Consider the following 124,004-nt stretch of genomic DNA (forward strand, 5'->3'; position numbering starts at 1 on the left):
TGTCGCATGAAATATCTGCAGTCGTCGCTGTCTCATTGCAAAAATGCATCGGCACACTAATGCTCCTGTCTGACTGGGGCTACGCTGTGAGGTACCGCACGCCCCCACACTACCTCCCACACAGACTCCACACATCATATCATTAGGTTGAGATGAGATAGGTGTCTGGCCTTACCCGCTATCATCCGACCAAGATGTTATTATTTCACCAGCCGGCGCTCGTCTCCCTCAGCCACAAAAGCTCATTACAATTGATAACTGATAGCATCGCTTAATCACGACTGGACAAAGGCCACGGCCATCCCAACAAGTCCCCCGATTGAATTAATGTTATTCATTAAGCCCCAATGAGAGCCTTTACAGATGCTGCGACCTTATCCTGCCACTTCATCTTGTTGGGGATTGACTGAGGTAGAATACAAGCTCGGCTGGGTGGGTGAGTGGAGAAAAAGAGAAAAAAAAAAGAAATGAGAGAACGAGCCCAGAGGAGAAAGAGAGGAATGTAAAGCATGTGAGGTGTTCATTTCGTTGCTACTAGACTGACAGATTCCCACTGGGAGGAATGGTGCCAACACAGATTGTCCCAGACCAGATTACCATCAGCTTTGCGGTGACTTGAGCATGCCTGGACTAATGGCCCTCCAATGCCACATTTCATCAAAAGTCTCCTGAAACATATGTGAACTACATTACAGAGAAGGGGGAAATCACTTCTTCCTCATTAATAGGACTAACCTGAGGCGTAATACGCGCTCAGGGACCCCCAGACCTTGAGTTAGAGGACATCATTCAGCTGCTGTTTTAAAAACCCGCACTAGCACGAACGCGCCTGCCCGTACAATATGAATCATTTACAGCCGTGCTCCAACAGCTTGCTAACACGCTGCTGCACTCCTGGACTCCCCCAAGCAACCCCGGACCTGCAGCACAGGAATACACAACGATTTTGACCCCAGATGTCCACGCAGAGACGAAATGTTGTGTAGTTAAGGCAGAATTGTGCCCTTTTCACCCCACGGGGAGGGCTTAGCGTCGGGTTGGGGGTTACTGCACTCGTCCTCCCCTAATTATGCTCTGGACCTGGCTGGGGCTTGGCTGGTTACTGCAGACACGTGCAATGAGTTCTTCAGTGGTCTTGTTACAGATGTGCTTTGTAATCCCAGGAAATGGCCTAAGACCCTCCGAGTTAGAGGTAAAAAGAAAAATATGTTGGAACACTGATATTTGCTTTAGGACAGAAAGTTTAATGCAATGACAGACAAATGGAAAAGGGGAAATTCCTCCATATTTTTTTGTGCTACGTTATAATTGAATTTTGTTTATTAACCACGTTTTTAAATGTTTACATTTGCCCTGGAGGGGAAGTGACCGAAGGTTCGACTTAAACACGAGCTCTTTTTGTAACCTGGAGAAGTTCTGGCATCAATTTACATGATTTCTTTTAGTAGTATCTTTTACATAAACTATATTCAGAAATGACAGAACATTTATGGAAATGTCCACATTAGAGTGTGATTCTTGGCGTCGGGGACACAGGATAGTTTTTCTCATGTTACTGCTGACCTTATGTCAGGACGTTTTGTAAAAATATTTTGTTCTTAGTGAGTTAAGTATCCAGTTGGCTTTTCATTACATTGTTACAATTGTCTCCTCGATTATGTTGCATTTTATTTGGCTGTGAATGAAGCTCTACATTTATATAGGCTTATGTAAATGTATAGAGAGGTTGTCGGGGTTGATGGAGGGCTTGCAAAAAAAGACTGTTTTTTGCACACTGAGTGAGCAGCGTATGACACACAACACCATGTGGCACTATCGCATTTTGCATTCTTGGTGATTCTCAGTGATTCTTGGTTATGTTGCTCTCAATAGCCACGTTTAAATTGAGCCAGATAATCCGGTTTAGAAGCCCAAAGCAAATGAAAATACTCCATATAAACACCTCAATCAGAATAAACAGTCCAAACCAAATTAAATTTCATTTAAAAAGGTCCATCAAAAATTTATTGAAGCCGAGATAGACTGAAGCATGGAACAGTTTCGAAACTGCTGGAAAACCTTCAAGACTGGCTAATAAGGATAAGGCTAACACAATAGCAAAAGTGGATATGACCCCCCAAACTTTCTGAATCAAGCTGTTGCTTTAAGAATAAAACTGTAAGAACAATAGCAACTACTATGCTGATTAGACGAGAGATCAGTCACAGGATGTAAAACGGTACATCTAAACATCAGATCAGGATAGATCACCTCACATGTGAACAGCTGACCTAAAACCTTCAATCGGAAAGAGAAAAAAGTCTCCATGTAAACCCAGCTAATGACTGTCCTTACCTCTAACTCTAACTCTGACCATCTTATGTGTATTTTATGGTGTAAATGCCCTAACACGCTAAATTGTTGCGTTGATCGTTGGCTTGAGTCTTCTGATCCCTCATTGATTTTTTAACCTCTCTGTCTAAATTCTAATCAGTTTTTTAGCCGAACATTTATGGATGTGGTTAACACTGAAAAGTTTGTTGGATCATGTGGGATGAGGAGGACTTGAAACATTAACGGCTTTTCATTATACAGAAAGACTAGCTGTAAAAAGCTGAGGCATTTTGCTTCTTTAAGTAATTCTACACAGATCTCGGAGGGAAGAGACACGCTCCATTTCATTGTGTATGCATTACAGTTAACGTATGTCAAAATGACATAGCTTGATTCGATTTGATTTCATTTGATTTAAAGCAGCTGGGTCAGCAATGATTGTAGTTCCTTTAACAGTCCACAAGCTCTGCTCCCTCTGCTCTCAGTAAAATAGTGCAGTGTTCCAGGTGAGAACAACCCCACTAAACAAATAAATACATAAAGAAAGAATCCCAAAACACATATTTGTTTACATCCCCAGCTACTACATGCACACATACTGTATACCCTTCGCCCCCAGACCAAATGAGCATGAATCACTTTGCAGTATGGCGCCCTCTGTTAAAACACTGTCACCCCGCTGCTGGCATTGTTTAAACGGTTATTCTTTGAAGTGCATACATTTCATTTTATTGCGCACTTGATGTACAGACCTTCACATATGAAAACAGACCGGGAGCATGTGCATGACACTTGTGACAAATGAGCTCAAGACTATTTGGTTTGTGAAAGGTTGCGAAGTGCGTGCGCGTGTTTACACTGGCCACTTAAATTCCTGATTGTTAAGGTTTGGGGACAAGTTGCTAAGTTATTATAGTTGTTGTATACCCTATACAGACATACATCACTGTCAGCGGCCCGCACGCAAATAGCGGGCCCCCCACTTTTGTGAAGCATATAGTTGACTAATGAACGTGGTAAACAGCGCATTTCTTTCATTTAGTCACAGCTCAGTCAGTAATTACACAGAGGGATTGCTATCAGAGCAACACTCGCCGTATGAAGCTTTAGTGGGTCATCTGCAGTAAAACAGAGGGGGCGGGAAACAGTCCTCTGTAGACCTTTCAGGGTTATCAGATTGGCAAGAAGCAGTGGGGAAAACACCCCGTGGAAGACCTGCTAAATGTGGTTGTAATTATCGACTCAGTTGTCACTAATAAACAAACATGCTAGGGGAAAGAGGCAACCACCACCTATGGGAGGGAGCGACTTTTTTTTTTTTTTTTTTTTTTAGCATTTCATGGCTTAAAGCTCATTTTTGAGCACATGAAAACGAACCTAGAATTTTTAAAGGGGTTTAGAGGCTCACGGGTCAAAATACTTTACTTTTGCCCTCTGTTTTCCCCCCCCCCCTGTCTTTTTTTTTTTAACCTTCCTCCACTGTGTCTAGTTAAGGCAGTTGCGGATCATCTGTGAGCCTATTAATTAGCCCAATCACTGGCAAACAGGCCCGCATTATCACTGCAGCACGACAGTCTTTCAACGCTGAAATTAAACCATGCACACCACTGTTTCGGTGCCAAGGGGAGTAGAGATTTAGCTCCACTGGCACTGTTCATGGATAAATCACCAGCGCGCTAAGCAGCCTGTAGCACTGGCCATGGCAAGAAAAAAAAGCAAAAAGGAGAGGGCAAATTAAATGTGCTGCTGTTTATGACAAAAAAGACTGTTATATATGATGACAAACTAGTGATGAGCACTTTGGTTCAAAGGGAACCGGTTCTGCGACTTCAAAAGGAGGGAACGTCTGTCAGAATGAGAGCGGGGAGACAAAGGAAAAAAGAAAGGGAGGAAGAATGTGCGTAACCGTGGAAGAAGAGGGACGCCAAGAAGAGCTCCGGCAAACCAAGGTCTCTTTTTATCGAAGGGGAAAGATGAATGGCAAAAAATGGGGGAATTAAGTGACGGAGAGAATGAAAGACAGAGGACGGGGGAAGAAGGCAGCGAGCTGAAGAATGTGCACTGTAGCGTGTGTGCGATAGGCATGTACGGGTGTGCACGTCTGTGCCCAGAAACACTTCCGGACCAGACTTTGGTGTGAGGGAGCATCGCGAAACTGTTTCCAAGCTTTGGGCTTGTTTACTCCCCTTAAAATGCATATGTTGGTAATAAATCCTGAATTTGCTCATTTATTTTTAGGGAGGGGGACTGCACCTTGCTTTATTAAAGCCATCTATCACTCAGGGCTCCTGAATCAATGGGATGCAGAGGAAAGCAGTGTCAGCACGGCGGCACGCAGCGAGAATACCGGCAGCCTGCACAAGTTAGGGGAGAGAGTTGCACCGAGGCAGGAATAGATCAGAGCATCTGTCATGCATTGAGGATGCATAGTGACAGAGGTCATTTTCTTATGTGCATGAATATGATATACACGGGGATGTGTGTGCCGGCCACTTTCGCAGCAGAGGAGAAGATTAGTTTAAATATTGCACGTTCTGAAGAGGGAATTCTGAAAAATGTATCAGGTGCGGTATGCAAATACAGACCTAAGTGCAGCGAAGGTAATTAATTACACTCAATCTGCATTTCCTATTCAGATATGCAGTGATATCCCGTATGGCGTTCATCTAGGGGGAACCAGGGGTGAACTGCTTCAAACCGGGCCCATCTGGAGACTGCCTCTCTGGGATTCACTCTCCTGTGGTAGAAAGGGCCACATCAACCTCTTTCCCGCAGCTGCCACATCCAACGCCCAGCCTGCCAGGCAGCGCTTGTTAAATAAGTCTGTCGCAGCCCGCGGACCTGAGCAAAAAAGGAATATGGAAGAGATCTGGCTCAGCGGAGGGAGATGAGAGAGCGAGCAGAGGAGAAAGTTGGAGAGCAACGCCGAGAGTGGGAGGGGATGAATGGGTGGAAGGGAAAATAAGAGTCTGCGGTGAGAGGCGAAGGGTTTCTGTGCACGCGGACATCAAAGGCTCCAGATTGGTCTGCGCTTTTTTTTTTTTTTTTGTGGGTTGGTACTAATCGGCTAACTCCTCTTCAGACGGAGGGAATGCTACACCTGAGAGGCGCAACTTTTTTAAAAAGGTGTTAGGAAAGCCTGCCTCCATTGTTCATCCTGAGCTGGGAGTAAGAAGCCGGTTCTCAATAATCAATGCTCGGTAATCTGTGTCTGCCCACCCGACACCGCCTGTTTATTCATAGAGAGGACAGAGGCCGGGCGTATAGACTTACCAGAGCTGTGGAGTTGACACTTAGCACTTGTAGTTAAACTCACAAAAGGCAGGCCTGATTTGAATTTTATTGCCGTTCTCTGTAATCTGACTTTCTTCAGACTTGAGAGCATGAATACTGGAATTTATGCAATTTGTAGTCCTTTTCCTTTTAAATAACACGGCGTCAGTTGTTAAGAAAAAAGGTGGCAGCTCAGTATTGGCCACGCAACTCGCTTTGTGCTTTGAGTTGAATGTTATCTTTTGCATTGTAACATGATCTCAATAGCAATACTTTCATAATGTACACCGATCTGCCACAACATTAAAACAACTGACAGGAGAACTAAATAACATCGAACATCTTGTGACAATTCAGTTTTCTGCTGAGAAACTTTTGGACCTGGCATTCATGTGGATGTTACTTAGACATGTAGCACCCACCTAGACCAGACCAGACCAGGCACCCCCACCCCCACCCCACCTCTTGATGGCAGCAGCCATCCCCAGAAGGACATAGCCTGACACAGACACACACATTAAAAAAAAGGTTTGGGAACAACTAAAACAAAAAAGGACCACAAGGTGTTGACTAGGCCTCCAAATTCTCCAGATCCCAAACTGATCAAGTATCTGTGGGATGCACTGGAACAAGCCTGATCCTCAGAGGCCCCACCCCTCAACCCACAGGACCCCAAGGCCCCCACTAACAACATTGTGTTGGTTGACAGGGAAGGGGACACCCTCAGAAGGCCCATGTCCATTCTCTGATGAGTCACAACTGTTTAGGACGCACAAGAGACAACTACACAGTATTGGGAATGTGGTCATTATGTTATGCCTGATCAGTGTACACTGAGGTGCATTTTGCATTGCATTGCAAAGCTTTTAATGAAATGGAAAAAATATACATGCGCCAGGAGACCTTTTCCCTTTTTTTTTTTTTTTTTGGCTTATCAAACATCAAACAACTGTAAAAGCGTCTGGAGAAGAAGTAATCTTCGGCATATGTAAACGTGTGCCGTCGTACGGACACAGCTGCGTGCATTAGCGTCACTGCATTCTTTGTCTTTGCCTCCACACAGCATGAAACGTGTCCAGCGCTAGCTGACATGAAAGATGAACTTGCCACTTGCCAGGTCTTTCTTTTTCTTTTTTTTTCTTGAGTTTTGCCCCACATCAACTTCTTTTCCTTCTTTGATGTTTAATTGTTTTTCGTTTGTTTTCTTTGCTTCGCTACCAGCGGTTCAAGTGGAAAAGACAGCAGTGATGGCGTTGAGGAGATGAACAATACACAATGTAATGCACGTTGGAACAAGAGTGCACTGGAAAATGAGAGTATTAATTTAGATCCTAAAAACATATTAAAATGTTTATTTTCATGGTCTTTTCATCTGGGAGGAGAAAATAAGTGTTTCAGTAAAACTCTATTGTCACTGACTTTGGTTAATGCAAACTTTTTGTGGGAGGATTAGGTTGATTTAATGACATTCTTTGTGTTTATTTTTCTTTTGTGTTGTCTTTAATAAAGTCAAACAATACACTTTCATAGTAAAAGGTTACAGTCAGTGTTATCAGTAATAAATTCTTAGTCTCAATTAAAGGACATTAAGTAAAGAGTGGTTTCTGGGTAGTAGGCAATCTGTGTAAGATTTTAAATGTCATTTCTCTCACGTTATTGGTCAATAGATATTTATAGTAGAAGCCAAATTGGTTTCCAGCTGAGGTCTTAACACAGAGCTGTTCCGGTAAGTAACCACATAGAGAATAGTAACTGCATCACTTTGGAAGCAGACTCACCTGCTGCGTGGAGAGCCGCGTCCTCATCTAACGCATTTTCTTCTTGCCTCTTTGTCCCAAACTGCTGCGAGTCATGAGTAACACTTTCGCAAGAAGCAAGACCTGAAAGAGGTGACACATAGTGTCCCCCTGGACGACGCGGAGTAAGTGCAATTCTGAGCACACAGGAGAAGGGTACACACTGCTTGGTACACACCGTGTCCACCAAAACTGAGAAGTGCTGTTACTGCATGCTGAAGGTTACCTGTCAACTCTACTCCTCGTCTAAAGTTTATCACAGCTATGCAAAAACTTCTGACAAAACCACTGTGCCACTCCTCATCTGTTGGTTGAAATGCAACTTTTTTTTTTTTCCAAATGTTTGCTTCAAGTTTACTTGAGAAAATGAAGAAATGGAGCTAATGGCATTCACAACTAACCAGTTTGGCATCTTCGCATGCTAATATTTGTTAACTATTTTAGTTTTGCACAGTTAGCACTTCCAGTACACACACACACACACACACACACACACACACACACACACACACACACACACACACTACAGCCGGTTGTTGTTTGCAAAAGGCACAAACTGTGCAGAAAACTTAGCAGAACAAATAATCAGGCTAGTGCATCATCATCATCTGTGAAAGCTAACAGAAACCTCAAGACTATGTTGCAACAGACTCACACACTTTGGCTGTCCGAGAGGCCTTTTCTGTGTTTACCCTACACCCACATGAGCTGACTTCAGTGGAAAGTGAATGCGCGCGTCACTCCTGTGACTTTCATATAAGTATTAATAAGCTTTGTGGTTAGAGTCTATTACCGGCAAGTCAATTATAACAGCCAATTATGCAATTATTACCGCCTAATTGCAGGTAATGTCGGTGAAAGCCCAAAGTCAAACAGGGACACGCAACAAACTGAATAGTGAATGTAGTCTGCAAGGAAACATGACAGCTTACAACATGTTTCCTAATGGCTTTGTACAAGCACTTGGTAAATATTACAACAAACAAGCCACTGTTATCTTATACTTCCACTTCTCCAACGGTGTTCCCATACTCTGCGAGTGGCTCGTGACTGATGTGAAGTGCCGAACACAAACATTTTTTAAGAACAGTGACAAAAGCTCTAATTTCAGAATTTCAAGGACTTGCTGTCGGGCGGGATAGTCTTAAGGTGCCGTGACGCTCATGCATAAATCATGCAATCATCATCAATGCATATTCAGGGAGGCTGTATCGCTCTGCTTCTCAATGGGAGATAAGAGGGAGCCCGGTCTGTGACAAAACCCAGCTGATTGTAATGAGCTTTTTTGTGGCTTCCTGCGCTGACAAAACAAGCCTAAATTAATCATGATACCACCCTCCTACTGCGGCAAGGAAGCCTAATGCTTCCATCGGCACACCCTGTTGTAAATTGGACCCCGAGACAGAAATTTCTGTGATGCGAAGGGAACCAGGCTCTGAAACGCTTTTCATTTAAGTCATTCATAGCAAATGGGCGAAAAAACATGTTTTCAATAATTGGCTTGCCTTTATGAAACATGAATCAAATGGTTGCAGTTTGTTTGTTGAACCATCTGCAGTGAAAGGCATTAGATAAGTGAGAGAGGGATGGTGGAAATAACAGCAGCAGAAATACGTACTAAAGTCTACAGCCTGCGTCACAGGAAGCAAAATATCCGTGAGTGCATGCAATGAAATTTGCATGATTTTTTTTTTTTTTTTTTCATGAATTTATTTGCCAGCTCCATTATGGCAGCATAGATGTTGGATTTTCAACTAATTACTTTAAATTTCAACAAAGTGGAGTTCACTTCTGACAGGGAATTTGTTACGTGTTCAGATTTGTCACCAAAATACTTGTTTGTTGAATGAACCGGTCAAAGATGACATAGAGCACTAAAAGTGTCAGTAAACATATCGCAATGCACAAACTCAGACCTTACCATAAATGTACATTTAGGAATACCACAACCACAAGAGGTGGTCGTCCATATGGACTCTCCTTGTAAACACAGTCAACATAACATAACACAACATAATGGAACTCGGGAAGTTGTGGTTATGACATGGAAAGTTGTGTACACAGACTGCTTGGCATTCAGACGCTAATGTTGACTGAAATTTGTGACTACTGTTGTCTGTAGCGAGCAACTCAGTTCAGGAAATGTAAATTTGAAAAGATGAGGTTATCTGCAATGTGAGTAATTTGCATTTACATGTCATGTCATACATAAACATCTATGCAACTGATCACAAATATATTAACTTACCATTAACCTCTGTCATTTCTCAAAATGCCAGCAAAGACATGTCAGACTCGTAATGAAACAATGTACAGCATGACTCTATTTGAAGAAAATGACTGTGCGTATTAGCTAGCAAGCTACATTGATAGATATACTAACTCAAACGTTTAAGGTAAAAGCAGACTTTAAACATATGCAATATAAATGATGAAAAAACTGTTTAAAATACAAGGTAAGATATGTATTATTATATACTGTAATAGTCATAAATAAGTATGAAAGTTGTAAGTATGTGAATAAATAAATATAGTATTTTGTGAAAGCAGTACAACAGTGAAATGAGTTAGCATTACATCTATGAGTTGTTTGGACCTTGTTTCAGACTGCCTTGAAATATTTTTGACTGATTCTGTTTTTTGTTTTTTTAACTGGCATTGGATTCATGCCCATATGCATCTCCTCCAGGGCGACTATGTTTGGTGACATAAACCGATAAGCGGACAAATTGGGCTACCAGTGCTAAAGTTGTTACACGATAGCAATGATAAAGCTATACTTCCATGGATGCGCAGTTTAAGTGTAAAACATAAATTATAGATAGTGACGTGCTAGCAGAAAGCGCAGTCCTTTGTCTTTAGGATCCCAATAAAAGTTGTTCGCTACTAAAATGTTCTTGTCCTTACTGTAACAAGCTAGTTAGCTAGCCATGCTAACATTTTAAAACTTCCTTTGCTAAACCTGGTTTAATCCCTTGCTTCCGCTTTGATTGTGTGTTTTTAGCTTTGGAAAAGTGCAAACAAAAGCACACAGCCCTCTTTACCTTTACTTGAAGTAGAAAAATTCAAAGTGACAACCGTGCAGAGCCAGTGTTCTGGGGAGAGGTCTGGTGAACGGTTAATGCATCAGCATTTTGATTTGACTCCAGTTTTGTAGAGCTGTGTGACAGCAGAATGTCACCCCAAATACGTCCCATCTCCCTTTTATGCTGCCAATCACACAAGTCCAATGCAAATACAGCTGAAATTCAGTGACAGCATTTTAATTGTATTTTTAAAGTGACTTCCTAATTGTGCTGCAGGCAGTCAGAACTGACAGGCCCAAAGTGAAAAGACAGCAGCTGCTTTGAATTTGTGAAATGTTTGATTTCTGTCTAAATCTTATCTGACAGGTGATGTCATTACCTTATCAGCTTATCCATCATGTGAATGTGTACTTTTAGCCAAGAATGATGACACTGTGGAGGTTATGACTTGAGAGGAAGCTGAGGGCATGTCTCATCAGACTCTTTGGTCACACTGAGAAGACATGCTCTGTCTAACTGATACTTCCCTCATGATTCCATTACCTGAAGTGCCAGAGGGCCCGTGGGACAAGAGCCATCCACACAGGAAGCCAAGAAGCAGGTGAAGGTAAGGACGAAACGAAGACTCGGTGGACGAGTGGAACATGGATATATCAAAAAGACTTGAATGTCTCCTTCCTTGGCAAACAGATGTCTGGGTTGGGTAGATTTCATTCCAGCCATGTGCCTCAGGGATATTCTGGGTCTTCTCATTTTAAGGCTCATCTTCCCATTTTTTGCATGTTCAACATTTTGTGATAATAGAGAAACTGGGTCAAACTAGCACTCTCGCATTCCAGTCTCATCATTTCAACGGAGGGAGAACTTTTGGGCATTTGTATTCACTGCAAATAATTTAGAGTTTGAAAATTTACTGCCTCAAAAACATGACTTAACTGAAAGTCTCCTAACAGATTTAAAAGGAAACAATCCACTTAAATTTAATCAACGGTTCTTAAGCAGTCATCACATAAATTGGCTTTTCATTTACATCTTCTCAGTCGGTAGAGTCAATTTATTCAACCCGAAGAACTTCCCACTGACTGTGTTTAATGTTAGGTGCATGGGGTAAAAGCTGAAATAATCATGCATTAAATAATGTGTGATTCAGTTATTAGGCTTTGAATCATACAGTTGAAGGTGAACTGAAGCAAATTTTCAAAATCGATCAATAATCTCAGCGTTTTTGTCTTAAATACTTTGTGAGTTAAATGTGAAAATGATGCTCAGAACCAGCTGCAACTTGTGAGTTGTGTAATGTGACACCAGCCGACGCATTTTGGGCTATTTACAGGAACCCTGTATTACTGCTATAGACGGCAAGCTTAAAATATACTGTAAAATGTTCCAGCTCAGTCAAAATTACCCAGACTAAAGTATTTAACTGTATTATGTGTAGGTTTTTGCAGTACTTTGCTGCAGATACAGCAACATAGTGTAGGACATTCACGCAACTCATCCTCACTTCTCAACACCTCCAGTTGGAAAGGTGCGTGTATAAATAAAATGCCTAAGTTAAATCAAGTTGAGATCAATAAATGTACATTTACAATACGTTCTTGAGAAAAGATAAGCCGATTCCACTAAATTCCTGTTTCATGTTTTGCAGCGTACTGACGGACAAATCCCAATTCATCTTGTGAACTGGTGACTGGTGTTTTCCAGAGGGGTTTAAAAGACGTTAACCGGCATGTTGCAAGCATTATCTCTGTCCTAAGTGCCCTATGAGGCTCTGCTTCAATGTTATCAAATCTCACAACTGCTACAAAACTTTGTGCTGTGCTCAACACAGGGAAAAAAAGAGCGATACATCCTGTGGGTTCAATATGAGAACAGGGATGCCCCAAAGTAATTTACCCAAAATGACCTAGCACATGAATAATGCACAAAAGCCATACAATAGCAAAAATATAACTTTAATGGCTTTACCTCGGCTTATAGAAACTATCCCAGGAGATGTGACATTACAAAAAAATTATGTGGAAACCGTAGCTTCCAGAGCAATATCAGCCACAATAAACTTGCTGACAGCAGTAAATATGACTCCCATCTCAGCCTGCAGTTTAACCGACGCTGAAAGGCACTGAACTGAAGACTGTACAGAGTGAACCGAGTTTGACAAGGAACTCGGGGAGCGTGTTTATCAATGCAAAATCGTCCTTTTTTAAAAAAAAAGCCTGTAACAAAGATTCCCCAGGCAGGTGGAACATGGAAAGGGAAGAGGAGTTTATGTGTGAAAGAATGAGAAGGAGGTGGAATGAAAAGAAGACAGCGTCGAGAAAGCGAAGGAGGGAGACAGTAAAAGCCTGAGCGCCAGCGCCGAGCCTACTTTGACCGAGCGAAGACTATAGGCAGCTTTTTGGACGCCACCCAGACACCTGGAGCTGTTATCAGGTTGCCGTGAGTGAAGCTTTCAGACGGCCGTGAATGGTAAGCCCGTGCTCAGCACTAACTGGCATTTTAAGTCTCTTTTCCTCTGACGAAGGTGGCGTCTTAAAGCGGGTCAAGCTGACGGGGCGAGCAGCCGGGACCTCTGTGCCCCAATCTGCTTCAAGAAAATCTGACTGAATGAAGGGACAACAAGAGCGTCTGGCTGCCAGGGCAAATCCTGGAGCCACATTACACACATCGCAGAACGGAACAGCATGTTCAGTCAGTGATACATCTGCAAACACGCACATGTGCACATGCACAGATGTAAACACCTAAATCTAAGTAGCTGTGCATACAAATACAGATGGCGACAATCTTCCTCTGGTATGTCTTTTTGGTATGAGGACAATAATGCAGGCTGCAGTAAAGAAAGGGAACATGGAAGCAAGTTCTTCTGGATACCTAAAATATCGTGAGAAAAGTTAACTTCCCACTAACTCAGACCAAAATGTCCTTAAAAAAGTATTTTACTTTAGAAAGGCGTAAAATATGAACAGTTTCTCTAGTGGGGCACCAAAAAGGAAGTATTTTTTCCCCCACAACACATTTACCTTCAGTGCTTACCTAGCTTTCAGTGACTGTTACTGTTTCAGACGTTTTGACCCGGCGCCTCTGAAAGTAGTTCAGTCAGCATCGAGGAGCGTTTTATTGAATAGTGCGGGTTTGCTGCCACTTGTGGTTTTCAATATGGTTCCAAATCATGCAGATAGCTTTAATAGATCCTCGCAGCGAGGCAGTTCCCAAACTTCAGACAATGCGGGGCAATCTGAATGGGTTCCTTTTTTAATTTCTTTTATGTACATATTTGTGAAACGTAGTGGGTCGGGAACATCTGGTTGAACTGGCAATGCTTTCCACGGAGAGGGAACTACAACTTAGCCGTCGATGCAACAACAGAGGGATTTGGGAGGCCCCCCTCGTGATTGATACTGTTACATAAAAGTACTCCAAGACTGAATACATGTGTGTGAACAGGAGGGACCGGACTGGAGCGGAAAGGTTACAGGGAACAAATGATTCATCTCCTGAGGGAAACAGCTGAAAGGAAAAGACTTTAAAAATGTACAACTTCTGATAAAGAAGTAGAAGTATTGTTTAGTCATAAGGAACTTTCTCATTGTTAATATATAACATTGTTAATATAATAATGAAATATTATTACCGTTGCATTGCCATAAGCATAATTTTTTGTGCTAATCGGTGAAACCAAAGTTGTAAAGAGTAGCGGATAAGGAGTTTAATTATTGAATTAAATGCAAATATTGCGGTACAAAGCAAATCTGACCTTCTCGCGAACACTAAAGATAGAAAAATTGGATAAGAAATCATTTTCTCATAACAGTTTTGGCCATGAATGTGTGGGAACGTGAATACGTCTTTGCACTGACAATGAATCTAGCTAAAAGGGAGCAGACACAATGAAAACTTGACACTCATTCATCTTTAGCTGGCGTTCCGGCTGAGAGGAGCTGGAAGGAAAGGCAGACGGAAGAAGGGGAGAAGGAGGAGGGCTTTTTTTTCCCCCACTGAGCATTAGTCCTTGGTTCTGTCAGTCAGTGCTGATCCAGCCTTTTAGTTTCCTAGCTGATTCCTCTACTATTCCCTCTGAAATGCTAATATGGCAACTCACTGCGCCGACGTCAGCCTTTCCGAGCCTCGCATTTAGTTTGTATCGCCTGCGTGATCTCGCATCCTGCCCCTCTGTCCCCTCGTCTGGGTGTGCACAAAAGCAGAGTTAGCTTGGTTGCAGCTTTTTTTAAAGCATCTACAAACGGAGGAGAAGGTCAGCGGCCATGTAAATTCTGCGTCCTCCAAGAGAAGAAAGGGGGGAAAAAAAAACAGCCACATACTATTAAACGCCGCTCCTCGTCACAACTCGCCAACGCGGTGACCTTTCTTTGTGCCGCTCCGAGAAGAGCCAATTTAAGGAACCTTTATCTTCTTTGCGTGTGGATGAAAGCTATAATTTCGTCTGTTTCTCAAAACTTCCTGTGACAGTTCTTTGAGTGTACCTGAATCCCCAGGGCGCCTGCCAGAGCGCGGGAGAGACTAGTGCTTTCACAGCCTCGACACGCGGTGCCAAGCTCTTCCGCGATGCCGCTGCTGCTACACACGCGCACGTCCCCCCTGACAGACACGTCTACACATTCATCCGGGGAAATTGAATATGATGGCAATGAAATAGCGCCTCTGCGTATCAGGACTGGAGCAGTGGGAGTTCAAATTTGGGCGTAACCGAATCTGATGCCATCGCTGCGGCTATATCTGAGCCTCCGATCTGACTTGCTCAAAAATTACACTTCACACTGTGATTACAGTGCGGCACGTCTGCAGTCTATCGAACGTCCCCGCTCTTTGGTTGGCTGAGCCCTTTCCCTGTATCTATTCTAATAAGCGGCAGAGTTAATCGAGAGCATAGACCAACACAGCTTCCCCCTGGGAGCAGCCAGGCAGTGCTGCTGACTGTGGCGCTGACAGCCAGAGAGCATTAAGCACGGGGGTACTGCCGCCCAGTGCAGGCGCTCAGTGAACCGTGACGGTGTCATTTCTTTTAATAGGGCCTCTTTCTTTCTCTTACTCTCAGTCTGTTTCCTCCTCTCCCGCTCCTTCTTCTTCTTCGCCTTCCACATATATCCCACATATTTCCCGTCTCCACTCCAGTAACGCCAACCGTTAACCCCTACCAGCCTCCTCTTCCTTTCTTTCATTCTGTCTGTAATCCCAGCACTCATTTGCCTATTTAAAATGCAAGACATGGGGATGCTGTTGTTGCTGAGAACCCCAACGGCGTGTGGGGAACTCTAATTGGTTTGCTTAACCTTCAGAGCACAATGAGCAGGCTGTAATGAAGGCTCATGATTCATGGCCAGGTAATAAAGCTGAAGAGGGCCGTTTACCCAACAGCACGCACACACACACGCCGTAGGACGCTCTGAGTAACACACAGCTGCATATGGGATTTAACACAACATCGGGGAGTGTGTTGTCAGACAGACGTATGGTCCCTAATAAAGCCCTAAGCTATTCTACTGAGAGACTATTGAAAAGCATTCCTTCTTGGCAAGTGATTTTCATCAAAAACATGCAACCAACATGGCGACCAGGTGCGGGCAATTTGAACGCTGGATGCCAGGAGGGAAAATTATCAGGGGTATGTGACAGTTGACAACATAATGTAAAAGTGTTCATTTCTGCCTGTGACAGGCCAAAGCTGTTCGCACAGTAGGTTTCACGTGCAGCGGCCCAAAGCCGAGCCAAGTTTCCTAACAGCGCGCTCTGACAAAGGCCTTTCAGAAGGTAACACAACCCGATTTCACTCCCTGATAAGACACGGATACGAGGGCTAAGGGAGACTCGTTCGCACCACGAGGCTAATTTAGCACGCGTCTGTGTGTGTGCGTGCGTGCACGCGCGCGGGCGTGCGTGTTTGTGTTGTGCATGTTTGATGAGGTTTTTTAATGAACTGGCAGACTCTTGGTGGATATTGCTGTGTCAGGCCACACTCTGCCTTTTTAAGGGCTTCTGAATAAGTTATGATATTTGGAGAGATAATGAGATGGAGGGAAGGAGATGGAGGGCGTGAAGGAGCTGAACTCATCAGCGGAAAAGTCTTAACACAAAGTGACAGTTGGAGCTTTGAGGCGCTTTTCAAGGTCAGACTTAAATATTCAGACTGTATAAGAAAAATGCTCATTTAATTTTTTTATTTTTTTTAATTATTTTTTTATTTTGCTAAATTCCAAAGCACCAATTTCCCACGTTGTATTTTTATCTGAAAATATCCACTTCAAGCTGTGGTTGGAGATTCATTAATAATACTCCCTTTAATGTCTGCAATTACAAGGACATATTTATATTAAGCATGTATATTTATATACAGTATATTTTACAAAAATTGCAATTACATAAAAAGAAATAAGCCAGGCGGCTATTGTTCCAGCCAAAGCCCATGTATGAACTAATGACACTGCTGTACTTCACTTCCATGTGAGTATCAAGCTACAGACAAAACCTTCAGCCTTCAGCCCCTACTGCCACGCTGGAGCCCTGATGCTCTGACTCACTGATGCACTCTGTCACAGAGGTGCAATGAATTATGGTCACCGCAGTTCGCTAACAAGCACTCAGGGCTTTGCCACGTTAAATCTTGAAAAACTGAACTACATAATTAAGGCCTCATGTATCATGACACCAGCAATAAATCCAAAGCAAAGGTTTGCCTTTCGAATTGTTAATTGAGCCACGTTGTACATCCCGCGGCATCAGCTGAAGCCATCTGTGGGTAACCACAGCCTTACCTGCCTCCACATGTCCATGCCAGTAAATAGTAGTAGAACTGAGGTCTGCAGCTAACCTGAAAAAGTCAAACCCAATCTGTCTCAAATGTAAAGAAAACTGCGGGATCAGGACATTTTGCCGATGTAGTGTGGATGTGGCCTGAAAGTCGTGGCAGCCCTTAAGTCAGCTATTCCTGCTGAAAATAAGTTGTGCACTGGTGTTTCTGGGAGGTGGGGAAGTTAACCAGACACATGTGCTTCCTTGACCTGTAGTTCTGCTGTTAATAGGAGGCACGTTGTACTCAGTAACATTATGTCTCTGTCAGTATTATGGCATCATTAGTGTTAAACAAGGAGCTGCAACAATACTGCAGAGACAAAAAAGAAAAAAAAAAAGTGGCCCCGCCCAACATCTACACAGAACTCGTACATTTACATTAAAGACAGTGTCACCCATTAACGTTGACCAAAGATCTAGCTTCTCTTATCAAGCTAAACCCACAATGAATAGTGTTGTGGTGAACAAGTGACTGAATCCAGCTCCAGAGTAATTCATCACTCACTCTGCGGCAGACAGCACGGGAAGCTGCTGTAATGTTAATTCTATGCTGGCTGTGGAATGACTGCAGATCAGATCAGTGTAGGGCATTTTACTTGGATTTGTCAAGGAGAGAGCGTCTGCAGCAGCACAACCGCAGACCAGACATGTACAAGGGCACTGTGTCCACGTCCATGTGTGAGGTAACCTTGCAACAGGCAGAGGCATCTATAGCTGTGGGAAATTGTGCAGGAAAAACATGCAACAAAAATCAAGGGCTAAACTAAATTTCTTTGTTTTTTTGTGGAAGATTTGTGGAAAATTTTGATGAAAACCAATGTGCATGCAATGGTGAACCACTTGGCATAATGTATGCATTACGTAAAGATATTTTCAAACTTCACTTTTCAGATTTGTAAGCCAAAAAAAAAAAAACACCCCAAAAAACTCAAGGATGCAGAACTACTTGTTGGTTGACTTCCCCACCCGCAGTGAAAGGCAGCACACAGCTGCTTCCTGAAGCTTTCCCATAGCTCCTTCTGGGATTATCTGCCACCCAGCAGAAGAGATGGATGAGGCAGTCCTGAGTGGTGCTAGGCTTGCTTTGCTGTTATGAACATTAAGTCAAAGGGATATATAGCAAGCTACTTCTCATGTAGAGCCTGGTGGAGGCCAGAAGAGAAAACCAGTCGCCTGGAGAGGTGCTTGTTGATCATTTTTTTCTATTCCCTCCACGTATTGTAATCCAAACCCAGGACCCTATGGATGATAGACGGTTTTTATGCTATTTATATGACACCATCCTGTTGTCTGGGTTGTGTTGAGCCGCCTCTTTGACTGAGGTGTTCCTGTGTTTACTGAGTCAATGGAATGACCTCAGAGAGACTTAAAACCTGTCATTAAAGGTTAATTCCCCTCATCTTGATTACTAGTGCCTTTTATTTCTGGGCCAGTGATGTCACGTGGATATACTGACAACATGCACTTTGCTTCTTCACTGATCTATTACCTACTCCAAATCTTCAATCCACATGGGTGACTGCATTCCTCGGGCGCCATATTTCCACCCAAAACACTGCAACAGTGATAGTGAATGTGGTGAAACGTACGCGTCGTGCATCCACATAACATTATTAGTTGCTTATTGTTCTGCATCCGGTTGCGAAAGCAACAGTCAGTCAACCCGAGAGGTTTGCAACAATCCCTTAGTTGTGTGTGAGTGTGTGTGTTTTGTATCTGTATTGTTCACTGTTGCCTGTCATAAAACTGCAAGTGTACGCATTAGTGTGCCAAATCCAAACCAGGCAGTAGCTCATGGTTTAAACCTATAAACATTTATGTGATTGCACTGCACAATAAAGTCGGTTTAGAAGGAGCCCCCAGATCTCTACATATAATGTTGCTATGATAGACGCTAATGGTTTTCATAGCCGTCGAAGTAATATCTGCTGTATGTTGTAAAGACAAAACAGAAAAGTCATTTTACGTAGATTTGGTCCATAACTACACTACCATAAAATATCGTTACAATAATACAGAAAACATGTATAATACGAACACAAAGAAATGTAAGCAGGTAGACCTCTTTCCTCTCTTGTTGTCCCCCCCGGTATCCATGCAGGTATCACAGATAAGCCAAATTTATAGCCCTGAGAGCCGCTGTGCACTGTTGACTGACACCGCATTACATGACGCCTGGGTATCACAGCACAGGTTTTTCAAACGGTAAGTCTCTTGCTTCGTTTTAAAGTCATCAGCGCGTGAAGGTGTCGGGTGCAGCAGCATCAATACTGCTCTTTGTGGAGCGTTTGTCAGGGAGAGAGTAAAAAAAAGATATATATATATATGAAAAAATAAGAATACTTTAAAATGAATTAGTTCATTTCGGGTGATAGGACCTTTGCCACTTCTGCCCGGGCAATTTGATATGTTGCTCTCATGGCGCGCTGCAAATAACTTCTTTGTAAGTTGTTTTCTTTTTCTCTGGTGAGCACAACAGCAATTACGTTCGGTGGTTGGCCTTTTCACACCTCCCATTTGTATTTTTTTTGAGCCTGTCCATTCAGCTGTTTGAAGGAAGGAATGGGGTTGTATTGTTTAACTACGGCCATTTCCCAGTGAGAGCACTGGAGTCATTCATCTTGTAGAGTACAGGTGAACTCACCCCATGAGGGAAAAAATATGAACACTGACCCGAGCAAACAGGTATTTTTCTTCCCAGCAATGAGTGTGCGGAGAAGGAGCGAGATTGAGGGGGGGGCGAGGAGAAAAAAAAATAAAAAATAAAAAATTGCCTGACGAAGTGCATGGTTGGTGGTAGACGAAATGGACTAAGGGTCTCGGATAGGAAATGGAATCCCCTGACATATGAGAGTGCTAGATTATCGTGACATGATAGAGGATTCTGTGAAGTCGAATCAAGGTGGTGGGCTGTAAAATATTCATCCCATTCCGAGCCAGGAGGAAATGTAAGCAGGTAAAACACAAAAGACAGGGAGAAATAAACAAAGAGGGTGGCACAGGAAGAGAGGCTGGAGGGCAGATTACCCCTGGGTTCACCTCAGGTGTGCCTCTTGATCATTCTGTTGGCCTGCCTTAGAGATTCTGATAAGGGGAGTGACTGTTTATTGAAGGTGGCAGCCTCACACGAACCCCAGAAACAAGCGGCGAGGAAAACATCCAGGGAGCAGAGAGGCTGTAAACTATCATCTCGGTGCATATAAAGCCCCGTATAAACATGCATCTCACTCATATTTCACCTGTTTATTGGACGCAGCTTCGCGGCACATCCCAGATATACAAGTGTCTGCGAGAAGAAGTTTAAATGACATCTCAGTCATTGTGCTCGCTGTGGGTTACTGAGCAATTTGATGCCTAAAAACCCAAAACGTAAACATTCCTCCAATGAGGGAGCCGGCAGCAAAGCCCGAAGAATCTAAGCGGGATGAGGGCTCCGTCTTCTGATTCATGAAAATGTGTGATGAATTTCTTTCCAGTGACACACTTTTCGCTGTCATTTTCTAAACATCAAAACAACAAAAAGAAACTGACTGAGAAACTCTCACAGGGTAAAAAAAAAAAAAAAAGAGTCGGCACACTGTGTATGATTTAGCAAATCCACACGCTGTTAAATCCAATGTCACCTAAAGCTGCAATAATCAATATATGCTGAGAACAATAAATCAAGTGTGAAAGGGTTGGTCACAGTGATTGACCCACGGATATGCGACAACACACACAAAAACAGGTTAGGAACAACTCAAAGAACATGAAGAACAGCACAAGGCGTTGACCTGGCCTCCAAATTCACCAGATCCCATGGGTTGATCCACAGATGTATTGTAATTTAGTCATACGTAGTATTCTTCATAATTTTATAATCTTTCTTAATATCCACAGTGGCCTAATCATTTCCTCCTCAGGCGTTTTCATTTCCCGGATTCAGTAAACTATACTAAACAGGCTCTCACAATTTCCACGGCAATTATTCTGAGTACACAACTTAACTTAATCCTAACCACAAGCTCAGAAGAAACAAAATTTAAAATAATAATTCCTGTAAAACTCCTGTTATCCTTTAGTTCGCGCAGAAAACAGAACGGATTCAGCTGAAAACGTCCCTAAAGGATGCAGGTACTGAACTCTGTTCGACTCAATAAGGATTACAACCTTTCATTCGATTCATACGCCCTTCTTTTGGGTTCCCCTGTTAAACTGTTAATAACTGTATTGTATATATTTTTTTTTTTGGAAGAAACATGATTTAAACTGACTAACAGTGATGTTCAGCCGTACAGTTTCTTTTCATATCCAGTTCAATATCAGCAGGGTTTTCACTTTGTGTCACATGAATGTGCTGTCACTCTTGCAGGGCCTCTGCTTTTCATTAATACAGTTACAGCACAATTTCTCTGCTGGTGGGGCTGCACAGTAACAGACAAGGTTACTCACAGAGGAGTACTGCTGAGCTCAAGGCCTGGCAAGAAAGTACAGCCTTTTCAGCAGAACATCACTGTTTAATGTGTCGCCTGAAACCGGGAAAAGTTGGCATGTGAAAAAAAAAAACTGCTTTCAGGCACAGAAACTTTTATGTGAGACAAAGTGCTATTGTGAATCTTTTCTTGTCATTTATAGACTATCCAGGGATTAAGTCAGTCATCCGAGCTTCTATTTTGTGATGATGCAGGCTTTAGGAACAATGATACATATTCTTATATGGGTCAAATGAGTCAGTGTGTAACGTGAAGGCTGTGCATTGTAGTGAGTCTGTTGCCCTTCTCTTCTCAAATCTCCATCTATGGAGTGTTCGGTGTCTTTTAGCACATTGTTTTGGAGTCATGGCCAGTAAAAAATGTCTGTTAAGCCCACTTCATGACAGACTACACGCTGGTGAAAATAAAGGCACATTTTACAACTACAGACCCAAACGATTCTGTTGTGAGGGAACAAAATTAGAACTAAGAAGAAAGTGAGGATTGGACTTCGCCAGCTGGAACTAAACATGACCCGGTGGTTTTTGCTCTGTGTATGGACGTCTAATTAGGAAAGTTCACAAAACTGCACTTTTAATATAATGCATTTTTAATAGACACAGTCTAACTATAAAAACTATAATACTATATGGAGAATTTTATACAGATTAATGAATCAGTAGAAATAAGACAACAATGTTTATAATTTGACGCTTTAAGAAGATCATTATTCAAACAGCTTCACTTTTTATACTTTAATTATTGATGTGATATTCCTTTTATTATTATTTTCAAATAACTGTGCTGAAGTAATGGCTATGAACTCATGCATATATAATACATAACTATTAAAACAGGTAGTCATTTGCCATTACAATGTAAGAAAATGTCCGTTTTGTATCATCTCTCTCATATCATATATTTCTTGCCTTTATCTCCTCTATCCCCATTTAACCTCCTGAGACCTGAGCTTTTTTTTTAGTATGCATCTTAAATTTCTCCAAGGTATTTGGGATCAGTAAGACCTAGGAAGTGTAAAAACTAAGCATCATCTTTCAACAGGAAGTAGCAGTTTTTTGAAAAAAACAAACAAACAAAACTGTCCTCATATGTGGACACTAGGATTATTTCATTATTTATATGATAATAAAGTCACAAATGTGTGACAAAACATAAAACTGTTTATTTTAATATATGAACACGGCTTAGCAAAACCAGAATTGCAAACAGTGAAGTCCCAATGTCCTCAAAGGAGTACTTCCTAATTAGCAAGGTTTTGGCTGACATATTAAACATGAAACATTAATTAGCATGAATAAATAAAGTTTAAGAATAGAAGTTGAAGGGGTTCTGTTCATTGTCCACTTTTGTCCTGCGATCATCTGTAGAATGAATCCGAAGCAATGCCCGATATCATGTTTTTACCGATCAGGGTATTGACCCTTTGCTACCACTAGATGGCCCACTAAAGTGTCCATTTACGAGAACAACGGGTTTAAATTAAGTAGAACAAGCTGCAGTAAAACCTAAAACTTAATGTTCCCACATGAGAACGCAGGGTCTCAGGAGGTTAACAGAGGCCATGTGCAAGCATAATAAAAACAGCATCTTAATGCATGAACAAGAGAGTGCCTGGAGAAAACACACAAAACAAGTCCTTTGAATGCTGAGACAGCCACTAAACGGCCTCAGTTCTATGTGGAACACAGAAATAAAAATCAATTAGGTTTATCGAAACTGTTTCGATAGTGGGTTTCACACAGCAGGGAGAAAATAGAGGGATGAGAGCAAGGTGAACGAACAAAAGCAGCACAAAGACAGAGAGGGAGCTCTCTGATCTTGATAAGGACTCTTAAGATAGACGCCCACAATGAGAGTGAATTAATCATTGTTCGAGGAAATGGCAGACATGGTCCAATTTACAGGAGATTTATAGGTAGGAAATCAAATGCCACAGCATATCCATTAGCTAGGGTTACACCTCTGCAATCCAATGCGCAGAAACAATGACTCCTTCCTGAGGAGCTAATGTATGGGCTGGAGAAGTCTACAACAATTTGCTGTAATATGTAAGGGCATATTCTGTTAGCTATGAATCACACTGCATTCCTTGCGACGGCAATCGAAAGTCGATTTTAATTTGCGCTCTTTTATCAATGAGAACGGGGGAATTTACGGACGGCAACACTTTAGCCGAGACCGAGCGAGCAGCCATCATCTTCCAGCAGCTTCTCCGAGCCCCGAGCCTCAGCCCCACCGCTCAACTCTCCGTGGTAAAATATGAGGGCGCCTATTCCTCCCGCAAAACTCTATCATCTGGCAGCAAAAGCCTCTAAATCTTGTTATAAGCTCAGAGAGGATAGAGTGGCACACCATTTATGAACGCTGCATAGAAGCCCGGGGGATGTTATAAGAATTATTCCTGCTCTTTTCAATGCCAAAATAAGTAAATAAATAAATAAATAAAAACCCAATCACGACAAAACTGGCTGTATTTGACACAGGCGTTGTGTTGTCTGGAACAAGGCAGTGGATGGGCAGGTGACTCAGATAGCGGTGTTGTGTTTGAGTTTGACCTTTAGCTCAGAGTTGTCTGACCTCTTCTTTCCAACCAATAACAATCAAAATCTGATAAAAACTGGTATGGACTTAAAGCCCTAGGTATTCTCAAACAACTGAAAATATAACAGATTGGTTAGAATTATGGGAAACGCATCCTCTTAACTGTTGCAGTCGTGATTCATCACCTCAAAGTCATTGTGCCTGCTGCACGGCTGAGAAGCATAGCGAACGCGCTTAGGCTGAGCCCTCCGTCACAGGACCTGTGAGGGTTACTTTAAATGTCTTTCTCTCTTCGGTTTCATTTTCTTATACGACAACAATGGGGGCATGACATCCTGAGAGATAGAGAGGGAGACCGGGAGGAAAAAAAGAAGATGCTCGATTTGAGATCAATAGCCCACAGAGAAGCTATAAAATACAAGATGTTTTAAGATTTCATGCTGTTTTATGTTTTAAGTTCGAGCTCATCAGGACACTGGAATGCAGCGTTATTGATTTACGGCTTGGCAATGCTGCCCTTCAGTGGCAGCTGAATAGAATCACTTTTTTGTCCACAGATGAGTTGGAGAAATGACACTGATTGTGCTCAGGAGAAAGAAAATGTGGTGCAGCGGCAGCAGGAACAGAATGGACCCAAAGAAATACAGGTATGGAACCCTCCCTTTGTGTGCAGCAGCCACCTTAATGATGACAATTTCTGAGTCATTCTTCTCCATTATTCTCTCCGTGCGTCATCAAGTGTCTGAAAGAGCACGTCCCCATGTAGGTCAAGTGCAAGCAAATGTCAGGTTTTGTCCCAAAGAAATAAACTGCGGCTAATCTAAGATGGTGATCCATCAACCCTCCAAGTTTTGGGCCTCCTTGGTGCGCTGGTTTCATCAGCCCAAGACTCAAGGGTGAATTGATCCACAGGCTACCTCTGGCTCCTTGCTGAAGACATCAAAGCTTCTGCCCTTTGGACCCCTTTGGATTTTGAGAATGCAGAAACCGCAAAGTCACATTCAGTCTCGTTAAAGCATTGTCTTTGGCTTTATTTTGATAACATAAATTTCTAAATACTCAGCTGAGTGACAGAGTGTTTAGAGTATCTGATGGTGTTGTACACAAAGTGTTGCTGACCTCACTGTGACTCTCCTCCATGACCGCTATCATGCAGTTCAGCCTGACAGTCCAGATTAAATAGAATTACGCCATTTGTAGTCTGTTTGAGGATATCATTTGTAATACTTTTCCACTCTTTGATGACATGACGAAACCATCGACCGCTTGCTCTTGTTCACGGCAACACTTGGCAATATTTACCCGGCCTTTGAATAAGGACCACCTCTCTGTGCCCCGCGTCCATGTGCCACCCACATAACAAAACAAAGTGCCAAACAAAGACCGCCAGTGAAAAATACCATGACCAAACCCAAAAAAACACACGCATAAACAATATACATCTCGCCAGTGACCAAACCTTCCCATTCATATGCACGTAATAGGAAATAAACCCCCGAGAGAACGTCTTGAAGTGCGTTTTTGTGTGTCTCCAAGTGGCGCTTTATAATCACATTTGTCACAACATGCTGTCAAGTCCACACATGAGCCGCAGTGGCGGAGCTTGTCCATTGGGTGTCGCTCAACCACTGCACCGATAGCATCCAGCCCCCAACCTCTGGCCAGCCAGGGCTGTTTAGTAATTGCCCCGGACCAATCACAAAGGAGGTGGGCGGGTCTCCATTGTTACTACAGATACTCGTAGAAGTTTGCGCCGACCTGCCGCTGCACCTATGAGTCTCCACGCAAATGAATAGCCGCGGCCCGCGCGAGACAGACGAGTCGATTATGCCGAGATAAGGAGCATATGACTCGCGCTCCGTGTGATAATGGCATGCGACGGTTCACGCGCGGAGGACTTCCCGGACAAAGTGATGCCCGGAGCGGCTCCCTGCACGTGCGGCAAGGAGTGCAGGAGTCGGAGCGGCAGTGTTGTCTTCCTGGGATTATTCCTGCTCTCGCTGTGTCTGCACGCCGTCACCCTCGTCTGCTATTTGGATCTGCGGTCCGAGTTCAAAAGGGAAATTATCCACCAGAAGCGGGACTCTATGCTGACGCTCGCAGGGAATGACCCGTCTGACCCGTCTGACCCGGTGCTGCTCCCGCCCGGACACCCGCGTCTTGACTCCGACAGTAGACCCAGCGGAGAGGCTCCTGAGGTAAAGACATTAAAAAAAAAAAAAAAAAAAAGAAAGGAAAAAAAAAAAGAAAATTCGTCTATAACTCCGCGTTGTTGTCATTCCTCTCACACAGACTCCGTCCGTGTTCACCCAGCCTCCGTTCAGTGATCCTCGGTTCCCGCGCCTCGGTGTCAGGTTTTGCCTCCGTGCTCTTGTTATGGCATGTTTGCGGGCAACTTATTTTACAGTAGCCTCTCACGAAGTTTTTTGTCGGCTCAGTTTCCAGACAAATGTGTTTGGATTTGCGCTCCTCTCGTGCGTGATTCAGCTCACAAAGACGCACGAAGGTGTAGGCTTTAAATCTGTCACCTGGCCAAAGTCTCCTGTTCAGGTGAACACAGCCAGGCATCGGCATGTTTTAAAGAAGCTGACGGAGGCTGCGGTTCCCAATGGGGGAAACATCTCTCAGTTGACACCCGTCAACTTATAAAAATAGCTTTATTTTTCTGTAACCAGACCACATTTAACTCCGATTGTCTTGTTTCCAGAGCCCCATCTCAACAGACAGAGGTGGATGCTCAGAAGTTAGGCAGCCTGCCCAGCTGGAATCACAGAGAGAGGGGGTCAGTCAATGTGCCGGAGCAGGTGGAGGGCAAATTAACTGGATCACCAGCAGGTGCAAAGCCCCAGGGCTGATGTAAATTCATCAGGACTTAGATGGGGCAGTTGGTACTTGGAGCAGAGCCAGCGTCGTCTCACATGTGTTTTCTTTTCTGGCAGCGGGCTGATTGAACACTCATTGCGTCGTCTGTGGCTTTGGCAGCAGCCCCTGCATTGCCACCGCCACCGCCACCGCCCGCTGCCATCACACACTCCCTAATTCCATCAGCACAAAAGGGCCCAGTGCACCTCTCAGCTTTTTTTTGCGTTGCTGGCTCAATTAGCTCATGTGTCACCGGTTGTGTAACCTTTCTGCTGAGAAAATGATCCTCCGTGTGGGGCATTGGCCGGACATTTGGTTGTGCAGAACTGTCAACTTGATAGTCACCCAGAGGAATTCAAGTCATCCGGGGCGCATGTATTCCTCGGCAGAGAAGATTAATGAGATCCATTGCTCGTGTGGGGATTTTCTCAGTGCCATTTTCCTTCCGCGAGCTCGTCCTATTCATTTAGTCCTCTGCGAGTCCTTTGCCAAGCTTATTTTAGATAGTAGCGGTTTCCCCGGTTATAGCCGAGTGAGATGGGCCTGGTATTCAGCCCAGATGGTGACGCTTCATGAGGTGAAAGACTGTGGCCCAGCTGTAAATATTTAAAGGCGCTGTGATGCTGTCCTAGCCAGATGTCTGCATTAAACAACTCTGATTACACATCCCACAGTTTACATAGTTGGAGAAACAGGAGCATGTGGCATTTAGATGCCGCGGCCGCACTTGTTAGCTTTTCAGCCTTATCCTTTGAAGAGTCTCTTTCGTAGGGCTAAAAAAATTGTTTATTGGATTTTTCACACAAGTCTTCATCAAAGGCTCTTCAGCAGCTTCAGTGAAATTCGATGGGATGGGCAGGTATACAGACAAGTGCAACGGAACATGAGAAGCATTAAGAAAACAAACCTGAAGAAAAGCAAATCATGTAATGGAACAAACATTTCTACCACACTGACATCACATGAAACGCGCGAGATTTGTCATCATGTTATACCAGTGCACGAGCGCGTAACCTCTATTCAGATTCATTTATTTTGCGCTGAGGTTGAGTTCTGTTTTGAGAGAGACAAGTGGCGTAATTTGTCGTCGTGCAGAAACACCTTCGCGAGCCTGATTGTTTTCAGCAGCGCCTGACGGTGTCGGAACAGCCTGGATAACCAGTAAAAGAAATTATAAGAAGAAATAATCGTAATTATGTTGTTTGGAGTGTCCTTGACTGAGATTAATGGCAACACCGTGAGGGCAGGTAATGCTAATTTGACTGGAAAGAATGAAACCCAACGCATGAAACCGTGTCTTTTGTGAGTGAGTGGAAAGACAAGTGGTTATTTTTACTGCGATTAAGTGTTGACCCATGGGGAAGAAAATAGTTTTAATCAAGTGATATTGGCATTTTCTTTCAGTTTAATGCATTTTTTTTATTGCGTGTTTATCCCGTTCTCTTTTAGCCGCCACCTGCTTGTTCATAGGAAAAAAAAAAGTCAAAGGAAAATTGGCAGGTTTCATTTGCAGATACTTGCCTGATCTGAGGAAAATGAATGTGACCGAAGATCTCGGATAAGGATCTAGGCTTTAAAAGCAGTAATGTGAGACAAGGAATTAAATAAAGGAAACCAAAGGTTATCACACTGAGTTTGTAACAGCATAACTCCATTTGGAGCTATCTGTGCCTCTTGGGACGTCCATAAAATTCTATTTTATCTCTTCTCGGTTGTTGTCCAGTCGAAGCTGACACTTTTATATCTTCGGAGAATTAAAGTATACAGTCCGAGGATGTTTAGCAAGAGCCTTGGAAGGGAAATTCATTCATTTCTGGAATGTAGTTAAAAATTAAGCACCACTTAATATCTCACACTTCTTCAGATCCTACTAGTTGTTTCTCAACGAGAGCAGATGATCTTGGTCATTTATGATCTGGGCCCGGGAAGTGAACGAACCGCGTTCACCTCAGCAGTCACAGTTGGAATGCCCCTGAGCAAGGCAGTAAATCCCAGCTGTCCGGCAGATCTGCGTAGTTCCCAACAATAAAAAAATCCCCTCCCAGGTGCGCACAGCGCTGCAATCTGCGTTGCGACGTAGGAGAGCGAGAGCAAGTGTCGCCCTCGCTCGGCCTGACCCCGATTCACCTGACGTCAGCGGGGCGTGATGAAAGTCAATCCCAGCTATATTTAATTGTGTTTTATTCTCGAGCCCAACATTTTTCTTTACAACCATTATATGAAATAATTTTCTCCTCTGATGTATGCCTTCAAAGTCTCACAAAGAACAGATGCTGAAACATCTGGAGTCTAGTTAACGGCTATTAAAAAAGTCAGTTTGATGGGACACAAAGTCCTCTGCAGCGTACGAGCTCTGGGGCGCGTCGGGTGGGCCGTCACCCACATCCAGTTAAATTGCGACCGGGGCGTGATTAGTTAAAACAGCGGTATGATATGTAGCGAATGGAGTGAGCCCGCACGTCGGAGAGTTAAATCAGTATAGACGCATGAGTCGTAAAAAGCGCACGGAGGTAGAGACATCAGAGATACGAGGCTGCAAAGTTTTCCTTATAAGCCTGAATCGACTTGACAGACAGATGGCGTAGACGCCCAGTAAAGATTAAGTCCAGAGTCACAAACATCTACCAAAATAATAAATTCTCGAGGCTTTTACAGCGTTCATCTAGGAATCACTTTGCCAGCGAGTGTTGCAACAATCTGAAACGTGATTGGCTGCTGACAGGCTACATTTCCCTTAGGTTGAGCTCCACAGCCTTTTGAGATGACAGTCTATGCATACTGTTATTAAATTACTGAAGCTATGGTTAAAAACACATGGCCTTCCAGAGAGCGGTGCCTGATACTGGCTGAGGGGAGGACACTCCTTTCGTATGATATTTAAGAAGAAAAACCGCTGTCGTTGAATCCAGGAGTGTGAATCACAGGAGTGTTATCAGTTCTCCAGAGTGCGCATGCCACTGAAGTTAGTAATGCTTGTACAGCGGTGATGGGCACCCGGGCCGCAACCACAGCCAAGAGCCCTCGGTTTCAACTCTTCAACTTTGTAACCTCACGCACACAACCACAGTTTAGTGGCTAATTTTCCGAGAGTCCAAGATTTGCTGCAGCCAGAATTCAGAAACAACACCGGAGGTCTTGAACTTTTTATTTCTGTGCTCGGCTCAAAGCTTCGCGAATGTCAGAGAATTTAACTAGTTTACGCGTTGAACCTATAGGAATACAAGCTGTTGTAATGTTAAGTGTTAATAAGGCCAAAAAAAAAAGGCTTGTGATCCCAAAATTGCATATCCCCGGGGTGACTGAATTTTAGTCATATCCTCACGAAGCAACAGGGAATCGCGTCTTCTGCGCGCAACAGCAACCCCCACGCTTTGAAGACTTGAAAGCCCTCTAATTAATAGCATTTTTTCCCTTGCGCCGAAAAAAGAATGGTTTACTCAATAGTTGGCACTTGGCATACATACCAACACGTTGTCATCCTGATTTACTGTAACTCTGCGTGCCTTTGAAGGGTATGGAGGCTGTAAATGTTGTAATGAAGTGAAATGGAGCAAACAAGGGCACAAAACCATTTCTCAAAGTCGCATCGCGTAAGAACTTTTATTTAATCCGCAATACCAGCCGCACCAGTTTGGTAGTAGCCTAGTAGGCTGCTTGTTTATCTTTTGTCGCTTTGCTTGAGCTTAATCTCGGGCCAGGAATTGGCTGTTGAGTCGTGTTTGGCTGTCAGAACAGACGAAAGTGTAACGCCATATGCTTGAACATACACCAAGAATCCTTTTGAGAGGTAAAAGCCCCGTACGTGCCAACAGCTGGAGAGGAGATGTGGAGGCACCTGCGCACCAAATGAACAGCGAGCGCCGCCGCTCGCAGGAACATCTGGAGGTCTGCGCGTCGATAAACCCCGCTCCAACACATGCTCCCCGATCGGGCTGGAATTCCCGTGCTCGTAAGGTCAGACATGGCTGGCAGCTGGTCAGGGATGTAGACTTTAACTACTTTGAGCTTGCCCAACGGGGTGTTTGACATGATACATCTCATCCCTCACCCCGGGAGGGGGGTTCCCACATCTGAGACGAGGTATAGGGGAAAAAAAAAAAAAAAACTCGAAACATAACTTTTCTTGCCTTCTTGCAGTCTTTCAGTGGATCTGCTCTAAAACCACACAAAGAGGTGCTCAGAGTTCACGCTGCTTTCAGAAGGAGGAGATGCCTTGGTGCCGTCCGGCTTTAATAACTGTGTTTACTTGATGAAAACGGGGAATATGTCGTTCTTGCACCCAACCGGGATGCAAAGGCTCACACGAAAACAAAAGGGGTCAGAGTGTCTGTCGGTAAGCTTGTCGTTCATTTCTAGCAGCTAAAAGCTAAAATATACACCTTCACTGTCTTTTGATCCACGCTAAGGTGTCGCATGTGTCACTGCTTTGGAGTCGTCAGACATCCAAACGGCAAGCAGATGTCCAGCACGGCACGAAGGTTCTCCGGCTGTCTGCCCTCAGCCAACGAGAGCCTCTGCGCGTCGCGCTCTTTACGTTATTTACGGCGACACTCCAAAGTGCGGCCGAAAGCGATCTCGCGCACTGCGAGGCTCGACGGAAAGGAGGCTCTGGGTGGTCTTTTCGTGCGCCTCGTGCCAGTTTTCTTTGTCTGTTCGGGTTCTGGGAATCCTCCAAAGACGTGATCAGAACGGGAAGACGCCGAGAAACAGTCTGCGTTTTAAAGTCCCCGGCATGAAACATTTTGTTGTCGGAGCCAGTCACGTCTTGAGCTCGTTACGGTCAGGTTAGCGCCGTCCTGGAGAGTTCATGTGAATGTAGGTCGACCAGAACCAGTCACATAAGAACACAGGCATGCGGTTTGTCCCGCCACTCACTCGCCCATGGGAACACCCCGCCGCTGTAGCGTAGCTTTTCCTGTTTGGAGGGATGAGCTCAGACCCGCTACATCAGATCCCTTTCTTTGACACTTTCTAGCTTATTCATGCCACCACTGAATAGGGCTGGGACCAGGTGCCATATGAATGGGTAACGCTCTCAGATTAACCACAGTTCATGTCCTCCTTTTGTATAAAAAAAGGTGAATTTTAGAGCAGTCGCGTCCAGGTGACTTGTCTCAAACGCCAGAAACGCAGACAAAAGTGTCTTGGGTTACAGGATAGGTTACAGCCCCAATGGGCCAGACAATGACTTGGCCACAAGTGAATGTGCTGGCTGACAGTGTCTCACATCTTTTCAAATGCCCCAAGTTGTCTCTGTGCAAACATTATACCCGAAGAATAGAAAGGCCACTTGAAACATGGGTTTCACTCTCAGAAACGTGTATCGTTCATTCCTTTTGTTCGCTTCACGGAACTCACCTAAGGTGGTCTTCCTCGGTGCAAACAGTATTCACGGCATATATACATGTGTGTGCAGTTCAGTCCCTTTGATCGGGGACTTGAATTTTGTGTAATTTTCCGTACTTATTGGTTTATTTTATTATTTTTTTTTTATGTCCCAGCAGGAGAAGCTACTGCACAGAAATAGCGACTTCCACGGCACAGAGGATAGCAGGGGCATAACTCAGAGATCGAAAAGAAGTCCCGGCAGGGAGTCAGAAACAGGTGCGAGAGTTTTTGTTTTTGTATTTCTCATTCTTTACCACTGTCTTTTATCTTTACGCTTTAATATAAAAAACCGCCGGCTGACACATTTAAACTGTGTTACGCTATTTTTCAAGTTCATGTATGTTTAATTCAGTCAAAAGAAAAAGGAAACCGTTGCTCTTTGCTGCACCTGCGTCAGCCCGTTTTCTGGATTCGGCGACGGGCCGGGGCAACAACTGAGCAATGACTTCTCTAACCTTGTTTGTTTGTGGGGTTTTAGGTTCAGTGTAAGTAATTGGTTTACGGTGGGCTCAACGCTCTTAAATTTTGAAAATGTATCGTTAATGGGTTCTCACTTTTTTGTGGAATTGATTTTTTACTGCTTTGTGCTTACTTAACAAAGCAGCTCCACCACATAATGTTGCCGGGTTTATAGAGCAAGAGTTAAACGGAATGGGACTGATTATTACTTGGATAGCAAACAAGGACAACAAGGAGTTTGGGAGGGTTTCACCAATTTGAAACAGACAGCGAAACCCGCACAGATTTCCCCCGTCTCCAAAATAATACAAGGTCCCCCAAATGTCTTTTGACAGTGAAACACTTACATACTTTCTAATCCACTTGTGTTATCGGCGAGGTTCAAGGAATCAGAACGGAGCGCATAAAAAAAAAAAGGGATCGCCGCTCAAGAACACGCACTTCTTTTCGAGAACCAGGTGGCCATTTTTTGTACGAGACTTTGATGGCTTTCATTAATTCCATTGAATTGATTTATTTTAATCAATAGCTCCGCGGCTAAAGACCATGTGGCTAATACGTCTGAATATGCTTTTGTAGTTTTTGTTTAGAATCCGAGCTATGCAAATAAAAAGAGCGGAGCCTTTGAAGCTTCACGTCTGAGTGCAACAAGTGCAGCATGATCACAAGGCATTCCAATGTCTGTGGCGTGACACCGAATACTTGGGGGGAAGTTTAGTGATTGTGTTTAAATTAGAAGAAAAAACTCACCTTTGAGACTTTCTACATAAATCAGTAAAGTCCCGAGCCTCTAAACACTAATCATTCCCAGGTCTCTCCTCTGCTCTCAGCACACAGACAAAGGCTTTTGTAATCTCAGCCTTAGATGTGTGCTTGTGCGTGTGTGTGTGTGTGTGTGTGTCTTGTGTTTCCACATGTGTGTGTGCGTATGTGTGCGTTCTCCGCACTCCTAACGGGCACCAGATTCCAGATAGGGCTGCTCGTTAAGAGAAATCTATGCGGATGCATCCAGTCATTTAGCCAGAGGAGAAACCCTGGCCATATGTTTGAGGGGGACTCAAACTGTGAGGTTTTAAGGTTAAATGGCCTTTGTAGTTATAATGACATGGTAAACACAAGAGCGAGCGAGACGGCTTTTTTGAAAAGGATTCTTCAGCTGCACACGGAGCGTATACACACACACACAGATGCACACTGAGTGCATTTTGTCTTTCAAGCGCTGACATAGATGTCCCACCAACAACCCGCGCACGCACACATGGTTGTAAAGGGGAGACACACGCACACATGTACACACACACACTTTCATCTGCATTCTCCATCTGGGCTTAATTCAAAGAAAAGGATTTTGGCAGGATAAAGTATCTCTCTAATGATCTTCTCCAGTTCCACTGCCTGTGAATGCTTAAGGCACTTGTTCATACAGAGGAGGTGAAACCACACTTACAAATTACTACACTACAAGATACCACAGACTGACATACCTCCACTCCAGCGTTCGGCGCGCAGCATCTGAATCTGTTGTTTTAGCCTATTTACGCCACCTGAGCGGACCGGGGCTGGATACTCGAGATGTTATCTGAGATGATAATTGCCGAACGAGACCATTTCAAGCTTAATCACGCTGTTTTATGTTTCTTTCAGAATCGACTGGAAAGGAGAGAAGGAAAGAGAAGAAAAAAGGTATTGCAAAATTCAGCCCAAGTTTCCTTTATCGTGGTTATTGAGCAGACGGCTGCTACCTGCTGCCTGCTCTTTGGAAAAGTTTTTTTTTGATATACAATCCAAACCCAGCCGAAAAACAGTTCCGCTTAAAGTGGACGGCGATCTTTTAGTCGGACAGGAATCTAACTCTGCCCCTTGTCTCTGTTAATATCTCAATTTCCAATCTGCTCAGATACTATATAGATTTTTAAGCCCTGCGAAAGTAATTTCTGATTTCTGGCTTTATATAATTTTGTCCTTTTTCTCTGCACAGGGAAAAAGCGGCCGGCGCCGGGGCCCCCTGGTCCCCCCGGTCCCCCGGGGCCACAGGGGCCACCGGGCATCCCTGGAATCCCCGGTATTCCAGGAAGCAACGTTGTGGGGCCGGCGGGACCCCCTGGACCTCCTGGGCCGCAGGGACCTCCAGGCGCTCAAGGTCCGGCAGGTATAAGACTTAAAATAGAATACGCTGAGATAACCGAGACTCCAGCCAGAAAAGTCGAAAATGAGCTGAGAGATTTGTTTCTTAGATTACAGTATTTTCCTGCATGCAGACATTTTCCCACACTAGGAGGGGGCTCAAGTTGTCAAAATTGATTAACTCATTGCCTGCACAGTGAGAGTTTCTGATTCAGGATGTCAAACATTGCGCGGAATAGCAATGACCTATTGTTAAACTATGTGAGTGTTTGTTTTGTTTTAATCATCATCTCTGCTTTGTTCCTAGGCAGTGCTAAAGGCCAGAAATTTATCATATCTCTCTCTTATTGTTGCAGGGGTCCCCACTGATAAAACCAAAACAAAGGAATTCCAGGTAAGAGTATGTCACCTTTTTGGAATTTAATGATATCCCACGCGGCTCCGGCTTCCCGATTAAAACGGCTGCTCTCTTGTTTAATGTGAATCCAGATTAGTCACCAGAGATCTTTGTTTTTCAGCCCGCAGTGGTTCACTTGCAAGGGCAGGAAACAACCATCCAAGTGAGAGAAGGTGAGTTTTCGTCCAGTTTGCTCGGTAGTTACAACCCTGTGTGAGATCCAAAACAATAAGCATCCATAATCCCTGCCAGGGCCCTTTTGTCAGACAGACGTCTGGAACCGTGCACATAGACATGCATGCAAAACCTCAGAATTACAAGAAAATAAATATAAACACTTGATTGACAGATTGTTGACATGCAGTCTGTGTTTACTCTGGAGTATCAACATGTCAGAGTGGGTAATTTTTTATTTAACTCTGCTCTTTACTTTCCAAAGAAACCAAACATATTATACGCAGGCTATGACTGATATTAACTGTGATCTTAAACAGGATTACAGTTGTTGCAGTAATCCTATAGGTATTACACGATTAGTATACAGCTTTAATTAGCAGCCAGACCCCACGTCGCATGCCAGCACATTCAGATTATGCTGCTGCAGGAGTGTAAGCATCATTAGCGGGTTTATATTGTGTGTCAGCCATGAGCTCTGGTTGCAGTTAGGCTGTTTATGTTGACCGTTTCCCTCTTTGTGTGTTTGTTGTGACATGTTTAGATCTGTCTCAAGGCGTCCTTAAGAACTGGAAGATGGTGTCCATCCATCACCGCGTGTTTAAAATGCACTCTCGCACTGGGCAGCTAGAGGTGCTGTTGGACGGTGTCTACTTCATATATAGTCAGGTAGAAGTGAGTACGGTCCTTGACGTAACTCTTGAAATTTACAGTTCAGACTCAGAAGAACTGGCAGGTGTTTTTTTTTTTTCAGTTAAGGTTAACAACCCACTTGTTTTTTTTAAAACCCATAAATGTTATGAGACATATTTCTTTTCCCCCTGCCTGTCTTAAATATGAAGCTCTATAACTCATGCTCTTGTTGGCTACTCTGACACTGCAGCTGTTTTAGCTTTAAATAAGCTCTTAAATTATCATGTGGACTTGTTTTGACTACCCCATCTCAGTCTTCTGTGAATATTATGTCCCCTGTCCACCAGGTGTACTACCTCAACTTCACTGACATTGCCAGCTATGATGTGATGGTGGACTCCAACCCGTTCCTCCGCTGCACTTGCAGCATCGAGACGGGCCAGCGCAAGTTCAACACCTGCTACACGGCTGGCGTGAGCCCGCTGCGCGCCGGCCAGAAGATCTCCATACGCATAGCCCACGAGTACACACTCATCAACATGACCAACCACACCACCTTCCTGGGAAGCGTCAGACTCGGGGAGGCTCCATCTGCTGGGCAGAACGGATAACTACACGGCCCGTCTGCATACTCCAAGAGAAACAAAAGAAAAGAAAAGAAGTTGCTCACAACAGTCACGCTAATCCTGCCTTGTCGTCCTGCCCGATGTAGGATTAATCCAGTGAATTAAAGCAACGTCTAGACCCTCTCTTGCCCCCGTTTAGGAGAAACTGAACGTGACTTTTGTTCACTTGTCTGTATTAAAAGGACAACAAGGACTGTTACGCTTCGATTCACATTCTGTGCAGAGTGATGAGCTTTGATGAACCACATGTCCTGCTCACAAAACAAGAGTCTATTTATAGTTCCCATTTTGTGTCAACACAGACGGCATATCTCTTTATAACAAGGAAGGACACTGCGCTGACAGACACTAAGTAATTACATTATTTTAAGTGCTGTTGAATGATGATCTTGTATCTCCAAAGCAATTGGAAATGTTTTATTTGCATTTTAGTTCTTTTGTAATAAATTTGGTCAGTTGGTTTCACAAATCTCCATATGTCCCTGGGTTATACAATGAGTTAAAGGTTATATAAGTGTTCAAAGCAAGTATAAAGGTATCTATGCAAAGCTATGAAAAAAAAAATAAAATCAAATAAAACTGGAGTTATAAGGTATTCACAGAGCAACAGCACTATATATTTTGCGCACATTTGCACTACAGCATCCCTGCAGAATATCAGTGATATGTTTTGTTCCAGTGCTATTGTTTAGTTATCTTATGAATGAATCCATGTAGAAAAAAAAGATAGTTGTTAATACACGCCTGTACATACTGTATATAAAATGGGATATACTTTTGTAAATGGAGTTGATTGATGGATTAAAAATGTTACGTTTTTCTGTCTAAACTCACTTGTCTGCCTCTTGTGTTTGTGCGGCCGGTAGTATTAATTCGAAAAACGTTGAAAACGTATCTCTCATATTGGACTGAGCTGGCACGAGTACTGACAAGGACAAATGATTCTTCTGCGAGCGAGGCCTTTGTCTTTATTAAAACGTGGCTTTTAACTTCGACTCCAAGTTTCACAACGCGCTGCGCAAAGTTGGCTGTAAATTTCATGCAACCTAAATGAGTTCCATCTTGAGAGGCAGAGAGCGAAGATAGTTCCTCATTTGGGGAACTAATTCTGAAACTGAACATTGATGTTTCCGGAGCTTACTGTTGTGTGACCTCAACCGTCAAGAGTAACTCGGGGACATTCAGACCGAGAGCCTCGCTATGGTTTATACTGCTTTAATATCACTAACCGCGTTCATGTTTTGTCTTAGTCTTTTCCTGATGCACAAAGCCAGTGTTTTAGAAAATGATTTTCGCAAACTCCACGGGGACATAATTCTACAATTAAATCAGCCACGTTCTGAGGGAGTCAATGGGAGAATGGCCAAAACAAGGGAGGTATGTCACTGATTATACAGGATGGAGTCATCTTGGACATTGTACTACTGAGATTTATGCCATTAGTGAGTATTCAGATAGTGCTGCAATAATAAATTTAATCTTAATGCCTTGTTTTCTCTTAGGACATAAAGCCACGTGTTTTCCAAAAAGTTCAGGGTTCTGTGAAGCTATCTTCTAAGAAAGTAAAGCGGGAACAGAGCATCTCCAGAGGTTGGTTGGAGCTGTGTCCATTAGTTACGGTCTAATCTGGTAGTGAGACCAGTTAATGAAGAAAAAGTTAATAAAATGAGAGTATGATGTTTATTTCCTTCTCTTGGCAGCTCCAACATCATTTCTGCAGTTTAAAGCTAATACTAACAAACAACCAGACATAAGAGGTAAAACTAAATTCGAGTCTTTGGCTTTAGCGTTGCGCCGTCTGCCATTATTTTGAATGAATGTGTCTTGCCTTTTCCCGCAGGAAATATAACCGTGATCCCTTGGACTGTTTCTGCGCAGCAGGGAAATACAATTTCACAAAAGGAAAACAGGATTGTTGTCCAAGAAGATGGTTATTACTTGGTGTTTGGACAAGTATTGTGTCACTCTAACTTAAGCATAACTAAGTTGATATTGCGTGTGACTTGTTCCAACTTTTCGGCTAACGCTCTACTGAAATCACAGGTTTTGTTCGAAAGTCCGAGCACGGTTATGGGTCACATCATCCAAAGCTGGGGATCCGCAGGGAGGAGAGCAACAAGGCTCTTGCGCTGCCTGCAAGAGATGCCTGATAAAACCCCTGCCAACACATGCTACACCGCAGGTCAGTGAGGCACTAATGCCGGTGGATTTAGTTTCCTTCTGACAAAGCCAGAATGGCTGTTTCCACTCTCTGTGCTCAAGGTTGTGCCTTCACTGCTCCCGTACAGACATCTGAGTGGAATTAATCTGTTCTAACGCTTTTTAGAAAAAGCAAAAGTCGTAATATATTAAACTATTTCCTTATATCAACAGTTTTTTCTGTAATTGTGAACAAGTTTAACATTTCTCCTTCCGTAACAACCTACGGGCATTTGACTCTTGAAATTCGAAGAGTTTCATTCAAATAAATGTCCGTTAAGCCTGTAGCTAACGCTGAATAACCCACTGATGAAAGTATGGCAGGACCTACATGTCTCTTGATGTCTCTATGAACAGATCTCCCGATACAAATGTAGAACTCTAATTCATCATGAGAAGACAGAGTAGCATATGAGTTTGAAGATTTGAAAATTTCCTACTGCTGCAACGTATTTTAATGGCAAAACTCAAATTGACATTTATTAGTAAACAGTCGCCAGAAATGTCTGGTCCGTGGGCTTGGCACTTAACACTGTCAGTCATCAAGGGTTTATGTACAAAACAAGACAACTGCTGCTCTTTTGGCATTGTTTGCGGATCATTTTGAAATATTGTTATGACTGTTTGCGTAAGAAGAAGCAGCCACAGTGAGCTATTAGATGAGGAACTGCAGGCCTCCAAAGGAACGGGCTCCTTTCACTGTACCCTGCTGCTGGAAGATTCATGATCCGTGCAGGGTACAGTGAGATCATATCATATTGTAGTTGTTCAAGGCTAATTATGGCCTGACCTCTTTACCAGAATGGTAGTAGTTTGTTTTCCTGCCCCCAGATGATTCTTGTGAGCTGTAGTACAAAACCGCATTTGCAACTACAGGCGTCGTTGCTTTAACCAAGAATCTTTGTCGCTTAAAGAGAAAAAAAAAGATTGGAAAAATGTAACAAATACTAGAAGAATCACCCTCAAATTATTTTCAATTGTGAGAAAATGATCTGCAACTGTGAAACACATATTTCCCTCACTTTTCCCCTCCGCATTGCATCTCTCCTGATACGATACATTATCTACCCTCTGTTACAGGAACAGTGCAGCTGTTTCAGGATGATGAATTAGAACTGGTTATCCTAGACAGGCCCAATTCCCTGATCTCCATGGACGAGGACTCGACCTTTTTCGGTGTCATACAGCTGAACTGAAACGGGAGAGTGTGGCAGCGATGATAAGTGCTCGGCTCAGTTGCTGCAGGAAGTGGGAAACCGACTCTGAGCTGTGTGAGAAGATGCTGATAAAGGAGCGAGTGACAGTGGCAGGAAAACCGCCGGACCCTGTTATTAAACGCTGACATAATGACCATTTAAAATTGGCTGTCAGTTTCTTTTTTTTTCTTTTTTTTTTTTTAATCCTTTAGCTTTAAACGCGGATCATTCAGGCAGTTTTCGCGGGCCTGTCCGCTAGCATTGTTTCTGTGTGCCACCAGCTCCTTTCATCAGCCTATTTTAGCGTGTCTCTTAATAACTCGCCGGGCTTCCCTCCTGCTCCACCTGCCTATTTGTTCTTCTTATCTATTTTAGAACAGCTTCCGTTTTCCGAAGACTATGTCAGGAACAAACAAATGTATAAATTTGTATATCGCTCCGGAGGTGTTTTCCTTTGTTGACATGAAACTTCACAGCTCTGTAAATTATACTTTAGTGCGATTGTTATTTGGCTTTGTGGCTATATTTAAATGCATTTATCTTTTTTTTGCCTATAAACCTTTTTCTTCCCAATACAAATTATTATAAAGTCATTGTTTATACATTTGTAAAAGCTTAATAAAGCCCAACACGGTGATATGAACTGGTCAAGTCTTTGTTTGTCTAAATATAGTATCCATGGTGCCTATCTATCATCCACAGCTGTTTATCCCCCCTCCCCTCCTCCTTTTTTTTTTTATTTTTTATATAAAGCATAGCTATAAGAGAGTGTGCGTGAGCGTGCACATGAACTCCGACATCAGCAGTGGCACATTTTAGAAGCAGCAGAAACAGCAGCAGGAGGAGAATGGTCAAACATGTGCTCTCTAATCTCCTGCTACTCTGGTCACTCAGCCTTGACCTCCATAAGACCGGACAGGCACAGCACGCTCCGAAGGTAGGTTCAAGATCAGCAAGTTAAAAGCAAGGCGTGTAAAGACAGCACAATATATTGTTTTCTTAGCTCGCAAAGTTGGTGGTTGTTTAACTTTGGTCTCCATGGTTCCCTCTTTGATTATGATTAATGTGGCTTTCATTTGAAGGAGCAGTCCTGGAACAACCACAACCTCCTCTCTGTCCCTCTGGATTTGGATGTGAGCCTCAGAAGTCTGGACCTGTCCAATAACTTCATCAGACAGTTGCACACACTTGCTTTGCCGTACTTGGAGCAGCTGGACCTGAGCAGCAACCAGCTGGATCTCATCTCTGAGAGGGCTTTTGAAAACTTGGCTCGACTTGAACTGTTGAATTTGTCCAGAAACGGTCTAAACAACAACCCCGGCAGTAACAGCAAAGCCCTGCAATCCCTGAGCCGGCTGAAGAGTTTGGACCTATCAATGAACGGTCTAAATGATGCTTCGGTGGAGCTGTACCTTAAGAACAAATCGTCTCTTGATCGACTTAAGTTGAGCAGTAACGTCTTAACGAGACTGTCGCATCAGCTCTTCAAAGAGAGTAAAGGTGTGAGGGCCGTTTTTCTGGATGACAATCTGATATCAGAGATAGAAGAGGGGACGTTTGAACCACTCAGCCAGTTAGAGACGTTGAACCTGGCCAAAAACAATCTTGTACGCATTTGTGATTTTAAGTTACATCAAGTCAAATATTTGGATCTCAGCAGAAATTCAATGGAGTTCTTTGTGACACGTGAGGACGACCACTCGTACATGTTGGAAATTCTCGATCTTAGCTACAACAAACTTCTTTACTTCCCAATCGTCCCGACCAACAACCGCCTGCGGTATCTTCATTTGCAGAATAATATGGTCGGCGCCTTGAAATCAGAGGCTGCAGCGGTGTCTGCAGTCAACTCTCTTTATAATGAGATCCTGAGTCAGAAAACAGTGAGAAAAAATAACCTGCACGCAAACTGGAGGCTAATGCCGCTCATTTACATCGACCTGAGCTTCAACCACTTCAGGTCTTTCCCACTGGAGACACTGAGCCTCCTCACTTCTTTAGAAACTCTGAATTTCAGTAACAACTGTCTCCAAAACATCTTCTGGAATGTCAGAAATTACAGTCACACAGGACACGTCCGCCAGCTTTACTTTCAATCCTTAAAGCGCCTCGACCTGCAAAGCAACGGACTTGCGCATGTTTCCCCGCTCTTCCTCGATGCACTCACACAAATAGAAACGTTGCATCTACAAGACAACTCGGTGCAACCCTGCGCTTTCAACTATCGCTTGGGAGGCTCTCAAAAAGCACAGCAAATAAATTCCAGCGGATCCTGCGTCACCTTTGGGCAGTTGAGGACGCTCAAACACCTCGATCTTGGAGAAAACAACATAAAAGAACTTGAGCCAGGCGCATTTCAAAGAACGTCTTTGGTTTCTCTTAACCTTGCAAAAAATGTGCACATGGTAATGCACGAGGGGGCACTAGAAGGTGTGGAAACAACTCTTGAATCCTTGATTATCAGTGAAATAAACAGCTCTCATCTGCCTTTACCTTGTATGTCAGCGTTAACCCAACTGAACATGTCGAACAACCACCTAGACATGATACCAAGCGGTTTAAGTTGCTCTCCTCTGAGAGAACTTGATGTAAGAAATAATGTTTTTGTGACTTTAAATCATTCTTTGCTTCACGCCTTATCCTTACATCTCGCTGTGATGTTTATTAGTGGGAATCATTTCAACTGCTGTGACAGCGGATGGCTGACAGTCTTAAATGAGAAGAAGATCAAACTGCCCGACATCAACAATACCGAGTGCTTCACAAGTGCTAGACACTTCCTCATGTCTGAATATCTAAAGGACTCCTTAGTGTATTGTTCGGTGCACACAAAGGCACAGGAAGTGCATTCAGGACCAATGTTCATAGTGGTTTTATTTGTAACTGTATCATTAGCACTGCTCATCGTGTTCAGTAGGAAGCTGTGCTGCACACAGAGATCATTTTTAGTGTGATATTCCAAATCTATTGTCAGTGATCCATATTATATTGCACACTGTCCCATATAAAGTATGCACACGGGTTATATGAAGTAGGCAAACCATATATAGTCAGTGGGAAGGTGGAGAGCAAAGTACACTTCCTGAAGAAAAGCTCAGGGGAGTTTCACTTTGCATGACCCATTTTGTTATTAGCAGAAGTGAGGCGTAATGGCTGCCTTGGCTGCAAGATTCTGCAAAAAAAAAAAAAAAAAAGACTTCCAGTTGATAAAGCTCACTGAAGACCTCATATCATCTGACACATAATTATACTCTCACCCTGTTCAAGCGTTCTCAAATGACTCCAGTGCAAACAACAAGCCTGTGATCCGTGCATCACTTTGTGTGACCGGCACAGAGTGAAAATTTGCTTTATCCACTCCCAGAGTGTTAGGATTACGCCACGGGCCAAATCAATAATCAAATGTTAAATTTTATGTTTATTTGCGACTAAAACTTTAATTTCATTTTTATGACGTCTGTGGAGATTGCACAACATTCCCAGAATCTGGACTGAAACGTTCAGTGCAATGCCAATAAAGGAGACCTTGTATCGCTATCTGTATAAAAACCCATTTTAAAGAAAGGTGGCTCATTTCTCTTCATTTGAATATATATGTCACTATATAAATCAGTTTGAGTTTTGTAATGTTTAATTTATGCGGGTCCTTGGAGAATGTTATCACATACAAATGTGGGAACAGTTGTGTTGTACATAATAAACATGCTGTACCTAATAACCACAATATGTTGGCAGCCTTCATTCAGGAATATGAATACCCTGTTTTCATACCTATAAAATAAATCACTGAGCTTGGGAGAGGAGCAATATCTGTTTTTAGTTGAGCAACTCGAATTCCACAGAGTCATAAAATACCGACTGAGGCTACTACCATTTAGTGTGTGTGCACTCTCACTCAATAAATCCAACTGAATTTGGATCCACTAATAAAATAAGACTCTCTTTGTAGCACACAAGCTAAACTAACAACACATGAATAAAAGTCTGAACTGGATCCCACTCAGCTGATCCACCAGCAATGATGTGAGACTATGGACAGGCTTTATGACATGTGAGTAAAAAAAAAAAAGGCATCAGATAACCTACAAAAAACAAAAAGTAATTACAATCTAAACAAGCAGCTTTTTGGGTGAAGCCGCTGCCTCGGGATATCCTGTTAAGCAACACTCTACTGACACATCCTTCTTCTTTAAACCGATGCAAATCGCCATTTTGCAATTCTTGTGCCCATTACTACTTTGTCCACTTGGGACACAGCCAGGCATGCGATGCCAGCATTAGCATCAGAACAGCCAGAATACAATGTGACTCTTGAGCAATATAACTGAAGGAAATGTCTCTACTGCCCCACCCATGGGTTTTTGGGTACTAGATCAAGTAGCAGCTTGACAAGTTCAAGCAAAGAGCACTTGAAGAATAGAACACTGTGTGGATAGTATTAGGTGTGAAACCATAGGAATGCAAATAGCAAATTGCATTCATTCTTCTACTTGGTGCATATAGTAGCAGGAATCGGCAGCAGCTTGTTTGTCTGCAATTACTAAAAGCTTGTCTTACTGTCAGTTTCTCTCGCTAGACTGAAGAAATATCTGAGAATGGAGACTTTTTTTTTGTTGTTTGTTTTTTTTTTTTAATTTTTATTTCATCACATTGGCTCCTCAAATGGAGCAATCACACTGCCATTAATATTGCACATTGTGTTATTCTGAACCTCAGCATCTGGCTGACGTATCTGTTCTCAATTTGATTTGCTCCATGTTATATTTAGAAATATGCTGACTTGGAATTATTTTTTTCTTAACTAATACATCATGCTCCTTCTTCCAGCATGCTCTTACAGTAGTTCAGTGAAGAAACTGCAGAAATTAAGGCAGAATGTTTGATTCTGGGCTGTGAAATTACATTTTCATAAAAGCTTATCATGATTTACACGAACAACCATGTAGATCAGGATTATACAGTAAGAAATATATATAAAAAATATATATAAAAATGTTGGATTGTACTCTGTAAAGGCAGATTCCCAACAAAAGGGATCAAAAGCACAGAATTCAAAAAGGATAGTCCAACATCAGCTGAGCTCTGGGGACTTTTCACTATAAAGTGTTCACGATGAAGTGGGGTCCCTTATCTCTGTGCTGTAACCTATCATGATCAGAGAAGTATGTAGTATGCAGACTTATTTGTGACTGTCTATACCACAGGTGTCAAACATATGGCCCATGGGCCAAAAGCGGCCCGCCAGAGGGCCCGATCTGGCCCGCGGGACGAATTTGCAAAGTGCAAAAATTACACTGAAGACATTAACTGCAAATTTTCCAAAGAAATTTACTACTTTTCCTTTTACACAATTTTAGTAAGAGCTGTGGACATAACACAACATTGAGTCATACAGAAATTGCACTTCTTTTTCTTAAGAAAAATATGGTTGTTCAAAGATTTTGTAATAGTGCAGGTCATTAAGTGAAAACACTTTCATAATGTACTTCTTTGTGCTAAAACAAAGGGAAACATTTGAAGTTGTCATTATTTGAAGGTCTGGCCCCCTTGAGACCATGTTGTTCTGTACGTGGCCCCTGAAGTAACATGAGTTTGACACCCCTGGTCTATACAGTAGTAAGGGATCCATTCCTTGTGGTCTTAAATATTCATATTTAAGACCACATTTTCTCTGCCTCACAAGAAACCATCCACTAGTGTTTTAGTTCACACTGTCCAAAAAAAAAAAAAGAAAAGAAAAAAAAGACACAGGGCAGATGAGTTGAGGAAAAAAACATGAGAATTAAAATCATTCATAACTGACAACAAGGTGCTGTTGCTTCTTCTTCTTCTCCTTGCTAAGAACTTTCAGTACTGCCACCCTCTGGCTTGGAGCGTACTAAGGCATTAAATGATGTTAATCCCTTTTTTATGGAGTTGATCTTGGTATGTATATGCAGTGTATATGTGTATAGCAATAATTATTCTTTATATTGATCAGGTAAAGATCCCAAATGCATCTTACTTCAGTAATAATTATTAACTCTTAACTGTGATTGTTTATTATGCAACAGGCTTCATGACCTTTCCTTGAAATTGTCTAGTCAGATTTCTTTTAAAAACTAATCCTTCAATCATGTCACTGAAAACAACGCACTGGTTAACACATTATGCGCTGGTTTTGATTGCAAAATTGCATGCCGAGATGTCTATCTAATCGCTTTATACCATACTTCATTATTGAATATCTATATTCTTTCCAATAACATGTACTTCAATGGGTTATGCATATGTATGATTAAAAAAAGAACAGGGGGATGTACGCTCCCTCACCAGTTCATTAATTACACTAGTGAAAACAAACACATCCTCATATACCAGTCCTGCACTAAATCCTCATTCACGACTGTTATGAATCAATTTTATTACTTTTAAGAAGTAATGTGGTGTTGTCGTGTAAGTAATGCGATAATTCAACTCTACGATCATTTTGGAGGAGGTTGTAGTTTTGTGGTGCTGTTAAACTGGTTTAAATTAAACACTCAAGTGTTTTTGTTATTTAGCCTAGCCCACAGACTAAAGTGGAGTTGTCGAAACAATAGAAACATGTGTCAGTGCAACACAATATAATTCAATACTACTACAAACCACAGCCTCAAAAATGAAAACACGGTTGAATCAACGCCGCCGTGTTATTTTAAATCAATCCATGAGGCTATGATATATTATAATGTTTTCCTAATGAACAGGTAAGTGAGTTTGCACAACCTACCTTGTCAGGTAACTTTGGGTTTAAAATAACAACTTTCCTTCCACGTTTTAAACCGATGTCAGTCTGCTGCTCTGTCTTTGTCTTCTATCCTCTACTATCACTTTCTATTAATGTAGTGACAGGTGACTGGAAGTCATCATTACCTAGCGTGGCCTCCATTTTAGGTCAAACTAGTGATGTGTCGCACGCACAGAGAAGAACCGATGCTTGGTAGTGAATCAGAAGAGCCGGTTCCCAGCAAGCGAGAGCCGGCCTTCAACTATTATTTGTCCTTTCGCTCGCGTGAGGACAGGGTCGCGTGAGGACAGGGACAGAACTTTGTTTTGATGGCCACGCCATGTGGCCAGTCTCATGTGAGGACTTATAATCATACCATTATGTGAAAACAGAGGAGGACAGACGCTGTGGCTGACTGAAAAAGACAACAGACAGCGGTGAGGAAGAGAGTACAGACTCTGGGGATGGGAGAGCGTGTCTGAAGTGTCTTCAGTGAAAAATGAATATTAAGAGCAGGTTCCACCACAAACCTGCACAAGGACATTTATACTGTTTATTTGCCGAGTTTGGTTCTGTTTTTGCTTGCGTGGATTTTGATTATGTTTTGGTCATTTGTTTGTACAATTAAAGTATCATTGAAGTATTAAGCAAAAGTTAGAATAACTGCACAAAACGAGACTTATTAAGCTTCTCGTTCCTGTTCGGGAGCCGAAATAGTCGGCTCTTCATTGGCAGCTGTGGTAAAGATGTCGACTCTCAAGAAAGAGCCAAACTGCCCATCGCTAGATCCTGATACCAATCAATTGCCAATTCGCCCCATAGTGCTTCCTCCCTTTGAATGATGATAATGATAAGTTAGGCGAATCAAACTGATTTTAGTTCAGACACACTGCCCAGTTTGATGTCAAAGGGGCCAAACCACTAACACAATAGCATGTTCACCCGTAAATGACAACAAATCCAAATGTTTTCCTTTGTTTAAGTGCAGAGAAGAACATGATGAAAGTGTTTACGTTTAATGACTATTACAGACCGTGTAATCAACAACCAAAAAGAAGTGTAATTTCTGTACATTTCTACGTCTCAATGTTGTGTCATGTCCAAAATGTGTGACCCTGTGGAATAGCAGTTACTTTCATTGGGAAATTTGCGGCGTTTTTGGCCCATAGGCCATATGTTTGACACCTGTGATTTAGAGAAACAGGTAGCAACAGTGATGGCAGCTGGAGTAAAAGAAAAATAACAAGAAAAGTTGTTACCCATACCTTGTTTTCCAAAATGTTGGCCACTGATTCACAGTTGTCCAAGGGCTTTTTTCCATCTTGGTTTACTGAGCTGAATTGTTTATTTTCCCTATACAGACAAGCAACGGTAGCAAATAGTTATAAATGATAAAATAATTGTGCATTCTTAGAATTATACTGGTACACATTAGTTATCCTCTTGTCCCTTCTCACCCTGTAAACAAAGTCCTTTCAGATCAGGGCCAGAGATGGACACAAGACAAACGTATACACTCAAACAATGAAGATAAACAAGCAAATAAACAGACAAAAGAAGTAGTAAGAAAAAATAAAATAAACAATAAAAAGCAATAATAGTAAATAAATGACCCCCCTGTGTTTGTGTTTAGTGTATTTTTGATTCTATTTATCCCAGGGAAGAAATTACGAATGACCTGGAAGTATTTCAGTCCCACCTTTACCGACGAACACATTAATGGTTGATTTAATAGTTCAGCAACATTGATATACAGCACATCCTTCATAATTCTTAGGATTTTTGTCTCAACGTTACTATTTCAACTTTATTCTTTAAATTTGGACTTTTTTCTCGAAGTGCATGATGAAAAATCTACCTCCTCTCATTTTTTTCTAGTAGGTGGCCCCAGTACTTTTCCGTATACCAGTGATTCTTTCCTTGACCTCTAAAAAAAATGAACGATTGTAACAAGAAGTCTTTTGAACGGCTCTTTGAAAGGAACTGGTCCTCAAGATCCGGCTCCCTCCAAAGAGCCATAAATCCCATCTCTACACAGGTGTTTGACAACCGAAAAACTGAAAAAAAAAATAACTTTAACTGTCCGTAAAGTAGAAGAAGGAGAACAGGAAATGTTGCGTCGCCTAAATCCTCCAAACCTAGAAGCAAAACCGCGAACAAAGACGAGAAAAAAAGACGGTAGTCTCTAACGACATTTCGGTTGTATGCTAAGTGGCTAAGTGGCTGGCTAATTTAGCTCCTGGTTTAAAAGGAGCCCGGAGTGGACGCGTCGCTCCCCAGAACACACCATGACTCTTCAGCTGCTACCTGGCCACCGCCACCTGCAACCCTCCACCCACAAAGTCCAGTTAATTTACAAGCTGTTCTTGCTGGAAAATGCCCGAAATACGCTGGAACAAGAACTGCGCAACTTCACCGACAAGGTACAGACGTTAGCTCAAGTTTAACGATTTTTCAGGTTAGCGGGTTGTGTGAACTTCTCAGCTAGCTGGTGAGCACACAGGCCACATGGCCAAACAAAAATGGAAAAATAAATAGAAGTGGACGTGGCCAACTAAGTTTGTTCGTTCAGGTCATAAAGTGAATGGTGAGTAATATTAAAGCCCACGGATGTTTGCTTTAAGTCTTTAAACTTTCTTCTCAACATTTAGGCTTTTTTCTCGAAGTGCATGATGGGTGGCCATAATACTCTTCCGTACATTTTAGACGCATTGAAACGCTTTCTGCAAATTTAGCAAATGATTAACAAAGTAAATTTTCTATACATCAAACAATAAGCATTGCATACTGTTCTGAATTAGTTAAAAATAATTTAATATTGATTTTTTTCTTCTTTTTTCTTTTTTGCCAGGTCTATGAAGAGGTGCAAGGTTTCTTGAATTCAGGGTTTCCTGGCGATGTGTTCGGTGATCTTGCAATGGTTTTGGATGTGAAATGTCAAGCACTTACAAAGCTTTCAGCTTTATTAAAAGACCTGGCAGCTGGTAAGTCAAGAATCCCACTGTTAATGATTCACAGTGTGACTGTGAAGAAGTGTAAAGTGCTAAACCTTTTAGAATAAGTCCAAAAGATTTTCAGCAAAACCTCCTCTCCTTGCGTTCTTCATTTTCACAGATCCTTGCGATTGTGTCCCACCCGCTGACAAAAACGGGGTGAGAACAAACCAACTAAAGCCTCTCGGAGTCAACGGAGTAAAGGAGATCCTGACTGATTTTATAAAGTTTGGGCCCATGTTGAAGAACTCGCTCATGGTGAGCTCGATCGCTAAAGCGGTACAGGTGCTTGGAGCCACACGGCCCCCTCAGCAGCCAGATGTTTTCCTCGCCTCCCAGCCTCCGGCGGTGCGGCAGGATGACGTGATGAGCAACGTCTCCTCCAGCTTCAACGATGCCACTTTGACTACGAGCTCGCCCTGTTGCGTAAAGCCTGAAGACGACGACCGTGTTCCTGAGCAGAAAAGCCGACCAGATGCTGCGATCGCTTCACCTGTCGTTACTCAGAGCTGCGGCATCATTGCAGAGAAGCCAAAAGTACTGCTACCTCCCATACAAGCTATTATCCCAGAGGTCAGCAACCACAAACCCATGAACACAACACCAATGAGCTGGGAACTGGAGGACGCTCTCCAGGTGCAACACCAAAAGCAAACATCCTCTCAGCTGTTGCACTTCCTCAGAGTAAAAGCTAAAAACAGTGGTGCACCGGAGGTCAGTGTTGTGGAGTGGAATAAGGATTTGCCAAAGCCAGTTCAGCCTATAATCAAAACCCAAAGCAATCAGTTCAGGCATGCTGTGACTGATGACGCACTACCCCCAAAAACAATGGATATTGACACTGAAAGTCAAGCTCCAGTCTTCAGGGTGAAAAGAGTCCAGCCGGGTGGCTCTCTGGTGTACAGTTGCGTGATCGCAACAGAAACTGAGCTGTGGGACATCGGAGATGTCCTCACAGAGGTCGTACAGGGAGAATCTGTACCTAGCCCCTTGGAAGATGGAGGCCGTCAAAATGTAATGACCGAAGGGGAGAACTCGCAAGTAAACATCGACTGGAAAACCCAAACTTTCCAGTGCGTCCAAGCCAAACATGAGAACAATTCTGTTGATGGAGAAACGTTCGCTGGTGTATACATTCCCGAGTTCCAGATCCAGAAGTTTGAAGAGACTGAAGTTGTGGTGTCTCATATCGTCAGCCCTGGCAGCTTCTACATCCAGCACGCAGACTGCCCTCAGAAGCTGCGGGCCCTTGTCACAGAGTAAGTCCTACAGCACGCCAGTCTAATCTCTTTTCTGCAATTCATCTGTTTTACTTATCACATCGGCACGAGTCAGACACCCGGCTGTCCTTTGTGTTCATTGCTGCTTCTTTTGTTGATAGTCCTTCATTTTAATAAGCTCATCATTCTAGTTTGTAGTCATTGTTTTTTTGTTTTTTTTTTTATTATTTTTTTTTTATTAATTTGCAGCAGCTGCAAAGCCAGAAATTCATACGCCGAGCAGAACTGCATCCCAGACATTGGATCGCAAGTAATGGGTTGGTTCCCTAAGCAAGAACAGTGGTGCAGGGCTCAGGTGATAAAAATATGTGGAGTGAGCAGAGGTGGGTTGGTGTGTTGGAATATATTTGCAAATGCATTCCTCTAGATGGTAGCAGTGTCACTTGCTTGTAGCCACTTGGGAATTTCAGACTGGATTTTTTTTTAACTTGTCGTGTTCTGCCTTTTGGATGTGAAATGACGCCGCAGACGGCGCCGGGAGTGAGACGTCCATCCAGGTGGAAGTGAAAAAGCTGGACTACGGCGACACTGCTTGTCTGTCACTGTCGAACGTGAAGGAGCTGGACCCAGAAATGGCGACTCTACCACTTCAGGCTGCACATGTCTCACTGGCCAATGTGAGTGGTTCATTGCCTCAACCATAATTATAACTTTCACCCCGCAAGTTTTCACATGCACGCAGCTAATGCACGAATCCTCCGTCGATTTAAAACGCTAACATATTCAGAGACGTGCACTCTGTCCCTCGCAAGTTAAATTCATGGAACTGCTTTATAAGCTGTGCCGTGAGAGTGTACACTTAATTATTCGCATTTGCCCACATGATTAGTAACAGCTTTGTCTATCGGTCTGTGATGAAGGAAATGAATTATCGGAGTTCATGGTATTTTGAGTCTGTTTCCTCACCCTCAGGTGACGCCTGTGAATGGGACAGACTGGTCTGAGGAGGCAGTGGGCTGGTTCAAAGCAATGGTTCACAACAGGAAGCTCTATGCCAGACTTTACCCACAAGGGCCCAAAGTTACAGTTGAACTATTCTTGGAAAGGGGAAAGCTGGGAGCTATGAGGTACTAAAGTATGAAAGAAACGGCTCAATGTACTGCATTTTGACATTAGAATTTGACATGATTGTAAATCGATTTAATATTATGTATGTGCTGATTCAAGGCCAAAATCTTAACAATTCTTTTTATAAATTTAATTTCAGGAGGGGTGCATCACTGTCTGTGAGACTGGCTCAAAACGGTCATGCGAATCATAACCAACTGCAGATTGCTGGTCACGGGAAAAGGAGTGAGTTATAGTGATAATAATTACATTCCTTGATCACATGTTGTGCATCTACAGTGGGTGGCAGTATAACCTTTGTGTACTATAGTGGCACTCTTGTCATTATTGTGAAACATCCATCCTTGTGTTTTGTTTTGCAGGCATGGCTCAGCTTAAAGTGCAGCAGCAGCATTCTGACTGGGAGAAATACCTCATATCGTGTTATTCTCGAAGTAAGAATTAAACTGAATCACGCCTTCTGATTTCTTAGTTGTGTCATTTTGTCTTGCTTTAGTCATGGCTAACTAGTCTTACACTGAACAAACATGGCGACCCTGCCATAGCATGGGAACATCAAGTCTATATACCCTGATCAGGCATAACATTATGACCTATGGGATGAGGGGAGGGGCCTCTGTGGATCGGGCTTGTTCCAGTGCATCCTGCTGGGGATGCCGACTGCCATCAAGGAGTGTCTTTTCTTTGGGGGTGGGGGTGTCTGCTTTAGTCTAGGTGGGTGGCACATGTACCAAAGTAACATCCGTACGAATGCCAGGTCCAAAAGTTTCCCAGCAGAGCATTGTATTGTCACAAGATGGGCAATATTATTTACTTCCCCTGTCAGTGGTTTTAATGTTGTGGCTGATTGGTGTATAGCAGACTTGGGTTACATGTTAAATGTTACAAAACCAAAGTGTTTTGGTTGTTGAATAAATAAAGAGTCACAGACGTAGTATTTCAACTTATATTAACTTTTAAAATTTGCTTAACGAAGGTGACTGCAAGTGCAGATTTTATCAGATTGTTTTGAATGAACTTGATTAGGAATTCGTCACTATAATGTCCCGACATGTCACACGTCTCATTGTCGAGGACAGAGAAGCATCTTTTTTCTTTTTCTTTTTTTTTTTTTTTTTTTTTTTTTTTTGCTTGTTACGTGAATGTGCGTAACCTCCCTGTTTACAACTTATGGGAAATTCTCTGGAAAGTGAGTGTTCAAACTTTGGCTCTGAAATAACAGCTATGTTTGAACATTTCAGAACAGTTTTTCCACCAATTTTCAAATCACCGTGTACAAAGTTTCAGACCTAGAAACAAACCTAAAATACACGGAAAACTCTTGACAGATTTTAAGCTCTGTAAATGTTTGGGAGAAGCGCCGTAAAAAATAAATAAATAAATAAATAAAAATAACCACTGCGGTCATGAAGAAGGAAATCTCAAAAACGGAGTAAAGTTTTGATTGACTCCCCCCTCCCTCTTCCACCCCTCAGGGATCTGGGTCTAAATAAAGTTTTGGTAAAAAGATTTTACCACAAAAATTTCGGCACAAAAATGCGACTACCCAAGCAGTAGTACTTTCCAGGAACTTTTGAGTGTAGAGCGCTGAACGTTGCCTTCAGCATTTTGTCCCACTGCCAGTCTCTTGTTATTTTATTTGAATATTCTAACATCTATGTGTGTCTATGTGGCTTTTGATTTGAAGCCTTAAACCGTTTTTCGGTTTTGAAATAAGATAAGGTATTTGATCCTATAAGAAAATATATTCTTTCATATAAAGCTATTTAAATGATAAAAATCATCAACATGTACAGGTTTAACTGAAGCTACTCATTAGACTAGTAAATGTTTAAGTTTCATGTGTCAAGTTTCTTGTGTGTGTACATGACATAGCCGTTGATACTGCTGTGTAACTACTAGAATACATTCTTCAACCGTATCCAACCTTGTTTTCATTTTGTGTGTATAAGTTATTAATACGGTCCTGATTTTGATTGTTGCCTTTAAAGTGTCAACGTTTTTCAAAATGGAGGGATAATGATTGCTTTCAAATTTAGTTTTCCCCAATTTTTCCTTTAAAAAAAAAAAAAGTCTACATTTTGTCTCCTGTTCTGATTGTACCGGCCACTAGACGGTGCCAGTGCAGTCAGACCCCCCCCCCTTGTTAAGCAGTACTGTAAGCTATATTTGGCCATTGTTTTTTTTTTCATTTACTGTACACATTTTTATGTATTACTTGCAATTTAAAAATTAATGTAGCCCCATTTATGTTGAGTTTTTGTACAGTGGCTAATGTACTTTTGTTCTGTATACATTTCTGCCTTTGAAATAAAGACGTGTTCTCTACCATTTTCCAATATGCTCTCTTCTGTACAGAGAATTTAAATGAGGTTCAGTTCATTCAAAGAATTACCAGGCCACCCAAGCCCTCCCACGACGCTTGTCATAAGTGACGCAGAAATGCCTGTGACACAGTGAACTGCTGTAGGTCTGTGGTAGTACATGACAAACCACACATTGTGACTGGCTTGCATGCAGTTTGTTGCTACTGTAAATAGTATTTTTTTCCCCCCCAAACTTATCCTTATAAAAGAGAAACAAACTTAATTAAATGCTCTAAAAGTCAGTTTTTGTCATACACGTGCAGATCTGTTAACAGTTCAGTATCTGCTCATTCAAATATGGCAGACATTAAAAGATTAACCTTTAATTAAATAGTTTATGTAGAATCCTACGTCCCAGTTTGGTCAGTATTAAAAATGTGACCTTTCCCAAATTTTATTCCTTTAAAAATAGGTTAACATATTTTGATATTGTCTGTCAAAGGAAATGATCAGTTTTTGTATCCCAGATAAAGAGCTAAGAATCTGGAGCACTGGCCGCTCCCGTCAGTGTTTGTGCATTTTTCTGTTGAATGTGCAAACCTTTTGGTGACTGTGCTCTCAGTGGCAGTGGCTCAGGTCAAAAGCTTCGTTCACTTCCCTGCTCCGCCAAGCACAATAAATAATGTGGCAGGCTGAGGCCTTTTGTGTCCACACAGATTCCTTCTTTTGCCCGGGGTGGGCGGAAATCGAGGCGTTTGATCTGAATTCTAAAGAGTCTTGTTGCAGCCCAATAAAGGCTGCCATTGTATGTAAATAGTTTATATAAGAGCATATGACTGCTACGGTGCAGGGCAGCGGCTAGTGGCGGAGGAATGATTAGCATTTTCCAAACGCTTGGTGTTCTCAGTCCAGCCTTTTGGCTTGCTAAAAAACACAATATTTTAATTCATTTCTTCTCATTTTGTACACATTTTTGTGTACCACCACAGCAGAAGGTAAAATACATGTTCTATCCTTTTCAATCTGTCGTACTAACATTCAGAGTGTAGGGGCTGGATTTGATGTGAGTGGTGACTGACATTCCCCAGTGCAACACTTGGCATGCTAATGGTCACAGTAACATGATACTATTACCATTCATACATGTAATATTTGATGTAATATGCTGTTAAAGATGGATCATTTTCAGTTTATTTTAAATCTGGTAAAGACCGTAGCTTTCCTCAAACAATAGACGTCTCTCATATGTCTTAAAAAAAAAAAAAAGAAGCTCAAAATGAGATTCATGTCTTGCTGGTTCTTTGGAGAAATATGCTGGCAGTCTGTCAGTCTGTCTGCAAGTGGGCTGTAGGCCAGTCTGGGAGTACAGTATTAATACGGGGTGAGCGAACCACGTGGATCTGCGAATCTTTCGCAATTGGCTTCAACCTGTTGCGTCTTGTGACGGCGCGCGGCGGCAGGCCGTCGCCCCTGCTTTTATAGCGCCACCAGGCTACTTGGCAATTCTTGTCCGTTCATCTCTATTCTGCCATATCCAGCTTGATGCTCAGGTCACACCTCAAGATGGTGAGCTTTGGACCCGGTGCTGCTTACGCCGCTTGCACCGCCGGCTGAGCCTGGTAAACTCCTGGAGAAAGACTAATGCTGCGACAGTTTTGCTGAAATGTTTGAGGATAGCCATTTCTGTAGATGTGATTTAATGCAATTCCCAAGGGCTAAAACGTGCACCCTTTCAAAATAAATTATGTCGCTCTGGAGAGGCATTTCCAGAAATTAATGATCAAATTTGCAGATGATTCATTGTTATGTTTTGCAGACTAGAGGTGTAGCTTAACCTGTATCAATGTAAACTGAATATTTATCCTTTATTTTTTTTGCAGACCTGGAGTCAAAAATGAACTGGGGGTCCTTTTATGCCGTGATTAGCGGCGTAAACAGGCACTCTACTGGCATCGGACGCGTTTGGCTCTCCGTCATCTTCATCTTCCGTATCCTCGTCCTGGTGGTCGCCGCCGAGAGCGTTTGGGGAGATGAGAAGTCCGGCTTCACCTGCAACACCCAGCAGCCCGGCTGCAACAGCGTCTGCTACGACCAGTTCTTCCCCATCTCGCACATCCGCCTGTGGGCACTTCAGCTCATCCTGGTCTCCACCCCCGCGCTCCTCGTCGCCATGCACGTAGCCCACCGGCGGCACATCGACAAGAAGATCCTGAAGAGGACGGGCCGCGGCAGCCCCAAGGACCTGGAGCTCATCAAGAACCAGAAGTTTCAGATCACAGGAGCTCTGTGGTGGACGTACATGATCAGCATCGTCTTCAGGGTCATCTTGGAGGTGGCGTTCCTCTACATCTTTTATTTGATCTATCCCGACTTTAAGATGGTGCGTTTGGTGAAATGCGACTCGTACCCGTGCCCCAACACGGTGGACTGTTTCGTGTCCAGGCCGACGGAAAAGACCATATTCACTGTGTTCATGCTGGCAGTGTCTGGGCTGTGTGTGCTGCTCAACCTGGCCGAGGTGGTGTACCTCATAGGCAAGGCCTGCAAACGGTGCTTTCGCGGCTCTGAGGACGAGTCGAAGGTACCTTGGATGAGTCAAAGACTGTCCTCCTACAGGCAGAATGAAATCAATCAGCTGATAGCAGATCATCCTCTCAAGGCTAAGTTTGCTGTGACCAAAAAGAGCCCGACGGAGAGGGGTGAGAGGTGTTCTGCTTTCTGAGACTCTGAACTAATCAGCAATAATCGCACCCACGGAGCACGTTCTGCCTTAATGACACTATTTATTTATTTATTTATATATAGCGACACTACTACTATTGTATATGTTGAGCCTGGGGGGAAGGTTTCAAAAGATGGCGCCAGTGGTTTCACACATTTTAGCTTCTTTTTTTTTGAAAATTTTTTGTAAATCTGACTTCGCTGATTGTACTGTACGACTAAGCTTAACTTCATTTGTCAACATTTTCTCGTTTTTAGCCCTGCATTTGAAATCACTTGTATTCATTTCTGTGGAATGTGAAAAGCGCGTTTCAAGGTAGTTTTCTTAGTATAAAGCAAACATTGGCTTAAGCACCATGCTTTTATTTATCTCAGTCAAAGTTGCGTTATAATTGAGTATTTATTGAAATCTTGCAGGTGTTATCTGGCCCCACTTAATTTACCATGACATTAGCGAGCCACAATACGGGCAATTCAAATCTGGAACATAGTTATCAATTTGCATTATAAATGTCTTTAGTGCACGGCACACACTTTTTTCGTTGTTGTTTTTGCTGTTTTAAGATTCAGCTTAAAGAACAAAATAAACTATTTGTCAGAATGTTGTGTTAATTCTTAATAAACGGATGTTTGTACTGAAATTAAAGGAACTGTACGGAAGAGGATTAGGTTCATACCAACAAAGAAATTGATGTTTAGGACTTTTTTTGAATATGTCAGAATTCTGAAAAAAAGTAAAAACCTATTTTATTAGTTATTAGTTATTCTGTAATTTTTAATGTTTCTTTCGTAGAAATGGGCAGCTGTCTGGAAAGGAGATAAATGGTATTATTAATTAAATTAGAGGAACGCAAAAGAAAACCCAGTAAGAGTGAGTGATGAATGAATCAAGTTCTAATTTCTTTCTCCCTAAATGCTGGGTTACCTACTTTGTTTTTATTTTTTGAGCAGGGCTCCATCATAGTCATAAAGTTGCACCGCTTTCCCTTAATATTTCCCTGCATAGTCTATCATTCAGTGCCTCTCTTGTCCTGGAAATATAATGTGTCGCGTACTGGCTTCTACGTATGCTTTGCTATGAAATCATAACCTTTTTTTTTTTTTTTCTCGTTCGTTTGTGTGTACATATAATGTATCCAGAAACCATTTCTGTATGTTGCCTAAATGTATCAATTCACATCCAGGTATACAATCCAGATGATTGATATAATGGGTTGAAACTGAATATTGTGTACATTATGCCATGTAAAGAAATAAGAAATAAACTGCCTGATAATTTTACATTATTCGAAGCTACGTAGCAAACACACATGTGTGTCATTTCTTTCGCCCAAACATAATAACAAATAATGGCGTTCGTCGAAAGCGGTTAACCCAGTAGCTATAAGCCTATTCCTCAGACGAGGTTTTACCTCCTTCCTGTCGCAGTGACTTGTAACTTGAGGATGCCAATGACTGCTCATCTCCAAATCAAGCCCCCCCCCCCCACCCCCCACCCAACATGATAGGAGAGGGACCCTTGTGCTAAATTTAGCCCCCAGGAGCACTTGTGGCCAGACAGACTTAGCAGAAAACATCATTGGCCAGCTGCCCTGTCACTCACTGTAACAAGCGAGTAGATGAACTTTAATAGTTTACACGGTAGAGTATGCTCTGTGCCAAATTTAACCATGAAGGGGGAGTGTTGAGGGTGGGCAGGTCGGACGTGGCTGAGAGTGTGACCAGCGGGTTATGTGTGTGTTGTGGTCAGCGGGAGACCCCGGGGCCTGGATTTCGAGTGCAGCCAGAGCTGTGTTTGAAGACGGAAGACTTGAGTCAGTGGGTTTGACGGTGTGGAACTGGGTTTTGCGGCGAGCAGGAATCCACTTTTTGTGTCCATTCAAGGGCATTGCCGAGGGCCCCGGGGGCCAGCGTCGCACTGAGGCCTGTCAGCGAAGCGGGGCGGCCTCATGGATCCTCAAAGGCGCATAGAGCTTCACCAGGGGGGATGTATAGGTTGACAAGGTTCTTCAGTAAATGTGAGTTTTCTACGATTATTCTTTAACTTAATACTATCTGGACTGAGGTACCTGTTCTATTACGAGTTTAAGTCTCGGGTTATAGACTTAGGTTTATGCGGCCAAAGGTTGTTTACAGCTGTCTTATGTAGGACGTGTTTTTATTTTTCCAGATTATATTCATGATATTATCCTCGATCATCTCCTTAAGATCATACTGTATGAGTGGCTTCATATGGGAAGCACACCTTTGGTTAATATCGCCACCCAGTCTGTGATGGTTGAAATGTTTAAAAGATTTATACGCAGTAGCTCCTTTAACATCAATTCACCTGCCACGTTTCAGCAGTTAGTCAGGATTCATTCTCCCTCTGTACATTACTGTACAGTGCATCCATCAGGAGTGGAATATATTTATAACGCAATGTGTCAGAGGAGCTGGCAGCGGCAACAGTACGCAACTGTTTCTAATTCGCACTACCACCACATCTGGCGGGTGTTTGATTTCACCCCGTGTGGATCGTGTTGCCACGGCTCGAGTCGTGAAGGCCATGAGCCGCAGAATCATGACTGAAACCTGCCGTCCCCCTGTCCACACTTGCCAAATATATACCCTCCTAAAGTAAATATAATCTTGTCTGCATCCACGTGGAAAAGGCCACTACCTGCTCAGCAGGGCAGTCTGTTAGTTAGAGTCTCAGCTGGCAGCCTGGCTCCTTAGAGTCTGCTCTGAGCTCTGCCGAACTTGGTGAGAGAATTTTTAGTCAGCAAGAACCCTGAAGCGTACTCTAGCCTCTAGAGTTTTTGGCTTAACTTTTGGCTTTTCACCTATCAGCTGCGTATGTAAGTCACAACTTGTAACTTTTCTCCTGCAGCCCCAGATCTGACCTCACGCAGCCATGGGGGACTGGAACTTGCTGGGAAAGCTCCTGGAGAAGGCCCAGGAGCACTCCACCGTGGTGGGCAAGGTGTGGCTCACCGTCCTGTTCATCTTCCGCATCCTGGTCCTGAGCGCGGCCACGGAGAAGGTGTGGGGCGACGAGCACTCGGGCTTCACCTGTGACACCAAGCAGCCTGGTTGCGAGAACGTGTGCTACGACATCACCTTCCCCATCTCCCACGTCCGCTTCTGGGTGCTGCAGATCATCTTCGTGTCCACGCCCACGCTCATCTACCTGGGGCACATTCTCCATCTGGTGCGCATGGAGGAAAAGCAGAGCGAAAAAGACAAAGACGGACATCACTCAGACAAGCAGGCACTCGTTGTGGACGGCAAGCACAAGAAGGCTCCAGTCAGGGACAAGAAGGGGCATGTGCGCCTGCAGGGGGAGCTCCTGCGCACATATGTCTTCAACGTCATCTTCAAGACGCTGTTTGAGGTGGGCTTCATCGTGGCCCAGTACCTTTTGTACGGCTTTGAGCTGAAACCAATGTACACGTGCGACAGAAAACCCTGTCCCAATGTGGTCAATTGCTACATATCCCGGCCCACCGAGAAAACCATCTTCATCATCTTCATGCTCGGTGTGGCCTGTGTGTCTCTGTTGCTCAACCTCATAGAGATCTACCACCTGGGCTTCACCAAGTGTCGCCAGGGCGTGACGTTCAGGAGGAACAAGCAGTTCCCCGAGAATATCTCACCGGAGCCCGGCGACACCGTGGTGCCCATGGCGCCGAGCTACGACGAATACTTCCACAGCCACCGCCAAGTGCAGCCCGCTTACCCGCCCGTGCCCAGCTACAACCTCTCCCCTCTGCCTCCGGGCACGGACTCGTCCTACCACCCCTACCACAGCAAGGCCGCCTACAAGCAAAATAAGGACAACTTGGCGGTGGAGCGGAGCAGCAGCAAGCCGGAGGAATGTGACCTGAGCAGAAAGAAGGGAGGCGGATCGGCCCCTGCGTCACCTACGCAGGCCAGGCCGGGCTACAGCGCCAAACACAGCAACAACAAGACTAGAATAGACGATCTGAAGATATGAGAAAGGTTTCCATTTCTCCGAGGGGTCTTAAAATTGCTGCGAGGGGGGATCGTATGTTGTTTGGAAGCGTTCTCGCCGAAGCGACTTCCCGCTTTAAGGAGGTTTGACTCATTCCAGCTTGGAGGGGAGTGACATTTACAGGGCGTACCGTAAATGTGGAAAGACTGATGCGGAACAACAAAAACATCTCCGATGAACTTTCCAACGTATGGAAATTGTGCTGCCCTTAAATAAGTGCTTTTTATTTCAAGAAACTTAGTTTTAGACCGTAGCATCAGCTGTTTATGTGGATTGGTGTCGACTGAATCGACTTGTGTGAATCCGCTCAGTTCGATCGCTTCGAATCGAACGAGCTCGACAGGTCGGCTCAGGTTTATGTTTTTCGACAATATGAGAAAACTCCGGGGCAGCAACCCGTTCAGCTCTGACCTGACCTCGCTGGGGGAAATCAGATAGGGCGAACAGTTAAATTTAACCTCCTTTAACTGTTTTCATGTCATCATCTGGCTCGCTTAGACTTGAAGCGGAGAGTTGTGCAATAGCTGACAACATATTGGACACTGGAATAGCTGTTACTAATTCAGAGAAGAACTAGTCTCAGGAGTTCCCACAGTTGTACTGTCTTTCTCTTTCTCTCTCTCCTTTTTTTTTTCCTTTTCATTTTTTCTTATTGCGACAGCCAGCAAGTACATAATTATAAGCACATTGTTTTGTTTATTCTTGTTTATATCTGTATTTGTGTCGTTTGTTGTCTGTGAGGCACTTGGTGACAACCGTGTTTGTAAAACTGCTTGAAATAAACCTGTCTTAAATTTGCACAGTTAGCAGCCTGTTTATTATCTCCAGTCTTTATCAGGATGTCGCCGTTTGCGTCACGTTCCCGAGACCGATCGGCGGAGATCGGCTCGGGGAAAAGGCGCAGGTGACGTAGGCCGAGTGCTCTGAGGTCACGTTCTGTATCCTCACATTATTGCTCTTCTGAAATTAGAATGTGCCAGGTGTAAGTTTGAGTCATCAACACGCAAACATTTCACATGTCAAAAGCTGACATGTTCGAGCGGGAATAAACATGTCATGTGTGAAACATTTGGCGTCTGCATATCCCACACATGCAGCACTCATCTGTGCCAGGAACAGCACGTCAGGCGCCCCCCACCCCACAACCCCGACCCCGGTATGGAAACCTTAAAATTAATGACATAGCACGTTCATGACGAGGAAGCGCTCGCACGCCTCTGGACTCGAACCTCCATAATTTCCTGTCAGAGCACGGGCGGTGTCAAACCAAGAGCAAATGTGATTTCCTTTTATTTAAACGTATTAAAAAACAACGCCCATTTCGGTTTTTGTTTCTCCATACTGGCCTGTGTTGTCATGCCAGACACAATGTGCTTGACATCCACCATATGTCACTTGAGAAAGCAAATAATAGCCCAACCAGACTAAACAGTCAGAAGTGATATTTGTAATAAATAGATCTATAAATCAGCGAGCACGCCAGAATGGTGGGTATTTTTTAAGAAAATGTCACATCCACTTTTTCAACATGAAAAATGAAGGCCGTTTTGAAATATAATAAAGCGGCCATCTTTGAGAAAGGCGTTATATGTGTTTTGGAAATGATGACAGACGACTAGATATGAGTTATGACTTATATATCCAGCACTTTGAAACAAAATCCTTTTGGAATTGCGGTTGCATTAGGACATTGGACTTTTACAGAAGAAGAACTGTCTACGGCGTATATTTTTATTTCTTTTTTGGAGACAAAAGTAACGCGACAGCAGATTAGCATACCGCGCAGAGCCCTGGAATCTAAATCGTGTTTGCAGTTTGACAAATTCAAACAATAAAAGTCTCTATGACGCAGAGCTGGTGTAAAGCTCTGTAATTCCTCCACAGATTTTGATAAATGGCGATTTTTGTATATTTATGTTTGTCGGGAAACGTCACATTACACAACGCGCCGTTGTGAAGTGATGCCCTTGAATTTTATTTTGAAGCTGAAAAGTAAAAGTGCGCAAAGATGGTATACTCTACAAATAAACATGAGAATGGAATAATGTCTTTCTAAATTACATAAATAAATAAACGCCTCTGCATATGGGACATTTACATTTTCGGACACCTTTTTTTCTTTAATATTTCACCATAACAATGAAAAGGGGAGCTCTCTGGAGTCCCCTACCACTGTAAAATTGGAGCCTACTCTCTTTTTTTACACTTCCCTTTCCCTGTGTCACTTTTGTTCATTCCCTAAAAGCTTGTGGCTCTGTTCTAAAGGCTATTTACCTTCCATTCCACTTTGCTAGTAGAGATCCATCAAAAAAGGAAGTGATGAGCATTTCACAGTTCGTACAACAACTAAAAAAAAAACCCTTACCCGATCATTTATTCTACAGATACATCATAATATGTTATTTTCTTCTACGGAAAGGAGTAGGCACACCCTTGGCCTCAGGAACCCTTTTAGCAGAAATAACTTCTTGTCCACTTTGTTTACCGGCGGCTCACATCAGCTCGCTCAAAACTTTGACCACTCGTCATGAAAAATTCCTTCAGCTGCAAGATGTTTGACAGGCACGTACTGCCAATTTCAAACACCCCCCCAAACAATTTAATGGGATTCAAATCTGGGCTCAGACAGGAGCATTCCTCAACCCTCAATTTCTGCCTCTTTTTTTTTTAATAGTGTGCTTATCATTATCCTGTCCAAAGGGCCACTTCTGTTTTACCTTCAAGTTGCGGACAATTGGCCTCGCATTATATTTAAGTACTTGTTGATATGACGCAGATCATACTTGAGCCGGTGACCGAGGCCGCACAGTGACCCTGAACATCACATCTCCAACCATCGTGCTTCACGCGGTCGGTATGAGGTCCGTCTCCAGAAAAGCTGAATTTGGTCTGCGCCAGACATGTCCAGTGCTGCTGAGGCCAAACAACTCTATCTTTGATTTGCCTGTCCAGAGCACATTGTTCAAAACGCCTGGACTTTGTCTGTGAGCAACGAGTAGTTTTGCTCTAATGTTCTTTCTGCTCGAATTACCTGCAGATCCTCAGACAGAATCTGAGGGAATTTCTTTGAGACTACCGTTCGTATCTGCGCTGCAGGGGCCGACTTCGCTGCGGCGGCCAAGTTCTGAACAGACCGGCAGTCATTTGAAGCCTACACCGATTGTGGATGATTTTGCTTAGAGTGGGATGATTATTTTCATAAAATGTCCTTCTCTGGATTTGTAGGCAGGAAGGTCTAGCTCTTGTTCTTTAGAACTTGGCGTGATGACACAAGTGTAGATGTGAAAGATTTAAATAGGACAGTTCCCACCTGTCACTTGTCAGAAGGTCCCAACCTAAAGCACTTAAATTACCACTCTTATTTCATGTGTTTAAATTTGTGATAGGTCCTTTTTTTTAAATTGTGACATTTTCTATGTCATCTGTTTGATGAATACCACCTTTACCTGTACCTAAAGAGCTGTTAGGAAGTGTTTTCTTGTTCGGATACGAAAAAAAAAGTCTTTGTCCACTATTTCTTTGTCTGTATAAGCAAGGTGGCCACATGAACTAAAAAATGTCATCGACCCTTTATTGTCTGTGGTAGTCGCATTAAGATGTATTTATTGATATGTATACACCAGTCCTAAAAATTCTTCACTGTTCTGCTGGTAAATGTTTGGATCTGGCGTTTGTGTGGATGTTACTTAGACGTGCACCGTCCACCTAGACCAGACCAGGCACCCACACCGCATGGCAATGACACTCTTTGATGACAGCAGCCATCCCCAGCAGGATGCAGCCTGACACACACACACACACACACACACACACACACACACACACACACACACAGTTTAGGAACAACTCAAAAAAAAACATGAAAAACAGCACAAGGCGTTGACCTGGCCTCCAACTTCACTAGATCCCAAACTGACCAAGTATCTGTGGGATGCGCTGGAACAAACCTGATCCACAGAGGCCCCTCCCCTCGACCCACAGGACACAAAGACCCCACACAACATTAGTCATGATGCCGTGGCAATCGTCCTTAAAGCCTGCACAGTTATTATATTTTTTTTGTCTCCACTTGCAGGTGTTTTACTCCACCTCCAGTTAAGTGTTTCCTTCTGACTCACAGGGCAGTCGGGTTTCATGGGAAATAACAGAGCAACACAATGAAGCGCTGCCTTAGTTACATCTAATGGTGGATATGATTTTATGTGTCCAGATGAGTTATGCTATCGCTGCACGCTGCTTGGACCCCGTGGTGCGTTCTAGTCGTGAGCAGCTGCAGCGCAGTGCTCTACTGCCCTCTTCCTTCGCTTTGGCTCAAACACTGACGAGCTGCCTGCTTCAGGGCCGGTTCTGCTGTGCACGCCATCTGCTGGGCAAGGGAAATCCAAGCCACAGTGTGTTTGTATGTTCAGTTCAATCAGAACACGAGATAAAATCAAATGATTGCTGCTGTGTTTTTTATTTTTCATTATTATTATTGTGATTAATCCCTGACTCAAGCATCTGCTCACCTCTCTGTGGCCTGTCCCTCGTCACCCCGACACGTTGTTCACAACCTGCTAATGTGCGATAAATGACAAGGAGCCAGGAGCCGTGCCTGCCCTTGCAACCAGCTATGAGTTGCTGCAAGGACGAGCTTACGAAATCGCCCAGGAGCCAAAAGCACAACAGGGCCCTCTGATGTTTGCTGACTGGATCGTCCCGATCGCTCGCAGGCCTGTCACCTCGTCACCAACACCAGCCTTGTGAAAGTCAACGCAGACCGCACAGCTCGGACTGCTGAGCCGGGGCACAGCATGCAGTGTCGGGGGGGGCTACGGCATCGGTATCGGTCAGCACTCATCTTCTCTGTGAGAACAGGCTGACCATTTGCTGCCACCATGTGACAACTAAAACTCTCTGCAGAAGTCAATAATGCATCCTATTGAGTGTTGCTTATGTTGCTATGGCGACCTCATAAAGTTTAGATTTTTTTTTTTTTTCTAAAACACATTACTTTCTGCTTAGAAAGAGGCTGGATTAAGTAATCCATTTTAATAGTTTTTATTGTAGCGTTTTATGAATGCCCTTCAGGAACGGCACTGTTGTAACCATTGAATGTGCTTCTGGGATTAAGAAGACACGAAAAAAATAAATAAATAAAAATCTACATTTGGTGAAAAGAGCCACACACAAAGACCACACTCGCGCAGACACACAGTTTGAGCTCTGAGATCGCCGGGGAAGTCACGGCCTCTTGTGTGATACAGCTTGTTCATCACGCGCAGGCCTCATTCAGAAAAAAAAAGAAAAAAGAAAAAAGGTTCAGCCAAGATTTCATCATAAGATCTCCTAGAAGATAAAAGTAAATGTTGTTAATCCTCTGTTTTATTTATATGCGACTTTTAACCCCATAAACGTCAGCGCCTCTGTGCTTTTATTATGCACTTAAAAATCGATTCTCTATGGCTCGTCACAGCGGCGACTGCGCTGTACAATGCCCCCGCGCCCCCGAGAAACCCCCTGTGCAAGATTTAACGGATTAAAAGCAGGAAAGGCGTCTGAGGACAAAAAAAAAGAAAGAAAAAAGTTACGATGGTTCCAGTTTATTTGAGCAAGTCGGGATTCACATCCGCATCACGCAAACTTCACAGACGTCTACATTCTCAAATCAACAGCTTCATAGCACACACAGTCATTTAAATACAGTTTTAGGATGCGACCCTTTTCCTAATTCGTGGTTCCACAACGTCACCAAAACACGGTACACAAACACGACAGATCAGACAGAAAAAGACTTTGTTTAAAAGGACGGACAGACGACAGGGATCATTTCAGCGGCGCTGTGAAGACTTGGTTCCAAAATGCAGCTTGAAAGTGAAGAACTTTACGGGTTTGCATTGAAGCTATTAGTATTTTTTTTTTTTTTTTTTTTAAATGTGTGCACGTAAACGCTGAAATCTAAGGACTGAATGATCAGTTTAGCAGCACAAATTTTCTGCACTTTTGGAATTAAATCCTTCATACAAACAAAAACTGTGTGCGCGCACGCGTCTGTCAAAACCCAAGATGTTACCGAGCATGAAAAACTATTTACTGTGAGGGGACTTAGAGCACTTAGCCAAATGGAAGCTTACAACAAAGCCTCTTTAAAAAAAAAAAAAAAAAAATTTTTTTAAAAACAGGAGCTATCCTCCGTCAACAAAAGTAACATTTTCTGAAAACAAAAAGTGGGCCTGCTGAGGCCACCGAGAGAACACCGCCGACAGCAGCATCCGCTCCCTCCCCCCCCGATGCCTTGGCAAATACAGCAGTTTCTTGCTTCAACCTCAGGTTAAAGCCTAAAAGCGTAACTGTCTGGCTGTTCTGGATGGTGCCGCGGTAAGTGTTGAAGCCCATGGTGGTGTTTGGGAAGGCGGGTTGGTCGAGGGGGCCCTGTGGTTCCCTGCCCAAATACGTCCATCTCTGCCAGTCCTGAGGGCTGATGGGTACCCGCCTTAATCGTGTTTGCCCTTGTCTTTAGGCGTGCCCTCGTTCCAGGCCACGTACACAAACAGCGCCAGCACCACGTGCACAGCGAGCACGGCCACGATGGCTGCGTAGAAGTAGCTGTCGGAGCTCGACATCTTCATCGAACCTGAGAGGAGGAGGAGGTGACAAGCAGATGCATTAGTGTCAGAGCATCAAGGGCATGTGAGTAAAAATTCAGGACGATCACAACTTTCGCTAACTTGTTTTACGAGCCTTTAGAAAAACAAAAGAGTACAGTAGTAGCAGGGTCTACATGTTTTCACTTTGCTGTGACTGTACTGGAACAACAACCGTGTTTACACGGATGATATTTCTTCACTGAGCGAATTCTGGTTAGAGACTCAAGCTTTACATCCGAAAAGATAAAGGTGTTTCCAGAGTGGTTGTATCCGCTGTGGATTGCAGAACATGACAGAAATATAACATGATTCACTGAATGAATTCAAAAGCAGGAGGTGTCTTGGATAAGCACTGACATTTATTAACTGCGTAGTGTTATGTGGACTGGACGCAAACAGGCAGTCTCATCTGGACGCCCGCTAAACTAGGCCACTGTTACGTTAGACATGAAATGTGATGATAGCAAGACAGCACATTTACGCGTACAAGCGTCTCGGTTTTGTAATTTTCTCGTCTTGACCTTACCGTTACCACTGGAGAATAACTGAAAGCGGCTCTTATCAGCTGATGTTTTTTTTTTTTTTTCTTTTTCGCATTCTCACATTTGTGGGTTAAAGTATTTGGGGCATTTCGTGCATCGTTTATGAAATACACAAAGAAACGTTCAGAGCAGAAATTAAACCGTGCAGCGAGGTTAATATTAGTATCATCGCTGGCTTTTTTGCAAATGTCCCAATATCTGTGTCAACATCAAGTTCAGATAAGATTCGTTCTGCTATTAAAAAAAACAAAAAAAAACACAACAAACTAAAACAAATAAGGCAATGCAAACCAAATTAGGAAACTAGGTGAGCGGTGCAGATTGTGTAAACTGAATGAAAACTAACTGATGTAGTGCTTAGCCAACCGTACCCTCAAAGATGTATGCTTTTGATGCGAAGTACAATCCGATGGGCAGTGTGACCATGAGGATTGTGAAGAACAACAAGGTCTTGAGGGCTGAAACCAGGGAGCTCTCGTTTCTGCAGAGAATTGAAAAAAAAAAATTCACGAGATGAAACAGGACAGCGATCCCAATGTTAAACAGCACAGATAACAGCACCGGGGCTCTGAGATGCTGACTACTGATGTGCGGTGGGTGGTTTCCCGGGGATGATAACAAGAACAATGTGTCCCAGGTTTAATAAAAGCTTTCAATAAAAGTCTTTATGAACTCTGGCACATGCCTAACATCAGAGACGTGGATGTAGAGGCCAGGCAGATATAATCTCACACGCTCAATGCTTAAGGCTAGGTAGCGGTTCGGCTATAGATTAAAGATTTCTCACCCTCTGAAGTATGGCGGCGGCCCGGCGGAGGCGTCCAAAGTTGCTCTGGCAGACCCGTCCATTTCTAAACAGCAGGGAGGCGAGATAAAGAGGGAAAAGAAGAATTAAGTGCAGCTTATGTTTGCGTTTATCGCGGCCAGTGTTGTTTTGTGTTTTGCTACTGCTGCAGTCGCCTCTTCCTGATTTAGTCACGAGACCGTCACATGACGAGGTTGGGCGCAGCGTAATCTCGCGAGACCCTTTCCATTGAGCATTTTTTATTATAGAAGTCAGCTTTATGCATGATGCAGCCTCAGGTAAGTCGCGACTAGGGAGCCGATGGGGGGTTAATTGCTTGTTCAGGACACCACAGCCGTGGACAGGACGGGAAGCGAATCTCTAACCTCTAACTACTACTCCACAGCTCCCTTTGTTATCCCTTTAACAGTCTGCTGGGTCCTATCTATGTCTGTGCCTATATGGGAGAGCAGTAGCTTTCTGAACCAATCAGAGCTCTGTGCATGAGTTGTGTTTGCGTAAATTCTGCATGATGCAATATGTAATTTTCTTCTGATTGCACTGATAAAAGCCACTGTAGGAGTCGTCCAACACAAGCTTTCAAAACAAAAAAAATCAGGTGGTTCTTATTTTTAAACTGTGAGCCAACTTTGATTATTCAAGAACAAAATACCACTTATTCTTACTTTTGTGACCAAGAGCATGCATGAGCTCTAAAATGGTCATAAACAGCATTCAGTTTACTCTAGGTACGTCCCAAACAGGCGTTTTCTCCAAAAAAGCGCCAGAATGATAAGAGTTACTAAGAAATAGGTAACTGAACACAAGTACAATTAACACAATACACAACAAATCAACAAAAAGAAAAAAGAAAAACTGGTCAATCAGGAATTAAGGTAACATAAATATTCATAAAGATGTAGGGCTTTCTTCATTTTACATAATTTTATATATCTATAAAATATAAACATTTCATATATCTTTTATATAATATTATCTCATTTAGATGTTCATTAAATATAGGGGTGGTTTTTAGCAATTGTCATTTATGTATGAAGTATTTGGCCAAAAGAATTACATTGTTATTCCCTAATTCTGTTTTTATTTTGTTTTGTTTTCTGTCCTCCATTTGAAAACCAAACTTCGCGAGGCTAGACTTCATGCTACCTTTAAAAAAATGATTTACTTCTTCAAGAAATATCACATATATGTCAACTAACTTAAAGCAGTGAACAGGTCACAGCACTAGAGCTATGTCTTAATCTTTATTGCCGGTAAACCTTACGTTGAAGCACAGGCCTGCTATCAGTAAAATATTACTCTGCTACTGCGCTGTGTTTTCTTCCTGTTCTTATCTCACTTCGGCGTATCTGATCTTCAGCGGATTTTCTTTAAATTCTTGAGTAGTTTTATGTTTTGGTGCAAACCTGAGCAACATCTGCCACAATCATTTCTCACTGTGTTAATGAAGGTCCTGTGTTAGCTATGCGAAACTACGCTTCATACTTTTTGAGATCCTCGTGTGAAAAGTTAATCTGCAAAATAACTGGCTCAATACAGGCTCTGAGGCAAAGGAAGAAAAAAAACATCAAGTAGGTGTTCAAATAGTCTGTTTGAAAATGTTCAGGTTTACTGCAATGTGCTCAATTATTTTCCACCGCTGTTTATAGCAGACAGGCACAATGGATTTAAGGTAGCGTCTCATATAAAACCAAGACTTCCTGCTTTGTTCAGCTTCTTTCTTCACATCAGAGGTTTCGTACAATGTAAATTTCTTGGTTTTAGTTAATTAAAACATTTTGCTGTGTAACGTCTCTGATGTTAGGGTTTTAATTCAGTGTTCCTTAATTTATATAATTAATAATATAATAATAGTTGATATCATCATGTGTACAATATTTTATTAGCTTTTTTTTCCTCACACACTTTCACACTGGTTTTCTCTTCTGACTGAGAAGAACATTGTGCTTCTTGCCTTTTAACCGCATATTATATATTTGAACTGTAAACACAGAATATAACATCAAACCCAACCTCTTAAAAATGTTATATTTTTCCTTGCAGGGAAACGCAAGTGTACATATTCTAAATATAGATGTAAATATGTTCATTGTTCTAAGGTCCTTCGGTGCATTGTAAATGTAAAGAACATGAAATGCCTCAGAGACGCCGCATGCACTGCTCACATGTGCAGTCTCACTGCATTCCTGAATAATGCAACACTACACAACAGCTCTTGTCTAATTGCGGATGTAAAAGTCCACCTCTTGAAGAGTGTATACATTTAGCGCCGGTGCACTTGTTACGTGTTCTGGTGCGAGTCTGCCTGCCTCAGCGTTGAGGAGTGGCACTTTCTGCTCCAATTGGCTTCGTTCTCACCGCCCCCCCCCCCAACGCTCAGCATGCTACCCAAATTGCATTTAATTTGAGGAGACTCCCACGAAGGGACCGAACGGAAGCGCTAAAAACCATCCAGCAATGTGAGTTCAAAATAATCATCATGCTTTCTTTGGCAATTCCGCGCAAAAAGCCGGAGACTTAACTGACTCGTAAAGGATGGGTGAGTCACATTAACCGACGGGAGCGATTTCGGAAACAATTCTCTGCCCTTTTTGATAGATGTCACGCCTGGAGAGGTTCAAACGTGGGCTTTGATACCATCATGTGTGACAACTACAGAAAGAGCGGCGGTGAAGAGGTTAACCGTCTATGATCTATGAATGAAGGAGAAAGGAGGAATTGGCGGGTTGATGAGCACCTTATGAAAGGAGATGGATTTAGGTGTGGGCCGTCTTCGCCTGACCTGTAGCCTGACACTGAGCTTTATTGTTGACAGACAATGGTGTGGAAAGGTGGGTTCCTTTGTTTTGCGTCTCCACATTTCAGACTCGGAGAGATAGCTATTATGCCATGTGTTCCTCTTAGATTCACCTCATCCGGGATAATTTAACAGGTTAAGTTTAGTTATTAATCTGCGGGTTGAGTGATGACTGTTACATGTTTTGTTCCCTTTGTTTGGGCTTTATAAACCAGTCAATCAACAGGCATCATCCTCAGTGTTCAGCCATGCAATAAAACTGTCAGTTGTATTCATTCATCTCTGTTATCCTTGTGTCTGAACACGCAAACATACATCACCTGGTATCCGGTGCCAGTATCCCACCACACAATATTCAGACATGGTCTTTTTTGTTTTTTTATACTGTAGACTGTTCATTCTAAAGACGTCACTTCCACCTTAAAAACAACAACATTTATCTGTGTATCTGTCCGTACTGCACGACTGTCTAACCTCCAACACATTTCTGTGCGTTCAGTTTAATAACTTAGGAATTATAAGTAAAATAAGATAATAAAAAAGCCCTTTTTCTACAGAAAAAGAAACAACATGTCAAATGGTTTTGTTAGCCAGTGTTATTCATTTCAGCATTTTGACTCCCTCTTCTTAAAGGCTTAAAAATAATCCTAAGGGCCATTTGATGTTCAATGAGAAAGAAGAGAAGAAAAAAAAGTTTTACTACACAAGTTTGTATGTCTTGGACTCTTCTCTAATCTTCTTAAATCACTTTAACCTCTTTGCGCATCAAATGATTATTTAAATTAAACCATCTGAGACGTTCAGCTTCCTCTTTGGTGGAACTGCATAGATTTCCGATGTCTGAAACGTACTATAATGGACCAAACTCGACACTCGTGAGATAAGGACATCTAGGCATCTTAGACTTAGTTCTAAAATAAACAGTGACCTCTTTTCATAAACAGGTCATTAGTAAATATTCCAAATTAAAATCCTCCTGATACACTTTGTGTTTGCTTTGGCAACAGATCCAAAACTCCAAATTAATTTGATGCTTTACTGCAGTGAGAGCTTCGTAAATAGACTGTAAACCACCAGAATATAAGGCAGTGGTTTAGGCACATGTTCGCCCTGTTACGGTGGGATTATGATTTTTAATCAAACAACCGGTTCTAAAATAGAAGCTCGACAAAAGCCGTGTTCTCGGTGGAATAGCGCGAGGCAGATTTGGTCAAGGGGTCTTTCACTCCAAGTTCAGTACAGGGCTGTTATTCCTCGTGGATCCTGACCTCTGAACCTCTGCAAGTATTTCTCATGGCTCTCTGCGTTTGGACCCGTAGCTATTCTCTACTCTATAAGTCGCCAGTAGTCTATATTAAACATGGCGCTCTTCATATTACGCACCTGTTGTTTTGACCGAGTGTCACAGTGTCCTTCAGGAAATATTTAAAGTGGCTCTGCTGGGAACTCTAGTGAATTAATTTTCCATGTGAAACCGGAGTAAAAATTAGAACCATTTAAAAATACTCCTTGCTATCTATCTATAGCTTTACCATTTGCTGCGCGTGTAACTACTACAAGGCGTCAGAACTGTGAACTGTGACTGTGATATAGTCATTCATCAGCTATCATCAACATGTACAGTGCAGTGGTGAAAGGAAACCAATGGCTGAGGTACTTGTTTTTACTGTTGTATTTCACACTCGGTGGGAGATATTGTTCTCTTTATTATCACTATTCATATCTACGTGTAATGTGTACCTGTGTACCCACATACATCTACATACAGGATACTTTTATCTATACATATCTCAATACAGAAGACATAAACACATATTTTATTCCAACTTGATGTTCAACAGTGTTTTTAGAGAGAGTGATATGGGTAGTACAGAAACAATTTTCTAAGGGTAACCCTAACCCTAACCCTAATCCTTACCCTGACCCTTTGAAGGGGGTTAAGCCACTAGACTGGAAATAAAATATTTAGTATTTTGCAGAGGTACCCGTACCTCACCCTGAACACAACGTTGCACATGTTGTGGTATAAATCTGTAATAATTTCATAAGTCAAGTTGTAGAGAGCATTTTTAAATTTTTCCGCTGCATTCATATTCTGACATGATCTTCAGTTAAGGATCTATGTATGTCTTCATGGCACAGTAGAGGTGCTGTCAACAAACAAGCAGCATTTTGTCTAGCCGGAATAATGAACCATTAAGAAATGGTGCGTGACGTTCAGTTAAAGGAATCCAAGTCAAATAATCGCACTCATCCATGTTTCTTGTTTCTCTCATCGGCATCCTTGGACAAACAACACCTAAAACCTCCTGGTGGTTTTGTGACCCACGGCCCATCGGGACATGTAGGAACGCATCATATGCATGAGAAGACAGGCACTGCCAAACCTGATGCATAAATCCATTAGGAGACTTGCTATTGTAGCAGGAGGCCCTCAGTTAGACCCCGGCGCTGTAAAATGCAATGATGTGCAAGAGCCGTAGTAATTCCTCTGTGCAGAGAGCAGAGTTGCATCTGACCTCATCCAGCGGGTGAAAAAAACATGTCATGCTAGCCATATAACGCCTCATTGCTTGTGTATTTTGTGTTAACCACATTTGTGGCAGAGTTCTGCTGCTGTGGAAAGAATCTTTATCTCCCACAATGATTTGTTTCTTTGAGGCCCCTTGCGCACACACGCCACTGAGGAGGAGGAGGCGAAGGAGGTGGAGAAGAAAACAAGCAAGTGAACATATGGCTGAAGAGGGAGTATCGGGTCCTTGGACAAATTCAGGTGCACGCCTTGATCCTTCACGTGACATCACGTCAATGCACCGGACCTCTTAGAGATGGATGATCGCACATTGTAGATGATGGACAAAAAAAGCAATGCTATCGTATGACTTATGGCCTCGCAGCCCCAAGCTTACCTGAGACACATGCTGCAGCTGCAGCCAGGCCAACTAATGGAGTTGCCGTTGGAGAAACCGGTGAGGCTATATAACACTCCGTAGAAAGATCATGTAACTCACAGCCTGACAGAACCACATACGTATGTGAAAAGGGCAGAATGAAGTCATGAGTTATGATGGATCTTACAGCGTAGGACAGCACGGATAGATCATGCTGTCCTTGAACATAACTGTAAGACAAATGCCTTCACATGCGATTGCCCTTATTAAATCACTGGCAAAATGACAGGCATCATACGCGGGTGCATTATTTCAGCTATTCATCCTGGGCTCTGGATTGTATTAATGAGTTTTCTGCTCAGTAGTTTGAGCGATGTCTTTCCTGTCAATGTATTTTAATGAAAAAAGCCAATTACTATTTCTCAACATTATGTTGTAGGATTATACAACATAATTGGATTTTTTATGAGATCTTTATGTCAGAGTGGACAGATATACGGATAATATGAGAAATCATTTTACCTTCTTGTTGAGAAGTTATTACTAGCATATGTAAACTGCTGTATGCACGTATGTACATATTTGTGGTCTATAAACTGCAGATTATTTCTGAGAGAGACTTTTTTGGGGGGGATACATTTTGGAACACATATACAGTACTACTAATGCCCTCAAATGTTATGCTAAGTCAAGCTAACTGTCTCCTGGCTGCATGTATTTCCCAAAATGTCAGACTAATCTGCGCTGCCTTGGGAGACAGATACAAAGGAACAGGTACAAAGAGCAGAAAAGGAGAGAGTGTAGAGAAGAAGGTGAGATGCAAAGGAAGACCGATGACCCAGCCATCACTCTGTGACTCTTTGGTGCGGTGGAGCTGCCGCTGTCTTTTTCCCTCGAGCCGCTTTAGCCGCTCATCTGTGGCTGACCTTGCGCTGGCACATCGGCTGCTTCTTTCTTCCACATCAAAGAAACCGATGTGGAAGAACTCAACGGTTTTGTGCCATTCCCGCTGCTTTTGCAACGTGGTTCTGCGAGATAGCCCGAGCGGTTGTGCCGGGCCAAGATCCCTCACGGACTCATTGTCCTGTTCCTGCACTTATAATCACCCAATTATGGTTTAATTTACTCCCGCATTAGGAAAGCTATCCAGACTGAGCTGCTGCAAAGCAAACCGGGGCACGAAGTCAGAAAATGGATGTATAAGTGACTGTGAAATATACAGACAGTGTTTACAAATCCTGACTTAGACACTCTGAATGTGTAATCTCTTTAATATTCGGGTAACAGTGCTTCATATCAGGAATATGTCACATTCACATCTTGGAGTCTCCCTGTGGGGTGAACTGCTCATAGTTTGTTTTCTGGGTGGAGGTTACACTGCAAGGCTGTCAGACCTCATTTCGGGCAGGGTGACATGTGCTCAGGCACACTTGCACTATCTGAAAATTACATCTCTCCTCTCCTGATGCATATCATGTCCCGCAGGCATTAAGTATACAAGAAAACCAGCTTTGTAAATCATCTGTTCTGTTCCCCCTTTCACAATTTACCCAATTCCTAAATCACTCAGTGTCTGAAAGGAGACGCCCAGGGCTTTGAACTTCACAGTCCCTCAAACACATGCACACAGCAACAGTTAAAAGACGGTTTCTTTAGAATTAATGAAAAAAATATGAGAGAATCCTACTTTACAAAACAACAAGGCAAGCATTTTCCCATGAACACACAAACAACGTCACGATATTTGTTTTTCTTTTGCCCAAACTAAAGCTCCAACAATCTTCCCAGTGTCATTTCTGAGGGCGTCTTTGCTCCAGCAGACGAGCCCGAGGGTGAAAAAAGCATCATGGTAAATTAATAAGCCTACGTTACCGGCGAAAATTAGCCGAGATGTTCACATGAGATTCGGAGTTTACTGTAGCTTTGACTGCAATGCTTAAAATGTGTTTCTGATTTGGCACTAAAATCCAACTAATAGCATTAAGTCGTTGGTAATTGATCTGAGCCTCAAATAAAATGGCCTCAACTTAAATCTAATATCAGATAAAGGGCTGCATTGAAGGGAAATAACAAACCTTGCAGCTGTTCCATCATTAATGCGGCATTTAAGAGCACAGAGACACCGTGGCAACAAAAATTACACTTTTTATTACATACTTTATTTTATGTGGCTGATGTACTCACAATCGATCTGTGCAAATAGGCAGTGAGTCATTCTCACGCACATGATGTACACATGCTGGGATGTGGCTTGAACAATAAACCCAACCCAGGAGTGTTATTGACGTGTATGGACTATGTGGGTGAAAGATTTTAGGAAAGTAATTTTCGCAATGGTCCAATGGTTAACTTTGCCCCCCCTCTTTTTTGTAAACTAGTTAGCTGCAGATAGAGTGCAGAGAGGCAGTCACAGTGGAACACAGTGTACTGGTGATGCATTTGATGCGTTTTCTCTCAACATGAGGGAACAGCGTCTGACAGGCTAAAAGGAAAACAACGGCGTCAGTGTCCTCTCCAAGATACGATTGTATCTTTACAACAGGAAAATGATACACATCTTGAAAAGGCACTGGGTGAATCATGGCACACATCCACTTTTCCCAGTCACAAAACCAGAGTTTTATACATTTATCTCTGCTACATTGTTGTTCGTCACAGCCGGCGAGGGCTTGCTCTTCAGTCCCTCTGTGGCGCACCTTGATGTCTCCATGAGCAGCAGGCGCGGGATGCAAAGAGCAAGCAGGATTGTCTTGTACTCCTTACGGAAGTTTTGGTTTAGCAGTCCGTATATGATGGCGTTGAGGCAGCTGTTGAAGTACGCCATGAAGTAGCTCGTGACGAAGAGCCACTCAGGTATGTTGGGAGCGACTTTCGCGGGGTTTATAGCCACGGCCAGGCCTATGAGGTTCAACGGCGCCCAGCACACAGCAAACAACACAAATACCATAAACATAGTCAGGAAGTTCCTCACGTCGCTAGGTTTCAGTTTGGTCCTCTGCTCCGGTTTAACCCGGTGTTTCACTTGAATCACGAGCACCCATATCCTCATGTAGCAGTAGGACACCACCAGCAGCGGGATCAGGAAGTGAATAATCACCACTGAGATGGTGTAGTATGAGCTGACGGTCTGGGCGAAGGTGCAGGAGTAGATGCGAGGGTCGTACTGCAGCGAGCCGACGAAGAAGTTGGGCACCGTGGCGAGGGCGGTGAGCAGCCAAGTGAGGCCCAGGTAGCAGCAGGTGTTCCTCAGGCTGTACAGGCGGTCGTAGTGGAGGCTGTGGCAGATGTAGCAGTAGCGGTTAATGGCGATGGCTGTAATGTTGAAAATGGAGCCAATGACACTGAGGCCCATGATGAAACCGCTGGCCTGGCAGTGCAGGTCGCCCATGGTCCAGTCATTGTGGAAGATGGCCGTCAGGACCAGAGGATACGGGTACAGAGCCACCACCAGGTCTGCCACAGACAAGCTCACCACAAAGATGTTCCCTGAAGAAACAGAAAAGGTTACGGTAATGTGGTAGGCATACAACACTCCTTTCTTACTTACTTGACGCTCCAGGACAAATTCCTTAAAATAAACCGGAAGTATGACTGTGCCATTTAAATGAGGACAGAACGGCGTCACATTTTGATAAGACTTCATACCCTCCGGTGCAGCAATCTGGACCCAGGTAAATCCCCATTTTAGCTGTGTTTGAGACACATCTCTAGTAATTATTAAGTTTCTAACCATAAAAATTGATAGAGGTGTCACTGTTTTTTGCTGTCCCCCACTTTTTTTCCTGGTGCCACCTTGAGGTTCACATTTATGTTCTTTAGTGAATATCACAACAAGCACTGAATATATTATTATCATCACATATAGTCAGATCTACCTTAGGATTAACCGTAGTGATTCTGACAAACTGCCCAGACCTTTTAATTTTCTTTAAAACGTTTCCCTGTTGATCTGTGCTGTCATTGTAAGTGGTGTTTACCTGCTTATCAAAACACAGAACACAGAGAAAACATTGTGATAAAGAAGAAATGGAATGGGCTAAGAAAACTGAATACAATGAAAATAATGATAAATAAAGGGAATGAAAAAAAAATCATTGGTTTAAGTTACCAGTAAGTCAAAGAAGGCATTCAGACCTTGTTAAATTTGTCCTTACTACCTCCCGGAGTGAATTTGATCTTCTCCAACTTAAAGTGAGACATGATGTCCCTGATCCACTTGACGTAGGATGGGTTTTTAGAACTCCCACTTCCAATTTAACAGTATTTGGCAACGGGCAAGTACGGTAGTAAAGGCCACCACAGCATTGTACATATTTATGACCAGTCACAGTCTTCAGGTCTTACACCAAATAAAGCTAACAAAGGATGTTGATCAATAACCACACTAAAGACCTCACTCAAGCTGTTAAAATATTGAAAACCAGAATGTGCAAAGAGTGGGACAGGTCCAAAACAATTGCTTTAAGTTTGCTGGTGCATGTATTGTATAAGGCCATATCTACTACATGAGGAAGATGAATGTACTTGGTCTAAGACTGACTTCCACAGATCGTTAGAGAGAGATGTGCCAAGATCTGTCGCCCAGAGAGTCCTAATATTGGCAGTGGGCTGAGGATTTATGTTGGTTAGTGTGTCATAGATCCTTGTGATGACACCCTTAAGACCTGCCTTTGTGGCTAGAAGAGTATCTAGGGGTGTGTCTGGAAGTAACCCGCAGAAGGTATGGTAGCTCTTTTGGACAAAGTTTTCCTACCAGTTGAGTGAATGATGCAAATCCCCTCTCAATATACAGATCTCTAACAAACTGTCTTCAAGTTCCTGTGCCAAGTGCAGAATGACAGATCTAACTGGGCCGGTGTAAAGAGGTGGTTTGATACAGTGGGTACCATTAAAGAGGCGAATTTAAAGTGTGTGAGCAATGACTGGATTAATGTATGTTGTATGAATGGAGAAGTAACTAAAGAGTGAAAAGGAGGAAGAAAAGGAACCATGTGCTTCTATCTTTACCCACTCAGATGCATGCTCAAGAGGATTGCTTTGGACATGTGTAATAATTTTCTAAATGTTGTTAGTAATAACGGAGAAGGCTGGGCATGGACATCCCTCCCGATGTTTTGGGTCTTTGCAGAAAGGTCTTACTAATTAAAAACTAGGCTCCCAGATAAAATTAGATCCCGTCAAGAGAACTAAACTTCTTTTTAGAAAAAAAAAAAAGAAAGATGTACGAATTGAGGAGTTATATTAATTTTAAGCAAGTTAATACGCCCTGCCAGCCAGTCAATTAAAGGAGAGAAATTAAGTTGATATAATGGCTGAAAAGTGTGAGGGAAAGTAATCCCCAGGTGCTTAAAGTGGGACGTCAATCTCTTGAAAGGGAACAAAGAAGTAGGGATATCGAAATCAGTGTGGTTCAAAGGGAAAACTTAACTTTTTTGCCGGACAGTTTCCCAAACTCCTCCAACTAAGATAGAATGGTTGGAAGGAACATTGCAGGGTTGGTAATACATAGGAGAAGCTCGTCGGCATGTAGCAACACCCTGTTCACCCTGTCACTTTGGATAAGCCCCACAAAGGAGCAACACTGTCAAAAAGCAGTGACGATATCAGGCATCCCCGTCTCATTCCGCGGTATAAAGGGATGTAGCTTGATTGTACCTCATTTGTTCGAACCGAGGCTAAGGGGCTGCTGTAAGTCTACGAGTGTTAGAGAAGGACCGTCGTCCCTGAATAAATCCTGTTTGATCGGGTGAAATGAGAGCTGGGAGAAACCTTTCAAGGCGCTTGGCTTGGCACTTTGAGTACACTAATTGGGCAGTAGGACTCACAGCGAAAGGGATCTTTGCCTTTTTTGGGAATAAGACATATTGAGGCTTGTTGCTCCCTTAATGCTCCCATTTAAGTCCAAACCTGTGATTATGTATTTAGTGCTCTATTCATATGTTTGTATTCTTAGAAACGGGTGTCTGGGCTGATCATCCGAGACATAAAAAATTTACTGCTAATCCAATTTTTATAAACAGATATCTTGTTCTGAGTGCAGAATGGTAAATCATCATCATCAGACAAGGGCCCATGGGTTCAAAGATTGCTGCAGGGACAAACTGGAGAAACACGGGTTGACTTTTATTACACAGCAGCTACAGAAAGTGATTGTCAGTGAGCTTTGCACTTACCGCTACTGTTCATCAAAAATGCATCTACAAAACAAGACAGCTTAGATTTTTGTCATTTGCATGACAGCAGGTCAGTCTGAAATATTTACAGGCCATTACAGGAGAAGGAGGAGCAGCCACAGTGAGCTGTTAGCTGAAGAGCTGCACACTAAACAAAAATCTGGTTACGGTTGTTCTCAGAACAATGGAAAAAGGACAATCGCTGAGCTTTTTGTTTTACTGCCTCCACAATCCTTTGACCTGTAGAACGAAACTTCATATGATGTTACCATCAGTAACTACAAGTGTCACCAAATAAGTCCAGAGTGAAATCTTTGAGATCTTGTCTCAGTCTTGTCTTTGGCAGATCCAGTTCAATTAAACTGTTCTGCTTTTAAAGCTTCTTGGCCTCTGGCTGCAGACAGTTAAATACTTTGAGAAAGTACATAAAAAACAGGACATTAGTGATTTTTAGTGTCCAATTACGTCCCAGCAAGTTCCTGTCCTCCTGAGATTAGGGCCGACGCTGGTGTGAGACTGGATCTCCTCAAAAGACATGAATTACGGAAAATGACGTCTGATATTGTAACAGTGCAGCTGTTCTGGGTGGGGAAAAATGAAACAATAAATCAAACTGGAATGTTGTATCAGATAAGGAGACAGATAAAAGGAACAGACAGAGGAGCCGCGGCGCGACTCAATCGGTCTTTCATAAAATACAATTTAGAGTGGGTTGTGTGTAAAGTAGATTAGACTTTTGCGCAGTGTGTTTATTGGCAGCATTAAGAATATACGTGAAACAGGTTTACATCATGATACTCAGTTCGTTTAAAATGATCAATAATTGAATTTAAAAATTGGAAAGCCACATAATGAAATTAAAAAAAAAAAAAAAAATGGCGGAAAATGTAACGACCGTTGGCTCAGATTCAGTCTCTCCTGCGCCATTACATCAGTGGTTAACGCGTAAATGTATGTTTTCTGTAATTGATCTGTGCAGGATTACAGAGAAGGTGCCTCATTTTAACAACATTTCGTGTCAGAGGTCGGGGTGATTCCAGGGTTGATATAACATGAAGCGCCTCCTGAAGCTGGAAAGTGAGGGCCCCAGGCTCTGATTCCCTCTGACAACAGCTGAAACAACAGCGCTGATTGGCAGATATGATCAGGGTGGATTTAAAACACATGTTGGCCATCAATCCTCAGTGTTCAAAGCCTGTCATAATCCCCTCACCCATGGGACACCACAGCTACAGAGTGTTGTTTAGCAACCAATCTAATTTTAATTCATAGATGAAGATGAACACCATCCTAACGGGCAAAAAAAAAAAGTTTCTGTCATTCATTTTTTTGTTGTTGAAGGATTCACATTTTGCTGCCACCAACTTGGCCATTGAGTCAATTTCCAAGTTGCTAAAGCAGCAGAAGCCCTCTCTGAGGCCCGCCGAGATAAAAATAAAAGCATTTGTTCTTCATCCTCCAGTCAGCTCAGTGGGCAAATCTGTCAGATTGTATTTGTGACGCTCGCAGTGCTCGCTGTGTGCATTTGTCATTGTGCAGAGGTTTGAATCCTCGCTGACATCATGCAGCTCGGTGTTATCATGTGGTCAAAGCGGGCAGAGCATCTCCAGCTCCAGCCCCCCCCCCCCCCCCCCCCCCCCCCAACTTCTTTCTCTTGCTGTCCAGATGACTCGGTTGTTATTCGAGCCCTGGACGAACCATTACCTCGCTCGGTTTCATTAACTGAACTGATGCTCATCCCACTCACAGCATTGAAACAACTGTTGTTTTAATACGGATTTACGGAGACATTATTCTCACACCTGCTCTTAAGAACAGACACACTGACGTCTTTAGGAGCTGTAATTATCAACAAGCGAGAGTTGAATGGAGCTTAGCCTGAATGCTGATTGGTTACAGGCCGTCAGGGACAGCTGCCATGCAGTCTTTAACTTCCCAGGCACCACGGGGTGTGTGGATTATCTCATTTCATAGTTGCGCGGAGCTGTCAGCCGAGTGGGACGTGGCATCGAGTCAGCCGATTCCTGCTTTAAAGTGGGAGGGGGTGTCAAACTCATTGAGCCCGGTCTGAACTATAAATAACGACGACTCCAGAGTTTCAGCTTTGGTTTAGAGCCAAGGAGCGCGAGGATGATCTTAATGTTGACGTTGAACGTGCTATTATTTTACAAAACATTTTACAAAAAGCTCGAGTTATTTTGAGAGAAACGAGTGCGGTTTCGGTGCATTGCTGCCATCTACAGCTTAGCTGCGACTCTCTCAAGTTTGTGTCAAGTTCGCAACTCTTAGTGCCAACATCTTTGTCTTCTTCATCCCTCTCTTTTTTCTAGTCTTCCTCCTGCTCCTCTGTCCCCCTCTATAGGCCCTCCTCCCCTTCTTCTTCTTCCTTCTTTCTCATTTTCATCTTCCCCCCTCGTCCTCCTTCCATCTTCTTCTCAACTTCGCCTTTGCCCTCTCTCCCCTTTTCCCTTCTTCCCCCTCTTTTTTCCCTTCTCTTCCTCCTTCCCCTGTCTGCTTCTCCTTCTCCTCACCCCCCTTATTCTTCCTCCTTCATCTTCATCTTCTTCTCCTTGTTGCCTTTCATCCCCTCCTCCCACTCTTCTTCCGTCTCCTTTTCCTCTCCTCCTCCTTCCCCATTTACTCTTTTTCTCTCTCCCTCCTGCCTTCCTTCCATTTCTTCATTCGTCCTCTCAACTTCCTCTTAGTTCTCCCTAGTTTCCCCTCCACCTTCTCCTTTTCATCATTCATCCCTGCCTCCTCCTCCTCTTCATTCTTTCTCATTTTCATCTCCCCCTCCTTCCCCATTCACTTCTCCTCCTTGTCTTTTCTTTCTCCCCCCTTCCTTCCTCTACTCCTCTTCTTTTATAAATTCATCCCGCAGGACAGATCGGGGCCTATTTTAGCCCGCGGGTCCCATGTTTAAACACTCAGTGAATTTCCCCAGTGTCATCTTTTGGTGAATGAAATTACAACAATACTTCACCATTCATACTCTCCGTGTAATTGTAACAGGATATTTCACCAGACTGAAAAAAAGGGAAAAAGAAAAGCTGACAAAAAAAAAAAAAACATATTCGTGGAACGTCTCCTGACAGCCTCACGGAAATAGGAGCGCTCGCCGCTTCCCTCCAACACGTCTGAACGGATAAACAATGCAGGAAATAAAACGTGATAAGAATAGGTACATTCAGTCCAAGTGGTGAATGAGACAAACAAACCAAACCGAGAGGCAAAAAAAACAAAAGCCTGCCGGTCGACTCGGTTTTCAATCTCACGACTCCCACGGCTGCGTGCACATGTGACTCTCGGGGGCTCGTAGCCTGCGCTCCTCCGTCAAAGCCCACCGCCTGCATCCCACTGCTCTCACCGCTCGTGCTGCTGGAAACGTGATCTACTACGCGATGATTCAGCCGGGCTATATTTATAGACACCTTTTAAGAAAAGATGAATTCATAAAAAAAATAATAAGTAAGTAATAAAAAAGGCGTGTGGGGGGGCTAGCGTTGCTCGGATCCGGCTGCGCGTCAGCAGGTTTATTACTACTAAGTGCTCGGACCAAATTAGATCTCGTCCGACTTAGTCAAGTTATCAAAAGCAAGCAGGAGTAACCTTTCGGCAAGGGCACCAGCTCTGATGGATTAGCAGTGACGACTTGGTGAACTCATCTTCAAGGGGCCAGGGAGTTGTTTTTTTGTTTGTTTCTCAGAAGTTTAACATTAAACTGACATGAGATGCCTCTTGGTGATGCAGCCCCGCTATGAGCCCGGCCAAAAACATCATCATCATCATCATCATCATCATTCTCCCGTAAATAAGACTCACCAGCCCCCGAGAGAAATGGGACCACCGATACACACAAGCACAAGCGTCTGGTGCTTTTTTTTTTTCTTTTTTTTTTTACTCGTCGATCCCTTAGACGTAAGAGGAAGAGGGTGAAATATCTGAACAAAGAGCAGCCCCCTTTCATAGATCTCATCTCCATGTGTAGTTTTTTGCTCCACATAATAAAACTAAATGTCATTTACTATCGCGTCGTCTGGAAAAGAAGACATGCTTAATGTAGTGGACTAAGTGATATTCCCCATGGACCTGTGCTGTCAATTTAAATTGGCTTCTGGTTTGACTCACTCAGTCCACTGACTCAATTGCGGTCTAGTTTTTAGGTTTTATTCAGTACTTATTCAGTAGTAGACTGCGTAGCGGCCGGGGGGGGGAGGGGGGGGGGGGGGGATGCGATGCATGATTTAACAAAACCCTAGTAGTCCGTCCCCAACTTTGCGCATCCCGTGACCCACGGACTCAGACTTCACGCGCACATGGGCCCAGTCTTGTCATTCTCTGATCCATCTGCTCCCCTTCATCCCTTACTTCCTCCCTCTGTCGGTCTCTCTCCCTCATGAGTGCATTTTGTGGGTTTATTTTTAGTTTGGTTAACCCCACTGGGAAACTCTAGTGTTAACAGCCCCCCTTTGGCAGGGCCGTAGTGGCATGCGCCACACTTTGAAGATTCTTGCGGATGGATGTTGTTAGATTTGCACACTTGAAAGATCCTGCAGACCTGAGAGAATGCAAGCGTGCACACACACACACACACGTATCAAGGGACACACATGTAAACTCACTCAAAAGCATCTCCATCTTTTTTTTTTTTTCACTTTTGGGAGGGGGTTAAGTTGATAGCAGAGGGGTATATGGAGGAAAAGCGAGCGTGTTGAAGGGAAGCAGACCAGAAAGGTCCTGCTGCCGCGTGTGAGGGAGCAAACCAGCACTCTGAAATATCATGGTTAATGGAGAGGGGAAGTTTTCAGCCACAAACATGTCAGAGTATTTTTTATTATTATTTATTTTTAGCTAGTGCGAGTAGTAAAATACACCTTTACATAGGCCTGGAGGATGCTGCTGTATGTTATTGCACCTATTCACTCTCCACAGTAAACCCATCTATCAGAGAAACCGTTATTTTTTTTTGTTATTGTTTGTTTTTTTCAAATCTTACGACAGACAGATCTCCTGCAGCTGCTCTGGGGTCCTCGGCTTTGTGCGTTCCTTTCGGAAACTCTGTACAATTAAACATTCATACAAAGTGAGCCAAACCTATAAATAGCTTGTTAAGAACAGAGAGGAGATTGTTGATGGGCTAACAGCAGTAACAATTTCAGTCACATAAGGACAGCCGCGGAAAAAAAAAAAAAAATAATAGCAGGAGAGTTTCTGAGCTCTCAAGTTCCTACTCGTACATGCCAGTGGAGGGACGCCGGGGCTCTTTGAAGGACTCCAGTGTGTGACAGGGTCCGTCTATCTGTCACACGAAGCGACATGAGGTCAGCAATCAGTGCACCGGCCGCGGTCCGCCGGCATGGGGTGGGACTTTTGAAGAGGTCATTAACTCCTGCGCTTTTGTTTCGGATTCAGTCATCTGTGTCATTTATGCAAACCCAGATAATTGAATTATTGCGCGGGCTCCTAAATCTTCCAAACCGCTCTTGGCTTGTGCACGTCGGACGCGTTACGTAATGTTATTTGAAATTGTCATTAAAAGCCCAATTATTTCCAAACACTCGCTTGCCCGGCTCCTGCCGCCTCATTCGCATGTTCTCATTAGCATTACGCCGCGATCACTGAGTTTAGTCTCCCAGGGCGGGCAGGATTCCTTCCTGGTGTGCACTGTTAACCGTGATGCTGCTGGGTGCGATGGCCTGCCTGACTCGCGGGACCTTTAGGTCCAAAGCAGCACGGCATCAAATGCGCAGCTCCTATAGCTTTTAGTTTCCGGGCTGCGTGAGACATTTCTGAGCACTACTCGTCATCTGTTGTTCTTTGCAGGGGCTTGAATCATGAGATTTATTCATGCAACTCAACTAAAATTAGCTTTTAAGTTTCTTTTGGTTGTAAAATAAAGTATGAAGTGTGTATTTTAAGACTACCACTAATAGCATAACCCCTCCAGGGCCTCGGTATATGATCGTAGCTGAGACTGGTGTGACTGCTCCTTCTCTCTCTCCTTTTATTTTTTCATTTTTTGCGACAGTTCTTTTTTTCTTTTTATGTCGGCTCAGACTATAAGACTATCACGGTATTTGTTTTCATACTGGGACATGAACGTGCAAATAAAGATAAGGCTGTATTTCATCAGGGATTGCGTAAAGATGGGATCAAAAGTGTGCGTTTGAGCCGAGTGGGCTTACAGCTGGATTTGCTTTTGACAAAAAAAAAATCACTTAAAGAATGTGACAGTAGCAGAAGAGATTCATTCAGTGGACTCGTGAGGAGCGTTTGCCAGGAGTTGTCAGCAGTTGCCTCTCATCTGTCTGTTTGCACTGTTTTGTATTGTTTGCTTGCACACATTGGCTTCATGCTCAGTCCCTTGCTTTGTGCTGTGTCTCTGTCTTCACATGGTCCCACGGTCGTGGAGGAAATGTTCTCTTATCTCACTACGTACTGCACCTGCTACATGAGGTGGAAATTAAATAAGAAACACTTGGACTTTGACCAAAAGTCACCAGTCACACCTGAAGAAATAATTCTGAGGACCAACACACTGTATGTGTGCGCTGAATTAAGGTTGACACCGTTTGTTGCTAATAAATTCAACTTGGCCTCCAACTTGAAGGAGGGAGAGCATGTGATTTCTTCTTTTTAACGTTTTCACATACCGATATAATGTTTACAACAGCCGCCAACATGCACTTTAAAAGTGAAATGACGTGATATTTTGAGAAATTCCAAGAGCGCGCTCGGTCACCGAAGTGTTTTACTTTCTCTCCGAGAGATTGTGACTAGAAAATCGAATGACTGCTTGAAAAAGACAGCGCCGTCTTTTCCAATTAGCCAAAACCATATTCACAAACCACAAGGCGGCTCCTTTATTGGAACTCTTTGGGCTATCGTTACAGGAATCAGCTCCAATAAAATACAGATCTGGGCTCTGATAAACCAAAAACACAGAAAAGGCGAACATGTCTTTACCCGAAGGGCCTTTTCCAACCACGACTCACAGTTTTTGCACGGCCATTTATTTCATGAAAACAAACTTTGGGAAACAATTTGAGGGGCCAATTTTTTTAAAAACACATCGCGAGGCGCTGGATATAACAGCAGCTCTGTGACTGCGCTGGAACATAAAGGATGTTGAATGATGATGCTATATTTACCAAGGGAGACAGAAGACATGAAGGTGGCTACAATAAATATCTTCCTCTCCTTCACTCCGCTGTAAGGACTTTCCACATGCGACAAAACCCAAGGTTATTTCTGAAATAAAGTCTTATAAGAAAGGACACGGGGGCCGTGCTGTTGGGAGTCCTTCATGTTATGAGTACAGGTACACTGATAGAACGAGGGATGTGATTTATCCGGGATGGACAAATCAAGGATGAAGTCGGGTCGAAGGAATGGGGGTTGTTATTTATGAAGAGATATGGAGGCAGACATGCAAGGCTGTGGAAACTCCATCACACTGATACTGGAGGCTCACTTAAGTAAACAGAATGCATGTGGCACCGGGGTCACAGGCTACACTTTGCATTGCTTGATTTGAGTTGTGAATGAAAAGAGTGAACCCCAGATTGGATCCCACGGGTCACTCAGGCAGAGAATGTTAGGTTTGGGTTTTGCCACATATTTTCTGGAGGAAAAATAAATAAAAAATCACCCCAGATATTTTAAGCTTCTTTTTTGCCCCATCATTTATTTACACATGCACACGCAAATGGCCACATCAGCCACGGGTGCCTCACCTGCATTCCTGAGCTTTTTGTTCCTGTACACGGACAGGATGACGAGGACGTTGCCAAGGATGTCTACAACGATGGTGAAGATCAGCACGCTGGCCAGCGCAGTGGACACTCCGCCGGAGGAAGCGCTCAGCCCGCAGTCGCTCTCATTCCGCGAACAGTTCGAACCGTCCACATCCTTCACCTCTAAATCCATCTCCCCTCAGGATGCAGCAGCCATGATGGAAATACTCCAATCTTCAGCAGGGGGAGAAAAAAATAAAATAAAACACATGAGTAGAGAGGGGGGAGAAAAATCAAAAGGGCTTCACAGGAGGGAGTCTTGAACTTCTTCTTGAGGCACGAAACCACACTCCTCCGCCTGCGTGGTGGGAGGAGGGGGGCGCGAGCCATGGCATGTTCGTCGGAGCAGAGACGCGCTTTACGCACGCGGGCAAATGTGAGAAGTCGGTGATTTCTGCTGAGGTGGGCAAGGTGGAGGTGGTCCGCCGCGGAGCCCCGTGTGGCCCTCGTCCGTCAGCGAGGCTCCTGCTGCGCGCCGCTCCATAATTCTGACAGGGGAGCTCGTCCAGAAGGCATGTGAGCGCTCCCCTGTGCGTAATGGAAATGCGAGGATACGAGGCTCACGCACCAAGCAGCGAAGGATCTCTTGTTGCCTTTTGAGAGCGTTGACTGAGTCAGTGTTTCAGGTCAATTCACTCTGCAGACGAAGAAACCTGAAGCTCTGGTTAAAAATAAATAAATAAGTAAACAATCCTTCATGTTGAAGATGTTTCTAGATTCTTAGTAGCCGTCATGTCCTGGCCCTCCTCGCCGTGCCACTCCATTAAATAACAGCTCCTTGTAGGCATGGATAATCTCAAAGAGGGCTGTGTTGCTTGCTCTATTTGGAATGCCAGTAACTACTACCATTAACAGTTTGCTTTAGTATCAAACTGACCTTTATCAGACACCGACTCTGGAATTTCTGTGGAAATGGCGCCTTCATGTGTCCAAACGAGACTCTTACACTGGAAACGATGATGGAAAAGACAGATATTTGACATCTGTGAAAATGCTACGCTATGATAAATTGTCCATTTTTGGTGTTAAACGAAGCCCTCTGTTGATAAGATTCTCTTATAAAATAATAAAACAACTCCACAATTTATTAAAAAACGAAAAAGAAACAAACAAAGAAAAAAGGAATGAGCCAGGTTGTCAGATGATGTCAGGGAAGCATGTTCTGGTCAAGTCTGAGCTCTTTATTGATCTGATCTGACTAATATAATCCAAAACACAAAGGCAATCAGATTACTCTGATAGACACTGATTACACTGTTTAAAGAGGTATTTATGATTAATCATGACACACTAGGTTTTTTTGGCAGTTTTTTGAATAAATATTTCAGAAGCATTTATACGTCATGGAAATTGTCCCTAATGAAATTTGCTTTCTTTAATGGACTGACCTTTACACTTTATTGGTCTTGACAGGTTTAATTGTTATGCCTGTTGCGTGGAAACAACTCTGTGATGTCTAGCTGTGGGCTAATCTTAGATCGTAGCCTTAGAGTAAACATTAATTTAATTTAGCTTTCACGTTGCTCACTTTGCAGTGTTGCATGTGTGCGCTGGTCCACCAATGAGGGCTGCAGAGGCCCCATGATGCATTTATTTCTTGATTAATTTAGTATTAGCTGTTAGGGACCGACGGGGGACAAACCGGTGAGGCAACCCGGAAAAAAGCAATCACATGTAACTAAAATAGCTCAGGGATATATAACTACTCAACCAAACAAGATGTAAACAGAACAGAATGACAGAATTACACTTAAATACCAGCTTTGTCAAACCAAATCAAACACAAACGTGAACAGCTAAATACAAATTGAACTATACATTTAAATTCCCTTTAGGGTAACTGGGAAATTAAGATCTATACGTGAAACAGAGCAACACAACACACTTGCCAAGAAAGCCTCATAATGTTAATGTGAGCACACCACTCCAAAAAATGAAAGGAACACTTTTTAATCAGTGTAAAGGAAGTCACTTCAACTTCTGGGATATTGATCAGGACAGTTAAGTGGCAGAGGGGGTTATTAATCAGTTCGAGCTGCTTTGGCGTTAATGAAATTCACAGCAATTCGCAACAATGATACGACTCCCCAAACGGTGGCATGAAGAGAACCCGGAATCTACAGAGGTTGCACAGGCAGCCCAAGCCCTCCAGGACGGCACGTCGGTATGTGCGATTGCCACAAGGTTTGTGTGTCTCATGAGCATGGAGGAGATTCCAGGAGACAGACAGTTTCTCTAGGAGAGCTGGACAGGGAAGCGGAAGGTCCTGAACCCATCAGCAAGAGCAGTATCTGCTGCTTTTGTTCGAGGAGGAATGGGATGAGCACTGCCAGAGCCACTACAAAATGACCTCCAGCGGGCCTCTGGTGTTAATGTCTCTCACTAAACAATTACAAACAGACATCACGAGGGCGGAGTCGGGGCCCCACGATCTCTAGTCGGCCCTGTGTTCACTGCCCGAAACTGTGGAGCTCGATTGGTAACTGAGCACAGACGTGAGAGGGTCTGGAGGAGCCGTGGAGAACGTTATGCTGCCTGTAACATCATTCAGCATGACGGGTACGGCGGTAGGTTAGTGATGGTCTCTGGAGGCATATCCACAGAGGGACACGCAGACCTCTACAAGCTAGACAAGGACGACCCGGCTGCCGTTAGGTATCAGGATGAAATCCTCGGCTGTTCCCCCACCTCACCTGACCTGAGTCCAACAGAACACCTCTGGGACATTATGTCTCGGTCCATCCGACGCCGCCAGGTTGCACCTCAGACTGTCCGGGAGTTCAGTGATGTCAGGCACGCACACAAGCCCATGGGGGCCACACAAACTGCTGAGTATCATTCTGAGTTTGCTGCAATGAAATTTCTCACTTTGGTTTTCCGGGATGTCTTTGAATTCATGTCTCTGTGGGTCGATCATTTTATTCCCATCAAATGATGCAGCCCCCCACTGTTCCTAACACGTTATCTCTTCAATATCAGTGTGCGTATCCACCATTATTTTTTCTCCCTTTTCAAGAAGTGCAGTTACAGCTGCAAATGAAAACCTAAATCATGCAAAGTGTTGGGTTAAAGGTCTTGATATTACGTTTGGTTGACGCCACATAAAACCAAGAGAACACATTTAGATGTCTGGGGAGCTGGTTGGAGCATTACAGTCGCTTGGACATGGTCGGGATTAAACTGCTATCTTTTCCTAGCCTGCAAAAGGTTTAGCAGATCTTTAGCAGCATCAGTCCCTGAGATATGGACCCCAAAACGACTCCGCTTATCTAATATGGGTCATGGTTGCCATTTCTCCGAGCGAGTGCATTTGAATTTACCCGGTCTGGAGTACGTGTTTGAGAAGATTCATTTTTCAGGTGTGAGAGTACTGGTGCGGCAGCTCCTTCGGCGTGCAGAGAAAGATACGCCTCTTCAAGCTAGCGTGACTGCGGACATGGTCTCATAAACAGGAAGCGGGGAGGAAACAGAGATGGACCAGCTGAGACTGAGAACAGGATCCCGACTGAATCTGACTCACTCACGATGGAGTCATTATCTGACAAATTATATTTCCCCTCATCCAAGTGGTTTGACATGTCTTCCATGTGCCTGCAGTCTGAGAGCGAAGCGTTCGGTTGGGACAATAAGCAGACGCTGTCAGTCAGCGAGGGATAAGATGATGTTAACAACAATTGCAACAATTATTGACAATTATAATGGTGTTGGAGTATTCACTGTGCCGGTAGCCAAAGCGGCACGCAATACATTGTTGGCAGTGTGCGCTCGAGGACACGCCAGAGAAGTTGACATTGTGTAGTTACAGTAAGAGGAAGTTGTTGATAACAACTCAGGCCCCGGACAAGTTTTCAGCCTCAGAAAAAGGCCAGGCTCTCACAAAACAGATGCGGAGCAAAGTCGTTTTGGCTCTGAGTCAGCCAGTGAGTTGTCCTGTTCCAGTAACAGTCGAAGTGAGACTGCCAGAAATCCCAACTTCGCTAACACGTACCATACAGCCTTCAAAGGAGCCATAAACTAGTTGCCACCCAACTGATGAAAAACACATCCAAGCCCGGCTAAACTTTCCAAAGAAACATATCTGATCTCCTCAAATCACGTGGAAAATGTGTCACGGTCCGTAGAGGCCGAAGATTTCAATAACAAAACGTACAGTACGTTTGGCTCGAAAGCAACGAAGCACGTCGGCGACAGAATGCCAATTTCCACGGTGAAGGGCGGTGGTCGCAGCGTCACGATTAGGCGCTGCCTTTCTTCAGCTGCCACCGCGGCTCCATCTGAGCGCGAGGAATCTGGAACAGCTCCGAGTGCAAGTCAGCTGTGGCACAGAAGCATCTGGTGTTTGGTGAATGGTTTGATAAAGTGAAAAGTGTGATCCAAAGTACACGGTGAAATGTGTTCTCTGTGATTTTGATTTGATGATGAAAGATATGGTAGAAGGACCTGCAGCCAGAGGCCAGACCAGAGTCTGTGGGCAGTGAACAGAAGATCACAATTCGGTAGATATTATGTAACGTTTTTGCAAAGAAGGGTGAAAAAATATTACCGAGCAAAGACGTGCCAAGTCTATAAACTCATCCTCAAACAGTACTGTAATCAATTCAAATGCGCAAGATTCTTTGTCAGATTTTACACACGGTTCCCAGTTGTGCGAAGTCTGCACCAGCTGGGGACAGTCTGCATGGGGGGGGGGGGGTTTCTCACAACAATCATTCACAGTCATTCACACATGTTTGAACTGCAGAATCTAAACGACCCAGAACAGAGGGTGGGACACAGGAAATCAGATCAGAAGCCGTCGGGAAGTAACGGGCATATTGAATACTGCCGACAAAGTGAACCTGAAGTTTCTAATGTAATGTATTTAATGTTGGTTGTAGTGCATACCACAACTGTTTGATAAATCATGTAGTCTGTGACCCCTCATTGGGTGCATGTTGTTAAGTGCGTGATCCCTTGCTTTTCAGTTGTTTTCAGATTTCTCGATATAAAAGTTTTCACATTTCCTTGTCACGGGCGTTGCAGGAGATGACGCGGTGGGTCATGTGACCAGTTCATTTAAACACCATCCTCAAAGGCTTTCCTAGCGTTTTGGTTCAGCTCCTAGTTAGTATTTGCATCACTTTTGGTTTTAGGATTATTCCCCCTGAGGTGCCTTTTATTCCTGTACTTTTTTAATAAAGTTATACATGACAAGTGTGTAGATTATACCCAGAGTAGAGTATTACGAAGAAACAAGAAAAAGATATTATGAAAACAAAAAGTATTGGTAAGGATTATAGTGTCACGGTTTTATTACAATGTTAGAAGATAATGGATTCTATTTTACAGTAAATACTTGAGCAGTGCTCAAAAATATTGTCATGGGGCTGTAATTAGTGATAACAGCTACGCAGATCAAACCGACATGCGTCTTTTCATCTGCCTCCTGATATTTCTTTTTGAGGAGTCTGATTGCTCAGCTTGTTCCAAGATTAGGAGCATTAGATTTAATAAGTCATTGTGCTTTTTAAAATTCCATCTGACGTGAAAGCCTCGGTTTTAGCATTGAAAGCAGACACTCTGTAGTCACACTTAATCCACTTTTATTAACGTCTCATTGTGCAAAACCAGATTCTCCGTCTTATACTTTCCCATCACGCGTTTCTTAAAGCACACCACTGAAAACACTCGCGTACTGCTACAGCTTTCTCTCTACTTACGATTACAACTTTTATTGCATAAATTCTGTGTCCTTGTGCCTTTCGCCACCACAAACCTTCAGCACTGTACATTGAAAATATGGCTAGGGTCGTTAGCATAATTACCTGGACTCATAATGTGACACGAATCTAAGGCACTAGGAGTCATAGATGATGGTCCGCATATTCTGCTGAAGCACACGTAAATCTAGGACGATGTACAGAGGGTATGCACGTGACGTCACAGCAAGCGAAGTCTCCATGGTTACGGCCACTGAGTGTCAAAAAGTGAGATTCAACATGGAGATTAGTCGCGTTAGTTTGAATCATAGGCTTTGATGGCATCTAAATTGTGAAATTAATTTAAAGAAAAGGTGAAGAGCTGTTGTGCGATTGTAACAACAGATTAGAAAAGCAGTCAGAGATATATTTTTACAGATATCTGGCAAAGAAAAGAGAAGTAAATGGATCGCTGTATTACAAAGAAAACACTGAAACCTGGTGTTGTAGTTCTCATTTAGTGTCAGGTAACATTAATTTATGCTGTATTTTTTTGCTGTCATACCTTAAGTTATTTCTTAAATTACGTTCTGGAGGTCTGTCAGAAGTCTGTCCATGTTGTTGTCTTAGTGTATTTACGGCCGACAGTAACTATTTCAGTTCCAACAATAAATAACATTAAAACAATAAACGGAATATTTGCGATCACTCCTCGTCATCCTTTTAAGTGTTATATGTCCAACATTACTTCTCAGTAAAGCTCTTTTCAATTTTGCTACATTTATCATAATTGAAATTACCTAAAACTAACTTAAACTAACTGATCCACTTTTCCAAATCCATACTAGTTCGTATGGATCACTGTCGAGTCCAATTGTCCGCATGTTTCACCGGTCTCGCTGTGTTTACTGATACATTTCGCCATGTTTTTGCCACTCAGGGGGGCGTGGCCCCGGGCGGCGGTGACGTCAGTGCATACCCTCTATAGTCACAGCAGCTATTTCTGCTCAGCAAATACATGTGAGATAAAAGACATGGGAAATACAAAACAAGAGCACATGATCCATATGTTCTTTCTTAGCCGAAAGTCAGATGCTCACGTATGCAGTCTGGGAGGAGCCTTTGTCACAGTTCTGCATATGAAGAGCGTAGCGTGTCTCCGGATAGGATTCATCCATACGAAATGGAAACCTTATAGGCACAGTATTGTCCTGGCGTGGCTAATCTCCATTTGGGGGGTTCAGGATCCATATCCAGCAAAGCCTGAGAAGTGGCAGCAGGTGGTTGTCCGTCGGCGGGAGTCTCCTCGCCCGTCTGAGCCTCCGGACCGTCACGGCCGATACGTCTTGATCACGTCTTTGATGGGCCTCCTGCATATCGGGCAGCACGCGTTGATCTGTCTCTTCAGCTTCAGGCCGCAGTCGTTGCACAGACACATGTGTCCGCAGGTGTAGATGACCGTGTCCACCTCGTGGTCAAAGCAGACGGTGCACTCTCCGTTCTTGCCAGCAGAGGGCGGCTCTGGGGCGGAGAAGGAGGGCGAGGTGGGGGGACTGAGAGGGGAGCTGGGAGCAGTCACTGGAGGAAAGAGGAGAAAGCGGCTTAAAAATGAGGCGCACACGGGCGCATGTACACAGACAACCAATGGTCTAAATTAAGATTTTTTTATATATATATTTAGTTAATTATAAGGCCTTCATTTTAAAATCTTAATCTGACACCTTGTTATTTGCTAAATTATTACTACTAAATACAAAAGTGGTATGTACTAGACACTGGTCAACTAAATGTTTGGTTTACATATCAAAAATCTATTAGAATCAGCGTCACAATATCAGTAGCTAGGGAATGACCGTCAAACGTACTAGAATGTCAAAAAAAAAAGGCCTCAAACGTTCACATTCGAGAAGCTAACTAGCAGCAGATTTGTTTTTGTTGCCTGACAACATCAATTTTTCTACTAAGTGTTACAGCTGTGACATGTAGGACTATTTCCAAAATGTAATATAAAAAAAGGGAGATCTGCTGCTGTCCCCCCAGAAGAGAGACAAAACATCTTTCTCTTTTCGCCTGTCAAGTCTAGCGTGAAGCGTACTGCCCGGCGTGCCTCTGAACCACTGGAAAACTATAGAGACTGCGCGGGGGTTTCTATAACCACTGTGCCTTTACGTGTGGCGTCAACATTTGGCAACTTACCTAGAGAGGATTCAGAGGCAGAGGAGGATCTGTTGACGCTGAACGCCAGGTCTGAGTCACTGTCATCTGGGCTGCTGCTCTGAGAAGTGGTGGGGGATGTGGAGGGAGGACTGGACTGCAGCGTTCCTGTGTTACAAAGACAAACAAACAGGACTGAACTCTAGATAATTGACCTCATCTGCCTCTAATGTTGGGAATCATACATTTAACTGTGCGGTTTTGATTTCAGTACGGGCAGTCCTTGAGTTGTTTGAAAGCGATCCAGGCCAGTGACCAGCCCTAACCAGTCGGATTACGTACTGGATTCAGAGAGCGGCGTTCTTATCGTCGCGTCCGTTTTGGGAGAATATTCTTGGATCAGAGACAAGCGAAATGGGGTCTGAGCTGATGGGAGTTTACGTGGGAGCATTGGGACTGGGACAGATAGGTCACAGCTCAAAGCTGAAGAGGCTCATGCAGACATGGGCAACTTAAACGCATTCCTTTAGTCTGGGAAAAAAGTACTGTGGGGGCTGCCTGGGACACACATTTATCATTTCGGCATTAAAGCGAGATTTTGAGAAATATGCTTTTTTACTTTGTGGCAAAGGGATGAATATAAAGATTGATGCTACTTGTATTTTGTCCAAAACACATGCTACAGCCAGGAGCCATTAACTTTTCAGTCAGTGTGAAATCAAACGCTAAGTGTCTTCATATGATGTGTTAGCGTTATACGTCATTTATGTGCCAGCATCTGGCCCGGCAGGATGAAAAAGTTGTTTTGTGTGTATTCTTATTTCAGAGTCTGTCAAATGAGGTGATGAATCGTCTTTGGAGTTGACCAATCAGAAACATGTGTGAAAAAATAACACGGGGCCTATAAAGTTTAATCCACGGCTTTTAAACGTCCCAGATAAAAGGGCATCCTTCATGCGCTCATCCGGTTTTTCACATTTTCACATACTCCTCGGGAAAGAATGGTTTCATCTTTTTACAATTATGAGACAAACTAAATTCTCGGAACTTAAGGAGTTGCCGTGCAAGCCGAGTAAACTGAAGCCCTGTTTTGGTTCCCGAATCACCTCCCCTCACCTCCGCGCTGCTCTGAACGCACTTACCGAGTATCCTGAGTCTGTTGACGGCCCCGTGGAGGGTGAAGAAGGCCCACAGGACCTGAGAGGAGTCCACGCACAGCAGCCTGCCTCGCCCCACTCCGTTCACCCCGTGGTGCACCTCCCCGCCGGGCAGCACGCTGAAGCTGAGCACGTCTCCGGAGCCGAGCGTGGGGAAGCCCCGGTGCAGCACCCAGTACTCTTTGCGGTCCAGGAGAACCTCGGGGTCCGCCGGCAGATCTCCGGCGTGCAGGCCGGCCGGGTCGCAGGACGTCAAACCGAACGACAGCGCCCCGAAGTACGGCAGGCCCAGGTGGCCCACCTCCACGTACAAAGTCTCGCCCGCGTGCAGCGGCCGGTCGCTGAACACCAGCGTCCGACTGCTGTCCAGGAAGTGGATGCAGGCGGCCGAGCGGTCCGCGGAGAGTATGACGTCGGAGCCGCGGACGGGGTGAAAGTGCAAGTCGTTGTCCAGCGGGGACGGCAGGCCGCGGGCCACCCTGGGGACGCTGAATCCGGTGGAGGCGGACGAGGAGGGCGTGGAGGAGGAAGAGGTGGAGGAGCAGCAGGGGATAAGCTGAGAGTAGTTATTGAGCTGGAGGGTGGCCATCTTGGCAGCGGCGGCCTGGTTGTTTTCCAGCTGATTGTTGCTGTAATTGGCCGAGTCGTGGCTACTCTGGGGCAGATAGGCACTCAGACGGGCCGCACTCAAGCAGCTGGATCCCACACTCTCTGCAAACGTGCTGTCTGTGGGAGCAAACGCGGACAAACAAAGCACGTTTTAAGAGAAGTACGTGACTTGGGCATAGTTCTGTCTGCCCCGAATAAGCTCGGGTCATTTCTTTCTTTTCAGTTCTTGCTGATCCTTTTTTTTCTTTTATTCTCCGCAGGGTTTTCTTAGCAGGACTACAGCTTGATACCTGAAGAATACAATGAGCTCTGAGACCCGTCTGTGTTACTGCAGTCAAATCAAAGAAATTCAAAGACGGCTGAGATAGCGAAAAGTGAATGAAAAAGAAATGTGAGAAACAGGACTCAGATCATAATAATAAATAAATAATCATAAATATGTTTTCTGTCAATTAACACATTTATCAGTTAACTAGTGGATTATATCACTTATATCAGGGTTTATTTGATTGGAAAATGAGAGGTTGAATATTTGCACATCTGCATTTTTGTTTTGCATATGTCATTTACTATATATCCACTATTGTGTAGCGCTGGTCATTAGTTTTTCTCACTGTAACTGACGGCGGCTGGGTACAACACCGTACACGACAAATGTTTGCTGTCAAGGTACTGGGTAATTCATGCTGACTGACACTCCAAAGAGAGCTTGATTATGCTGCTGTGGTTATAGCCCTTCATACGTCGCTCTTGTTGTGATGTTTGTCGGGGCTTCAAGTAAACCTTCCTTTTCTGTACAAATAAGCATTGTCGGCCGGGGGTTTATTTTTCATTCGCCAGTTTGTTCACGTCCCTATTTCGTTTCCTCCGAACCACGGCTCACGCGCAGAATTCGCAGCACGGCCGAATTTCGTGATGTTTCAGAGGCTGATATAAACAAGTCTGGCACTAGTAGTCCTCCTTTGACTTATGCCGCATTCCTTTATTACTATTTCTAGTGATGCCGGAGCAGTTGAGTGCACTGGCCCCTCACCAAAGCTCCTGGGATCTGCCGCCTTGACCAAACAAGGCCATAGCTCCTGTCAGACTGAAGATAAACACACCCAGTGAGTACGAGAGGGAAGCGCAGGGGAGAGGGTGATGGAAATAAAGCCAGCGTAAAGGGAGAAAGTGACAAAGCGCGGGAAAGTGGTAGTAAGAGAGCGAAAAAGAAGAGTGGTTAGGAGTGTTCGTGGTGATGTGTCACTGGTTGTGTATCTCTTAAGGTCATGTCAGACAATCTGAAAGGGCGAAGTTCTGGTTTTCAACAAGATGAGTCTTGTCACACAGATCATTGAATCACTGAGCCACCCCAGGCTGTGAAACTTAAGCCTGCTGAATTGGCCAGTGGTGGTGCAGGGCTTTGTAACACAGCTGCTTCTGAACTCCCAAGAAGAGAAGGTTTGACTTATTGATAGCATAGAAATATATTTCAGAGGACACAACCGTGTTCAAAATACATTACCTCACCGACTGACAAAGCGTATTCCAGTCAAAAAAAAATGACGTCACCGGATGTATTTATTTCTTCCCTTTCGGAAATTTAGTTATGTACCGCGTATCTTGCTTGGCAGCAGTGACGGCAAAACATGTGTGATTTCATTATGCAAACAAGATAATAAAATGCTTACCAAGCAGCGTAACCTCCTGAGTGATGCCATAAATATCAATGATGGCCCAGAGTGGGCAGCCAATGCTGAGGCCACAGTGAAAGAGGATGGGCTCTCCTTCATTGATGCTGTAGAAAACCCTCCCATGGCGATCGGCCCAGAATGACAACACATTGTCCTTCAGGGCCAGTCTCTCAGGCAGGGCTTTGGCCCAGTAACCGGGCCGTGTCACCAGGTCTGGACAAGCGTACTTTGGGATGTCAGCAGCAAGCAGCTCGCTAGGGTCTAGGCTGGTGAAGCCAAAGCGCAGAGCTCCGCTCCAGCCAGTGTGCACACCAGTCAAGCGAAGGCGCACCTAGATAAGAGACACCAGTTATAAATCATCTTTGGTTCCTCACACATCCAGGCTTCAAAACAGGCGAAGCGACGAAGACAAACCTTCTCGTAGAGGTGAACGGGCCGATGGCTGAACGTGATTCCATTGCAGAAGCTGTTCTTGCGCGTGGCGCGGCGAAGCTGCCCGTCCAGCCTGATGTTCTTGCCTTTGGCGTGCGGGTGAAAGCGGGGCGACTCCACGCTGACGCTGACCGGAGGAGCAGAAGTTCTCCTCTCGACACCTGCCCCATTGTTGGGCAGGGTGTAGTACTGCCTGTTGGCCACTTGGCGGGGTTGCAGAGTCGCATCTGCGGGGTGGAGAAGCACCAGGGTTACGTTGAGAGAAAAGAGAGCCATCGGTGATTAAAGCTGGAGACTAACACGGCATGTGGACAGGGGGTCTGCTTTTGTGCGACTCAGACAAGGTCAAAACTGTAATGTTTGTGGCATCAGCTGTTGGAAAACATATCAGCGCACAATAACTCGTTTGCAAGTGGCCCGTGGCAGCTGGTTTAGAGGGCAGAGGCCAGTGGCGAAAAGGAGCCCAGATTCTCACACACTTCCTTTTCTCGTAACGACTGTGAAGCCTCTCCGCTCCTCTGGAAAGGTACATTAAACAGTCTCATGTAACCCACATTTACAGTATAAAAAGGCAAACTGTCCCAAATCAGTCTTCCACCACATCCATATGGGATATTTATATCTCCCACATAAAACACGGTAAATATAGATAAAAACCCGTGAGCATATATGAGTGGGGAAAAACTTTTTTGGTAAAAGGTAAAACCAACACAGACATGACCGTTCCTAATATTAGCGCTATCACAGGAGGGAAAAAAAAAAACAACAATAAAATCAACAGAAAGTCGACAACAGACGCAATAAGTCTTCCGCTTTTTTTATGGGCTACACACCCCCCTGGCCTACAGCATAAACAAACCCTGAATAGCCCCTTTCATTCCTCCACAGTTATCTTCAAAAGCGGAGCATGAATCACACAGGGCCCAGCCCTTATAGAAAGCACTCAAATAAAAGGCTTAATCTTTGATCACATCTTCACAGGAGTCGATGTCCTACTTGGTAAAAGCGCCGAGCATCGCGAAACAAATTAATGGGCCCAGCAGTCAAAAAAGACAAAGTGTGCGTTGGCTTGAATGAGGCCCGGAGAGCTCTGCTTTAATATTTAATAAAATTAAAGCTTGGGTTGAGTGTTTATGGTATGGATTGGCTGAAATTCAAAAGGAGGCCATGTTTCTGCTCTGCTCAGGGCCACGGAGTGATTACATTTTTGTTTAAAATTCACTACGATCTAGTGTAAAGACAATAACTCAGTGAAATGTTCCACAGTACATTTCCTAAATGAGACATTATCACTGATTATATTCTAAACTATGAAGCAGCAGCAAGAACATCTGTAACATCTCAAATGATGTGCGGACGCCCCCTTCCTTTCTACTCTGCAAATTTGGCTTTTGGAGTAAAATATACTTTGTGTAAATGAAGGAAAAAACACGTGGCTTAGCCTATATGCCTTCTAGGCTCGGCTACGTAGCAGACAGAGCGGCATAGCTGGGAGCCCGGAGGACGTACAGTGAAGCTTGATATAGACACTTGTTTGCCATTATTAGATGAAAGGCATAGCACGACAGGTCATGCAGCGAGAGGCAGCTCCCAGCGTGGTCAATTTTAAACCTATAGTCGGTGCCTCTCATAAATTAACAATGCACTTGTGTCAAAGGGCAGAACGTCTAATAAATACCTTGTTTTCTATGAAAATCCCAAGATGTCGCGGAACAAAACCTGCTCTTGTTCTTCACGAAAATCTGAGACTTAAGTCGCTTCTTTTTCTAAGTCTAAAAAGATGGCAGCAATAAAAACACCTTTGATTATTTGAAAAGAGTCTTCCAAATTTAAAGGCAACCTTGAGGAGTTTTTCACCTCCCCGGCTGCTTTAGAGGCAGGCTATGTACTTGTTTATGTGAGGGAGTCAACATTTCGAGCGTACGCGTGCACGTGCGTGTGCATGCAAGTGGGGCAATACATATATCTGTCAATGGCTTTGTACTTTTTTTTTATTTTAGGTCTGCATGCAGTGGTAATGCACCAAGAATGCAGCACTGTCCTCCAGCCTGAATAAACATATAGGTCATTTGTCACTTCTCTCAGAGTGTGATAGAGCGCAGGCCTTTTTTTTTTTTCGTCTCCGATTAGTTTTATGCACAATAGCAACAAAGGTTTAAGTAAGGGTCAAGACTTGAGTTACAATGGAGGATATTTATTGCTAAATGATAAATAAATATGTGGAATGTATACAGAAATGCCCGTCCACCCACCCTGACCTCCTCCCTGTGCGCACTTTAACTGTGTTTAACTACATCGCCTCCAGTTCCATCAGTATGACGGTCACTTAACCGCGCTGTCACAGTGAAAAGTAAGTGTTCAGTGCCATATGCAGAGTTCAACACAAGTCACCCTGAACAATAGAAGTCTTCCTTTGCTGTCAACTCTGAATGCTGGTTTAGTAAAAACTTGCATTATTCAAAAGCACACGGTGCAAAGCTGTCAGCGATGGAGAGCTCAAATTGCTGTTCCAAAAGTTTTATCAGCATGAAAATGCACTTTAATAGTTTTCTTTGTTTACATAAAAAAAAAACAGTTCTCTATACGTGGGACCTTAAATATTATATTTGTCCGGGGTGATTTTATATGTCACATCTGGTCATCTCCAGTTTCTTAAATTAAAAAAAAATACATGTATATAAAGGTCGAGATTAACATTTTAAGATTTATCGCGCTACTGCAGAGATATTAGATGATTAAATAAGTCTGTTAGGATTCAGAATAAACTTGAGCAACACAAACAGGAGCTATGTCAGTGTCGTTAATGGAAACGGCTCCAAACCGAGGCGCAGGTTAATGTTTCTTGATGATCCACCGAAACAAGACAACGGCATCAAACTGTCTTTGACAAGAACCAGGGACCTGTAATGGGGTCATTTTTATAGAGAATTGAGAAAAAGTGACAAGACATCTGATCGGGACTAGATGTAAACTTAGCGGATGCTTCAAGGTTGCTGCCGTCACACAAGGTCTCACATTGGGTAGGTATATATCTGCCGGCGTACACGAAATCTGCTGCTTTGAGAGAGAAAACAGTTGGGTAGCAGGAATGTTGACTCCCTGTATTGTTCCTAATGAACGGAAAAGATGAATAAATACAATCATAAGACTGCACAAGACACGGCGCTGTGCCAAGGAACGGTTTTTGAAATGTAAAACGGATTATGAGCATTCGTCAGGGTTATCTCTGGCCTCAAGAAGATCTCTTTCCTCGCTTGGGCTGCGTGTGTTCATTGTGCTGTACCTAATTCACCGAGCAAGACACAAGCCCTTGTGCAAATTAAAGGACATTAAGGGTTGTTTGTGTTACATAATTATTTCTGGAAGTTGTGAATATGAAACACTGGGGGGTGGGGACACCTGACGAATAACTCTGTAAAGTGGGAGATAAAAATCTGCTTTATATGCACATCTCTAATAAAGACCCAAGAGATCTATTATTTCCCCGTTAATGGAAACCATACAGAGCAAGCAATAGGACCCACGCTGCTGCTGCTGCTCCTCTATGACTAAACGTTCTCAGACCAAACTCTACGTCAGCTGCTCCGGTGGCAGCAGCCACATCATTTAACTGGTGAGTGGGATTGTTGGGGGCGTGGGAGTGTGACAGACATTAAATCAAAGTGATATGAGGAACTGATTATCAAGTAATGTGCTCTAGGTGTCTTGACAAAGCAGCTCTGATATTCTGGGAGCTCGTAATAACAGCTCTATTCAAAAACCGGAGCTTACCAAAAAAACAAAAACCAAAAAAACAATGGGTGAATGAATAAATCACTGATAATCACTTGAGATGGTGCTTTACATCAGACAGATTTGATAGTTTCAATAACAGCAGAACAATTCCAGGAAACATAGATGCATCATGACCTATGTTTTATAATGATGCTGCATTTTAAGATTGTGGTTACTGATGTTTTTTTTTTCTTTTTCTTTTTTTCCTATTTTCTGGACCTGCTGGTGAATCATTCATTCGTGGGAACAACTGCTGATGTAGGAATTCATGTTAAAAAGTGCCAATTAAGCAATGTTGTAGCACATGAACCAATAAAACAAACAAACAAAAAAAAATACAAAACAAAAAAAAAACGATTCACAAATGGTAATAAGTACTATATATGCGCACACAAACAGTCAAGAAGAAAGCAGCAAATAAAGACAAATCAGTGTGGTGGTTGCACACCACAACTTCAACTAATCCGGACACTGGTGAAATCAGGGATGCAAGAAACGAACAAACGCACCCATTGTTTCAGTGATTAAATCAGAATATCTCACAGGTCCAACTGATCCGTTTATAGGGGGTCAGATTGCGGACAGCAAATAAAAGCTTCTTCTTCTTTTTTTTTTTTTTTTATTTTAAGCATGACTTTTTATGATGATGGCTTTTCGCTCGCATCATGGTGATCGTCAACATCACTGCATCTCTGACTTGAATCCCGCATACGATGGATGATAATAATAATAGTAATAATAATAATAATAATAATAATAATAATAAGTGAATTTCCAGAAAAAGAAAAAAAAAACGCGGCTGCCGGAGCGCTCGCTTGGACTCGCTCCCTGGGAATCACGCTCAGCTCCCCCGTGATGAGAAACGCGCCTCTGAGCAGAGCGAACACAAGTAGGACAAGTCATGTGTATCTCTGCATATCGAGCTGCTTCACACACGCGCGCGCGCGCACACACGCGATTTTTTTCGCGTGTACATGTAAATCCTCGTGAATTATTAACAAATATTCTCACCTATCAGAGGCTTAGGTGTTGTGTTCCCCATTATATCCAGAAATTCCTCGCACCGGCTGACAACTTAATTCCGATTGCAGTGTTTCTCTGGCCATCCGTGTAACCTCGGTCTGATGGGCGCCTCGCTGGAACAGCCTCGGTTTGAGTGCCCGTGCCTTCAAAATGCGCCGCACTTCCTCGCTGAAGCATTGACACGCTCCTCTTAATGTCAACCCCAAGCCGCTGCGACAGGCGGACACCTCCAACTGGCGCACAGCAGCCCCCTCCTTTCTTTAGTATGGGCTCCCCTCTGCACGACTTTAAAGACACAGTAAGCGGAGACCCCCCACCCCCCTCCCCTTCAGAAGCATCACAGAGCCTGTAAATAATTAATTGGGCAATTCACTCAACGCTTGTGTATGATGAAGCCTGGCCGGTGTGTAGCCTATAAGGCGAATGGTGCGAAGGTGGTGCCTAATCTAAAGGAAGGGAAAGACATCTGCATATGGGAGATGGTGTAGGCAGGACGATGCAAACTTTGACGTTAATGAAATGACAGATCTTGGACAGCTGAAGGGATCCTAAAATAGCCATTACACATGAGTAGATTTAAGAGATGAGGCTATTGTTCCGCCCATTTGTAAATCACGGATCCCGAATCGTAGGAAGGATTGCGGGAAGGTGGCCGACTCTGTGTTAATGGCGCGCTCGTATATTGGACAAACAGATAAGGACCCCGCACTTTTGATAAAAGTCCAAGCGCCATATGAGGAAATCCCCTTTTTCTCCCCCCCACCCACCCACCCACCCCATCCGCTGCCCTCCCACAGCCTTGACTGCTAGTCTTCTCTCAAGCTGTTTCCTGTCTTCTGGACCACGCCGCTCTCAGAGGAGCCATGGCCTGCAGGGTTTGTAGGAGTGAGACCATCAGTGGAGAGTCAGAGAGCGGAGGGCTGGGGCGGCGTGTCTCCGAGAGAGGAGAATTAGAGGAGCCTGAGGTGCTGCAGCAGCTGCGTGTCAAACACTGCGAACAAAACCTGCTGTTGGAGAAATGCACGGGAGCGCTCGCGCGTGCAACCGATTCCTCCTTGATGTCAGCGTACTGACAAATTAGAAAGCACAAGGCAGGGCTCGGTCGCCCGGGGCACGCGGGTTTGACGTGCGCTGTCAGCGTGTTCATATATGATCCGATTCGGTCCGAGGGCACTTGCGGGAGATGTTGTTTGGGTGAAGGCAGGCTGGAACTAAATATAACTCAAAGACAAAAGCATTTGTTTCTACCTCCTCAATGCTGTTTGTTTTAGCAGGATATGTTGGCTCCTTATACGAGCCTTGGGTGAATGGTGTTTGGGGTGAAGCGAGGCAGAAGTGAAATTCCCCCCCACGCCCTAGCCCTTGTCTCAGAAAGAAAGAGCAGCTACAGCAAAGGGGATTAACACAGGAAGTGAATATGAGGCTGCGATGAGGTCTGCAATCAAGCCTTCCCTGTAAACACAGCAGAGCTGCAGTAACAAGTGCCGCTTCCCCTGATGCTTGCCGTACAGCGTGAGTGCAGGCCACGGGGTGCTAATGAAGGCGTAATGACTGCCGAGTTGATTTCCATCCAAAGGCAACAAACTGCACTTTTCAGGTTCATTTTCAGCGCAGTCGTTTAAGACACCGCCGGACGTCTGCAGAAAATTTCGACGCTGCAGAGAAGTGAAAAGGAGTTATTTTTGGAAATATTCAGCCTACCCTTCGAGAACGACCGACGGCGAACACGACAACATGTACCATGAAGCATATGTTCATGTTTAAGTCACAAAGTACTCCGCGGCCTGTAGTAATTACGACGAGGGCAAAGGAGGGAGCGAGGTGACATTATACGACCTGCAGCACCAGATTTCGAGACCTCTGTATATTTTTCCAGTTTAACAGTGTTACTTCTGTGCTAATTATCATAACCATGGCAATAAAGCTTTGCTAGCCTCAACTATTTCCACTCAAAGTTTTACCCTCCCTTAAATCTTTTTTTTTTTGTTTTTTTGTTTGTTTCTATACCAAACCTGAACGATAACACTGTCACATAAGACAGACTTCTTTTTTTAGCAGTGATTGGCAACCTGGTGATGATGAAAAGACTGTTGAATTGAGAATAAAACATTTTAATTAATCCGCTGTAGAGGTGCTGAGAGGGGTATATGTTACTTTTGGACAGGCTACCTGTTTCCCCCCGTTTCCAGTCTTTGTTCTAAGCTATTCGGCTGTTGGCAGAGGGTTTTTTACCACAAAGACTTGAAAGTGATATCAATCTTCAAATCAGTTCAATCACTTCTTTGAGATTACTTCTCCATTTTTTTGTTTTGCACATAAGTACCAAACCATTCAGAGATAGATAGATACTGCAAATAGATATACAGAGCTATGTAAGGTTTAATAACTCCCACATGCGCAGAGACCGGGAGCAGATTGCACCGGCTGGAAGGTGTAAGTCGTTCATACGTAACAAGTTAAGGTGGTTTGCGCCACACAAACTTTCCTAGATGTAACTTAATATTTACGTCTTATTTTCTACTTCTGGAGAATACTCGGGGCGATCCGCGGAGCAATTTGCCAGCTGCAAGAGAAAAGACACAACAAATAGTGCTGAATGCAAAGGGATGGCACATTCGCCCTCAGCGGGAAACGTTTGTCAGCTGAAGTTAAATGCTATGATGGATCTTTCACTGAAATGTGATGCTTCAGCTGAAGTCAAATGCTTTCTGTTTGGCTGGTGCAACTTAAATGGCAACTTGCTAATTTGAAACTGGGTCTTAGTTAGTGAACAGCTGGTGCCGTCCACCCCTCCATTGTTAGTTTGGCCAACCGTTTACGACGTGAATTTAGAAATTACTTTATATGTGTCATGCGAATTGGCACAGATTTTGGTAGTTTGGTGTAATTACTGAGCGAGAGGCAGTTTGATCCAGAGTTGTGGCAAAAACCAACAAAACTAGGTGAAGGACATTGAATAATGTAAGGAACTGCATGTTTTTTTTCTTTTCTTTTCTTGGGGAGCAAACAATAAGCGCGCGCTCTAAAATTAACCGTAATGAACATCTCAAGCATCTGTGATGCAGCGATCTCTCGAGGGCCCCTACTGCGAATAAAGTTATTTCCAGAGAGGGAGGGCAGACATGCCTCGTTTGCTCAAGGAAACTTGGCCCACGGCAGCGCAGTGACTGGTCCTTGGACACCAAAGTGTTACATTTGCAGTATTTCAATTCCCTTTAAAGATTCAAAGGCAGCGTTGAAATGCTGAGCAGATGGCTGTTTGGGAAGGTTTGTATGCGGTGGTCTCAGTATCAGGGCAGGGCTGCTATCCAAACCTCAGCCACTGATCTAATGGATGAAGTGAGTCATACCCACCTTCAACGTGAACACAACCATCTCCATCAAACACACATGGGCCAGCACAATGAGCCACATTCATACAACAATGTTTTTCTGGTCACCTCTTTTCGCTAGTGCGGCGTTTTCTACTACAGTGAATTCGCACGTGTTTTCTATAAGCGCCCCTGTCTTTTCATTAGGTCGACTCTTAACAGGCCCACTGGAGTCAAGCACCTGCTTTTCGGGAGTTCAACCGCTGCCAAAGCTGCGTATGATATCAAGTCTCTCACGTAGATGATGAAACATGCTAAGTTGAAAAAGGTTTCTTAATCAAAGCGGCAGCGCAGCATTCGCCTTTAATTGGAGCCATTGCAGGGGGAGTTCCTGCCATGTGCTCGGTGCCCTCGCAGATTGTTCTAATTTGCAAAATCCTCAGATCATAAGAGCGAATGCTGTGGTAGTCTCAGGCAGACAAAACGTATGCATGCTTGGTTTCACTTCTGCAATTTCAGATTTCAGTAAATTAGAAACACCACTACAGTGAATCACTGGCAAGTGGTGTAAATTGGGAAAACAAAGCACTGCCGCTGGTATGAACACCGCACAGTAATGCCGTCAGTTGAGAATCTGTGTGCTTTTAATGTTCTCTCCATAATTAAGTTTTTATGAAAGCACCAATAGGGGATTTGAGCGGTTTCCAAAAAACAATTTGATAAAGCCATGTTAATACAAGGGATTAAAATGCGATTCATCACTTTATGTCAACAACGCAGGATAGAATTTGATCGTTTTTTTTACCTCAGTGCATCTCCACGCATCTTAAATAAGTTCACATTATCTTGTCATAATGTTGCACTGTAGCGTGCAACAGTGGTTTTGGTTGAAAACTTAAACCGTAAACTCACAGTTGTATCTGTGAAAGAAGAATCCCCTGTTGTCATGGTGATAATTGCTTTAATAGCAGCATCGACTGATGAAAGTAAAGAGGGACTTTCATTTCATTTGAAGCAGAGAAACTCTACAAACACACAGCATAAACAAAACATGGAGATCACAAAAAAGTCTGATCATCTTCACAGAATTTGTCCTGTTTTCCCAAATAATCTCGGGATAATAATTCAGCGCTTATTGTTCTTGCTGTCAGACTGGCTGCAGTGTTCATCACATGTCATGGATGACTTTACCCAAATCGCTTTTATGACTATTTACTGACTTCAATATAGGTCTCATGGTTTATACACCAACATTTTAAGTCATAAAACATAACATAAAACTGTTTAGGTTGGTCCAAATCATAACATGCAAGAATATGGCATTCATAAACCCTTTTTTCTGTTTGTCATTTATGACTTTATTACATAAATGACAACAAAAAACTAACTACACATAACAAACATCCACAGGTGGAAGTGAACAGGGAACACGGTCGTAGCGTTAACAATGTTCACGGACAGAGATATTGACTGTTCGACAGAATTTCCAGATACAGTTTCCATTGAAGGAGCCTAAATCATGACATTACATAACGTGCCAGACCCTGACATTAAACGACCCCTGTTAACTCCAATAAAGGAAGCAGTGTGGGGTTCGCATGTTTTTTTTTTTGTTTTTTTTCCTTTGCTGCTGGCATTTTGCATTTTAAAGACCTCTTAACTGTCGAAACGTCAGCCCAGCACCTCGCTGAAAAGAACAACAATTTTCAATTTCTGCTCCTGTTAACATGAAACGGTGGCACGGCTCCACTTAAATGTTGTTTTAGGCCTCTATGTCAGTGGGAGACGTGCTAAAAATGGCCTTTGAATGCATTTAACCAGATGCACGGACAGTGCTCTTCCTCCATCTGTTCTATTGTCTCGGTGTTCTCTGGGATGAGGAGCGGATGCACCACCGAAGGAGATGCAGGAAATACTCTTGACCCAGAACAACACAGGCCAGCTTCTTCTAGCAGACTTTAGCATAGCGTCTTCAGATGCAAAGTACTGCTTGACATGAAGGTATTCCCCTAATGCATAATAATCCATGACATGTGCAAATTGTCTATTGTTTTATGTGGACACAAAAAAAAAAAAAAGGTTCTACGCTGGAATTGCTTTCATATTTCAAAGTGGTGACTTGACAAGAGCGTGCTTGGTGTAGTGGAAAATTCCTAGAGCTGTCTAAGGACAAATCAAAGTGGAGATGAAGGTTTATCGGTGCCTATGTCAAGGTCTATGTCATCTTTAACATGACTCCACACAAACAGCAGCAGGCTCGCTCACGGCAGTACCGCCGCGCACATTTCAGAAATAGACACGTTGGCCGAGCATTAAAATTTACAGGGTGAGGCCATATATTTTTAATCACTCAATGGGTAAAAATAAAAGTGAACCCGGTGAAGACCAGCGGTATGTGACGCTAAATAAAGTGAGGCGCGTGTATATATAGGGGGAGGTTTATGTTGTGTGTGTGTATAACAGCACATACGTGTTTTTACGGGATAATATTATGAAGGCAGAATGGATGCTGCTGACCCACAGCCTTTCACTGCTGCACCGCAGTTGTAAAAAAGTCTTGTGCCATATTCACATGAATCCCATCAGGCGTGCGGAACGGGGGGGGGGAAGCAGTGAATTCTTGTGGCATATATTAAACAACAAACCTATGGTTAAGAAAATTCCAATTAAGCCCATTAACATCATTAGAATTTATGACACAGTTCAAAACAAAATGACTTCCCAAGCAATTTAAGGCTCGGCAGAATTCTCCTTCAGGCTCCCAAATTCTAACCTCTTAATTGCTTCACTCTCAAATATTCAGGAGAAAAGAATCCAAAATCTCATTAGAGAAATACGAGCGGGGTTTTTCGGGGCGTAACGCTTTAGGGCTTTTCTGCTACAACCTTTTTTAATCAATTTCTTTATGTCGCTGCTGTTTTGTGTGTTGATCACGCAGTATAATTCCTCCCTGAAGTTTAGCCTGCAAATTATTGGAGTTAATGTTCCTGAAAAGTGGATGTGAGTTTTCAGCCTCTAAACTGTGAAGCGGATGGGTGAAATGTTATTTTAGTATGAAATAGTATTTCCTCTATAAAATTTAAATTACACCATGGGAAAAATATAAATGAGACATACTGTAAGGCCTCATTTGGTAGTTTTCCTAAATTAAATATTACCAGATCTGAATATTTCCGGCCTGTTGCTAGCGGCAACGGAAGCTTTACACGCGGCTGCCTGTGGTGGTGACTGCACAGGGCTCAATGACCCAGCGAAGGCTAAGAGGTTATGACACAAAATTCTTCTGCTATTATTACCCTGCGTGAAAACTGTGCAAGCTAGAAAGACGACAACAAGCATATGACAAACTTTCTGATTTACAGTGTTTCCACGAAGTTGGAGAACAACAGCCAGTAGCTGTCGTATTATACACTCTCCACTAGCGCATGCCCGTTTTGTGTCACGGTCCAAGGGGAAAAGGGCATATAGGGATAGCAGAGAGCCCCAGGTACTGTATTACATAATAGCATATTCCCCTCAAACGCTAGTCTCCTTTCATTCCTCCCCCAGTTGTAGTGGCAGCCACAGAGTATGACAGACCTAAGCCGTATAGGGTAACCTCCCTGTAACTGTGGCATTCCTGTCCAGTGTTTTTCTACCAGTTGCCCCTTCTCTGCTCCTCTCTCTTGGGATTAGGAGGGACGTGCAGGATGTTCAGCTCCAAATTTCCCATAGAAGGCAGAAAAAACAGACAAATTCTACTGCTCAGAGGTCATGGAAGTTTCTTCTTTGTTGCCGCAGAATTTATTGGCGCCTGAGCTTCAGAAGTTATCAAAGTAAGAAACGCTGCCATTGGTTTCACTTTGTAGCCGATGATAGATGCCCATTATTTTCATGATATCATCACAGTCTCCGGCGATGGCTCACCTCCAAAAAAACATGATAAAAAACAGTCTGCAGCGAACTAAAACTGGGGCACAAAGCGGTTTTTGTTCTCCACTGGTCTGCGCACGATGAAGGACGTATAATTGACACTCTGGGAGACGTATAAGTCGAGCCTCTCTTTCTGGGGCTCTAGGATGCATGAGTCACTCGTGTCAACCGTCACGAAAGACACGCAAGCCACCGGCCGCACCGTACTAGGAGGTCCAGTAATAACGCGCTGTTCTTTCTGGTGTCAAGGGCGATTTAACGGCCTGCAGCTCTCTGTGCTTTGGCTTTAATGAAGGCAAACAGGGTTGCCTCACTTCATGAAACATTCCAGCGATCATGTCCTTTTGCTCGAGCGGGGAAGTTTAATTAATGTCACTTACACATTCAGTGCAGGAAGGAGTTGCAGCAATGTTTTTACCTGTCATCTCAGCTCTATGCCAGCATTGTATCCCACAGGCCTGTGTTGCTTCCTTTCCAGGTTCCATGTCCTCGGCCGTTGCACTCTTGCCTCTACGCATCTTCCTTCCAAGAAAACGCGGCCAAATAGATATTCTTTGTTTCTGCGTTAAGGGTCTCGAGGTGAGGCGCGCTCTCTGCCTTGCTCTCGACTTAGGTGGGTGTGAGGTAATTAGAGAGCAGGTCCCTGTTAATCCAGGTCTCCAGGGAAACAGCTGCCATCCATCCCCCCCAGTTCCCATGGAGCAGCTTGAAGCCGAGGCGTGCAGGGACTCCTCAGCTGGCCACCGCTCCGTTCTGGATGGATGCCCTTCACCGAGCACACGCAGGCTCTCGCCTCGCCTGCTACCAGAGGTATCAAGTCGGGATCACTGATCACATCACACATTCTGACAGTGCGAGAGCGAGACAGACAAATGGAAGAAAATCTCCATTGCAGTGGTTCCAGTCAGAGGCTCGATCCGTCAGCTATCGTTGTCACTGACGCAAAGATGCTCTTAGAACACAGAGCGCTGTCAGGAAACGAGAAGACAGAGGACAGATGCTTAACTGTGTTCCCAGCTTATCATTACATCTCCAGACACAGCATAAGAAAAACAAACGGCTTAAAGCAGCTCTTCTACTTCTTCTTGACAGATTTGCAACACTAGTGACTGCAACTGAACCGGGAAGACGGATCACCGGCGACGCTGCCAGGCGCTGACTCCCGATGATTCAGATCAACTTGTTTCATTGACCCAGCCGAAATCCAACACCAAAAATAAACATCGCAACTCTATTATTTCTATCTGTGTTTGAGAATTAGTCGGGATTTTTCTTTTGGTTTCTCTTCTAATTGCAAGATGAGACGGATGATTGATGAGGTTTATAAACCGGAGAGCCAAATCACACAGCGCTGCTCTGATTTAGTCAAAGTAAACTTGTGCGTTTGAATAAAAATATTTGAAGAACCAGATGAAATCTTGATGTACACAACACATTAACTACTCATAACTTGTGGATTAGAGGATTTCATCACAAAGTTTGGATTATTGTGCGCACTTTATTTGACGTTTTCCTTTAATCCGCGGCCAGTACGTGATGTTCGAATTCAACTGTTAATTCCAGCGCCGTCAAAATCTGGCGAACCTGGAATGTGTTGGATTAGACACTATCTGCTGTCTGCGGGCCCACTTCACGGACAGACTGCTTATCAGACATCAAAGAGAACCGCCATGGGAGGACATGAGCCTCTGTCAGATGATCTCATGTCCAGGGCCTTCTGCTACAATGTACACTATGCAGCTTATATATTCAAACAGGTAAACAGCTAGGTCCGGTGACATGGAGTGGGGTTGCATTTTTGAAATTCGCTCCCCTTTATCAATGAGATCAGGGACAAAGTCATAGGTGCCATAAACACCCATTACATAACCGTTTCACTCGAAGCAGGGAAACATCGGGGTCAGTTTCACAGACACTCGTTTCACCTTTAACACTTATACCGCTGAGTGCTTCCGTCCATCTGTGCCCCTTTTCCTGTTCTCCGCGTCCCTGCGCTGCCATCGGGTCAATCATCATCTGAGGTCTTTGTCTTCTCTGCTTCTAACAGGGGTTTGTCCTCACTCATTATTCTCATTCCCGCTCCTCAGAGCTAATCTTCCCCTCATTCCCAGATCCCGGCCCTCTTCCTCTCTCCCTCGCTCTCTTGTCATGACATCGGCCTGTGACACGTGTGGGAAACTTCTGCGGGGCCCCTGCTTCAGACGGGACACTGATATACTGAGAGTGGTGGGTGACGGGGCTATTTCGGGAACTTGTAAATACGAGAACTTCCTTTCCTGACGTATATCTTATATCCCAGCGGATTAGTAACAACAAGAAGCAATACAGATGCAGGAATCTGGCATGTTTCTTAGCGCCGCTGCTACTTCTACTACTGCTTCTCCTTCTCTCTGAATCGACACTAAGACAGAGCTCCAGAATAATAGCCATTTTTATTGTTCCCCACCAGTTACTGCGCAGTAAAAGTGGCTCTCGTTTAAAAGCAGCCTGTAATTAGCAATTGTTCTTTAGTCTGTATAATAGAATTTTCAGGTGCTTCCATGTGTTGGGCCCAGTTTTTATTATTATTATTATGGGGGGGGGGGGGGAGCATCCGGCTCCGACACCCAAACCCTCTCAAACCCCTGTTTGGAAACGGGGAGACAAGACAGGGAGCAAAACAGGGGAGAGACATTATTGAATTGGAACTTCAGAGGAGGAAGCGGAGATTGCGATAAGGGGGATCCTGGCTAGGCTGCCAGCATTTTATCAGGAAACAGACCAGGCTGGATCACATGAGAGACTCTGAACGGCTAATGGAAGATGGAGTGTGGTTTTCTTGTAAGCTGTATTCAGAACTGCGTCGGGGTAAACTAGAGGAAGACCAACAGATATAATAATAAATTAAGATTCCTAAATAATACAAACACCTCATCTATAAAGATTATTAATAGATGATATATATACATGCACTAAATATCAGTGATGAATGACAGTGGGACTAATTTTCTCTGTTTCTCACTCAGGCCCCCAGGAGCTTTGTCACATGTGAGAGAAATAACCAAGGTCAAATTAACACACACAGGAGACAGCCTTCTTTCACTCCAGATGTCCATTACAGGCGATCTCTGCAACATGCAGCATGCAACATGAGACAAAGCAACAGATGTAATTTTCCACTTTCTTCAAAACGCTCAGTCTGGCTCCTGGTCTGGGATCTTCTGCTGACATCATGACTTTAATGATTTTAAACAACGCAGAGCCCAAACACATAATAGGTTCCATTACTCCTCAAAAAGAGGCTCTTCTCCGCTGCCCAGCCTTCAAACGGTACAATACACAACCACACCTGTTGCTTGAAGCAACAAGACATAAGCAACTACTTCCATCCAAGCGCAGAGTAAACACTGAAAGGGAGTTTACATTTAGACTATGAATGTCTCAACAGGAACAGTGTTTACTGTCTTGTGCAGTGACCTAACACGGGGAAGGAACATGATGGGAGATGTCACTTAGTTTAGCTACAGCCACCCGGTGAACTCATTCTTTCACTGGCCAAGTCTGAGCCCTCTAACGACCGTCAATGTGGCATATCAATGTGATGAAGTGGCGCCACCTAGTGTCCATTATTAGTATGTGTTAATTTTATACAGCCTTAACAGAGTTACAAGGCCAAAGAGAGATTGTTAAACTTGTGTGGTTAAAGTGCCCTTGAGTAGTACAGGGTCTGAAAGGGCTCTTTTCCTTGAGGGGGCATTATGTATCTCATGACATTAAATGTGCTGGGTTTTAAACATAAAACCTTATTGTTAGGGTTAGTATAAGAGTTTGGGCCCTTCTGTTAAAGTGTTCACACTGTCTTAAAACCAAGCTCTTCTAAAGAACAGAGTAAGTGGTTTAAGGTTACAGAAAAGAGGGGAATGAGTGACAAACAAACACCACAAGGTAAATGTTAAAAGGTCTAAATAAATGAAGGAAAAAAGGGAAGAGGCAGATCGTGAGGGAACTTCCAGGAGTTTAAAAAACATACCCACTGTTTAGTTTCCTTTGCTTCTAGATTACGCTGGTTCTTGACCGGTGGCTTCCTTGACTATTCTCCAAACCATTTTTCTCATCAGGGGTCTGAGAAAGTTATGACACAGCCTCTGTGAACCTCTCTCAGCCACATGGGGTTTGATAAAGCGACGTATGAGCGACAGGCATTTCCTGTCTGTCTAAAACAATAAATAGCAGCGCAGTTTAATTCAGTTAAGATGTGGCAAAACGGCTCAGACAGTGAACGAGGAATTGAGAAAGAACATGGCTCTCAACAGCTGCACGGTCTGACAGCGGCAGTAAATAACACATATTATTTTTTAAAATAGTTAGAGATAATGCTTACCACTTGATCACAATAAACGCAACTAAATTTAAATCTTTAATAGGCAAAAACATGTTTTCCTTTCGGTCTATCGCAGTGGTTCTGAACTGGTCTGGCTTCAGGACCCACCATCACTCCTTAACGACACACCGCGACCCAAATCAAAGAACATTTTCAACTTCTCAAGTTTATTGTATGAAAAGATTGTGTAGTTTGAACATTTTTACACTCAATCAGCTGCATTTTAATTAAAACCAAAACTCACTACAGTAATTTCAGCCTTTTTGAATAGACTCAACAGTGATTTCATGCACAAACACGAAACAAAAAAGTCCAAATACTGAGAAGTAGTTTCAAAATACTCAAAATATGTAGCTTTACCCATCTATTGAATATATACTAATGTCCTATTAAAACTATTCAGTCACTTACCCAATCATTATTCATAAGGCTAACATGACAATCAGAACATTTCACTAACAGACATTTTAAACAGACTCATTTGGTGTTTTCATGCAAACTACACAGAAGAAAAAAGTGCAACTGTTGAGAAATATAAATAAATAAATAAATAAATAAATAAATAAATAAATAAATAAAAAACTCCAATTGTGTAGCTTTAGCTGAGAATCCTGACTTACCGAATCTATGATAGCCAACACTGCACTGGGGAAAAATGCAATTCAAAAGGATTTAATGATACAAAATTAACTTTCCTTCTGATTACATTAGCACGTCAATGCACAAAACACACACATTCTCAGATAATTTGTGTCTTACCTGCGTTTCACCGTTCTAAATTAATAATATGTCAACAAACTTTGTGAATCTTCTTCTATGGTGTGAAATGGCGGATGTCCCCGGCCACCTACTGCCACCTACTGTTACGGAGTGTGAATCGATGACATTTTTGAACGTTTTCTTATCTTTTTTTTTTTTTTTTTTTTTTTTTTTTTTGCACTGGGAATTCGTCCCGGGACCCATTGAAAACAGCCCTGCAACACACTTTTGGGTCGCGACTCACCAGTTGAGAAACACTTCTGTGTGGTAACATGTGGGAGTGTAGAAGACAGAGCAGTGGAGCAGTTGAGTAGTTGCAGTTATAGTAAGTAAATAGTTGTGTCCATGTAGCATAGTGGGACTACAGGAGTATTACAGCAGTGTTTCCCATTAAGGGATTAATAAAGTTGTTTTGAATCTGAATTTGAATTGTCGCCACTGTATCTTTTTACAAACATATTGCGGAAGTGACAATAAACACGATTGGAACGCTGAAGTGTAAATATTGATGTAAATTATTATATTTTTTCTGTGAGGTTGTACATAATATATGACATTCAATTTTATGCAGTTACTTAGGCCAGGTAGATCGTACAGCAGCCAAATGCAGCCTTTGAATAATTAACCATTTCTTTGTTATTTATAAATAATTAACAGCCTTAAGTGAAATTACACACTTTCAAGTTACAGAGAGAGTGGGAGGGGTGACATTAATATAATTTGTCTTACCCTTTGTGCTGCTTTTAAGTTTCTTGTCTTTGTGTGGAAGAGGCAACCTGCACAAAGCAGGGAGTCTGTTTGAAGAGTGGTTACTTCCCATGGTGTCGTCTGTTGAAAACCTCGCGATTTAAAATAAAGCAGAAAAACGAGTGTGTGCTCTGGTAGTTGTCCCTTCTAGTAGCAGCTTACACTCTCTTATAGTGCGCGTCTGGCTTTTTGAAACTGTTTTGCAACAAACAAATCCCGCCTGAAATTTGAAGATGTGTAAACACGAGCACGTGGCTGTTGTTATCGCTCTATTTTGTCCAATAAAATCCAGGGGAAGGACGTTGGCACGTGGGAAAGGTGTGTGTGCTCGCGCGTGCGCGCGCGCGGCAGTGAACACCACGGACCGTTAATGACACTGGAAAGTTTTCTAAAAAAAAAAAAAAAGGGGGGGGGGTCAACTGTAATGATCCCGTCCTTGAGAGGTGACTGCGAACAGACGGTCTGTTGTGTGGAGTAGGGTTACCTTTATTTGTTTTTAACACATTCAAATAAGGACAAAAGAAGGCGTATAAAGCAAAATGTTCACGGGACAAGTTCATTATTAGCCTATTGTAGCATATTTACGTGACATGTTGTTTGAAATAGACAGATACTTTAATGTGATATTCTACAGTTGGCACGTGACAGTTGGAAAAGCACTGTTCAACTGATAAAATAAAACTGTATTTCATGAAACAGTCTGAAGGTGGAGCCAATTCCTGAGGTAGCTTGTTTTATGTACGGTATATTCCCTGTAAAGCATCATATGGTTTTTATATACATAATATCTCACATAATATACAACAATCAGGCTTAACATTATGACCACTGACAGGAGAAATAAACGACATTGACCATCTTGCCACAATTCAATGATCTGCTGGGCAACTTTGGGACCTGCCGTTCGTGTGGATCTTATTTATGTGTCACCCACCTAGACCAGACCAGGCGCTCTCATCCCATAGCATTGACACTCCTTGATGGCATCAGCCATCCCCAGCAGTATACAGCCTGACACAGACACACGCCCAAAAACGGTTAAGGAACAACTCAAAAAACATGAAAAACAGCACGAGGTGTTGACTTCCAAATTCACTTAATCTTAAACTCAAGTATCAGTGGGATGAACTGGAACAAGCCTGATCCAGAGAGGCCCCTCCCCTCGCCTCATGTCAGACACCGCAGGACAGAGGGCCCATGTCCGTTCTCTGATGAGCCGCAACTCTTTTGGAGGCACAAGGAAGACCTACACAATTAATAGGAAGGTGGTCATAATGTTATGCCTAATCAGTGGACTGTAAATATTTCATAATATACACTCACCTGCCACTCAATTAGGGTAAAAACCAGTGCATTAATATAACATTCCTACACCAAATATTCATGAGGAGTCTTTTGTTTCAACTGAGAAAGCTGTATCATTTGTATTTCGGAAGCTGCAGTTTGTAGTACTATTGAACTGTTTTGTGTATTTTAACAACCCATTTTATTCAGTGGGTTAGACATAACAGCAAACACCTTTGTGCTTAACTGAAACTGCTCCAAAAACAGTTGAATTACCAACTTTTATATACCGTTTTCAACATTGTTGAACAGTAATTTTAAGGCAAGACTGTTTCATTAGAGTAAATTAGTGTAATTAGTGTACCCAATTAACTGGAAAATGAGCTAATATAAAGTAAAATCTCACTCAAATCAACACCACAAATTTGTACCTCATGTAAATGTAGCATGTGTGCTCTATGTTGACTGTAATAAGGTATGTTTTTTTTTTTTATTATTCTCTCACTGTAAATCTGCTCCTTTAAACACTTCTGTCAAAATCAAAATAACATGTTTTCAAAAATTTTGGCATGTGACGACAATTACAGTAATGCTCCCAGCCTGTTCCCATGCCCCACAACATAACCCATAAGCCACAACCGCAGAGTTCTGTGTCCCGATAAAGGGGTTACCAGCATTTGAAGCTAAATGATTTACTTTCCCTCGTTTTGACCTAATACGTCAATGTTTCAGTTTTACGGAAAAGTTGATCATTAACTTCAGCGAATGCTGATTGCTCAAGTGGTCACATTTCCCTCTAAATGCTCGTTGCAGCCTCTCCGTTGGGAGTGTTACTCATTAACAATACTGGTCAAAAGTCAACAGTTTGCATCAGAATCGCTTTAACCTTTTATTCAACCAATGACAGTCGACCACTTCCCTCGAGTTATGCAGCTTACTTCAGCAGTTTTCATCTGTTAGACTTGGGGCTATTTATTGAATTGTGGTGAAAACGTGAATAGCGGAAGGAGAGGATCATGAGGTCAGGTTAATATAAATCCCCAGGGCTGACTCATGAGGTGTTTTACTGGGGAGTTGTTGATTTTTTTTTTTTTTATCCTCCCACGCTCAGCATCTCATAGATGAGAGAGTGATCATGCTGGGAATTTAAGTCAATATTAAAAAAAAAAAAAAGCCTAAGTGCTTTTAAGGATATATTGAACATTTTCTTTGTGGGTGCCCTATTTACATCCTGAACAAAGAGCACTGCTCATAGGTGAAACACACAATATGTTCCATAAGATGGCGCTCACACCCAATGGATTCAATGGAGACGGCTCAGAGTCTGTAATCCCTGAACATGTGTTTAACAGACTATTGATCCACTCCTTTTAGTGTGCTGTCACAGGTTAGTTACAGATCATATACAGGGCAAATGAAATTACACAAAATTAATTTTCAAATTTACTGTATTTTCGAGGGAGCTTCTCCTTGTGTGTGGTTGGTGTACTTCGCTATGTCATATCTCAACCGTTTGTCCACAAAGACAAAAAGGACAAAAAAGAGCAAATGAATGACTTTACTGATTCGCTGCATGGTGCAATAGACAACATGGAGCCTTTTTGTGCGGTGGGTTAGGTAAGAGCATACAGAGATGAAAACTGATACCACCACTGAGGTTACATAATATACAAAATGACGGCCATGTAGATGTGTGCAGCAATTCTTAAACAAGTATATGTGAGGAAGACTGTGTGGTTAAGAAGATGACTAAGAAACACTTCCGTAACATATAAGCACAAACAATACAAAGAATTCAGGTGTGAACCATGAATTCGAGTGGAAAACGGATATAACAATTCACAGGAAACACTATGTGACATAGGTTTTTCTAGTGGGTGACTGCAGCTTGGTCAATTCTTGCGCAATTGGAAAGGACAAAGACGGACAGGTTTTGCTCAATGTCTTGACAGCACGCGTTTTGCAATGCTTGATGTGACTCTCTGTGTCAAGTGGCTCAAAAACACAGTTTTGCAACTTTACAACAAAAAAATCCTGTCACAGTTCAGTTGGAATCGACCGTATTAAAGCTCGTCTTTCATTAAACAGCCGCGCTGACGCCGTAAATACACCGACACCATATGATTTCTCATCCTTTCTCGGTCATGTGGCCTCCGCAGTTTGTAAGATAGCCTTTGTGTGCATTTGGTGTGAAAAGCGTCAGTGTTTACATTCAGGAAGTCCCATGCCTTTGCCCGAGGCCCCCAGATTTCCAAAGCGTGATTACTCAAGCAGAAGCAGATTTAACTCCTCTTTTTCTTCTTTGTTGTGGTCATAACTGGTAGCAGCCTCTGCCTGCTTTGCAAAGATTCAGATTCTGCCACTGATTTGACCAGGTCAGGGTAAGAGGACCGCTTTTCTTCGTGACACAAGTCATGACGCTCAAAAGCAATACATATGTAGGCCCAAAATGCTTCCACATATCTGAGTTGTCTTAACCTGCAGCTTTGCGATCTATGTGCGCACATATGCATGTTCTTTGGGTGTGTGACATCATCTGAACAGAGTGCAGTCAGTGGAAGACAGGATGCCAGACATTCCTTCAATACTCCACACAGGATCTCTCTTCTGCTTGTGAACACAACCCCATACCTCCAGTGAGTGGAAAAATACTGACTCTATTCAGAGTCCGAGGGCTGAATGGGGCTCTGAAAGGGCCGGGAAGGTGTCTCGCTCCCGTAACACACTCAAGTATCAAATTATCTATTTTCATTATGAGCAGTTAAAAGCTATTAATCCTGTTTTTAAAAGGTTTAACAAAAAAAAAAACAAAGTGCCTCACTTTTGGCATCTCATAGCAGACTCTCTTATCTGGACAGGTGGAATGACCTCAAACACAAAGGGAGATTGATGTGCAGTGATAACAACGCACACCTTCAGAGGCGACACAGTTTCTCTTCCACCGGTCACATTCCAGACGGGCTTGCTGAAAGGAAAAGGGAGCCCTGCTGGCAAGGAAGAGCCACTTCGCTGCAGCCATACGTAATGTCCTGACATTCCTTCGGCTATAGACTCCGGCTATCATGCCCCAGATCTGGCCTTATCTCAGGCTCCTGTCACGCAACAGCAGCGTATCTGGCTTACGCTGCTGCTGGCTGTTGCTGTTGGCCACCTTTTTGGTAAAGCCATGCTCTGGAATGACATGGTTTGAAAAAAAAAAAAAAATGAGAAGAAAACGCACTGACACTTATTACACTTATTGTTGTTGTTGTTGTTTTTTTCTTGGTTTGACACATCGCCCTCTTTTTCGCCACCACCTCCGTCAGATTTGCCACAGCAGGCCGAGGCTGCGTGTTGATGTTCAGATTAGAGTAACAACAATGCCTCAGATGCCTCAGCCACCGGATATTACAGAGGCCTCCCCGTCACAGTCACAATCCTCTTACTGATTTACTGCAGGTGCCTATTATGCAGTGACATCAATGTGTGGACTAAATCTCCCTCAGGATATAAAGTGTGTCAGTGAGATTGGTTTAATCCAGTTTTAAGGTACATTGAGGTGAGAGTAATTACTCTGCATGTGCCAGTTATGAGACTAACTATTATGCACCGATGTAACTGTGTCAGTTATCGAAAGAAAACATATTCGACTCAACAACTTGCTATAAATCTTCACATCAGATATTTTGATTTGACTTTGGGGACAGTGTTAGTAATAATATTATAGCAGCTACCCTAAAACTGAGGCCTCTAAATGACGTGTGCAGTCTTAAAGAACCACAGACTCAAAGATTGAGTCATTTCATTTGTTAACGGCTAGAATAGTGAAGTATGTATATTCTATTAATGAACAGACACATACACTTAGAATGCTTTTTTCCATTTCTGGCGGCTCATCATTCAAAATAGTGGATGTGTATAAAGGCAAACATCCGTGGTACTGATCATTTTAAGCTCCCCCATATGCTGAGATGTGAGACGTTAAACTGCAAAGCAAAATGTCATCTGAGTAGCTGGCACGTCACTGTGCACGTTTGTTCGCTCTGGTAGAACATTGTGGTCACAAGCCGCACAAACAGCCTCTATATGTGGTCTGAGAGATCAGGTCTGCGATTATCATCCT

General features: G+C 43.3%; 8 protein-coding genes and 1 long non-coding RNA gene across 15 annotated transcripts; 5 read left to right on the forward strand and 4 right to left on the reverse strand.

The window, feature by feature from the left end:
• The first annotated feature begins 25,929 nt into the window (after positions 1-25,929).
• Positions 25,930-37,720, forward strand: eda (ectodysplasin A). Of its 4 annotated transcripts, none has more exons than XM_047584363.1 (8): positions 25,930-26,426; positions 32,592-32,694; positions 34,582-34,620; positions 34,916-35,077; positions 35,418-35,455; positions 35,580-35,631; positions 36,177-36,307; positions 36,613-37,720. In XM_047584363.1, the coding sequence occupies exons 1-8, from the start codon at positions 26,097-26,099 to the stop codon at positions 36,874-36,876; spliced, it is 1,119 nt and encodes a 372-aa protein (XP_047440319.1). In that variant the 5' UTR covers positions 25,930-26,096; the 3' UTR covers positions 36,877-37,720. The 4 variants fall into 4 exon arrangements, with proteins under 4 accessions (XP_047440319.1, XP_047440318.1, XP_047440317.1 ...); XM_047584362.1 differs by having other exon boundaries at positions 25,933-26,426; positions 34,916-35,086; positions 36,177-36,301; XM_047584361.1 differs by having other exon boundaries at positions 25,933-26,426; positions 32,595-32,694; positions 34,916-35,086.
• Positions 37,721-37,984: 264 nt separating this feature from the next.
• LOC125007681 (tumor necrosis factor ligand superfamily member 13B-like) lies at positions 37,985-40,925 on the forward strand. Of its 2 annotated transcripts, XM_047584418.1 has the most exons (6): positions 37,987-38,268; positions 38,394-38,481; positions 38,592-38,648; positions 38,732-38,844; positions 38,935-39,073; positions 40,171-40,925. In XM_047584418.1, the coding sequence occupies exons 1-6, from the start codon at positions 38,092-38,094 to the stop codon at positions 40,284-40,286; spliced, it is 690 nt and encodes a 229-aa protein (XP_047440374.1). In that variant the 5' UTR covers positions 37,987-38,091; the 3' UTR covers positions 40,287-40,925. The 2 variants fall into 2 exon arrangements, with proteins under 2 accessions (XP_047440373.1, XP_047440374.1); XM_047584417.1 differs by having other exon boundaries at positions 37,985-38,268; positions 38,732-39,073.
• Positions 40,926-40,988: 63 nt separating this feature from the next.
• LOC125007680 (transforming growth factor beta activator LRRC32-like) lies at positions 40,989-43,498 on the forward strand. The gene is made up of 2 exons (XM_047584416.1): positions 40,989-41,223; positions 41,369-43,498. The coding sequence occupies exons 1-2, from the start codon at positions 41,134-41,136 to the stop codon at positions 43,238-43,240; spliced, it is 1,962 nt and encodes a 653-aa protein (XP_047440372.1). The 5' UTR covers positions 40,989-41,133; the 3' UTR covers positions 43,241-43,498.
• Positions 43,499-49,077: 5,579 nt separating this feature from the next.
• LOC125008584 lies at positions 49,078-58,698 on the forward strand. Its single transcript, XM_047585876.1, has 10 exons — positions 49,078-49,457; positions 49,886-50,018; positions 50,149-51,286; positions 51,497-51,630; positions 51,776-51,924; positions 52,220-52,374; positions 52,515-52,600; positions 52,738-52,809; positions 56,253-56,300; positions 56,562-58,698. Exons 1-10 carry the CDS (start codon positions 49,323-49,325, stop codon positions 57,401-57,403), a joined length of 2,892 nt encoding a protein of 963 aa, XP_047441832.1. The 5' UTR covers positions 49,078-49,322; the 3' UTR covers positions 57,404-58,698.
• A 384-nt stretch (positions 58,699-59,082) lies between these two features.
• LOC125008455 (gap junction alpha-3 protein-like) lies at positions 59,083-62,197 on the forward strand. Of its 2 annotated transcripts, none has more exons than XM_047585720.1 (2): positions 59,083-59,420; positions 60,275-62,197. In XM_047585720.1, exon 2 carries the CDS (start codon positions 60,299-60,301, stop codon positions 61,379-61,381), a length of 1,083 nt encoding a protein of 360 aa, XP_047441676.1. In that variant the 5' UTR covers positions 59,083-59,420; positions 60,275-60,298; the 3' UTR covers positions 61,382-62,197. The 2 variants fall into 2 exon arrangements, with proteins under 2 accessions (XP_047441676.1, XP_047441677.1); XM_047585721.1 differs by lacking the exon at positions 59,083-59,420 and adding an exon at positions 60,001-60,147.
• A 4,768-nt stretch (positions 62,198-66,965) lies between these two features.
• On the reverse strand, positions 66,966-69,555 carry vma21 (vacuolar ATPase assembly factor VMA21). The gene is made up of 3 exons (XM_047585950.1): positions 69,355-69,555; positions 68,939-69,048; positions 66,966-68,012 (listed from the first exon to the last, which is right to left on the reverse strand). Exons 1-3 carry the CDS (start codon positions 69,414-69,416, stop codon positions 67,873-67,875), a joined length of 312 nt encoding a protein of 103 aa, XP_047441906.1. The 5' UTR covers positions 69,417-69,555; the 3' UTR covers positions 66,966-67,872.
• Positions 69,556-76,313: 6,758 nt separating this feature from the next.
• On the reverse strand, positions 76,314-89,947 carry mtnr1c (melatonin receptor 1C). The gene is made up of 2 exons (XM_047584407.1): positions 88,970-89,947; positions 76,314-78,546 (listed from the first exon to the last, which is right to left on the reverse strand). Exons 1-2 carry the CDS (start codon positions 89,160-89,162, stop codon positions 77,681-77,683), a joined length of 1,059 nt encoding a protein of 352 aa, XP_047440363.1. The 5' UTR covers positions 89,163-89,947; the 3' UTR covers positions 76,314-77,680.
• Positions 89,948-94,594: 4,647 nt separating this feature from the next.
• Positions 94,595-118,834, reverse strand: neurl1b (neuralized E3 ubiquitin protein ligase 1B). 2 transcript variants are annotated; one of them, XM_047585712.1, is made up of 6 exons: positions 118,601-118,834; positions 100,715-100,959; positions 100,298-100,631; positions 98,004-98,744; positions 96,904-97,029; positions 94,595-96,285 (listed from the first exon to the last, which is right to left on the reverse strand). In XM_047585712.1, exons 1-6 carry the CDS (start codon positions 118,689-118,691, stop codon positions 96,038-96,040), a joined length of 1,785 nt encoding a protein of 594 aa, XP_047441668.1. In that variant the 5' UTR covers positions 118,692-118,834; the 3' UTR covers positions 94,595-96,037. The 2 variants fall into 2 exon arrangements, with proteins under 2 accessions (XP_047441668.1, XP_047441669.1); XM_047585713.1 differs by lacking the exon at positions 118,601-118,834 and adding an exon at positions 105,518-105,796.
• LOC125008448 lies at positions 110,040-114,953 on the reverse strand. The gene is made up of 2 exons (XR_007112893.1): positions 114,678-114,953; positions 110,040-113,720 (listed from the first exon to the last, which is right to left on the reverse strand). It is a non-coding gene; the product is annotated as an uncharacterized LOC125008448 (long non-coding RNA).
• Positions 118,835-124,004: the final 5,170 nt, after the last annotated feature.

Source organism: Mugil cephalus, chromosome 5 (assembly GCF_022458985.1).
Source record: "Mugil cephalus isolate CIBA_MC_2020 chromosome 5, CIBA_Mcephalus_1.1, whole genome shotgun sequence".
NCBI classification, from domain to species: domain Eukaryota; kingdom Metazoa; phylum Chordata; class Actinopteri; order Mugiliformes; family Mugilidae; genus Mugil; species Mugil cephalus.

What these genes read in the sequence shown, in the direction of transcription:
- eda (XM_047584360.1), top strand. Translation starts at nt 26,097, where the DNA reads ATGGCATGCGACGGTTCACGCGCGGAGGACTTCCCGGACAAAGTGATG. An exon ending in CCAGCGGAGAGGCTCCTGAG is followed by an intron (nt 26,427 to 32,591) that starts GTAAAGACATTA and finishes TTTATGTCCCAG; the next exon opens with CAGGAGAAGCTACTGCACAG. An exon ending in CGGCAGGGAGTCAGAAACAG is followed by an intron (nt 32,695 to 34,581) that starts GTGCGAGAGTTT and finishes TGTTTCTTTCAG; the next exon opens with AATCGACTGGAAAGGAGAGA.
- LOC125007681 (XM_047584417.1), top strand. Translation starts at nt 38,092, where the DNA reads ATGGTTTATACTGCTTTAATATCACTAACCGCGTTCATGTTTTGTCTT. An exon ending in GGAACAGAGCATCTCCAGAG is followed by an intron (nt 38,482 to 38,591) that starts GTTGGTTGGAGC and finishes TTCTCTTGGCAG; the next exon opens with CTCCAACATCATTTCTGCAG. An exon ending in CAACACATGCTACACCGCAG is followed by an intron (nt 39,074 to 40,170) that starts GTCAGTGAGGCA and finishes CCTCTGTTACAG; the next exon opens with GAACAGTGCAGCTGTTTCAG.
- LOC125007680 (XM_047584416.1), top strand. Translation starts at nt 41,134, where the DNA reads ATGGTCAAACATGTGCTCTCTAATCTCCTGCTACTCTGGTCACTCAGC. An exon ending in AGGCACAGCACGCTCCGAAG is followed by an intron (nt 41,224 to 41,368) that starts GTAGGTTCAAGA and finishes TTTCATTTGAAG; the next exon opens with GAGCAGTCCTGGAACAACCA.
- LOC125008584 (XM_047585876.1), top strand. Translation starts at nt 49,323, where the DNA reads ATGACTCTTCAGCTGCTACCTGGCCACCGCCACCTGCAACCCTCCACC. An exon ending in CACATGTCTCACTGGCCAAT is followed by an intron (nt 51,925 to 52,219) that starts GTGAGTGGTTCA and finishes CCTCACCCTCAG; the next exon opens with GTGACGCCTGTGAATGGGAC. An exon ending in GGAAAGCTGGGAGCTATGAG is followed by an intron (nt 52,375 to 52,514) that starts GTACTAAAGTAT and finishes ATTTAATTTCAG; the next exon opens with GAGGGGTGCATCACTGTCTG.
- LOC125008455 (XM_047585720.1), top strand. Translation starts at nt 60,299, where the DNA reads ATGGGGGACTGGAACTTGCTGGGAAAGCTCCTGGAGAAGGCCCAGGAG.
- vma21 (XM_047585950.1), bottom strand. Translation starts at nt 69,416, where the DNA reads ATGGACGGGTCTGCCAGAGCAACTTTGGACGCCTCCGCCGGGCCGCCG. An exon ending in CCGCCGCCATACTTCAGAGG is followed by an intron (nt 69,049 to 69,354) that starts GTGAGAAATCTT and finishes AATTCTCTGCAG; the next exon opens with AAACGAGAGCTCCCTGGTTT. An exon ending in AAAAGCATACATCTTTGAGG is followed by an intron (nt 68,013 to 68,938) that starts GTACGGTTGGCT and finishes TCCTCCTCTCAG; the next exon opens with GTTCGATGAAGATGTCGAGC.
- mtnr1c (XM_047584407.1), bottom strand. Translation starts at nt 89,162, where the DNA reads ATGGATTTAGAGGTGAAGGATGTGGACGGTTCGAACTGTTCGCGGAAT. An exon ending in CAAAAAGCTCAGGAATGCAG is followed by an intron (nt 78,547 to 88,969) that starts GTGAGGCACCCG and finishes CTGTTTCTTCAG; the next exon opens with GGAACATCTTTGTGGTGAGC.
- neurl1b (XM_047585712.1), bottom strand. Translation starts at nt 118,691, where the DNA reads ATGGGAAGTAACCACTCTTCAAACAGACTCCCTGCTTTGTGCAGGTTG. An exon ending in CAACAGACTCAGGATACTCG is followed by an intron (nt 97,030 to 98,003) that starts GTAAGTGCGTTC and finishes TTTGTAACACAG; the next exon opens with GAACGCTGCAGTCCAGTCCT. An exon ending in TGCCTCTGAATCCTCTCTAG is followed by an intron (nt 96,286 to 96,903) that starts GTAAGTTGCCAA and finishes TCTTTCCTCCAG; the next exon opens with TGACTGCTCCCAGCTCCCCT.